The 139,632-nt window shown below is 33.0% G+C and overlaps 19 protein-coding genes across 36 annotated transcripts; 8 read left to right on the top strand and 11 right to left on the bottom strand.

Annotated features, from left to right (window-relative positions):
* Window positions 1–20,282: 20,282 nt before the first annotated feature.
* On the top strand, window positions 20,283–20,810 carry LOC128293093 (uncharacterized). The gene has a single exon (XM_053028453.1). The coding sequence runs from the start codon at window positions 20,283–20,285 to the stop codon at window positions 20,808–20,810; it is 528 nt and encodes a 175-aa protein (XP_052884413.1).
* A 10,432-nt stretch (window positions 20,811–31,242) lies between these two features.
* On the top strand, window positions 31,243–32,920 carry LOC108486801 (60S ribosomal protein L31-like). Its single transcript, XM_017791042.2, has 3 exons — window positions 31,243–31,388; window positions 31,534–31,644; window positions 32,455–32,920. The coding sequence occupies exons 2-3, from the start codon at window positions 31,562–31,564 to the stop codon at window positions 32,735–32,737; spliced, it is 366 nt and encodes a 121-aa protein (XP_017646531.1). The 5' UTR covers window positions 31,243–31,388; window positions 31,534–31,561; the 3' UTR covers window positions 32,738–32,920.
* Window positions 32,921–33,086: 166 nt separating this feature from the next.
* On the bottom strand, window positions 33,087–35,048 carry LOC108486800 (uncharacterized). The gene is made up of 7 exons (XM_017791041.2): window positions 34,785–35,048; window positions 34,594–34,655; window positions 34,384–34,467; window positions 34,105–34,159; window positions 33,811–33,946; window positions 33,529–33,579; window positions 33,087–33,448 (listed from the first exon to the last, which is right to left on the bottom strand). The coding sequence occupies exons 1-7, from the start codon at window positions 34,915–34,917 to the stop codon at window positions 33,349–33,351; spliced, it is 621 nt and encodes a 206-aa protein (XP_017646530.1). The 5' UTR covers window positions 34,918–35,048; the 3' UTR covers window positions 33,087–33,348.
* A 1,002-nt stretch (window positions 35,049–36,050) lies between these two features.
* LOC108484280 (40S ribosomal protein S30) lies at window positions 36,051–36,762 on the top strand. Its single transcript, XM_017788011.2, has 3 exons — window positions 36,051–36,186; window positions 36,282–36,419; window positions 36,538–36,762. The coding sequence occupies exons 1-3, from the start codon at window positions 36,183–36,185 to the stop codon at window positions 36,582–36,584; spliced, it is 189 nt and encodes a 62-aa protein (XP_017643500.1). The 5' UTR covers window positions 36,051–36,182; the 3' UTR covers window positions 36,585–36,762.
* Window positions 36,763–40,962: 4,200 nt separating this feature from the next.
* Window positions 40,963–43,508, bottom strand: LOC108483969 (IAA-amino acid hydrolase ILR1-like 4). The gene is made up of 5 exons (XM_017787539.2): window positions 42,917–43,508; window positions 42,640–42,765; window positions 42,174–42,488; window positions 41,734–41,862; window positions 40,963–41,561 (listed from the first exon to the last, which is right to left on the bottom strand). Exons 1-5 carry the CDS (start codon window positions 43,274–43,276, stop codon window positions 41,157–41,159), a joined length of 1,335 nt encoding a protein of 444 aa, XP_017643028.1. The 5' UTR covers window positions 43,277–43,508; the 3' UTR covers window positions 40,963–41,156.
* Window positions 43,509–44,849: 1,341 nt separating this feature from the next.
* LOC108485412 (vacuolar protein sorting-associated protein 32 homolog 2-like) lies at window positions 44,850–47,929 on the top strand. 2 transcript variants are annotated; one of them, XM_017789246.2, is made up of 8 exons: window positions 44,850–44,995; window positions 45,151–45,254; window positions 45,955–46,054; window positions 46,744–46,829; window positions 46,920–47,011; window positions 47,176–47,290; window positions 47,407–47,602; window positions 47,756–47,929. In XM_017789246.2, exons 2-7 carry the CDS (start codon window positions 45,183–45,185, stop codon window positions 47,599–47,601), a joined length of 660 nt encoding a protein of 219 aa, XP_017644735.1. In that variant the 5' UTR covers window positions 44,850–44,995; window positions 45,151–45,182; the 3' UTR covers window position 47,602; window positions 47,756–47,929. The 2 variants fall into 2 exon arrangements, with proteins under 2 accessions (XP_017644735.1, XP_017644734.1); XM_017789245.2 differs by having other exon boundaries at window positions 44,854–44,995; window positions 45,154–45,254; window positions 47,407–47,929.
* Window positions 47,930–50,413: 2,484 nt separating this feature from the next.
* On the bottom strand, window positions 50,414–52,058 carry LOC108484479 (zinc finger CCCH domain-containing protein 20-like). Of its 2 annotated transcripts, XM_017788280.2 has the most exons (2): window positions 51,835–51,992; window positions 50,414–51,762 (listed from the first exon to the last, which is right to left on the bottom strand). In XM_017788280.2, the coding sequence occupies exons 1-2, from the start codon at window positions 51,916–51,918 to the stop codon at window positions 50,818–50,820; spliced, it is 1,029 nt and encodes a 342-aa protein (XP_017643769.1). In that variant the 5' UTR covers window positions 51,919–51,992; the 3' UTR covers window positions 50,414–50,817. The 2 variants fall into 2 exon arrangements, with proteins under 2 accessions (XP_017643769.1, XP_017643768.1); XM_017788279.2 differs by having other exon boundaries at window positions 50,414–52,058.
* Window positions 52,059–55,297: 3,239 nt separating this feature from the next.
* Window positions 55,298–57,026, bottom strand: LOC108485512 (AP-4 complex subunit sigma-like). Of its 2 annotated transcripts, XM_053028693.1 has the most exons (5): window positions 56,818–57,026; window positions 56,340–56,426; window positions 55,766–55,834; window positions 55,468–55,635; window positions 55,298–55,373 (listed from the first exon to the last, which is right to left on the bottom strand). In XM_053028693.1, exons 1-4 carry the CDS (start codon window positions 56,956–56,958, stop codon window positions 55,501–55,503), a joined length of 432 nt encoding a protein of 143 aa, XP_052884653.1. In that variant the 5' UTR covers window positions 56,959–57,026; the 3' UTR covers window positions 55,298–55,373; window positions 55,468–55,500. The 2 variants fall into 2 exon arrangements, with proteins under 2 accessions (XP_052884653.1, XP_017644854.1); XM_017789365.2 differs by having other exon boundaries at window positions 55,298–55,635.
* Window positions 57,027–57,670: 644 nt separating this feature from the next.
* Window positions 57,671–61,617, bottom strand: LOC108485440 (ATP-dependent 6-phosphofructokinase 3). Its single transcript, XM_017789276.2, has 13 exons — window positions 60,838–61,617; window positions 60,520–60,566; window positions 60,381–60,420; window positions 60,237–60,299; window positions 59,994–60,131; window positions 59,629–59,841; window positions 59,475–59,543; window positions 59,255–59,384; window positions 58,891–59,156; window positions 58,740–58,788; window positions 58,497–58,651; window positions 58,099–58,299; window positions 57,671–57,861 (listed from the first exon to the last, which is right to left on the bottom strand). Exons 1-12 carry the CDS (start codon window positions 61,198–61,200, stop codon window positions 58,108–58,110), a joined length of 1,725 nt encoding a protein of 574 aa, XP_017644765.1. The 5' UTR covers window positions 61,201–61,617; the 3' UTR covers window positions 57,671–57,861; window positions 58,099–58,107.
* A 5,360-nt stretch (window positions 61,618–66,977) lies between these two features.
* Window positions 66,978–73,088, top strand: LOC108484700 (NAC domain-containing protein 75-like). 12 transcript variants are annotated; one of them, XM_053027452.1, is made up of 8 exons: window positions 67,897–68,007; window positions 68,098–68,155; window positions 68,458–68,720; window positions 69,000–69,177; window positions 69,361–69,959; window positions 70,525–70,830; window positions 71,135–71,230; window positions 72,441–73,088. In XM_053027452.1, exons 3-8 carry the CDS (start codon window positions 68,595–68,597, stop codon window positions 72,528–72,530), a joined length of 1,395 nt encoding a protein of 464 aa, XP_052883412.1. In that variant the 5' UTR covers window positions 67,897–68,007; window positions 68,098–68,155; window positions 68,458–68,594; the 3' UTR covers window positions 72,531–73,088. The 12 variants fall into 12 exon arrangements, with proteins under 12 accessions (XP_052883408.1, XP_052883409.1, XP_017644075.1 ...); XM_053027450.1 differs by having other exon boundaries at window positions 68,416–68,720; XM_053027448.1 differs by lacking the exons at window positions 67,897–68,007; window positions 68,098–68,155 and adding an exon at window positions 66,978–67,231.
* Window positions 73,089–77,155: 4,067 nt separating this feature from the next.
* On the bottom strand, window positions 77,156–79,339 carry LOC108484302 (phosphatidylglycerophosphate phosphatase PTPMT2-like). Its single transcript, XM_017788039.2, has 6 exons — window positions 78,855–79,339; window positions 78,526–78,648; window positions 78,313–78,406; window positions 78,133–78,215; window positions 77,950–78,039; window positions 77,156–77,637 (listed from the first exon to the last, which is right to left on the bottom strand). Exons 1-6 carry the CDS (start codon window positions 79,053–79,055, stop codon window positions 77,374–77,376), a joined length of 855 nt encoding a protein of 284 aa, XP_017643528.1. The 5' UTR covers window positions 79,056–79,339; the 3' UTR covers window positions 77,156–77,373.
* Window positions 79,340–82,880: 3,541 nt separating this feature from the next.
* LOC108484257 (leucine-rich repeat extensin-like protein 4) lies at window positions 82,881–84,796 on the top strand. The gene has a single exon (XM_017787978.2). It carries the CDS (start codon window positions 83,288–83,290, stop codon window positions 84,530–84,532), a length of 1,245 nt encoding a protein of 414 aa, XP_017643467.1. The 5' UTR covers window positions 82,881–83,287; the 3' UTR covers window positions 84,533–84,796.
* An 8,768-nt stretch (window positions 84,797–93,564) lies between these two features.
* Window positions 93,565–96,324, bottom strand: LOC108484015 (uncharacterized). Its single transcript, XM_017787618.2, has 2 exons — window positions 95,357–96,324; window positions 93,565–94,497 (listed from the first exon to the last, which is right to left on the bottom strand). Exons 1-2 carry the CDS (start codon window positions 95,944–95,946, stop codon window positions 93,831–93,833), a joined length of 1,257 nt encoding a protein of 418 aa, XP_017643107.1. The 5' UTR covers window positions 95,947–96,324; the 3' UTR covers window positions 93,565–93,830.
* A 6,701-nt stretch (window positions 96,325–103,025) lies between these two features.
* On the top strand, window positions 103,026–104,102 carry LOC108485482 (profilin-2). The gene is made up of 3 exons (XM_017789331.2): window positions 103,026–103,290; window positions 103,382–103,519; window positions 103,615–104,102. Exons 1-3 carry the CDS (start codon window positions 103,162–103,164, stop codon window positions 103,747–103,749), a joined length of 402 nt encoding a protein of 133 aa, XP_017644820.1. The 5' UTR covers window positions 103,026–103,161; the 3' UTR covers window positions 103,750–104,102.
* A 2,552-nt stretch (window positions 104,103–106,654) lies between these two features.
* LOC108486397 (profilin-1) lies at window positions 106,655–108,683 on the top strand. The gene is made up of 3 exons (XM_017790442.2): window positions 106,655–107,128; window positions 107,608–107,745; window positions 108,258–108,683. Exons 1-3 carry the CDS (start codon window positions 107,006–107,008, stop codon window positions 108,390–108,392), a joined length of 396 nt encoding a protein of 131 aa, XP_017645931.1. The 5' UTR covers window positions 106,655–107,005; the 3' UTR covers window positions 108,393–108,683.
* On the bottom strand, window positions 108,505–111,677 carry LOC108486396 (glucan endo-1,3-beta-glucosidase 13-like). Its single transcript, XM_017790441.2, has 4 exons — window positions 111,552–111,677; window positions 109,476–110,828; window positions 109,351–109,374; window positions 108,505–109,180 (listed from the first exon to the last, which is right to left on the bottom strand). Coding segments are annotated over exons 1-4 (1,434 nt in total). The 5' UTR covers window positions 111,607–111,677; the 3' UTR covers window positions 108,505–109,178.
* Window positions 111,678–112,597: 920 nt separating this feature from the next.
* On the bottom strand, window positions 112,598–115,122 carry LOC108485009 (glucan endo-1,3-beta-glucosidase 13-like). Its single transcript, XM_017788879.1, has 4 exons — window positions 115,068–115,122; window positions 112,907–114,108; window positions 112,772–112,795; window positions 112,598–112,660 (listed from the first exon to the last, which is right to left on the bottom strand). Exons 1-4 carry the CDS (start codon window positions 115,120–115,122, stop codon window positions 112,598–112,600), a joined length of 1,344 nt encoding a protein of 447 aa, XP_017644368.1.
* Window positions 115,123–118,111: 2,989 nt separating this feature from the next.
* LOC108485895 (glucan endo-1,3-beta-glucosidase 13-like) lies at window positions 118,112–122,012 on the bottom strand. The gene is made up of 6 exons (XM_017789741.2): window positions 121,865–122,012; window positions 119,037–120,293; window positions 118,920–118,943; window positions 118,533–118,796; window positions 118,422–118,445; window positions 118,112–118,314 (listed from the first exon to the last, which is right to left on the bottom strand). Coding segments are annotated over exons 1-6 (1,626 nt in total). The 5' UTR covers window positions 121,920–122,012; the 3' UTR covers window positions 118,112–118,312.
* Window positions 122,013–124,963: 2,951 nt separating this feature from the next.
* LOC108486735 (arginine--tRNA ligase, chloroplastic/mitochondrial-like) lies at window positions 124,964–130,878 on the bottom strand. Of its 4 annotated transcripts, none has more exons than XM_017790936.2 (19): window positions 130,591–130,722; window positions 130,258–130,315; window positions 130,036–130,110; window positions 129,809–129,948; window positions 129,576–129,651; window positions 129,371–129,472; window positions 129,016–129,231; window positions 128,617–128,697; window positions 128,127–128,210; window positions 127,930–128,034; window positions 127,348–127,526; window positions 126,909–126,993; window positions 126,513–126,696; window positions 126,262–126,331; window positions 126,073–126,142; window positions 125,774–125,863; window positions 125,546–125,614; window positions 125,356–125,460; window positions 124,964–125,172 (listed from the first exon to the last, which is right to left on the bottom strand). In XM_017790936.2, exons 2-19 carry the CDS (start codon window positions 130,312–130,314, stop codon window positions 125,062–125,064), a joined length of 1,899 nt encoding a protein of 632 aa, XP_017646425.1. In that variant the 5' UTR covers window position 130,315; window positions 130,591–130,722; the 3' UTR covers window positions 124,964–125,061. The 4 variants fall into 4 exon arrangements, with proteins under 4 accessions (XP_017646425.1, XP_017646427.1, XP_017646423.1 ...); XM_017790938.2 differs by having other exon boundaries at window positions 130,036–130,106; window positions 130,591–130,665; XM_017790934.2 differs by lacking the exon at window positions 130,258–130,315 and having other exon boundaries at window positions 130,036–130,106; window positions 130,591–130,878.
* Between the last annotated feature and the right edge of the window lie 8,754 nt (window positions 130,879–139,632).

Below are 139,632 nucleotides of genomic sequence, written 5' to 3'. Positions count from 1 at the left end.
GGAATGGAAAGGAATTTATCGGGTATTTGCCCGTATGAGCCTGGGAGTGTTTTGAATAACTGGACTGTGGAAGAAATTCCTGTAATCTTTAGAGCTAACACAGGGTAATATTCAAAACCCACTTGTTGTCTTCTAGCCTAGGGACAATAAGAATCTTTTGTGAAATAGGCTCATGTTTAAACATTATTATTTTCAATAAAAAATGCATTATCATATATCAGTTCGAGCAATTATTTTTTCTTCCTTTTCATTTCATACACAATCATAACATACAAAGGAATTATTCATTTCGTTTTCTTTGGGTATTCCCTTATACTCATAATAGGCCCTTAGATGTCAACGTCATGAGTAATGCTGATACGAGCCCGAAATTTCCTTTCAAGCGAGAATGTGCTTTGAGGGACTTCAGGATTTTGAAGAGGACGAGGATTGTGGTTTATCTCCTAATTTGTTAAGGATGGTGGAGCGAGAAGATGAGTAGATCCTGCCACACAAAGAGACTACTGAGATTGTGGCCCTAGAAAATGGGAGGGAAGTTAAAATTGGCACTTGCGTTAACGAGAAAACAAAATAGAACCTTATTGAACTGTTGCAATAATTCAAGGACGTCTTTGCATGGTCATATCAGGATATGCCTGGTTTAAATACCGATATTGCAATACACTGTGTCCCTACAAAAAAGGAGTGCAAGCCAGTTCAGTAGAAGCTCCAAAGGATGAGACCCGATGTAGCAATGAAAATAAAGGAAGAAGTTAAGAAGCAGTTTAATGCTGGATTCCTACACGTGGTCAATTATTCAGAATGGGTGGCCAACGTCGTCCCTGTCCCTAAGAAAGATGGGAAAGTACGGATGTGTGTAGATTACAGAGATTTAAATAAGGCCAGCCCAAAGGATAACTTTCCATTGCCTCACATAGACACTCTAGTGGATAATACGGCAGGCTATTCACTGTTCTCCTTTATGGATGGGTTCTCCGGGTACAATCAGATTAAGATGCATCCTGAGGATATGGAAAAAACCACATTCATAACTTTATGGGGAACATTTTGCTACAAGGTGATGCCCTTCGGGTTAAAAAATGCAGGAGCCACAGACCAAAGAGCCATGGTAACCTTGTTCCATGACATGATGCACAAGGAAATTGAGGTCTACGTTGATGATATGATTGCAAAATCCGAATCGAAGAGGAGCATGTGCAGTGTTGAGAAAATTGTTCTCGAGGTTGAGGAAATTCCAATTAAAGCGCAATCCATCAAAATGCACCTTCGAGCTAGGTCCGAAAGTTACTAAACCGTAGTCGGTGAGAAAGGAATAGAAGTCGACCCTAATAAAGTCAAGGCTATTCATGTAACGGCCTAATTTTCAGTGGTGTCGGAAATGGTGATTTGAGATCACTAAATTCGACAAATAAGATTGAACAAGATAGAAATTTAATATTTATGAGTCAAGTAAGAATTTAGAAGAATTTGTGAAATGGTGAAATTAGTGAATTAAAAGAATTTATTAGGTCAAACGGGTCAAAAACGAGGTATCGAGACCTCAAAGTTGAAAATCGAGCTATAAATATTTTTATAAATATTTATGGAGTGTCATTGAGTTAGTATTAAAGTTTCGTTAGAAAATTTTAACGTTTGGATGGCTAATTAATTAAAAAGGACTAAATTGAAAATAGCGTAAAATTTGTTAAATTGTGAGTAAATAGCTTAAGTATTTAAAAAGATGGATTTAAAGAGCAATTAGACCCAAAGGTTAATGGCTGGACGGTTTGGGTATGAAATAAGCAAGAAAACAATGTGAACAAGGGGCAAAATTGGAAATAGCATAAAAGTTAATAGTTAAATAATGATGTAATTGAAAAATCCAGACATTTCTTCATATTTTCTCAGCCAAAACGCCATATAAGGTCTGGAGAAAGCTGGTTTTCATATTTTTACATCATGTGAGTCTAATTCTTGCTTTTTCTTGATAATTTTTATGTTTTTATGACTTTTACAATTAGGTCCACTTGTAGAATTCATTAGTTTTTGATTTTATGGGTGAAATTGGAAGTTACCCTGGATGGATAAGGGAATTTTATGATGAATTATTATGAAATTTAATTTCTAATTTCATATTAAGGTGGTTTTATTAAGTGATTTTGATAGGAAATGATATTTAGGACCTAATTGTCAAAAAGTTGTGAATTGAAGGTTGCTGTTGAAATTCAAATATAAAAGGTTTTGAAATAGTTTATAATGATAAAATAAAGTGTTAATTGAGAAAAATTAGTTCAATTGATGGGTGAATTGAGTATGGACTAAATTGTGAAAACTGTAAATTTTGGGGTAAAAGTATAATTTCGAAATTTGAACAGCATAAATTGTGAAGTGAAATAGAAATCAAATAAATGCTAATGAGTAGAAATATTTTATATTATAGATCAAGAATCCAAAGAAGAACGAGGAAAAGAAAAAGTTATGAATAGTCCCTAAATTTCAATATCTTCTACAAATTAGCGGGTAAGTTCATATGGTTGAATTTAGATGTTTATTTGTGAATGATTGAAGTTTATAATGTGTTATTATATACGAATTTGTTGTGGGATTGTGTAGATTTTGTTAATGAAAGAATAAATGTGGAAATGCAAATTAGGAAAACGCAGGATTGAAAGTAACGTTCAGATCGTGACGTGTGATGAATTGATGGATAAGACCATGGTTGTTCCATGGCAAAGTGTGAAATGTAGGTATGGTATCATCCATACTGAGTTGTGAAATGTAGGTATGGTATTATCCATCTTGAAATGTGAAATGTAGGTATGGTATTATCAAATTCATCTTGAGTTAAGAAATGTAGGTATGGCATTTCCCATACCGAGTTGAAAAATGTAGGTATGGTATTTCAATGAGGAAAACCATACTGAGTTGTGAATCGTGGCATTGAGCAACGACGTACTCAATTTCGTAAGCCGTTTCTTAATTTGATTATAAGAAATAAAGAGAAGTGATCCAAATGGAAGAGTTTGAGTAGTTGTTCTTGTTGAGCTCAACTATGTGAATTATTATAACAATGGTTGTGAATCGCAGGAAACTTTAGTAAGTGTTTTGGTATTGTTTGGAAATATTATGTTTGGTAAGCATTACTTTTAACCTATGAACTTACTAAGCTTCAATAAGCTTACTTGTGTGTGTTTAATATTTTTATGTAGATTGACTTGAAGTGAAGTGGGTAGATCGGATCAACACAACAAAGCACACTATCCAGATCAATTCGGTAGCTTTTGTTTTATGTTTGAAGATTTATATGGCATGTATAGAGTTTAAATGAAATGAAGTAAAGATGTTATAAACTAGTTAACAACATTTTGTACTAAAATAGTTTTTGGTTAGTAGCAGTAGTCTGAGTTTGAAAATTCACCATAAATCATAAAAATATAATTATAGGTTGAATAAAATATGAAATTAAATCTTATTGAATCTAGTTTCACATAGAAGAAACGGTGTAAGCAAAAGGCTTTCATATCAGGAGATATTTGAATTTTTGTGAGACAAGGTCAGAGTGATTTTGAACTCACCTGTTCTGATTTGTAAAAATCATTAAAATTATAAAAATTAATTAGAGTCATACTATATATGTATGGATTTCTTATTGAGTCTATTTTAATAGAAATAAACGTCTTGGTTATTTGAATTCTGTACATGGAGAAATTTGGTTCGTAGTGAACAGGGGTCAGAGCAGCCGAACCCTGAAATAGGGGAGACTTCAACTAATAAACTGTACTAATTGGCCCAACCAAAAATTCTAGAAAAAAATTAGTAAGTATATATATGAGCCTAGATTTGGGGAAAATTTACGGATTTAGATTTCGAGTTTTTTAACTCGAGATATGATTTTTTTTGCATCTGTAACTCAGTTGGACAGCTTGTCTGGAAAGTGTGATATAAATTGTTTGAATTTGTTTAAGTGCTCAAATAAGTTTAGTAATGCCTCGTGCTCGACTCGTGACGGTCTCGGGTAAAGGGGCGTTACATTTATTGGTATCGAGCTTGGTTTAGCCGATTCTCGGAATATGTATGATGTGAAAAGTATCTAGAATTACATGCCATATAAATCTGTGATAGTGTGCTGTGTATGATCCGATCTAATCCTTGTTTTTATTATAGATTATCTTCGATTTGAAAAGATGTCGATAGACCGAACAAACGAGCAAGAAGAAGTTAATAGCGAGTACAAACTTGAACAAGGAACAAGTAGTGAAGCTCCAATTTCATTGATGCGAGAACAAGAACTCAAAAATATGATTTATGGATTCATGAATCAGTGGTATAATGAGAATGTGCGAGAAAGAAATCAGACTCCGCAACCTCCTCCCCCTATCTCAACATCTGTAGTACCCCCGGTTGCTCCTCCACCTCCTCCGATAACTGAATCTAGCAAAAGAACACCAATTGAAAAACTCAGAAAGTTTGGAGCTGAAGAATTTCGAGGGAGATCGGACGATGATCCGGTTAAAGCAGAGTATTGGTTAAAGAGTTTGGAGAGAGTTTTTAAACAGATGATGTGTTCTCCGGAGGACTATTTGGGATGTGCAGTTTCGCTATTGAAAGAAGAAGCGTATAATTGGTGGGAAACCATTGAGGCAGTGGTACCTGCAGATAAACTTACCTGGGAATTCTTCCAAAACGAATTTAAGAAGAAGTATGTGGGAAAGAGATATTTAGATAAGAAGAAGAGAGAATTTCTTGATCTTCGACAAGGGAATAAAATAGTGGCCGAATATGAAAGAGAATTTGTGTATCTCAGTAGATATGCTCGGGATGTTGTACCGACAGAGGAAGAAATGTGCATTAGATTTGAAGAAGGGCTTAATGATGAAATCAGAATGATGATTGGAGGTACAGAGATTCGGAATTTGTGATTACATCTCGATCGAGCTCAAAAGATGGAAGAAGTGTATAACAGAAAGATGCAAAGAGAAAGAAGAGGTAAAGAGGTATACAAAAGAAGTTTCTCTAGACCGACTTCGACTTTTTCACCAAAAAGTTCGAAATGATTACGTCGACTGTTATAATCCCGAACGATCGAATAAAAGTAAAACGACTCAACAAGATGTCGGAGTAACTAAGAAACCAGCAGCTAGTGCTAGTAGTGTGCAAAATATTCGAGACTTAGATGTAAAATTGTGGTAGATTTCATATTGGTGAGTGTTGGGGAAGAATAGAGCTTGCTATAAATGTGGTGGAACTGATCATTTTATTCGGATTGTCCTCAATTATTAAAAGAAGATAGAGAACAAGGGAGAAGCAAGCAAATACTCCTCGAAATGTAAACGTTCGGGTCAAAGTAGTCTTCTTTGGACTGTTCATTCGAGAACGAGAGATCTGCACTCGATCGAGACAAGAGTACCGCACGTACATATGCTATCCGCAAGGAAGAAGCTTCGCTCCGGATGTGATAGTGGTAATTTCTATCTTTTGATGATTACGTATATGCTTTAATTGATCCCGGATCTACACATTCATATATTTGCACCGCATTAGTGTCGAAAAGAAAATGACTATTGAGTCCATCGACCTTGAATTGCAAGTCACTAATCCACTAGGGCAAAGTGTGTTGGTTAATTTAATATGTCTGAATTGTCCTTTGAAAATACAAGGTCGTGAATTCTCTCGCGATTTAATGTTGTTACCTTTCCGAGAATTTGATGTTATTCTTGGAATGGATTGGTTGATTGAACACGATGCCATAGTGAATTGTAGAGAAAACGGATTGATTTAAAATGTCAGACAGGGGAAATAGTTTCAGCTGAGTTTGGGGATAAAAAGAATGATGTCAGAATTATTTCAGCCTTTACAGCTCGAAAATTGATTCGGAAAGGTAATGAAGCATTTTTAGCTTATATTCTTGATACTCGGGGTTCTGAATTGAAGATGGAACAATTGTCAGTTGTTAATGAGTTCTTGATGTGTTTCGAGGAATTACAGTTTACCCCGGATCGTGAGGTTGAATTCACAATTGATGTAATTAGATGCAGCCCAATATCAATAACACCGTATAGAATGGCACCAGCTGAGTTAAAAGAGTTGAAGACACAGTTGCAAGAGTTATTGGATAAAGGGTTCATCAGACCGAGTACATCACCTTGGGGCGCACCTGTCTTATTTGTGAAAAAGAAAGATGGTTCGTTGCGATTGTGTATTGATTACGAGCGGTTGAACAAGGTAACAATTAAAATAAATATCCATTACCTCGTATCGATGATTTGTTTGATCAAGCTGAAAGGTGCTGCAGTGTTCTTAAAATAGATCTTAGATCCGGGTATTATCGGTGAAGGTTAAAGAGTGTGATGTGCCAAAAGCGCTTTTCGAACTCGGTATGGTCACTACGAATTTTTGGTAATGCCTTTTGGTTTAACGAATGCCCTGCTGCATTTATGGATTTAATGAATCAATTTTTCAGTCTTATTTGGATAGATTTGTGGTGGTATTTATTGATGACATATTGGTCTATTCAAAGACGAATCCGAACATGCACAAAGACTTGAGAATTGTACTACGACTTTGAGAGAAAAGCGGTTATATGCGAAATTTAGTAAATGTGAGTTTTGGCTTCATGAGGTTGGATTTACGGGTCATATTATATCAATCAAGGAATTGGTGGATCCAAGTAAAGTTTGGCGGTGGTGAATTGGAAAACACCAAGAATGTAATCGAAGCGCGAAGTTTTCGGGATTAGCAGGATACTATCGCCGTTTTGTAAAGAATTTTTCCATGATTGCTTCACCAATGACTCGTTTATTACAAAAGAATGTTGAGTTTATGTGGTCGATGAATGTCGTGAGCTTTGATCGATTAAAGAAAATGTTAATGAAGCTCCAATCTTGACTCAACCGTAATCGAATATATCCGTATGTTGTGTACTGATGATGCATCTTTAAGTGGTTTGGGTTGTGTGTTAATGCGATCGAGGAAAGGTGGTGGCTTATACTTCACGGCAATTAAAACCACATGAAAAGAATTACCCTACACATGATCTTGAGTTAGCTGCAATTGTTTTTGCCTTAAAAATTTGGAGACACTATTTATATGGTGAGAAGTGTTATATGTACACGGATCACAAAAGTTTGAAATACTTAATGACTCAGAAGGAACTGAACTTAAGACAGAGACGGTGGTTAGAGTTGCTGAAAGACTATGATTTGGTTATTGACTATCATCCAGGGAAAGCTAATGTAGTTGCTGATGCACTGAGTCGAAAGTCATCCTTGTTTGCACTTCGGGTGTAATATCCTGATTTTGGGCCTAATCGGAATAGTGGTTTCGTGACCACAAAATCCGAGATATAAATAATTATTTTATGATTATTTTAAGGTCTATGATATGATTGCATGATTGTGTGAAAATTTTGTGAAGAAATTTTATGCATAAAGTGCTTAATTTGAAATTTGGGACTAAATTGAATAAATTGCAAAACTTGTGTTCTAGAAGTATTTTGCATAAAGTTGAATTAGATTATTAATTAGAGGTCCTTAAAGAGTAATTTTACCAATTTCTAAGTCTATGGACAAAAATTGGACATGGATGGAATTTTTGGAAAGTTTAGTAGTAAGGGCATTTTGGTCATTTAGGGGTAAAATGAATTAAAATACAAAATTAAAAGCCAATTTTGCTCATCTTCAACCCCATGGCTGAATATAGCAAGGAGAAACCATGGCTAGGGTTTTTCAAGCTTCCAAGCTCGATTGTAAGTCCGTTCTAGCCTCGTTTTTAATGATTTTTACGTTTTTGGAGTCCCGGTAGCTCGATTTAGCTTATGCTAGCAATAATTTAACCTAGGGTTTATATTTGGAAAAATACCCATAGGTGAAATTTGTGTATTTTGGTGTTTTATGATAGAATATGAGGTTTTAAATTATGTTAGACAACTTATGCTACTCGGTTTTAAGTGAAAACGAGCAAAAGGGCTTAATCGGTAAAAATACCTAATAGTCATAAGTACATGTTAGAGTGAGAATTTGATGTTGCCATAGAAGGAAAAATGATCAGCATGTCATAAAACATAAGAAAATACGCTGAATTTTAATTTACGAGCTTTGGGGCAAAAGTGTAAATATGCAAAAGTTTAGGGCAAAATTGTAATTTTTCAAAAATATGATTTTGGGTCAATTTGAATAATGTGAGTCCTAATTAGACTATATTTTAAATGATAGAGCAAGGAAAACTGAAATTCGGGCTAAAATGGGGAAAATACCAAGTTGTGGACGAAATGGTAAAAATAGCCATTTTCGCATACGAGGTAAGTTCATATGTAAATGTTGGTAACATAGTTATTATTTTAAATGTTTTAATGTTTTTAAATGATATGATAATTATTATGAAATATTATACTTGTGATAATTGTTTGATAATATGTCAAATTATGTGATATACTTGGAAAATTTGAAATACTACCGACTATCGATATCGGCATTCCGTAGAAGATGGTTGAGACACATGATTAGGAAAAGGTCCCGTTGAACCTCGGAATGGATTAGGATACAAGTGACATGTCACTTTGGGATATTTGGGCATCTGAACTCGTTGAGTTGAGTCCGAGTTCACTTATGGATGCGAATGTCCGAACTCGTTGAGTTGAGTCCGAGTTCGTGAGATGTAACTAGGCATCCGAACTCGTTGAGTTGAGTCCGAGTTCACTTATGGATGCGAACGCCGAGCTCGTTGAGTTGAGTCCGAGTTCGCTTATGGGCGGGTTACATGATTGCTTGATTGAATATGTGGCACTTATGTGCAAGTTATCCATGTATCCGAATTATATTCGATGTGTTCAACGGGTAAAGTTCTACTCAAATGGAGGAATACTCAAGATGAAAGGGACGTATTGGTAAGTGTTGTGAAATGGATACTTTGAACAGGTATGTACTTAACCTCGGGTTGAAAACTCGATATAACAACAATATGGTAAGATGATAAATGAAAAGGTGATATGAATGTCTTGGTGATGATTATGCAAATGATGTTTTATGTTTGCTTATATGGTTATGTTACTTGCTATTTGCATGTGAGCTTACTAAGCATTTATGCTTACTCCTCCTTTTCATTCCTTGTAGTGTTGACAAGCCAGCTCGAAATCGGAAGCGGTCGGAGGCACGCCACACTATCCGTATACCATCTTGGCATAATGGCTTGTATATTTTGAGTATGGCATGTATAGCATTATAATCATTTTGTATATATGGTCTTATGATATGGTTATTGAGTGGTATGGAAATAGAAATGCTTGGTAATGATTAGCCATTGGAATGGCTAATCATGATCATATTTGGTATTATGTATGTCAAATTGCTAGCTAATCCATGGAAACCATGAAATAGGTAAAATTTACCATAAAATAGATTCAGACAGCAGCAGTGACGTGAGTTTAAAAATCACTAAAAATAGTAGAAATGGAATTAAATAATGAATAAGTTATGGAATCGAAGTTTGATGAGTCTATTTTCATATGGAATAAGCGAAACAGGTATATGAGCTATATTTTATGAGATGTTTAAATTTTTGTGAAACAGGGCCAGAGCGATTTCTGGATCCCCTGTTCTGAATTTGGAAATTCACCATAAATTTTACAAAGATAATTAGAAGTCATGCTTTATATGTACAGATTCCTTATTGAGTCTAGTTTTATTAGAGATAAACAGCATAGTCATTGAAGCTCTGTACAGGAGATATCTGATTCGTAATACACAGAGGTCAGAGTAGTTGAACCCTGAAACAGGGAGATTTTAACTAATAAACTGTACTAATTGGCCCAACCAAAAATTCTAGAAAAAAATTAGTAGATATATATATGAGTCTAGTTTCAGGAAAAATTTACGGAATTGGATTTCGAGTTTCGTAACTCGAGATATGATTTTTAAAGCGACTGTGATGCAGTTAGCCAGCTTGTCTGGAAATTTTAAAATGAATTGTATGAGCTGTTTAATTAATGAATTAAGTCCGTTAACACCTCGTGTTCGACCAAAACGGTCTCGGTGCGGGTGTTACATTTAGTGGTATCAGAGCAGGTTTAGTCGGTTCTCGGACTAACCTAGCATGTGTAAAAGTTTAGCTATACATGCCAGCGATGCGTGATAGTGTGATGTCTTCCGACGCAGTATAAGTACCGTCTTATTTAGACAGGTACTCTCCAACCGAAATGTGCCGACCATGTTCAATGTTATGTGAAGATATTTGAGTAAAATTATGATTATGATAAGTCTCGGTTCAAAAAGTATGAATAAAAGTTTATGATACATATGTGATAATATGTGAGATGAAAGTTCATGTTGTGATAAATATCTATATTTGCTTAATGCTCATACGATGTAGTGTATGTAGCTTACTTGATAAGATGAACGGAATAAATAAAAAGTAGTAGAGGTATGAATAAAGGTCATAATATCATAATACGAATGAAAATGTCCTTGTCTTGATTGGAAGTTGAATGTTGATGAATGTTAATGATATACAATTTTTTTATGAGATAAAGGATTATAATGAAATGAACTTATCTATGTTAAATTGTTGGACTGAATTGTATGATTGTAATGATATGTACATGATGATGCACGAAATGAAAGTTGTGATTGTGATGCAAATATTTATGTTTGTTTGGCCTTATATAATGTCATGAGCATGAATTAATTTAATTAAATGAATGGATAAGTAAAGCTATCTAGAAAACATAGAATGTATGCATAAGTATATTGTCTAAATGGGACAATAGGAAAATTGGTGTAAGCCAACATGAATGAATGACATGATTTTGATGATGTTACTATGATGATGGAAGTTGTGTCATATGTGTATGTATAAGAAAGTCGAGTCAGAGGTCCTACAACCCCTCCCCCTTACCAAAGTGGTACTTATAATGGAATTTCATGAGATTTGTATTGAATAAGTTTCCTATTGAAAACCCAAAGAGTTCAGTGATAGAATAATTATAAGTATGATCCGAGATTGAAAATGAGCTGATAAGTAAAGTCAGAGCCAGAAAGTATCTGATTGATATAAAGATTATTGGAATTATGCTCTGTCCCAGTTAGAGAAGGAATTCTCTTTGGTAAATCGAATTACTCAAGTGCAAGGTCGAGAAAAGTGTAAATCAAAATTTATTCAGAACTGACATTCTTTAGTGAATGATTTAATATGAAATTTGTGACGGCAGAACTAGTTGGGAAAATGATATTTCAAATGTGAATTATCCGAGTGTGTGATTATGATGGGACAGATTTAGCGATCTCTTTTGAGATGTTCTATGTGTTCACCCATTCTCGTAAATATTTCTATGGCTATTGATCTTCGAAGAAATTCTTGTTATATGGGAATGTCTTCTAATTTGGTGTTGGATGAAAGCATTGGTAGTCCTGACTGGTTTATAATTTATATTGCTCTATTTCATCGGGTATTCTATTTCATTTAAATCGATAAGAATTGATGAGAGAATTCATATGATATTATGATTCTTTCTTCTACTTGATGCTTCATCCGATATATATGTATGGGAAGATATATTGATCTTGTTATATTTGATTTCAGTGGGATTAAATAATGTTTTCTTTTGGACTTTCTTTCTTTGAAGAATTATCGTGGTATTCTGTATTTTCTCTATGAATTTGGTTTTCGATTCTCGGCATAGTATCGTATCTTGGGTTTCTTTATCCCGGATCTCTTTATTCGGATTTCTTTATTCGGTTTCTCTATCTTGGATTTCTTTATTCGGTTTTCTTGTTATCTTTGTTCCATAATTTGTCAATTATGACTCATGTTCAAATCGTTCTTCACTCGTGATAATCATGTCAAATATGACTATACTTCTAATTTGATCTTGGTAATGTGGTGATTTTAGTATTGGGATTTTTCTAATTTCGTGTAAGGATTTGACATCAATAAAGGCATAGGTGATAAAAGCGCGAGTTTTAGTCGGTATGGTAAATTATTTATTTGAAAGATTTCATGTGACAATTATGTCGGATTATTTTTCCCAAGTTTGATAATAGAATTTCATTTTGTACAGATCAAAGAGTAAATAGTTTGAACGAGAAGTCTATATTTATTAGAAAGAGTTGAATATTAGTTTAAGTCACTACGAATGATAAGGTTTCCATCTTGTGAAAGCTGAAAAGTTTATTACATGTTGATGAGTTCGGATAGATGAGAATATTGGTAACCAAGGCGTCGAACTAGACTAGTCTACATTGAGCAAAGACTTCGACTTTCAAGAATGTATTGTTGTATGAATTGTGATGTGTTTCAAGACGGTGAGGTAATGTGATAGTTTAGAGCATCCGATGTTACATAAAATCGGAGTTGTTAAAGGGGTTAAAGCCGAGCATTGGGATCTATCAAAATTATTCTTGTCAATGTTGATATTGGGATGGAAATGAGAAGGATTATTCTTGAGGCCATATCAGAATTATTTCTATGGCGGAAAGAGGAAAATGTGATGTATCTTATTGTTAAATGTTTGGCGAGATCTAAATCACATCTGTATTGAATGAATTCCTACTCATCAGATTCATGGAATTTCAGGTCTCTTTGATTGTCGGATTTCTTGGAATTCCGGTCTCCATTAAATCAAGTTGAGATCCAGGTTTTATGTCATGATATCATGGGAAATTGAGAAGGGTTGAAAATTTAAGAACAGTTGAGAGTTGAGACTGTAAGCTTTTAGATCATATGAGAAATTGAAGAGATGTATTGGAGGTACAGTCTAAGTGCAAGTTCTTCGGCACCAAATATGAGATTAAAAGTGAAGACCACTTTTCTGGTAAGATTTTCGGGGACGAAAATCCTTGAAGGGGGGAGAGTTGTAATATCCTGATTTTGGGCCTAATCGGAATAGTGGTTTCGTGACCACAAAATCCGAGATATAAATAATTATTTTATGATTATTTTAAGGTCTATGATATGATTGCATGATTGTGTGAAAATTTTGTGAAGAAATTTTATGCATAAAGTGCTTAATTTGAAATTTGGGACTAAATTGAATAAATTGCAAAACTTGTGTTCTAGAAGTATTTTGCATAAAGTTGAATTAGATTATTAATTAGAGGTCCTTAAAGAGTAATTTTACCAATTTCTAAGTCTATGGACAAAATTGGACATGGATGGAATTTTGGAAAGTTTAGTAGTAAGGGCATTTTGGTCATTTAGGGTAAAATGAATTAAAATACAAAATTAAAAGCCAATTTTGCTCATCTTCAACCCCATGGCTGAATATAGCAAGGAGAAACCATGGCTAGGGTTTTCAAGCTTCCAAGCTCGATTGTAAGTCCGTTCTAGCCTCGTTTTTAATGATTTTTACGTTTTGGAGTCCCGTAGCTCGATTTAGCTTATGCTAGCAATAATTTAACCTAGGGTTTATATTTGGAAAAATACCCATAGGTGAAATTTGTGTATTTTGGTGTTTTATGATAGAATATGAGGTTTTAAATTATGTTAGACAACTTATGCTACTCGGTTTTAAGTGAAAACGAGCAAAAGGGCTTAATCGGTAAAAATACCTAATAGTCATAAGTACATGTTAGAGTGAGAATTTGATGTTGCCATAGAAGGAAAAATGATCAGCATGTCATAAAACATAAGAAAATACGCTGAATTTTAATTTACGAGCTTTGGGGCAAAAGTGTAAATATGCAAAAGTTTAGGGGCAAAATTGTAATTTTTCAAAAATATGATTTTGGGTCAATTTGAATAATGTGAGTCCTAATTAGACTATATTTTAAATGATAGAGCAAGGAAAACTGAAATTGGGCTAAAATGGGGAAAATACCAAGTTGTGGACGAAATGGTAAAAATAGCCATTTTAGCATACGAGGTAAGTTCATATGTAAATGTTGGTAACATAGTTATTATTTTAAATGTTTTAATGTTTTTAAATGATATGATAATTATTATGAAATATTATACTTGTGATAATTGTTTGATAATATGTCAAATTATGTGATATACTTGGAAAATTTGAAATACTACCGACTATCAGATATCGGCATTCCGTAGAAGATGGTTGAGACACATGATTAGGAAAAGGTCCGTTGAACCTCAGGAATGGATTAGGATACAAGTGACATGTCACTTTGGGATATTTGGGCATCTGAACTCGTTGAGTTGAGTCCGAGTTCACTTATGGATGCGAATGTCCGAACTCGTTGAGTTGAGTCCGAGTTCGTGAGATGTAACTAGGCATCCGAACTCGTTGAGTTGAGTCCGAGTTCACTTATGGATGCGAACGCCCGAGCTCGTTGAGTTGAGTCCGAGTTCGCTTATGGGCGGGTTACATGATTGCTTGATTGAATATGTGGCACTTATGTGCAAGTTATCCATGTATCCGAATTATATTCGATGTGTTCAACGGGTAAAGTTCTACTCAAATGGAGGAATACTCAAGATGAAAGGGACGTATTGGTAAGTGTTGTGAAATGGATACTTTGAACAGGTATGTACTTAACCCTCGGGTTGAAAACTCGATATAACAACAATATGGTAAGATGATAAATGAAAAGGTGATATGAATGTCTTGGTGATGATTATGCAAATGATGTTTTATGTTTGCTTATATGGTTATGTTACTTGCTATTTGCATGTGAGCTTACTAAGCATTTATGCTTACTCCTCCTTTTCATTCCTTGTAGTGTTGACAAGCCAGCTCGGAAATCGGAAGCGGTCGGAGGCACGCTCACACTATCCGTATACCATCTTGGCATAATGGCTTGTATATTTTGAGTATGGCATGTATAGCATTATAATCATTTTGTATATATGGTCTTATGATATGGTTATTGAGTGGTATGGAAATAGAAATGCTTGGTAATGATTAGCCATTGGAATGGCTAATCATGATCATATTTGGTATTATGTATGTCAAATTGCTAGCTAATCCATGGAAACCATGAAATAGGTAAAATTTACCATAAAATAGATTCAGACAGCAGCAGTGACGTGAGTTTAAAAAATCACTAAAAATAGTAGAAATGGAATTAAATAATGAATAAGTTATGGAATCGAAGTTTGATGAGTCTATTTTCATATGGAATAAGCGAAACAGGTATATGAGCTATATTTTATGAGATGTTTAAATTTTTGTGAAACAGGGCCAGAGCGATTTCTGGATCCCCTGTTCTGAATTTGGAAATTCACCATAAATTTTACAAAGATAATTAGAAGTCATGCTTTATATGTACAGATTCCTTATTGAGTCTAGTTTTATTAGAGATAAACAGCATAGTCATTGAAGCTCTGTACAGGAGATATCTGATTCGTAATACACAGAGGTCAGAGTAGTTGAACCCTGAAACAGGGAGACTTTAAATAATAAACTGTACTAATTGGCCCAACCAAAATTCTAGAAAAAATTAGTAGATATATATATGAGTCTAGTTTCAGGAAAAATTTACAGAATTGGATTTCGAGTTTCGTAACTCGAGATATGATTTTTAAAGCGACTGTGATGCAGTTAGCCAGCTTGTCTGGAAATTTTTAAAATGAATTGTATGAGCTGTTCAATTAATGAATTAAGTCCGTTAACACCTCGTGTTCGACTCCGGAAACGGTCTCGGGTACGGGGTGTTACATCGGGCAATGAATGCTCATTTGGCTCTTAATGAAGAAGGTGTTGTATTAGTAGAATTGAAGGTAAAACCAATGTTTCTTCAACAAATTCAGAAGCTGCAGAATGAAGATCCAAAATTGGTGCTGAAACGGCAAATGGTTCGGGATAATTTAGATTCAGAGTTCAGTATTGATGATGAAGGTATATTGCGCTATCATAATAGGATTTGTGTTCCAAATAATTCTGATTTAAAGAATGATATTCTTTCTGAAGCACATAATAGTATGTATTCTATTCATCCGGGTAGTACAAAAATGTATGGTGATCTGAAAAAGACATATTGGTGGCCTGGTATGAAAAGAGAAATTTCAGAATTTATTGCAAAATGTTTGATTTGCCAGCAAGTTAAAGCAGAGCATCAAGTGCCAACGGGTTTATTACAACCCATTATGATTCCTGAATGGAAGTGGGAGCATATTTCAATGGATTTTGTGTCAGGATTGCCTGTGACTCCAAGAAAGAAAGATTCGATATGGGTGATTGTTGATAGATTGACAAAGTCAGCACACTTTATTCCAGTCAGAACAGATTTTTCACTTAATAAGTTAGCAGAATTGTATGTGTCAGAGATTGTGAGATTACATGGAGTTCCAATATCTATCATTTCAGACCGGGATCCGAGGTTTACTTCAAGATTTTGGAATAAATTGCAAGAAGCTTTAGGCACCAGATTGAATTTTAGTACAGCATTTCATCCTCAAACAGATGGACAGTCAGAGCGAGTGATTCAAATTTTAGAAGATATGTTAAGATATTGTATACTCGAGTTTGGTAACAGTTGGGAAAGGTATTTACCGTTGGCTGAGTTTGCTTCCAACAATAGCTTTCAGTCTAGTATAAAAATGACACCATTTGAGGCTCTTTATGGTAGAAAATGCAAGACTCCATTGTGTTGGTCTGAATTGAGTGAATCAAAAATAGTTGGGGTTGATTTGATTCGAGAAACCGAAGAGAAAGTCCGGATTATTCGAGATAGTCTAAAAGTCGCTTGGATCGTCGAAGTCATATGCGGATTTAAAACGAAGAGACATAGAATATGCAGTGGGTGATCGAGTATTTTAAAAGTTTCACCATGGAAAAGGGTGTTACGATTTGGTAAAAAGGAAAATTAAGTCCGAGATTCATAGGGCCATATGAAATTGTGGAAAGGGTTGGTCTGTGGCTTATCGTTTGGCTTTACCTCCGAACTTGAGAAGATTCATAATGTGTTTCATGTGTCTATGCTAAGGCAATATAGGTCAGATCCTTCACACGTAATTCCCATCTGAAATTGAGCTTCAACGGATATGACTTATTGGAAGAACCGGTGAAGATTTTGGCTCGTGAAGTTAAGGAATTGCGGAACAAAAGAGTACCATTGGTTAAAGTATTATGGCATCGACATGGTATGGAGGAGGCAACCTGGGAAACAGAGGAGTCAATGAGATCACAGATCCAAATCTATTTTCGGTAACAAATTTCGAGGACGAAATTTTTAAAGGGGGAGAGTTATAACTACCTAATTTTCGAGTGGTGTCGGAAATGGTGATTTGAGATCACTAAATTCGACAAATAAGATTGAACAAGATAGTAATTTAATATTTATGAGTCAAGTAAGAATTTAGAAGAATTTGTGAAATGGTGAAATTAGTGAATTAAAAGAATTTATTAGGTCAAGCGGGTCAAAAACGAGGTATCGAGACCTCAAAGTTGAAAATCGAGCTATAAATATTTTTATAAATATTTATGGAGTGTCATTGAGTTAGCATTAAAGTTTAGTTAGAAAATTTTAACGTTTGGATGGCTAATTAATTAAAAAGGACTAAATTGAAAATAGCGCAAAATTTGTTAAATTGTGAGTAAATAGCTTAAGTATTTAAAAGATGGATTTAAAGAGCAATTAGACCCAAAGGTTAATGGCTGGACGGTTTGGGTATGAAATAAGCAAGAAAACAATGTGAACAAGGGCAAAATTGGAAATAGCATAAAAGTTAATAGTTAAATAATGATGTAATTGAAAAATCCAGACATTTCTTCATATTTTCTCAGCCAAAACGCCATAGAAGGTCTGGAGAAAGCTGGTTTTCATATTTTTACATCATGTGAGTCTAATTCTTGCTTTTTCTTGATAATTTTATGTTTTTATGACTTTTACAATTAGGTCCACTTCTAGAATTCATTAGTTTTTGATTTTATGGGTGAAATTGGAAGTTACCCTGGATGGATAAGGAATTTTATGATGAATTATTATGAAATTTAAGTTCTAATTTCATATTAAGGTGGTTTTATTAAGTGATTTTGATAGGAAATGATATTTAGGACCTAATTGTGAAAAAGTTGTGAATTGAAGGTTGCTGTTGAAATTAAGAATATAAAAGGTTTTGAAATAGTTTATAATGATAAAATAAAGTGTTAATTGAGAAAAATTAGTTCAATTGATGGGTGAATTGAGTAGGGACTAAATTGTGAAAAGCTGTAAATTTTGGGGTAAAAGTGCAATTTCGAAATTTGAACAGCATAAATTGTGAAGTGAAATAGAAATCAAATAAATGCTAATGAGTAGAAATATTTTATATTATAGATCAAGAATCCAAGAAGAACGAGGAAAAGAAAAAGTTATGAATAGTCCCTAAATTTCAATATCTTCTACAAATTAGCGGGTAAGTTCATATGGTTGAATTTAGATGTTTATTTGTGAATGATTGAAGTTTATAATGTGTTATTATATACTGAATTTGTTGTGGGATTGTGTAGATTTTGTTAATGAAAGAATAAATGTGGAAATGCAAATTAGGAAAACGCAGGATTGAGTACATTCAGTATCGTGACGTGTGATGAATTGACGGATAAGACCATGGTTGTTCCATGGCAAAGTGTGAAATGTAGGTATGGTATCATCCATCTTGAGTTGTGAAATGTAGGTATGGTATTATCCATCTTGAGTACATGAAATGTAGGTATGGTATTATCAAATCCATCTTGAGTTAAGAAATGTAGGTATGGCATTTCCCATACCGAGTTGAAAATGTAGGTATGGTATTTCAATGAGGAAAACCATACTGAGTTGTGAATCGTGGCATTGAGCAACGGCGTACTCAATTTCGTAAGCCGTTTCCTAATTTGATTATAAGAAATAAAGAGAAGTGATCCAAATGGAAGAGATTGAGTAGTTGTTATTGTTGAGCTCAACTATGTGAATTATTATAACAATGGTTGTGAATCGCAAGAAACTTTAGTAAGTGTTTTGGTATTGTTTGGAAATATTATGTTTGGTAAGCATTACTTTTAACCTATGAACTTACTAAGCTTCAATAAGCTTACTTGTGTGTGTTTAATATTTTTATGTAGATTGACTTGAAGTGAAGTGGGTAGATCGGATCAACACAACAAAGCACACTATCCAGATCAATTCGGTAGCTTTTGTTTTATGTTTGAAGATTTATATGGCATGTATAGAGTTTAAATGAAATGAAGTAAAGATGTTATAAACTAGTTAACAACATTTTGTACTAAAATAGTTTTTGGTTAGTAGCAGTAGTCTGAGTTTGAAAATTCACCATAAATCATAAAAATATAATTATAGGTTGAATAAAATATGAAATTAAATCTTATTGAATCTAGTTTCATATAGAAGAAACGGTGTAAGCAAAAGGCTTTCATATCAGGAGATATTTGAATTTTTGTGAGACAAGGTCAGAGTGATTTTGAACTCCCCTGTTCTGATTTGTAAAAATCATTAAAAATTATAAAAAATTAATTAGGAGTCATACTATATATGTATGGATTCCTTATTTAGTCTATTTTTAATAGAAATAAGCGTCTTGGTTATTTGAAGTCTGTACATGGAGAAATTTGGTTCGTAGTGAACAGGGGTCAGAGCAGCCGAACCCTGAAACAGGGGAGACTTCAACTAATAAACTGTACTAATTGGCCCAACCAAAAATTCTAGAAAAAAATTAGTAAGTAGATATATGAGCCTAGATTTGGGGAAAATTTACGGATTTAGATTTCGAGTTTTGTAACTCGAGATATGATTTTTTTTGCATCTGTAATGCAGTTGGACAGCTTGTCTGGAAAGTGTGATATAAATTGTTTGAATTTGTTTAAGTGCTCAAATAAGTTTAGTAATGCCTCGTGCTCGACTCCGGCGACGGTCTCGGGTAAAGGGGGCGTTACAATTCAGGAGCTACCACCGCCACGAACTCAGAAAGAAGTCCGAGGTTTCCTAGGGAGACTAAACTATATCGCACGATTTATTTCGCAATTGACTGATAAGTGTGACCCCATATTCCGTCTTCTTAAAAAGCGTAATCCTGGGGTATGGGATGATGAATGCCAAAAAACCTTTGAAAAGGTTAAACAATATTTGTCCAGTCCCCTAGTGCTAACACCACCAAGCCCTGGTAAACCATTGATACTGTACTTAACAGTATTTGATAATTCGATGGGGTGTGTGCTCGACCAACACGATGAGACTGGGAGAAAAGAAAGAGCGATATATTACCTCAGTAAAAAATTCACTGAGTGTAAAATGAGGTATCCACCAATTGAGAAGCTATGCTGTGCTTTGGTTTGGATAACACAAAGGTTGAGGCAATACATGTTGTACCATACAACTTGGCTAATATCAAAGTTAGACCCTCTCAAATATATGATGGAATCAACCGCTTTAAATTGAAGGATGGCCCAATGGCAGATTCTGCTCTCCGAATTTGATATAGTCTATGTAAACCAAAAAGCTGTGAAGGGGAGTGGAATAGCAAACTTCCTAGCCAGTAGAGCTTTGGAGGACTATGAACCTTTGAATTCCAGTTTCCCCAATGAAGATCTAATGTATGTAGCAATCGCTGAAGGAGACATGTCTGAAGATCATTCTTGGAAATTAAATTTTGACGGAGCATCAAATGCCGTTGGAAATGGAGTTGGGGCAGTACTGATATCCCCAAATGGAGACCATTATCCATTTACTTGTAAGCTGGATTTTGACTGCACAAACAACATGGCAGAATACGAGGCATGGATCATGGGAATTCGGGCAGCTATAGACCGCGAAATCAAAGTATTAGAAGTGTATGGAGATTCCACATTGGTAATTTATCAGCTTAAAGGCGAGTGGGAAACGAGAGATCCCAAATTGATCAGTTACCGAAAGTTAATCCTGGAGTTAATTGAAGAGTTTGATGATATTACCTTTCATTACCTCCCGTGAGACGAGAATCAGATGGCTGACGCCTTGGCTACACTGGCTTCTATGATCAAAGTAAATGAACAAGAGGATATGAAGCCAATTCAAATGAGTATCTGTGAGGCTCTGGCTCACTGCTGTAATATCGACAAAGAGGAAGAGAGAGATGATCATCCTTGGTATCATGATATCTTACAATATGTGAAGAGCCGTGCGTACCCAGATCAAGCAACCAAAAATGATAAAAGAACATTGAGGAGGTTAGCCAGTGACTATGTCCTGGACGGTGAGGTCCTATATAAGAAAAGAAAGGATAAGGTGTTGCTAAGATGTGTTGACGCTGTTGAGGCAAAAAAAATTCTAGAGGAAGTCCATGATGGCATCTGTGGGACGCATGCCAATGGTTTTACAATGGCTCGACAAATCATGAGATTCGGATATTACTGGTCCACAATGGAAGGAGATTGCATCAATTACGCTAAGAAGTGCCATAATTGTCAAATTTATGGAGACAAGATCCATGTCCCTCCTTCACCGCTCCATGTTATGACTTCCCCATGGCCATTCTCAATGTGGGGTATGGACGTCATTGGGCCGATTTCGCCAAAGGCTTCCAACGGACATCGATTCATTTTTGTAGTCATTGACTACTTTACCAAATGGGTGGAGGCTGCTTCGTATGCCAATGTCACAAAGTCGGCAGTCAGCAAGTTCCTGAAGAAGGAGATCATATGTTGTTATGGTATGCCAGAAAGAATCGTATCTGACAACGCATTGAATCTGAACAATAGCACAATAGCAGAAGTCTGCAGTCGGTTCAACATTAAACATCACAACTTGTCGCCATACCGCCCAAAAATGAATGGGGCGGTTGAGGCAGCCAATAAGAATATCAAGAAGATTGTAGGGAAAATGGCGGAGACCTACAAAGATTGGCATGAAAAGCTCCCATTTGCCCTTTATGATTATTAGACATCTGTCAGATCTTTTACCGGGGCAACACCTTTCTCATTGGTTTATGGGATGGAGGCAGTTTTACCTATTGAGGTCGAAATCCCTTCTCTCCGAGTTTTATCAGAGTTGAAGTTAGACGAAGCAGAATGGATCCAATCTCGTTACGATCAACTAAACTTGATTGAAGAGAGGAGGCTGAAGGCTATTCGTCATGGTCAAATCTACCAGAGGAGAATGATGCGAGCCTACAATAAAAAAGTTCGCCTAGGGTGTTCCATGAAGGGACTTAGTATTGAAAAAGATTCTCCTATGCAAAAAGATTTGGGGAAATGGATGCCAGATTGGGAAGGACCCTATGTGGTAAAAAAGGATTTTTCTGGAGGGGCATTGATACTAGCAGAGATGGATGGCAAGAGCTTGTCTAACCGGATAAATTCAGATTCTGTCAAAAGATATTTTGCTTGAAGTAGTTGAGGTGAAAACCCGTAAAGGGAGCCAAAAAAAAATAAAAAAATAAAAAAGGGAGAGGCCAAGGTGAAAACCCGTAAAAGGGTGCCTTGAGACCAAATGGGTTTTGAATTGAAAACCCACAAAGGGCAATTCAAAAATTGATCCAGACTGGGGCAAGTAGCAATCTCGTTACACTAGAATCGACAAAGAAGGGATGGGCTACATATTGGGGCATCGACAAATGCTATAAATCCCTTGAGCACATGTCAAGTGTAGAATGGTCTTCGAGTAGTTCGTTCAAAGAAGCTCAAACTACGGAATCTGGGGCACCTATTTGTTCTTTTTATCCATTTTTTTTTCAAATAATCAAAGCTTTCTTTCTTTAGTACATCTTTCGTGAGCTAGGACTCGAATAAATTTCAGTTCCATTTACCCTTATGATCTTTTTCAAGCATTTTATATTGAAATAATGATTAATAAACTAACAATGTTCTCAAAAGAGGTTTTACGTATTACTCTGAAAGATTTCTAAACAATACAAGATCCTGAAATAGGATAATTATTTAAAACTCACCAGGCTTAAAGAGCTAGAAACGTGTGAAGCAAAAGGGATTTACAGTATCCTCAAGCCCTCTTTTATCAAGCTAGATGAGAAGGCATACGTCAGGGATGTTACCATAGCAAACAGCGAGCGATAACAGCCTAAAAATTTAAATGATCATTCTCATGACATTTTGCATTTATGCATTTAAATATCCATAAGACATCTAGTTAGGAGCATTTTATTAATCATGGCATCCTAAACATCTAGCATAAGCATAAAATCACTCTTCTACAGATAGGATCCCCCAGTGGACAATGTAGCAGGATTGATTAAAAAGACAGATATCATCAGCCTTATCTTCACTGAGCAGGAGTGGAGCAGGTTAAACATACCCGATCTTATCTTCATTGAGTAGGAGTGAAGCAGATCAAATTTTGGAGAATCTTATCTCCACGTACCGGCGATTAAACAGATTCCAATCATCAGTTTTATCTTCACTGAGCAGGAGTGGAGCAGGCTAAATATACCAGGTCTTATCTTCGCTGAGCAGGAGCGGAGCGACCAAATTTCGGTGAATCTTATCTCCATGGATCGACAATGGAGCAGATTTCAGCCACCAATCTTATCTTCACTAAGCAGGAGCGGAGCAGATCATGTAATAGCCCAAAATTGGGTCTAGTTGGAACAGAGGTTTCGGGACCACAAAATCTGAGATATAAATAATTATTTTATGATTATTTTGAGGTCTATGATATGATTTCATGATTGTGTGAAAATTTCGTGAAGAAATTCTATGCATAAAGTGCTTAATTCGAAGTTAGGGACTAAATTAAATAAGTTGCAAAACTTGCATTCTAGAAGTTTCTAGTATGAAATTGATTTGAAATATTAATTAGGAGGTCTTAAATAGCAATTTGACCAATTTTAAGTTATGGACAAAATTGGACATGGATGGAATTTTGGAAAGTTTAGTAGTAAGGGTATTTTGGTCATTTAGGGTAAAATGAATTAAAATACAAAATTAAAAGCCAATTTTGCTCATCTTCTTCACCATGGACGTGTATACCAAGGAGACTCCATGTATAGGGTTTTCAAGCTTCCCAAGCTCAATTGTAAGTTCGTTCTAACCCAGTTTTCAAGTTCTTTACGTTTTGGAGTCCGTAACTTGATTTAGCTTATGCTAGCAATAATTCAACCTAGGGTTCATATTTGGAAAAATACCCATAGGTAAAATTTGTGTATTCTGGTGTTTTATGATACAATATGAGGTTTTAAATTATGTTAGACAACTTGTGCTACTCGGTTTTAAGTGAAAACGAGCAAAAAGGCTTAATCGGTAAAAATACCTAATAGTCATAATTATATGTTAGAGTGAGAATTTGATGTTGCCATAGAAGGGAAAAGTGATCATCATGTCATAAAACATAAGAATAAGGGGTGAAGTTTAATTCCCGAGCCTAGGGGAAAAAGTGTAAATATGCAAAAGTTTAGGGGCAAAATTGTAATTTTTCCAAAATTTGAGTTAAGGACTGTTTTGAATAGTACATTAATTAAATAAGTAAAATATGATGTTTTAGATCCCGAAAAATGAGATTTGAACCTAGAATGAGAGAAAAATAGAAAATTAGGAAAGTTGGTAAAATGGCCGTTTTAATATCAAGGTAAGTTCATATGTATAATAAGCATTAATTTATGCATGTTTCAATGTAAAATTGATATATTTACTATGATCTCCGAGGTGTTGAAAGTATGTAAGTTGGTATGATAATAATACAACAATAATGCTGGAATTTATATTTGAAAGTTAAATTTAGTGAATTAATTGAATTATGTTAAATTAAATGATTATGGTGCCAAGTTTATGAATTGATTTAAAAATATGTCTATGGTACATGAAGTGCATTGAATTATCATACATAAATGTGATTTCTATGATTATGGATATTATGGGAAATTGTAAGTTCATATGATTTTAATAAGACAATGTGTAATTTAATGTTATTGCGTTGATATTAAATGAGATGTAAGTTTATATGTAAGTAATACATCACTATTACTTGTATTATGATATTTTATAAAAATATTGGAAATATGTTTGTGGATAATTACTTGATTGGTGAAATTGTTGGAAAAGAAAGAGAAATCCGGTTGAACCTTTGGAAAGATTGGATGATCTGAGATGGTATGTAGCTAGGTCACATGTATAGTCTTGAGTGCACATCATGTGTACAAGAGAGCTACAAGACATTATGATGTAGCTAGGTCGCATGGGTGATACTATGTGTACACCATGTAGACAAGAGAGCTACGGGATATATGTAGCTAGGTCACATGCGTGGTTCCAAGTGAAGGACACCATGTAGACAAGAGAGCTACGAGATAAACTGGCTAGGTCACATGGGTGGTACTAAGTGTTCACCATGTGTACAAGAGAGCCGAACTATATGATGGGTGGAGCTTGTGCTGAAACCACCAAGTATCGAGGATTGATCCGAAGTGTTCAACTGGAGACTCTCTATGTGTTGCTTTGTGAGTTTTGTGATGAATATGTGCAGGAACTTGGTTATGTGAATGATGTGTTCATTAAGTGACCAGGATGTGGAGGATGATTTTATGGTGATCTTGTGATCATGGGCCTATACTTGTGATGTATGAAATGTGGTGAAAATGATTTGTGATATGTATGTTAAAATGAGGTTAATACAAAGAAAGTGTGAAAGAGTGAATTAGCAATAAAACTGTTTTGGACAGTAGCAGTGACGTGATTTTGAAAAATCACCAAAAATAGTATAAATTGAATCAGAGACTGAATGAGATATCAAATTAAATCTTAATGAGTCTATTTTCATATAAAAGAAACATAGAAAGCAAAGGAGTTCTATATTTTTATATATTTATGTTTTCGTGAGACTGATTCAGAATGATTACATGATCCCCTGTTCTGAATTTGGAAAATCACAAAAATTTGGAGAAAAATAATTAAAGGCTCAAAATTATATTTTTAAAATCCATAATGAGTATATTTTCAACATAAATCAACAAGAATATTATCCCAGTTCTGTACTGTGAGATAATTATTTTTTAGTGAAGAAATGTCAAAACTGTCAGAAAGTGAAACAGGGGAAATTTTAATGAATAAACTGTACTAATTGGATGAACAAAAAATTATGAAAATTTTATGGTGGAACGATATGTGAGTCTAGTTTCAAGCGAAATTTACGGATCTTAATTTGGAGCTCTGTAGCTCGAATTATAAATAATTAAGTGACTATGACTCGTGTGGACAGTTTGATGTGAACATTTATTAGTAAATTGTGAAATCATACTTACAATGATGCTATATACGTTAAGTATGTGGAATGGAGAGGAGGAGGAGGAAAATAAATATATGTGGAATACATGGAAACTATGGTATATGAAATATTGATATAATGAAATAAATGATATGTGTTTATAAGAAAATAAAAAGAGAATGTTATGTATCATGACATGTATATATATATATATATATATATATATATATGACTAGTCTCAATGTAATGCTTGTTGGGTATGGAATTGAATTGAAATGTTTCAGCAAACATGTTATTCTCATGATCTGAATCGTAGTATTTTATAAAGATATGATCTAGCTTTAAATATGAATGCTTGATGATTAAGCTGAAGATATTTGGTAAGATGATAATCTTGGTATAAATGTATAAGTGGTACTATAATAAACAAGGTAAAATGAGTATGAGAGACACATGTATGATGACATACAAATGCTATGTTTGTGGTTTAATTGAAGATGTATAATCATTAAATGAATACCATGTTATATGCTTTTGATTTTGTATAAGTGTGTAAGAGATCAAGGTTGACCAAAGCTTGGAAAATAGCCTAGGTATATTCCACACAGGCAGAGACACGACCATGTGTCTCAGCCTTGTATGGAACATGACTTTGGGACACGGGCGTGTGAAGCCTTAAAGCATGAAATTTCCAAGATTTTCGTAAGTTCTCGGTTTAGTCCCAAACCCTTTCTAAAGTATGTTTTGGGCTCCGTAGACTCAAATAAGGGACTATCTGTAAGAGAATGAACACTTTGAAATATGAATAAAATTTTATGGCTCGTATTTTAGTTTAATGTTTGTATGTTTCTCTGGTAATGCCTCATACCTTATCCAAGCCTCGGATATGGGTAAGGGGTGTTACAGATCAGATTTCAGCAGATCCCACCCCACTGAACAGGAATGGAATGGATCAAGTTTCAATAAATCGTATATCTACAAAGCAGTAATGAATCATCTGGAAGTAATAGGATGCAGTGGGTTGAAACGACACTACTTGAAGAAAAAAGGCAATCAAGAAGTCAAGACATGATGGGGCCAGGCAAAATTGGCCCTTCTAAGTCTTTGCTCTATTCTCGTTACACGACAATAAGCAAAGAGGGGCAGCTGTTGGACCAATTTTCTTTGCCTAGCCCACTAATCAAACCCATTAACCACTAGCCCAATCCTATAACCCAAAATAGCCCAAAACCAAAACAAAATCCACCCCAAATACCCCCATCCCCACGTGCCTCCACCATCCACTGCACCTCCGAGACATGCGCTACCAGCAGTCCCTCTTTGTCACGCCTTGTGCTTCCGAGATATCCGCAACAACACCTGTAATAGGAAGCAAACAGATAGCAACCAATAGAAGAGTTTATTTGTTTTTCTAGGCTATAAAAGCCATTTTAAACATTGTAAACGAGGCTCTTTCTTTTTTTTGCTCATTATATAAGTACACTAGCAGAAATTATAGAGAGAAGATCGGAAGTAAATCAAAAATCTAGTCTCAGGATTGAAAGGTGATTTTTCATTCTTCTTCTTGTAACTTTTTTGATTCGTATTTTTTTCCCTTTTTTATTTTGTTTATAGACTGATTTTAAGTAAAAAGAAAGAAAGGAGGGCTTACCCGGTCGTGATCCGTGAACCGGCGATGGGGTGAAGGTGCGTGGCACCGATGATCCTCTAGGGTGGCGCAAGCTAGGTTGAACTCCTAGCAAAAATGGAGAGGGAGCAAGGAAGAAGAAGCATTCTGCTTCTTTTTTGAAAAACACTAGAAATAAAAAATAAAATTAGTTCTTAAAAATGGCAGATGCCATTCAATAGCTTTTAAAGTGGTGGGGCCACGCGTTTTGCCCTTAAAGGGTCAATTTGCGCACTAAGTCCCCGTGCATTTTCTTGCTGCCCAAATTTGCTTCACTTTTGTTTTTGAATTTCACCCGGCAATTTTGTGCAGCTTTTAATTTGGTCCATATTAAATGCTAGGTTCAAGAATTTGGGTAAATTACATTTTTAAACCCCTTTGTTCCACGCGCGCTCCAATGAGATCCTCCCTTCCCCTTTTATTTATGTTTTACCCCAGAACTTCCGTTGTGATTCCAATTAAGCCTTATTTTGTTTATTTTAGACACTTTTATCACAAATTTTTTTTTGGTATTATTATTAATCTATTATTACTTTTTTTACTATCATTTTTAAATTATTTTCCTATTATTTATTGTATTATTTTTTACACTATTATTTATTATGCTTATTATATTATTTTCATTATTTTTATTTATTTTCATTTAATTTAATCAATTTGAGTTATCTTTTACATTATTATATCATTTTATATTACATGCTTATTATAGTTTTTTTAGCAAAGTTAATTATTTTATGTATAAATCTTCATCATATTTATTATATTATTTGTTATATTATTATTTTTTACTAATAAGTATTTTTATACTATTTAGTTTTTTAGGCTCATAATTTTAAATATAGTTTATTATACTTCTTATTTTCTTCATTATTTTTACTATTTACTACCATTTTTTATTACTCATAACTTATGTATATATACATTTTTTCCCTAAAAGTTTTTTCCTTCAAATATATTCTTTAATGGGCTTATCATATTGTTTTTATATACACCATTTTTTATCAGTTATTTTATACTAAATTATTATTATTTATTTGTAACGTTCCTTACCGAGACCGTTGCGAGTCAAAGGGAGACATTATAAAACTTATCTTAGCACTTAAACAGTTTTAGTAGTAAACTATCCATCTGCGTCACGGTCGCTAAAAAATCATATCTCGAGTTCTGAAACTCAAATCCAATTCCGTAAATTTTTCCTGAAACTAGACTCATATATCTACTTACTAATTTTTTCTAGAATTTTTGGTCAGGCCAATTAGTACAGTTTATTAGAAAAAGTCTCCCTGTTTTAGGGTTCGGCTACTCGACCCTTGTGCACTACTGAATCAAATTTCTTCCTCAGACAGAAATCCAATGACTATGTCATTTGTTTCAATTAAAATAGACTCAATAAGGAATCCATAAACATAAAAATCATAAGAAAATGAGCTAAAACAACTTACCAATCAAGCTTTAGGGCCTTAATCCTCAAATTTCCCTTTTCTATTTCTTTCTTTCTTTCTTTCTCACGTTTGCTCTCTGTAACTCTTTCTATGTTTCTTTACTCATTATTCTTTATTCATTATACTATATTATATTATTATTAACCTATAATAAATATAAAATTAACATGTGTAATAGCTATAACATAAAATATCTTATAGCTATTACACATATATACCTAACTATTACACATGTTATATCATACATTCACACACATGGCACTTAGGGTCTAATTGCTAGATTAGTCCCTTTTACTTCTTTAATCTATAATTAAACTTTTATTCCTTATGCAATTTAATCCTTTAAACTAAATTCAAGCTACTTCACTTAATTAAACACTAAATAACCATTCAACTATAATTCATAAATATTTCTAATAAATATTCATGAATAAATTTCACTGAAGCTTGATAATCAAGACTCAATTTCCAATACCGTAACTTTCGGTTCATTACATTATTACTCCTCACTATATATTATTATTGATTTCATATTGCTTGCTGTCCATATTCTTTTATATATATATATATATATATATATATATGTATTATATTTTATTCATACATTTGTTTCTTTTAAATCCCATTTTCAAGTATACCTCGGTCTTCAAAATATTTTCTTATGTTATTTTGCATATATATTCAATTTAAATTATGCCTTTTACTTTATATGCATATCTTCTGATCCTGTTATGATTTAGTCGTATTATATTGTTGCATTAGATTATTGTTATATATTTCACAATGGCATACCTATTTCCTTATATGGTATAACGACTCAAATTTAAACTCACTTAAGCCAGTTCTTAGTTTTTTCGTTTTTTTCCAAAAATAAATTAAATAAATACATTTTTTAATTGACTTTAGATCGTTTTGAAAGTCTTATAAAACAAGGCAATGTTTCGTGTTTGGAAGTCCGAAGAGTCATGCCCTAACGTCTTTGGGTTGTGGTTTTTCGGTCATCTAAATGTTTAAATATCCTTCTAGTCTCGTGTTTCGGAAAATTAAGGGACTATTTGGGTCTTGAGGGTTAAAATGTTGCATCCTAACGTGCTGGGTGTGACATTTTGTCCTTTTGGAACAAATAAGCCTTAATATCCCAAAATGAACCGTTCAAATATTTTCTAAAAGAATTATATTTTAAAATCTCTTAAAATTTTCAACAATAAGGACATTATTAATAAATTTGGTACCGATTTGGGGCGTTACGAGGGTGCTAATCCTTCCTCGTATGTAATTGATTCCCGAACCTGTTTTCTTAACATTCGTAGACAAAAATGCTTTATAAGGTGACCCAATTGCACCTCAAAAAGAATTGGTGGTGACTCCATCAATGTTTTTAAAGTCGATCCACGTTTTAAAATTAAAAATGGTTTCGACACTTTGGACGTAAAATTTTGAATTTAAGTTCAACTTTTAAATATATATATATATATTTATTATTTAAATAATTATTCTTTATTTAATTGAGTACATATTTAAAATTATAAAATATTAATAATATTTTTTAAAACTGGCTGAAATGGGTTTCGCAGTATAGTTTTATATTTTTATATTTTTTAAAAATTTTGGTTAATTAAACAGAATTATTACAAAATATATATATTTTTTATTTTTCTGAAAACAAAGGACTTTATAATAAATAAAATTTATGACATCCACTTCGTGGGTGTAAAATAATATTTTAAAATGATAATATTTATTAAAATAAATATATTATGAAAGAAAGATAAATTAAAATTTAGAAATAATTTTTTAAAATAATGATTATTTTTGTGATATTTATTTATTAGTCAAGATAAAAGAAAAATAATAACATTAAGTGCGTAATTCTTTTTGTTATAATAATTTGGTGAATTTGATACCCATTTAGTCGTTTTATATCTCATATCTTGTTGATTCATAAATCAACACCAATATAATGAAAGATTTATTTAATATAAATACACCGTCTAATTATCCTTAATTGCATTTTATATTATATTAATATACTCGATTTGGTTTTTGGACATTTCTTTTATTGATTTATTAGTGCCTTTTACCATGGACATGGATGTCATAGTGAAGGCCCAATCAAAGTGGAGGTCCACAGTCCATTATATTTTCAAACGACACCGTTTCACATTAGGGTTTTTTGCGTTTCGTTTTTAGCTCAGCTCTCCTCCTCACTTTCGCACCACCTCTCTTTTGTGTAGCAGCTTCAAACGCCACCAGGTCCTCAATGCTCCACCTCCGTTTGAATTCCAAAAATTCCAACTAAAAACTGGATCTTTTTTGAAGCAACTACAAACTGTTTTCTCTTTTTTTTTTTAATATATTAACAGTTTATTTTGAACTAACAAGGGGTGAGTGAATGCAGGTAAGGACTGACTCTAGAGTGAGTAACAATGGTTGAGAAAACAAGAGGAAGAAAGGAAGAGGTGGTGACCAGAGAGTACACCATTAACCTTCACAAGCGCCTTCATGGCTGGTAACTTATCTTTTCATTCTCATTCATTCACTCTCCTTTTTCCTCCTTTTCTTAGTATTGTACTCCATGTTTATTGGGTTTCTGTTTGGTTGTAAAGCTGGTTGCTTGAGTTATTTACTCTTTCCAATGTTCCCATATTGTGTATCAATCGTATTGTTAATTTAACCTCTAAGTGTACATGGAATCCAAGTTCGCATAAGTGGATTAGCTATTACAGTCATAACGGTTTTCATTGTGACAAGGAATCATTTAGAGTTGGATGTAAGTGATTGTGAGATTCATGATGCTTTGAATGAAATGTTTTTGCACTGTCCATTAATGGATATTCGTGAGATTCATAATGGTGGTGTTGCCTTTGTGTGTAACATTGTGCTTTGAAGTTGAAGGAATGGATTTTAATTAGAGGAAAATAATGCTATACAAATGTCAAATATTGCATTATCACGGTATGCAAGTTTTGTTCTCTTAACATTAATAGCTTTACTATACTTCCGCTGTTAAATTGGGTGGAATAAGTTATTTCTAACTCTGTAGCTTAGTATACCTTTGTTTGGAAGTAGAGTATTGTTTAGCACTATTGTTGGAAAACAACAATGGTTTAGAAATATCGTTTCTTAGCCTAACTATGTCTAAATTGGCTCTTTAAATAGTAAGAGCTACATGTTTGTAGCTTCAACAGGTTAGTTTTTGTTTACAGTTGACTCGGATGAGTTGTGGTGGAACCAGTGAGAGCAGCTTTTCCTCCACAATGGTGAAAGGTTTTTGAGTAACTTATTTTTTATTTATCTTCATTTTAATGTCTTGAAACAGCACATTCAAGAAGAAAGCTCCCAAGGCTATCAAGGAGATCAGGAAGTTTGCAGAAAAAGCCATGGGGACAAAGGATGTGAGAGTTGATGTCAAGCTGAACAAGCACATCTGGAGCAGAGGGATCCGAAGTGTCCCGAGAAGGATTAGGGTTTGCATCGCTCGCAAGAGAAATGACGATGAAGATGCCAAGGAGGAGCTTTACTCTCTAGTAACGGTTGCTGAAATCCCAGCTGAAGGATTGAAGGGTTTAGGCACCAAGGTCATTGATGACGATGAGGAATAATTTTTATCTGTCTCTTGTTTACTTGCATTTTGTTCTCCTACAAGTTTCATCAGAGTTTTGACTAGTTTTACAATTGTGACATTAAAAATATTTGGTTTGTGTTATTTAGATTCTTAAGCTTGTCGCTTTATTTTAGAGCTTTATAAATAGATTCAAATGATGAGTGTTTGGATTTATGTTAAATTTTCTGGAACTTCTCACTCGTTTTAGCTCTCGTGAACAATATGGTTACAACTGGCCAATACACATGAACATTAGGAAAGCACCAAGTTTTATTAACGATTATGTCCCAATGGGGAAGGTGTCATATAAGTAACAAATGGTTTTTTATTAGAAAATAAACACGAAATTGTTAAAATATATGAGGTATCATATTTATACAAATATATTATAATGAAGTCACAAGTATGATAAGAAAAAAAAGAACTTACATAGGATTCCAAGTCCAAAACTACAACCATTGGCATCATCATTCTTTCTTTCTATTCTCCAAAACAACCTCTCTCGTTTTCCAAATCATCTTTCGAGACTCAGATTTGGAGAAAAAAAACATCCAAATGAGAAAAAACAATTGAACAGAGTTCTGCCAAAACCAAAATGGCCTGATACCTCTAGCCGGCTTTGAATGCATACATATAGCTTCTGAGCTTTCTTACTTCTTCTGATGACTCAGAAAGGAGATTATCAACATAGAGACATACCCCAGCTCCACTGCAAGTTCGTTGCACAGGTAAGAATTTGATATGCATTATATGAAGATGAAAGAAAGTTCAGAGAAATAGAGCATATACCATAAGGGCCCGAGAGGAAGCCAGATAACATCCCAACGGAATTTTGGCATTCTACCATGCAAATTATCATATAGCATCAGTTAGCTTGTGACGGGGTATTAGATATTAGAACATCCAGATTGATGAATCCAAAGATAAACTTCAGCAAAACCAAGAATTTCTCAAAATTATCTTAATTAAGTATCATATATTGTTCTAACAAATTTCCATGGAACAATCAAGACAACCAATACAGATAACAAAAATCAAATTTGGGAATTAAAATTCGAAACTCGTATGTACCTCAGCATATAGTATACCCAGAAAATTGCAAGCACAAGGCCAATTGAGCATGAGTACCATATCCACTTTCTGTGATCCTTTGAATTATTGAATAGACCCATAATGGCCATTGAGCATGCCAAAACAGCTAGCCAATCTGTTAACATATAAGCTTTAGTAAATTTGCTGTATCTAACAGTGAGCAAAACCATATCAGATATGTTGAATGTAATATTGGAAAATATCTAAAACCAAATCAGGCATGACAAGGCAATAAATGAATACATATTGATGAAGATAAGCAAGGTGTCAAACCTGCAGTTATTATTATCCATGAATCAACATCTTCCATGAAGTAAGCATGGTACCGCTGTTAATCAAATTGCAACCACAATGTAATAAGAAAAAGGAAATAAATGGTATACGATCAACCGATGGACTCACAAAATTAATACAATTGTAAAGCAATGTGTATCATGGACCTTTCATAATCCAATTACATTATCAATTCCATAAGTTTTATGATCTGCAATGGTGATAAGCTTTTGGCCCAAGTTAAGGTATTGGGTATTATCTATATGAGTAAATTCATACCAGTTCCCATGGAAATAAGGTCTGCTGATAGATTGAGTATAGAAGAAACGCCGAGTAACAAAAGAGAAGTGCTGCAAACACGCTCTATAGATAAAAAAATAAAATAAAGTAATTACTAAGTATGGATAATGAAAGCAAAGAAATTAGGGTTGGAAATAAAAGATCTTTTTTTTTTTTAATTTTAAGATTATGAAACAGCAAATAGACGACCTTCCATTGTAGACTTTGGTGAGCTTGCATTTTTTCAAGAGAACGAACCAACTCCTCTTGTTCTGTCAATTTCAAAACAAACAGAACAAAATAAATAAATAAACAAATAAAAAACTCCCTTTTTTGGATCATTATAAATCGATTAAACAGATTTGATATCTGGGGAAAAAATGTAAAAGGGAAAGACAGACCGTTGATATCCATGGGACGAGCATCGTCGACGGTGGGGAGAGAGAACTTATCATCTTCGGAATTTCGAATTTGTCTCGCCAGTTTCCTCATTTTTAAAATCAATTGGTGAGCCGTCTTCAATTGAAAACTCATACAAGATGGCCAGGGTGTTGAGCTTGTTACTTGAATCTCGAAGCTCCAATGTAAACAAGGGCAACTATACGCCGTCGTTTACGACTCAATCTTCAATATTCTATACGTTTTTTTTTTTTCTGAAATATCAATATTCAATACTTAAGAATTGGGGATTTTGCGTCTAATTTTTTAAACTTTTAAGGATATAACAAGCATATAATTTTCTTTATATATTTATTTTAATTATTAAATTTTTATTTTTAACAATAAATTATTTTAATGTGCTTTATTTAAAAAATAATAATAGCTATAAAATTAAATCTATTAGATAAAACTAAAACACATATTATTATTATTATTCAAATTTTATTTATTTAAGGAGCAATAAATTGTTACGCAAACGTATTTAGAAAGAGGTTTAGAATGTAAAGTAAAAACCGAAAGTGTCACCCTTACAACCCTTGCTCTAATTCCATTCCAAATTTTACTAACTAGATATTTCTACTTGCAAGCAACATCTGAGTTTCAGCAGCTTCCTCCACCTCTAGTTGCAACTTAAATTGCATTAGTGGAGTACATAAGCTTTAATCCAAGCTATCCCCAAAAGAGCCAGCTTGGACTAGAAGAGCCCTTACATATTGTAGTATGCAAACATGGTTACAACATTCTTCATGTCCCTATAGAAATAAAAACTTTCAGACGAGCACACAGAGTGACATTGAATTCCTCGACAATTATCCAATGATTATCATTAATCCTATCCTGAATATCCTTAACATGCTCCCACAATTGTCTTATTCCATCTCTTATCATTTTTACCATAAACACTAAACATAAAAACTTTTTGTGAATCAATGCTAAAACTACAAGTGATGCAGTGATCAATAATAACATCTACTAAATCCATCCACATAATCCAAATTATTTAATTAAATATTATTTATTTTATTAAGATTTTTAATTAAATATGGGAAAAAAATGAAATTAGTCTCTAACATCTCTTAAAACTAGATGACGGGCTCACAAAATTTCCTTTGAAAGTCCACTAGAAAGCCCAAATACGACGCCATACCAACCGAATGATACGGCTTTATTCGGGCTATTGAAAGGTCCAAATTCAACTTTATCGTATCAAGCCAGCCCAAAATATTAACAACTCTATATAAGCTTACCAAAACCCTAACCATAAATTTCCCTTGCTCATTCTCTGCTCACCGCCATAAGCGAAATCAAAAGCCAGCAGCGCAGCAGCTAAAAGAGCAGTCTTTTGACAATTATTCGCCATGGGTAAATCTTGAAATCTTCATTTTTTAGCTTCTCTTCATTGTATTAGGTCCTTTTTTTTGGTGTTGATCATATCGAATCGTGTTTTGTTATTTCAGGTAAGGTTCACGGATCTCTAGCTCGTGCCGGGAAGGTGAGAGGCCAAACTCCTAAAGTGGCCAAGCAAGACAAGAAGAAGAAGCCCCGTGGCCGCGCTTACAAGCGGATGCAATACAACCGACGCTTCGTCACCGCAGGTGTTTATTTTTTTCTCTCTCTTTCAGTTTCCTTTATTTTTTTTTATTTGGTAATCGACTAGGCAAATCACTGAAACTAAATGATAGTTAATAATGAGTTTTTGGGAATTTTTTACAGTGGTTGGATTTGGCAAAAAGAGGGGACCTAACTCATCTGAGAAGTAAGAGATCTATGTAGGTGAAGAAGGCAAGAAGCCTTGTTGAAAGCTTTGATGGATTTTAAGTCTTTGTTTTCTTTTGGTAATGTTTTTATGATATTGGTTTCAAGGATTGGATTGAACTGCCATTTTGTTTGCTAGATATTATGTGATATTGTTATCAATTATCTTAATTTTTGGTTTAAGTTTCGATTCCTCTTCATCCATGCTGTAATTGACTTGCCGCTCCCCTCCCTGCATTCACTGCCGAAACTAATTGTTCTACTAGTTAGGGCTGAATGGAGAATGATTTGAAATACTACTATCTGAGAATGTGGAGTCCAAAATAATGAACGAATGGATAGATTATTTTCGTTTTATGTAATTGATTTCCCACTTGATTCTTCTATATGTTCTCGTGATCATGGAAATTTAAATTTAGTCTTTGAATTCATTATTTTGTGGGTCTGCAATGATTATCATGTTCTTGAATAATCAGCCTAACCTCTTTCAATAGGAAGAACCGGTCATATGGTACGAGTTACGGGGGTCTATATTCTTTTTTAATACCATTCTGCATTTTGTTTTGGGAAGTCTCTTTAAATAATTTTAGGAGAAATTCCTAACAAAGAATATTATTTATCTGTAAATATGAACATAAGGAATCTTTTTAAAATTTGATTTTTACTCTCCTTTTTTAATTTCAGGAGCAACTTCAAATTTGTTTTTCACTTTAATAATGGAAATCGAATCAGGAGTGAAGGGTTTGAAATTTTCAACTTTAAGGTTCAATTTGGTGTTTTTGGTTCAAATAAGCACGCGAAACATGAACTTTAATGACTCATTACATCAAATTGAATCTTGAAAGACGGATATCAAGTTTGATAAAAAAAAAAAAGGTTTTAGCATAGCAATAAACAAAACACAATAGATAGCTTTTATAAGTCTTGGCATAGTAACAATCTAATGTTGATAGATAGTTTTAGTTTTTTATTCTTTTTAATAGTAATGCGTTATGTTTACAAAAATTACAATAATGCATTTAATATTCACGATACAAACTCTTATCATTTATTTGTTGTCACTTTTAATTAAAGAGTTTATTATCTTACCTACAAATTTTATCATTTATTAGTTGTCGTTTTTAACCAAAGAACACAAAGAAAGTTCTGTTTTGTTAAAACACTAACTACCTACTTTACTAATGACATATATTAACAAAGAAAGCTATTTGTCAATATATTATCCACATGCGACTTTTTTCTTAAGAAAGCATAACTAGCATAGATATTAACACAACATTAATAGTGTTGTTGAGAGTGCGATATGAAGTTTAGAAAGAAATTATTTTGCTCAAATAAAATTATAATCTAGATTTATTAAGCTCCTACACTCCATTTTAAGAGGTGATTGATTATTTTCTTTATTCAAGTTTTTTTTACAACTATTACATTTTTAAAGTTCTCTTTGTCACTCTTATATTTGTTTTTTTAAGGTTTGCTTAGTTAAAAAAAAGTATAATATAAATAATTTTAAAATTTAGAGATAAAGAAAATAACTAACATTATTTATTAAGTAAATTTTAAATAAAAATTTAAAAAGTATTAGTAAGATAACAAAATAGAAAAAAAAGAGTTAATTATTTAGTTGATAATTCAATTTTGTTCAACACATATGACATGATATTTGATTAAATAAATTTAATGCTAACAATTAGAACTATGTACTAACAAAATTCTAGTACAGTAACATTCAATACAATTCAAGAAGACTATTGGGATGTCGTTGTTAATCATTTTAGGGATTTTAGCAACTGAAACTTTGAGACTACACCTCCTAATTTCTTGCAAAGCGCGAAACAAATTTTCTTTTAATATGCACAAATTTGAATATAAATGAGATTGAGTATTCTATTAAAAAAATCACCTCGAATAAGCTTAAACAACAAAATAGTACCTCAACTATACTAAAAAAAATAGAGTTTCTATTGAAAATCCATGTTGAAGAAATAAAAAAAAAAAAGTTAGGACTAAACAAAACTAGATAGAGGGAGAAGGATTAATAAGGATTTGAGGCAGAAAATATAGCTGACATAAAAGCTTGTAGGCATTGTTGGTAAAAAGGCAAAAACATGGATGATCATCATTAGAAAAAGAAAAGGAAATATAATAATAAAATCAAATTAAAAATCAGAAAATCAGGAAGCTTTAGTCCTCCACGAGCTCTTATTTCCTTATTTTCTTATTTCTTCCTCATTTTCTGGGTTTTCAATATAAACTTTATTTTCTTAGATAATTTTTTTATATTTTTTTAAGATTGATATTTTAAAAGTCTTTTTAGGTTTTCTATATCCCTGTATAAGAAAAGAATCAGGTGAAGAAAGAAGAAGATTGGAAACTTGAAGATGGTAGAAACAGTTGAAACTGAAAGATGATAAAATGATGGAAACTTTGCACAAGGAAGCATTGTTGAGTATTTGGTTGACGAGAAAATGTAAGAAAATCTCATAAAAATGGTTTGATGACAATAAAACATAAGAAGATGAGTAAAATAAATAGAGGTTTACGTGGCAAGTTATGATTGGCTGAATTTTTTTTAACAGAACTAACATTTTAGGTAAAATGGATAATAGTTTAATAGGTTAAGTAACAATTTTGACCCAAAAAAATGTTTCAGTACCAATTTAAGAAAATTAGTGTAGTTTAGATACCATTTTGCTGTTCAAGCCCTTCAAATATTATAGTTGCACCTCTCTGGGTTCCATCTCCTCCAATAATGTAAACTTGATTGATGCCTTGATTTTGAATACTATCAACAATTTTTTATGTATTGTAACCACCTCATGATGTCTCAAGGATTGTTCCACCATGTTTATGAATGTCATTAGCAACCTTGAGGTCTAAGTTGGTAAGTTGAGTACTTGAATCGTTACATGCAATAACCATGAACCATTAATATGTTTTTAATTAAGTTATTGATTTGTGTTTTGTAGAAAAAATATATAAAAATGATAACTTGCATATATCCCTGCTAATTATTACATTTTTAAACTTTTGTTTTTCACTCCTATATTTGTTTATTTTTTTATTATTTAAGGTTTGTTTAATAAAAAGTGTTATATAAATAATTTTAAATTTTAGAGATAAAAGATATTTGTTGTTTTTAAATATATATTGGATCTATAAAAGCAAGCCTAAGACAAGATATCTGTGCTACCCGAATTATTAACACAATCACACCAACAAACAGATCATCGATTATCCAAAATTAAAACAATTAACCCAACTAATTTTTCTAGAAATGTCATTGAATAAGATATTTACTTGATTACTTTAAAAATATCTATTAACCTTTTAATTTTTAAAGTTTAAAGAAAATAATAATTAAGACTTATTTATTAAGTAAATTTTAAATAAAAATTAAAAAATTATTAATAAGATAACAAAATAACAAAAAAGTTAATTATTTAGTAAATAATTTAATACTAACAAATCAAAACTTAATTTACCTTTTTATTTAGATAGTACATAGACTAGGAGAATAGTTGTACAAATGAGGAAGATGTCTCCTTTATATAGATCAAATCCCTTCAATTAGATGGCTAACATTTATTACATCCGATGATTAAAATTATGCCGCCAAATAGTCTTAACAATTTTACACATTGTTAAAGTAATTTATTACTTCCGGAAAATTCTACTCAATTCTATAAGATTCTGGTCTCTATTTTAGACTTTAAAACTCTTTGAGGCCTCATAGTCTCTTCCAACACATTCTTGCCACATAACAAAATCGTTAGGCTCTTCTTAAAAGTGCATCGTTTCGAACTTGTTACACTTGTGAGAGCCTCCCTAGGGATTGGGCCCCCATTTGCATTCTAGTGGCTTCTGTGGACACTAGGTGGGGCCTACTTTGCACATTTGGGGAGCCTGTTTGAGCAGTAATAATAATAAGGTTAAAATACAAAAATAATTATGTTATACTTTGGTCATTTAATTCTTAATTTTTCTCATTTAGCTATTAAATTTTTCAAAATTAAATATTTTAGTCATTCTCTCATTAATTGTCATAGCTGATGTTTAGTTTAGTAACAAATTTAACCCTTTAATATTTATACATTTTTATCAATTTTATCCTAAATATAAAAAATCAACAAATTTAACCCTTAATGTTTATAAATTTTATCATTTCTATTTAAAAATTCAAAATTCAAAATCTATCCCCTCAAATCTTGATGTACCAACAAAATTATGACGACAATTAAATCAAGATATGTCGACAAACACCTTAATTTATTATGAACTCAACATCCATTTTCCGTTGGGGTTGAGCAAAATGAAAAAAGCAAAGAGCAATCAATAGCATGCTTGTAATCAAGTTTCAATCAATGTGCATCCAGAGAAATGTTTAAAAATATTGGCATTTTCCTAACTTAATGCCTTCATTTATCCATAACAAATACTGACAGGAGTCACAGGACAACATTGTTGAATGAAGCATTATGAGTTTCGAACGGTATGCTCCATCCACATATAAATTCAAAACAGTTTGTATGAGCCATACAAGTAGATATGTGCATGACATCGCAGAAGTTTATCACTCAGAGTTCATCATGAAAACTTCCTTCCGGTGGTGAAGTATGTTTGGGTGGATTTTCCGAGAGGTAAGTTGTTGCCAATGATGCATGAAGAGCTGCACCATATGGAAATACATCTTCATTAACCGTATAGTAGGGTGAGTGCCCTGATTGAAGTGGTCCTTGAGTTTCGTTCTTCATTCCAAGAAAGAAGAAAAGTCCTGGAATCACCTCCGAAAAGAATGCAAAGTCCTCTCCTCCCATATTAGCTACTGCTTCTACCACATTATGCACGCCCAACATTTCCACTGCAACCTTTCTGAAATGCTCATGCAACTCTTTGTTGTTGAAGCACACAGGGTAAGAGGAACTTTCATGGAATATGACTTTAGTATTGCATCTCTGTACAATTGCTTGCTTCGTAATAACCTGCAGCTTCGCATTGTAAGTTAACATTTATCACAGAGTACTCTATAACAGAAGTTCCATTCTCCTCTTCCACTCTTAAAAGCAGGAAAAGAAAATTCCCTCCTGAAGTCCAATGCAGATGGAAAAGAAGCCATCTTAAGCTTCCAACAAGCTATTCTCGTAATAAACATACCTCCTCGATCCTTTGTTTAAGTTGAACAAAGGTTTCTGTCGAAAATGCCCTAAAAGTGCCACCGATGGTAACAGAATCTGGAATGACGTTAAATGCACCACCTCCTTGGAATTTTCCAATGCTAACCACCTTAACAAGATCATATTTTTTAAGCTAGTTAAATTGAAATTTTTTATCTTGGCATTTAAGCAATAACAGAAATGAAATTCACAAGGATCTTGAATACAAGTAAAATCTTACCAAGAGTCAGAGAAATTAACATAATATCTATAGCACAATTTATAAGTGAAATGCATTTGCTTTGAAATCAAAAGAGGGAAAAAAAGCAATAAAAGTTTCATTATACCAAACCATAAATTGCAATGCTGTAAAATTGCATACGGGTTATGTACACTTCGATGGAGTTAGTGAAAGTTTGACAAAACTTTTGAAGGGATTACCTGAGAATCCAAGGGATCAGCTTCACGTGAAACTAGATGTTGCAAACTAACAATCACATTGGAAGCAGCTAAAATTGGGTCTACTGTATGCTGAGGAAGTGCGGCATGTCCCCCCTTTCCATTTATTACAGCTTCAAAGAAACTGGTTGCAGCTAAAATCGGGCCAGGACGGGACGCTACAACACCAATCGGGAATTTAATAGATACATGGAGTGCAAAGATGGCATCAACGTTATCTACTGCCCCAGCATCTAACATTTTTTTGGCTCCCCCACCCCCTTCTTCAGCCGGTTGAAAAATAAGAACAACTGTTCCCTATTAAACACCGGTTTTATATTTAGCATGAACAGCAGATGTATCAAACCATGCAAACTGTTCCCTATTATCACCACTTAACATATTAGGAAGCTAATATTTTGCAGAGGCTACATTAATTAACATGGAAAAAATAATAATTGCAAGGAACCTGTAAGTCATTTCGATGTTCTTGAAGCATCTTTGCAGCACCAAGAAGCATAGCAACATGAGCATCATGTCCACAAGCATGCATCTTTCCAGGAACCTTACTCTTATGTTCCCACTCTACCAGCTCCTGTAATTTAAAACAACAACAACAACAACATTCCATCACATCAAACTCATGTATAAACTGCACTGAATATTTAAGCACTAATCTAATATTAAGGTATTGGTATTTTTTTTATTATCGATTGACTAAAATCAACAATATTAAAACAGACTACCTCCATGGCAAGAGCATCCATATCTGCTCTAAGTGCGACAAAAGGAGGCTTGCCAGTGCCAATATAGCCAACAACACCAGTAACAGCAACTGGGTATTTGTAAGGGATCCCCATCAGATCAAGCTCGGCTCTTATAAGCTTACTAGTCTCAAACTCTTCATAACCAAGCTCGGGATTCTCGTGTATTTTTCTTCTAATACCAACCATCCAATCCATAATCTCTGGTTTCTTTGCAAAATCAAGGAAGTCGGGTCGGATTTGAGCGAATACTTCCTTGTTTAGTGAAGGGGTTGAAGAAATGGGTATTGGCATAAATGAATGGAGAATGAAAATCAGGAAAACCAATTTGAGGAAAGCCATGAAGAAGAAATTAAAATGGATTCGTAATTTGGGTTTGAATGCGAGGAAGTGAATGAAACCAATGGCCTCCCTATGGAGAGAAGGCCAGAATAGACAGTGGAGCAGAAAAAAGTTGCTAATTACAGACGGTGGAGCAGAAACAATGTTGTTCGGTTTAGGGTCAACGTACGGTGAAAACAGTAACTCTATTTACATTATCATGAGAAGTTTACCTATGTATCTATACATAAGGTTCTTTTATTAAATTCTATTATTAGTCCCTGTCTTATGTAGAGGTACTTTAATTTGATATTTTTAATTTTGTGGGTTTGGGTTAATAAAATCTGCTTCAACTTGTCATTATTTGTTTTTGAATCTTCTTTTTATATCTGAGAAAACTGTTGATGCTTTGATAGTACCATCACCCATTTACAGGAATATGATTACCAATTTACAAGAAATAATATCAACTTTTACACATCAATTGATTATTTCTTTTATCCATGTGTGATTTTTATTGAATAAAATTATTAAATTGTTATAATTTGTTAATGTAAAAGTTTAAATTTATTAAATTATTTAAAAATTAAATAAATTAGTATAATGTATAATTCTTTGAGGGCTAAAAGGATTATTGTACAATTAAAAAATACTATTTAATCATTATTGTTAACAATTTTTCGGAAAACTATCAAAGAAAATCAAAAGAAAACATTAGTGATGAAATTGAATATTTTATGTTTGGTAATTAAAAATAAAATAGACTAATAATCGGATGACTAATCTTACAATTTATCCTATTTTAAGGATAGTTTGCCTTTTCATACCTTTTATTTTATAAAATAAAAATACAAAAATTTGAACTTGAGAAATTATGATTTATGACATCTCTACTTAGTTTTTTATATAAATTCATTTATTAACTAATTACATTTTCAGCTATTTCAATATTGTAAAATAATCTAATATATATTTCAAATTTCGATAATGATAAGAAATGCTAAAAAATAATTTCTCCACTGACCTGTTTAATTAAAAATTTGTTTCATATATTATTTTAAAATAAAACATGAATAACTTATAAAACAATTATCTATTTAATTGAGAATTATCAACTATATTTTAATAAATTTATAAAATACGAAAAGTTAATCACTAAATTTATTTTTCAAGAATATCTTAGAAAACTAAAAATTATTCATAAAATAAAAATATATAAAAATTATATATTATTTTGAAAAGAGAAATTTTAAACCCTAAAATAAATAACCATTATAAATAATACTTTTTGGTACAATATAATATAATATATAGTAAATTACACTAACAATCATTCAATTTTAAGGTAGCTGATAAAATAATCACTCAAATTTCAATTTAATAACTTAATTTTTGAAAAATAATAAAACAGTTACCACTAATCATTTTCCGTTACAAATATAACAGAGGTACCATTTTTCACCCCCTCTCTCATCCCTCTCCCTCTTCCCACTACTATAGAAAGTTAAGTGACTGAATTAATTAAAACTTTAATGACTGTTTTGTCAACTACCCTAAAATTAAGTCATTATTGGTGAATTTACCCTATAATATAATATTACTTCACTACTTAAATTAACCCAACAAAAAAATTAATTCTTTATCTCTCTTTTATTTCTATCGAAATCTGTTAAATAAAAATCCCCTCCCCCTTCTTTCGTCCAAGAAATCCAGAGATCTTTCAATCTCTCAATTTCACAGGTGGGAACTTTTCTCCCCTTCTGAATATTTTCGATTCTTTTCTTTTAAACGCTTATATTTAATTGCTTGAATATTCTTCTTCTTCTTCTTCTGTTTTCAACTGATGGATTATGTTTATTTTTTGTCTGATCACATTGGTGGTTGTTGTTAAACAGAAGATCGGGGGTTTAATCGCGGGGAATTCACCATGTTTAACCGGCTTTTAGGAAAACCCAAACAGGAACCAAATGCTCTAACCTCATTAGATAAATTACACGAGGTATATGCTAGATTTTTTATTATTGGGAATTCAGTTATTTGCTTTGGATTTATTTTGCGTTCTGCAAATTATTGAATTTTAAAATTGTCTTTTGTGCTATATCTCGAAACGTGAATTTCGATATTGGACTTTAGATTTCATATTTTGTATAAATTGTGGTCATGTATAAACAGTTATATAAATATAGATTACATCACGTGTGAATTAATTAAGGTTAAATGTGTCATGCATTTGAATAGGCGTTCAACAAATGCGTAATTTGAAAAATAATCATGAATGTTATTTAAATTTTTTCTGTTACTCAATTACACTATCTTCAAAATCCAAATCAATTGCTTGAAGTCCAAGTTTCCAAACACAATCCTAGTGGATTCGGTGCTTTGAAGTTTAGCAGCCATGATTGGTTTGAACTCTTAAATTTTTGCAGTAAAGTAAGTAATTTTCTAAACATGAGTATAGTACAAATTATTACCACCGAATTTAAGTATTAAAAGAAAATCTTTTGTGTGTGTGTACATATTCCTTGTTGATCTCACTGAAATTTGACAGCATGACGGAGATTGATGTTTTTATAGGAATTTTGTCAATGTTGTGCTGCGAACTGAAAATGGGACTCTTTATTTGTTTCCACTGATTAATGTACATTGTTTCTCTTCTACCTTTTGCGTAACTGAAGACTATATTGATCTCCATCATGTAGACCCTCGAAATGCTAGAGAAAAAGGAAAAAGTACTTCTGAAGAAGGCTTCTGCAGAGGTTGAAAAGGCCAAGGAATTCACCAAAGCGAAAAACAAGAGAGGTATAGTTGCAATATATGCAGAAATATATATCAAGTTTCAGTGGAACAGGCTGACTTTTGATTTTGTGAATCATAGTAGCTTTCATGTTTGGTTTCTTGATGTGTCAAAAGACAAAAAACTGTCTTGCAGCAGTACGATGTGATGGCTTCTAGCTTACTTATGTTGGAGTTTCATGAGTAATATTCATATTTTGTTAGCACTTATATTAGAAATTTGCTGGGTTTTTTTTTCTTTTCCTTTCTGTAAATAATTCTCCTCCCCCACTAGTTTCTATTCTTTTCAATTTCCAAAAGAAAGGAAAGAACACATTAGTGTAAAGATGCTCCAAAAGAGGTGGAAAAAAAAATTAATCCGCACTAATGTTCCACTGCATCTTGTCTCTATAGTCTTTTGTTTTCTTAGTAACTGTGATCTTTATGTTCTTCTGACATTTACTGATTTTCTGATGTAGATTAACATTTGTGTGCTTAGATTTAATTCTGATTTTCTAATTGCTAATGTGCTGGTGTCCTTTGCAATTTTTACATTCAAAATTGTACTCGTGTAGAAATAAGTTAAAATATTTTAGCTATGTATTCTTATATATAATGTGATATATTAATGATTACTTATTTTTAACCCATGTGTGTATCGGTTGCCAAATTTCTATTGTTTGGTCTTAGTACTTATTGATGCTAATCTTATGCAGCGGCTATACAATGCTTGAAGAGAAAAAGACTATATGAACAGCAAATTGAACAGCTTGGAAACTTCCAGCTTCGTATTCATGATCAGGTGAGCTTGAATTTGTCCCTAAGAGCCTTTTTTTTAGTTGCTACTGTTTCTGTTGAGGCCATAATTATTGCTATAAATCATCTTCTACAGATGATAATGTTAGAAGCTGCTAAAGCCACAACTGAGACTGTAGATGCATTGAGAAGTGGAGCATCTGCAATGAAGGCAATGCAGAAAGCAACGTATGTGATCGATATATTTCTACTGTTGCATTGTCATTCACCATTCTATTGGAGTGTGCTGACTTGCAAATTTATACTATCTAAATTAGCATTTTTGGGCCTTAATGAAGCTCGTGCTGGGAATAATTCTCATTGTTTTACTAAATGTATGACATTCTTTACAGGAATATAGATGATGTTGACAAAACAATGGACGAGATCAATGAACAAACCGAGAACATGAAACAGATTCAGGAAGCACTTTCAACTCCCATTGGAGCTGCTGCTGATTTTGATGAGGTTATTATTTTGTGATGCATTCTTTCTTCCCCTTTTCCCGCTATTGTCTAATGTTGATGAATACCATGTATAGCATTTATACACAGCTAAAAATGGTCAGAACTTTGATGCTGTAGGATGAATTGGAAGCGGAACTCGAAGAACTTGAAGGTGCTGAGTTGGAAGAACAGCTTCTCCAGCCTGCAACAACTGCTCCTGCTCCTGCAGCTGCGGTGCAGGCTCCTGCTGGCAGGCAACCAGCTCATAATGCTCCAAAGCGCACAGCTGAGGAAGATGAACTCGCAGCATTGCAGGCTGAGATGGCACTTTAAGGTAATTCACTCTTAGTTCAGTTTATTCTAGGGAGAATTACAGATGGATCTTATGGACTACTGCTCTGACAAATGGAGTTCACCATAGCCAGCCATGATGGGACCATTATTTGATGCTAATTATTTGATTTTATTATATATTTTTGTTATTCAGGCGTCTAGTAGAGAATTGGTTTTGTTCATGTTGCAAAACATGAGAGAGAAGCTACCACATTGTATTATTGAATCGTGCCTTTTAAATTTGTATGGCATTAATTGTTCAAAACATTCAATGTACATAAAAGATTGCAAGAACTTAAATAAAGGTTGCATTATTTTCTATGAATAATGAGTCTGGGTTTCCTGAATGATGACTGGATTTGGGAGGCGTGTCAATGTTAATCATTTTCTGGTGCCCGTAATTTTTATTGTTTATTATTGAGAAAATGTCAAAATTTTTTGGTAATATTTACTACACTTTTTCTACAAGTATGCTAAAAAAATTACAATTTTTTTTAAATATTTTTTTTAATATTTTATTACATCTTTATAGGACATTTGTCAATTTTTATCCTGTTTGTGGAATCTAAAACTGCATTGATGATTCAATAAAATCAATCTTTTGAAAAAATAATGTTAATGCTGAAGTATATCTAATCAATTTTATAATTTATTAAAGAGGAATGTAAAATTCTCATAAAAAAGTTTGCATTATATAACTATAAAAACCAAATAAAAAGTTTAATATTTATGAACATCAATAACTTAATTGCACTTTTTAGTATTTTATTTTTAAATGTAGTTTTAAAAATTTTATATTTTCAATCTTCTTTTCTATAGTGCAAGACTCCGAAGGCCAATTCTGGCACTTGACTTTACTAGGTTGCAGTAACATTGCTTTGCCGGCAAATAGCTATGGACAATTTCACAGCTTAATGATTTTATAGATTTGATAACTACTGAAAATTTCTTAATTTGTCATTTAAATACTAAGGAATGAGCAAAATTAAAGGGTATTGGAAAGAATAAAACTTTGAACTTAATTTGAAGGAAATTTAATTTTACATTCACCGAATTTAACATTTTGAGATAAAATTGTATTGTTGAATTGCATTTATATATTATGTTTGTTCATTTAAAAGCTTTATATTCTACTTGAAACTCAATTAATTAAAAATAAACTTAGTTGAACTTATGAGTTATAATCGAGCTAAACATTAATATATTCTAGTTTAATTTGCTGATTAACTCAAACATTTGTTTAAATTGGGAGATTGGTGAAATAAGATGAAAGATGACATCAAAGTAACAAAAATGTAGTAACATGTCAGAAAAGGAAATAAAGAAAAAAGAAGTGTTTTTTTCTTTTTGACATAATATTCATATTCATTGGATGAAGATACCAAAATTCATTTATCAATCTTTTTGAGTTTCTAGGTAGGTGGGGCTAAATTTGTAAATAGACAAAAAAACAAAGCCCATTGTTCTTATTTTTTTATTCTTCCTTCTAAGTTCATCAATTGGGAGTGGTATTTACGATTACCTACGTCTTCATTTCATTTCGAACATATATTGCAATACAGAATTAAGCTTTTAAATCCAATACCCATACTTTCTTATAGGGATCTAAATGATATTTTATAATAAAAACAGCAACCAAAAGTTGTGCTTGAAACAAATTACTTAACTTAGAAGCTACTTTTAACATCATTGTTCCTCGTATTCGGTCAATTGAATTGAAAACCAATGCAATTATTGTCAGAATTTGCCAGTAAGTTTCGTAATCATTTTCCCCAAACATTTAGTTCTTTTGATAAATTTAGTTCAATCCTCAACTCCATCACCAATGACTATGGAGGGTGTAATGTCTTCATATACCTATAACTATAATGTCACAAACATAACAAAATATTAGTCTTTTTTTTTTTTTTGCAGTTAATATTTGTATGCTATAATTTTTCGTGGTTCATGGAAAAAATTAATTTTGAAACGAAAGTTTTCGATTAGTATGTAAGTATTTTGAAAATTTTTAAAATTGAGCGTAATTTGTTTTAGAAATAACCATCAAATAGCTCGAAACAGTCAGAAACCACATTAATCATGGTAAAACCCTCAAGCTAACCTAAGACGTCTAAATCAAGCTTTCATTATTATTTAGAAATGGAAGGGTCTATATTAATCTAAAACCACAATTTGGCTCAGCTTTTTTGCACATCCACATTGCCCCAAGTTAAGAGGGACTCCACAAGAGCACCTCATCATCATCAAATGAACGTACCATCGTCTTTATCAAAGCAGTTGAATGGGATTTCATGATGTTGCGTGTTGGAAGGCTAATAATTAAAACTCTCTGCTTCCTCTTTTCATAGATGTTTCTTTTTACACTTCAATAATACCCCACCACCACCACCATGTGACCATCTTAACTGGTAAAAAGAAAAAACTGGGCTACTCTTCAAAACTCTAGATTAATTTTATAAAAAGGAAACAAACAATGCTTTGATTGCTTTCCCAACCCAAGGGTGTCGCTTTAAGAAAATCATCCAAAACTTCCCAGAAAATCCTCATATCGTTCTCCATTTCCATTTCAAAAAATCCACATTTGATGGCGAAGAAAGGTTTTAGAGTAATTGACTGATTTAACTTTTAGTACACTTCAAACATCATCATTCTTGGAAGTTTTAGGAAGATCAGGGTTTGCGTCATCTTCAATGGCAAAAGTCTTCACCTTTGTTTATTCTAAAACCATCAAACATTTGAATTCCTTCGCATGCAGGACCACAACAAGAACATACAAAGCTAATGGATAATTACAATAATACTAATAAGAAAATTACTACTAAACAAAGATTCAGCAACTTGGATAATAATAATAATAATTACACTTCAATAAGCACAATATCAAACCATTAATATATATATAGGTAGAGAGTAATCCATTGTCTGCTACCTTACGCAAAAGCTTAAGAATCTTGTTTTTGAGTTCTGATCTTCTAAAGTTCATAGAAGATTACAAACTACGCTTGTAGGAAATAATATTCGATTATTTTATACAAAATCTTCAATTTCGGTTCACCAAATACCACAAAATATATGCCAGATTTTCTCCCCTTCTTCTTCAGAAACTATTCACAGTGAGAAGAAAACTCCAAAAAGATTCAAATAAAATCAGATAATAATGTAAAATTATATGTTCACTTCGAGCGAGCGAGATCACTTCCAGCGTCCCTTTCCTTTTTACTTCACCAGGTCCGAAACCCAATCCACGTTCGGACCTCCAGAAGACTGAGTCGGGTTAACCCGTTCCAAAGAATTCTCTTTACACAGTTTCTCGAACATCTTTGCACGTAAATCCCTACCGGATTCCACTCTTTCCATCTGTGGCTCTTCTTCGCATGCTTCATCCCAGAAATCCAAGTGCCCAATCGCAGGACGGGTCAAGTTTTGGGTCGGAGTACTAGGCAGGCTACAGAAACTGGGTCGGATTACCGCACCTCTCGGAGACCCGAACGCGGGAGAGCAGCAGCCTACTTGTACGTTCCAAGATGAAGGCAAAGACTTAACTTTGCCGAGTTGCAAGTTCCTCATGGAAGCTACCGCCTCATTAATAGAGGCCGAAGCCAGAGATCGACTCAGCGACTGAGCCATAGGCGAAATAGGTGGTGATGGCTCAGCTCGAGGACTCATCGGTGGAGAACCGGAAAAACTCAGCGTTTTAGCACTGGAAGGTGAACCATCATTCGAATCAACAGAGCTGACAACCCTAAGCTGTTCCGGAGTATGAGCAAAGAAACAAACACGACGCCTACAACTAGTCCCATCTTTGCATGGCTGAGTCCGGTAACGAGCTGGGTGAAGCCAGCACTCGAAAACCCCATGAGCGAACTCGCAAGCTTCTCCTTTGCGACAGTTCCCTTTCCTAAAATCAGGACAAGCCGTACCAGAGTAATGATACTTCCTGGGGTCCCTCCGACGAGCTTTCTCACCGGGATGAGCGTACGGACAGTCAGTCCAGTCATGCGCACGGCCACGTCCACATCTCCGTACTTTGAACTCAAACATCCGGAAATGATCACAAGAGCAAGCATCAACCGGAGAATCCGGGTGGAACGAAAGCTCAGAGTCTGACTCGATATCCAGTTCGTTTGATGGCAAGTAACGTCGTAGCATTCCTAACGCTTCCTGCAAGTAAAACGGGTTACTGTTGTTGTTGAAGTAGTTGCAGGGTGCATTGTAGTTGAGAGGAGAGTGAACCTCAGCAGTTTGATCATCATCAAAGCTGGGCCAAGGTGGAACGTGGACTGTTGGATTAAAACGATGAGTTTCTCCGAGCATCATTTTCTTTCTGTTTTGGGTGGTGTCTAGGGTTCGTGAGATATGTACAAAGAAACACCAGCAAGCTTTGGTTGCTTATAATTAGAGCTGGTAGTATACAGTATGGGGGTTTTAACCCTGGTTTGGTTTGTATTAACCGTGGTTGACTAAAAATCTATGAGCTTTTTTTTTTTCCTTTAATATTCCCGCTTTCAACTGCGTAAAAATTATCCAGGTGGCGGTAGTGTTGGAGTCACGGGCTTGTTATCGAAGCATATTTAAAACTAAATTGTGACGTTGCCACGTTAGGCTATTTGACTGCAACGTGGCGTTAGCATGAGAGCACTTGGAAACTGTCAGATGACAGAGCTGTGTGGTGATCGAGGCTTTGGAATTATTAATCCAGCTAGACCCCTAGTGTTGCAAAGGCGGTGGACGGGTGGAGAATTTTTTTATCGACATTTTCTTCATGTCCATTTCATTTATTGAGATTAATGAAAAGAGTTGAACCGATTAAAAATAATTTAAAATTTCAGGTTAAAATTAATTTAAGTCTTTTATTTTATTCTTATTTGTAAAATTAATATTTCTTTCTAATTTTTTCTGTTAAATCTAAACTCGATAATTTAATTAATCTTGTCGGCTTCCTGTTTTAAATTCCACTAACTAATAATTTTATAATTATTTTACTGTTCAGTAGTAAATCACAAGTTGTTGGGCACTTTTTCCTTTAAAATGTAATGGATTTATTCAGCAATTTTTCCTTAAATCATGTTCTCTTTTTATTATTATTAAAATATTCTCACCTATTATTTTACCATTTATGGGACCATCGTTTTTGTTTTAGCTTATTGTTTTGATATACCAAAATAAACTTTTTTTTTTATGATTGTTGGGAAATTTTTATTCTTGAGCATATAATCAAATTTTTAAATTAATTAATTTTAGTTTTGACTCAATAGTTAAATTTGTTTAGTCCACTTCAATTATTAGCTTTATACTATGTATATAGTTATAGATTTAACTTATATATTCCTATTAGATCGTTTTATATCTATACTTTTAAATTTTAAAATTTTAATTTTGATGTTAATTAAATTTATTAATTTATTAATTAGATTTTAGTGATTAATAAGTGAAAATAACATTTTGATATGATGTTACATTTATAAAATATATTTGTTACATCAAATTTTAAAAACATCAAAATTTAATGAATTAAAAGTATATATCATTTAATAGAAAAGTGAAATTTAAAATTTTTAAAAATAAAAATTTAAACCAAGTAAATTAAAATATAGAACACAATTTTCATTAAGATTATATTATGTTGTACAAATTTCGAATAGAAATGCTTTTTATTGATGAACTGTGAAGCATGGGGAGTGGTGAGAGAGGAATGATGTAACAATTTTAGTAGTGCTTGTAACAATCATTTGTTTCAGCCTTTAACTTCAAATGGGGCAATTCAAATGTTACTTTCTAGTTACTAGTTCTATATTTCCATTTATTTGTCAAAGGGGAAAAAATGGTAACAGAATCAAAACTATGCTACCTTTGATATGACCCCAATCATCAAATTAGGTTACGATTGACAAAATAATTTGACTAGGCAAGCATGATACTTTGTCGTTTTTAGGTTAATCAAAACACCCCAAAAATATAATGTCAAAGAACTCACTGTTTTTCTTATGAAATTTAAGATTTCAGTTTATATATTTTAAAAAATAAAAAGTTAGCATGTTGCAATTTTTTTTTTTGAAGTTTTAGTTTAATAGTTGACGTCGTTAGTATTTTTTTAAAAAAATTGATTTGCTTTTGAAATTGATGTATTGATTACGAATTTTGATGAAAAATATTAGTAGTATAAACTATACTTTTAAATTTGAACCAAAATAATAAATTAAATAAAATAAATAATCCCATTTTAAAAGTTTTGATAGAAACCTTAAATTTAGCACAAAATAATCAAAGAAGTTAGAACTAAAATTAAATATGAAATAAATTGAAAGAATAGAAAAGAAGAATGTTAAATTGAGAAGAGAGTAAAAATGTTGACCTTGAAATATTAAATTGAGAGGAGAGTAAAATGTTGACCTTGAATGAACATGCCAGAAAAACATTGATTGCGCACTGCCTTAGGAAAACTAACTAAAATGAGAAATATATATTTATATATTAAATTCAAAAGGAGAAGAATAGAAAGAAAACAAATTTTAATAAAAAAAAAGTGTACTAAAAACTCTTATAAACATCAAAATTAATATAATAGTTGCTTTAAATTTAAGCAAGATAAATTAATTATAGAAACAAGGGATATAAAGATTTATCTATAGAATGGAAAAGATTTGTACGCACATGCACACTATGTCGATAGCTTAATTTTTACTATGTATAAACTAATTTCATCAGATACTTAAAAGGAATAGGTACATAATTATCTAGTGTAATTTGGAAAATTGATATTTACTTGACGAAATTCCAAATATATAAAACTATTTTTCTACGCTTCTCTTAGTTCTTCTAGATTTTGCACGTCGTCAATCGCAAATTTAACATGGTCACATGTTGAAAACGGATGTGCACGTGGCTTCAAGACAAAAGATGCAAATTCGACCTCCTCGTACCAGAATATTACCCCCGCCCCAATAGTCTCTCTGGGCCAGTTTTTATTTGTACGGATGAAATATCTCAACGTGTCAGTCTACCTGTATTTGATTTTATTTTTTATTTTTGACATATAAATTTGTAACAGACCGCACGCGTGGCTTATGCTGTCGTTTATTTATTTTTAAAAGAATAAAAAGAATGCGATTTTTTCTATGTTTTTTAATCTTCACCGGCCAAAATAATAATAATCAACATATAATAACTTTTTTTTTTTTTGGTAAAATTAAAACACTATCTCGAATGAAGTGTGAAAAGACATGTCTTGAAAAGTGCAGGTGAACAGTTGTAGAAGTGTAATGAGGTATGTTGGATGGATGTTTTGGCCCTGTCACTTATATCTAAGTGTCTTGAGAGTATGGTGATTGACGGGCCTCAAAATTATTAATTGAATTGATTCATTGAATGTTAGCTGTGGAAGAAGTTGGAGATTGTTTGATTAGGCGCATTATGATGATTAAAAACACTTAACATATATCATCCTGTTAGGCATATAATTAATTAAGATCTCTTCAACTGATTGAGATTGGTCTTTCTTGATGATATCTTTTTTAACTTATTTAAGCTTAAGAGATTATTGTCTCCTTTTGTTTCATGCCCCAATGGAATTAAAATTGGAATTTTTAACTCCCTGTTTTATCCAATCCACTTCCTCGACCACCACAAAACCCGACTACATTTAGGCATTTACACTCTCTAAATTTAAATGGACTATACAACAAACCACTACATATACTTTGCGTGGAAAGAACTGTTGAAAACTAGTTCTATTTAGCTTATTGTACCAGCAGTACGTGCAAAACTTGAAAAGGCTAAATGGAAAAGAAAAAGGTGAACAAAATCAGAAGAGAAGCCGGGATAAAATAACAAACAACTTGCGGGGATTCTCAAAGAAAATAAGCATACTCGATATTGAAAACTGAGCCTTTTTCTTCTCCCTCATGATGTTTTCTCCAACAGCTGAACTGGAGTCAGAATGTTAGCCTTGCTTGTCTCAACAATGCAACCATTCATAACCATTTCCTCCAGCATGAAATGAGCTTTCTCTAAATGGAACATGATATCGAGCTCACACTGCAAAACAAAAAATATGCAAACAAGACAGAAACAACAATAAGGTTATGCATGGCGAAAAGAGACAGAAATATATAAATCCAGTAACTTTGAAAAGGTTAGAAAATCAATCCATGGTGAAGAAGCGTACCACGTTGCCAAAATGGCGGTCCATGGTTTCTACCAAGAGATGTATAAATTCCAGAATTGCAAGCTCATTCTACCACATCAAAGACAAGGGAGACTGTAGATAATAAATACAAGTTGGGAACAATATGCAGATTGGAAATCTAAGCTTGAGTTTAAGTAACTGCTGGTGTTAGAAACTATGTTACCAAAATTCTTCATTGTTCAAACATCTACGTTTTATGCATACTCAAACATCGTGCATGAACTATAATCCACAAAATCCAAGTGGGGTAGTGTAATTATAAGCCAAGTGTTATAGTGTTCTTGCCCACTAATGTAATATAAAGCCACGGTTCGAACCACAGCAAGGTCAAATGCTCACATTTCTTTGGTGGTGACAGGTGAGGCACTCCGTAAACTTTGTGAACCCAACGGACTATCCTCGGAGGTGGGAAACAAATCCAGGGATATAACTGTGCATATACACCCTAGGCACAACACCTCTACTCTTTGAGGGTGCGAGACCTCCCCTCAACAAAACAATTGCGTTCTAGAAAAATTAGCATTAAGAATTATAAAGGTAGAATGGAACTTACTTCGTCGTTGTCAACTCCAACTAAGAAAAACAGCGAAGCGTATCGCCTATATACAATTTTGTAGTTCCGGTGCTCAACAAATGAACACTGTCACAATTTAACCAAAAACAAATAAAGAAATTAGGTATATGAAAAGCGCGGAGTTCTTTTAATGTTTTAAATTCGTTTCAGAAAACAAAATGATGACTGAAAGCGAATTGGAATAGGGCGTAATTCTCAAGCAGCTAGCATTCTGGACTTGAATTTATGGAATCGTAGATTACGAAATTCAAATGGCGAGCAGATAATATTTCTTCTGTTTCAACTTAGAAGATATGAAAGACGGGAGGAAAAAGAAAACAGAAAGTAAATTACGGAGAATTTAATGAGATAAATCAATTAAAAAGTTATCAGATTAAAAGCGATATCTTTCCTATACATCGTGGAGCTGCAATTTATGGAATGAAGGAAAGAGAGGATGAAGGGATGAATGAAGAACCTGTTGTTCGTTGCGGGCTAAGCACTTGCGGACGATCTCGCCTTCGAGAGCACGGCCCTCTTCGAGGGTAAGCCACTCGTAGTATTGGGCGAGACGAGTCTGCCCTTGCTTGTTCACCATCAATATGAATCTGATCCCCATCTTCTTTCGTTCTTTCAACCTGGATCTGTATCTCTACCCTCTAACCGGGAAAACACCAGTAGTTTTGTTGTTGGGCTTAATGGGAAAATTACAGATGAAGACCAAGTAATTCTCCTTTTTTTTGTTTTTAGGCAACAAATTTCAATTCTTTATAGATTGCTCCATGTAGCAGAAGGTTTTTTCTTATACATATAAATAAATAGCTTGATGAATATTTATTTTAGGGTACTTGATGAATAATTAGCCAAACTTAATCTGGACTCCAATATAATTTATAAATTACTATAAGCCTTCAAAGGAGAATATCATAACATTTAAATGCATTCAAACTAATCATAGTGATTAATTAATAATTAAGTAATTCGTGCCATTTAAATTAATATTCAATTGATGTATAAAATCTTTCAATCTAAATAAATCATGTGATTTTTTTAGAAATTTATTTATTTTGATTTATATCATCAAACATCTGATCCTATAAATATATTTGGGTGCTTGTATTTTCTAAACAACCCCTTTCTCTCTAGACACTATATACTATAAAAATATTTTTATTCCATTTTCCTGGCTGATTAGATTTGAGTTTAATCATTTTTATGAAAACAACATTTAATAAATTTTAAATTGCAAATTGCAAATTTTAACGCTTAAAAAGAAGGGAGAAAGTGTAGATAATAAAGAGAGTGAAGCTGAATTGACAATAATAAAAAAATTCCACATCATATCGTTCTCAATACTATTATTTAATAATTAATAAATCTGATACATATAAAAGTCCAATTCTTTCCTCCTAAATAACAAAAGTCCAAGCAAAAGTTCCCTTGGACCAATCCTAATACTACAATACTGTGTTAACCTAAAGCCTCGCCTGCCTGCAGAAAGCATTCACCGCCACATTATCACCTGTTTTCATACCCCATTATATGAATCAGAATACCAGAAATTTTAACTTAGATTGTAGGTTTTACTTTTGCCCTTGACTTTGCCAATTTGATGGAAACCAGACTGGCAAACATTATTGGTTATACAACATAATAATTATGGACTCGTCCGCCAACACTAGACAAAGCTGGCTTCTGTAGCTTTGGGATATACATTATTAAGTATTAACATTGGTAAAAAAATGAAAAAAATACCGACCTCAGTTGATCATATCTTTGAAATGAGAGAATCCTCTTCGCCACAATGTCCATTCGCCAACAATTGATTTGATTGTTCTTCATCGCCTGTGTCTTCAATGGAGTCTTTGAGGCACAAAAAGCTTGGTTGATTCGTTGAAGACAGCAGTCTTGCCCACATCCTATCCGTAATCACAACGCTGTTTCGTTTCTCTATAATTCTCTGCACAGAAATCATCGCAAAATTTTAAGCACTTTACTGATTAATAAATAAATAAATAAAAAAAGGAAAAACTTTAGTCCAACCATCTTAACAATTTGTTCTCATGCATAGGAAAGTTATTACTCATAGTAAATAATTTGATATTTTCAAATTTCAACTTCACGCACTCAGAGCAAAACATTTCAGGATTAACTCACATAGAATGGTATGTATGTCTGCCTGCCATTGACAAGGCCGCTTGTGAAGCCGGTGTACCCTGCCATTGCTCCATGAACAGCACTTTGAGCAAGAAGTGTGCAGTAAACATTATCAGATGCATTGCTTGGAATAGCCCGAATCATGTATGTAGGATCTGCCAGAAGACAAAGTAGAATTCTCAAAAACTTCTGTCATTAACTAGAAGCTCATAACCACCTTTGGCTAATAGTTATTCTACTGACCTATATACTTGAGGTTTATGGGTATCTTCCTTTGTTTTGTAAAGTAGTCCTGAAAATGACAGGTAAAAATGAATGTCACATCAAGAAGTTCCACATTGTACATCATCGCACAGGTCATTGAAATGTTCCAAGTTGAATCCATATGGCATACCTTGATCCTCTGCGATATCCATAGCCCCACATCCTGGAGAAGCTTGTTTCCTGAAGCATCTTTCAGCGTCATTGATTGTATGCTCTCAGAAAGCAGCTCCTGTCCAGCACCCTCTGCTATCACAATAACCATATGCCCGTTTTCTTTAAGCCGTTTTTCGATGTATTCAAAAAGTCCTCCTGGTCCTTCTAGATAAAAGGGTGATTCTGGTATCAAGCAGCAATCCACATCTCGGCTTGCAAGAGTAGCATACATTGCAATAAAACCTGCACATATGTTGAGGTTCAATTGATAAGGTTGTGACTCTCTCACTTCTGGAAATGCAGGGCTAGCACTTCAAAGAAAGACCAAAAGAGAAAATTACCACTGTAGCGACCCATCAACTTCACAAGACCAATTCCATTTTCAATACTGTCAGCTTCAACGTGAGCAGCATTAATGGCACGTTGAGCCTCCTCAACAGCAGTGTCAAAGCCAAAGGACTTATCAATAACCTGTCATGTGCGAATAAGAAACAAAGATTTACAACTGTGTACTAACAAGATTGCAGTACAACAATATTCTATAGAATCCAGTAGGATTACCGGGATGTCGTTATCAATCGTTTTAGGAATCCCAACAACTGAAACTTTGAGGCCACGCCTCCTAATTTCCTGTAAAACGAATTACAAAGTTTTCTTTTAATATGCATAAATTTGAATAGAAATGAAACTGAATATTCTATTACAAAGAAATCACCTCAAATATGACAGCCGCCCCTCCCTGAGTTCCATCCCCTCCTATAATATACACCTGATTTATACCTCGATCTTGAATGCTATCGACAATCTTTGAGGTATCATGACCACCTCGTGATGTCCCCAGAATTGTTCCACCACGTTTATGAATATCGTTGACCACCTTAGGATCTAAATGCACGGTATTTTTAGCATAGAATCCTCTGTATCCACCCTACAAACGCATTTAATTAATTAATTGATAGTAAGCCATCATGAAAATGGTAGATTGTTTCAATTAATAAATATGTTCCATGTAATAACAATTAAAATATTTTTAACTGTAGATTTATATTTTGCAGAAAAAAATATAAAAATATCACTTACATCTATCCCTAAAACTTTCTTCACACCGTACATGTGGTACAAGCCGCATACTATCTCCCTAATCACTGTGTTAAGTCCAGGGCAAAGTCCACCGCATGTCACGATACAAGCATGAACTTCATCAGAGTCAAAATACACCTATCAAACATCCAACCACTATCGTAAATACACAATCCAGCGCATAATCGTCCCGTATCTCATTCTTAAAGGAACCAAAAAAAAAAAAAACATCAAAACACATACCCTTTGACGTGGTCCGGCTCGTCGAAAATGTACTCCCCTCGGACCATCCTTGTGAACAACAATCTGTAAACAGAAAATAGAACTTAAAATAAAATTTGAACAAAATCTTAGAACTTTACATATATATGAAAGGAGAGGGCTGACCTTTTGAGGAACAGTGTCATCTACATGGACGAAATATTGCCTAGTGAAAAAGGGAAATAGAACCAATTAATACTAATCCGTTAAAATTGCAACAGTTGACGAATAAAATTTGTAAAACGGGCAGTGAAAGTGGACTTACTTGACAACAGAATATGCCGGATTGTCTTGCAACGGATTAGGATATGTCTGTCAGAGGAACAAGGTAATATAAAACCGGAGTAAAAAATATTAGAAGTTGATTAACGTTGAAAAGAAGGGAAAAAAACAATTAAATCTAATTATGTAATTGGTTGCCGACCTAAAAAAAGGGAGAATCAGGCTTTTCAAAAAAGTGAAAGGACAGTTTGTCTTCTTTTTTTTCAATCCATTTTACCGAGAACGGAATCAAAGGGAAAACAATGATATGTATAATTATTACACATAGGAAGAGGAAGAAACGATGAAAAGAAAAGCTTACAGGAAGATCAGGGATGTAATCCGACAAGTGAGGAACATCTTCAAGAACATAACCGCCAGGACCGGTCACGATCTTAGGCTTTTGCATGTCAGGCGAAGAAGCCGAGTTTGACGAATCCATAACTGCACGTCTCAAACAACCGGATCTCCCGCGACGGTAACGGTGATCGTAACGGAAGCTAACTGCAGTGAACTTTTTCAAATTGAAGATTCCAGCACTCGATGGCACTGAAAAGCGTATTGTATTCTTAGTACTAATATTTAAAATATGATTACTATTATAATAACAATAATAGCTCTTTTTCTTATTGTTATTACAATTCAAAGGAATAAATAAACACAACGGGGCGATAACGGAATCCATTCAACGACGTTACATTCGAAGAAAAAAATTAAAAAAGACATATTTATAGAATAGTGAAATCCTGTTGACCAAAAATGAAATTCTGGATGACCTTTCTTTTCTTAAATTTTGCCTTTATATAGCAGATGGAAGGATGATCTAGAAATACCGGGTTACACTGGTGATTGTTGTTTGGGTCGGGTCAGGGTTTTACGGATTTCGAGAGTTGGTCCGATTCTAGGATTATGGCGCACACTGGATTATAATTGATAAGCTATTAGTATAATTTCTCTACCATAAAACCGGCTATCACCGACCACCTGTTTGTCGCTCTTGTATACATGCACCTCAAAAAAAAAAAAAAATTTGTTTGGGTATGGAAATTAATATTCGGTGATTGGTGATTTTCTTTGGCAGCAAGAATATGGCTCGGAGAGGATGTACAGCCAAAGCTTATTTTAATAGATTTTTAAAATTACTCCGCTAGAGTCATTTCCATATACGTGTTTTTTTCTTAATTAATTAACTATTTTTATTTTTACTTTTCGTCAATGCATCTTCCGGCTGCTAACGAATATTCTCAGTCAAAATTCTAATTTGTGTTCAACTCAAACATGTTGAAATCAAAACCATTATATATAAAAAAATAGAGTTGACACAAAATTATTATTAAGTATATGTAAATATACAAATAGACAATTATTGACTAAATAAAATTTAATTTACATTAATGTTAAGGAATTATAAGTCAACTGAATTTTTCTAGATGTAAATTTTGAATAAATTATTATTTTTAAATTGGTGGTCCAATTCATCTATACTAAATTTCAATTCATAACTTTTTTGGACCAATATTTTAATCAAATCTTAATCTAACATTAAAATAAACTTAAAACTACGTTTTGAAGATTAAATAAAATATTCGAGAAATTAGTTTTATTGTTAACCAAATTTGACATAAATAAAAAAGGAAAGCCATGCGAATGAGATTATTAAATATTCTAGAAAGAGGAGATACGTGGTGGACAGTCGTTTTCTAATGTCGCATGGTGGCATGCCTTTGCCCAATTTCAGACAAAAATAAAAAAGGGTCGGTCTCATAGGGGTAACGTGACTGACTTGTCAAATTAATAAAATAAAAAAACAAAAATAACTGGGTGCAGTCATCAAACACGGGTTTCATGGAAGATGATCAAATTAGTTGTAGTGTGGGGATTACAAAACTTGATTGATTAGATAATTTTTCTACAATAATACCGAAATGTTTTCTTTTTTCTAGGACATGGAATGGGATATACCTTACTCTATGAAGGATATACTCTTTTTGTTGCTTGGGTTTGAAATATTTTAGAATCAGTAATTTTGATGATATCATCAAATGAGGAAATAATAAATTATTAATAATTTTTTATTTAACTCACTAAATTATTTAATAATTTTATTGAAGTCATTAGGTGATTAAATTTTTAAAAATCTATTAACGAGTTTTAAGTAATTTTTAAAATCAAATTATCAAAACATAAATTTACTAATAATTTAATGATATTGTGTTCAATTTAAATTTAGCAAATTAAATAAACATACTTCTTACAAATTATATATCGGATGGTAGAATCGAATCTAGCAACTAGTATTGTGGTGAGCAGAGAACGACCAAAACTTTTGAGATACTACAAGAAAAATAAAAAGAAACTAAATAATAGTAAAAATAATAAAATAAATAAAAAGAAAAAGAGTATAAATAGCAAAATTACAAATTCAAAAAGAATAAATCGATTTGATAATAAATATAACTTGAGGGTTGTAAGAGATACCCTAATTTTGTCAATAGAACAATCCTACAAAGGCGATTCTAAAGTTTAGCGCATTGGCACTTCCTGAAATCTAAAAAAAACCTAATTCTGTTTAGATTAGATTATTCATCCCTCCTCGTAATATAAATCCGATTAACATTCAACTTAAACTATATTAATTTATTTTAGTGGTTAGAATAAAAAATAATTAAAGATCAATTTATTCTAATTAAAGCTTTATTACTCAAAATATCAGATAAATAACTCTACTTGAATCTAACACAATAAAAAGATCATCTTATTCTAATTAATTATTTACTGCTCTAAATATTAAATAAATAACCATTCTAAATAATATTAAAAGGTAACTTTTACCTAATTTATAAAATGGAGAATGAATAAATATCAAAATAAAAATTATTGAATCACAAACTCAAAACTCATAATATCATAACAAACTTTAATTTACCTTTAATGGAAGAAAAAGAACAGAAGAGATTAAATGGAGAGCACGTCTTTCCCCAGAAAATCAAACAATTACAATTAAAAATACAAAAGAACAGTGCTATGGCCCTTTATATAATAATGGAAAAAGGAGTTTCCTTCTCCTAGTTGAACAATAGTTATCCTACAAAAATAAATTTAATCTTAATTAAACTCATAATATTTAAAATAAATCATAACACAATTTTTTTTATGAACACAAAAGTAATTTTAAACTACAAGTAATGTTGATTTAAAATCTTCCACTAATATTGGGCCTTTTTCTTTTCAAGTCAATTTAATCTTCTTCTACTAAATATCATAAATTTGGTTTGAATTTTAATATCTTTAGGACACAAATTTCACACGTTAAAATAAATAATAATTACAAAAAATTAGTAGCAATTATTTTTAAAAATCATTGAAGTTAATCATTAAAATAATCAAGGTATAATGACTTGTTTAACTCTCTAACTTTACACAGAAAGTCATTTTAGTCCTCTATTTATTTTTTGTCTTTTAACTTTTGAACTTACATTATTTATCAAATCACCCCAAAATGAATAAAAAGTTAACAATCACATGCGTTAATAATTAATTAATTTTCAATAATTAAAATTTTTAAAAATATAATTTCATAATTTTATAAATAAATAAAAAACTAATTGTTGACATAATATCCACATGATAGTGCATGTCAAGTAAATAAAGTTAGTAAACGTTAATTTTTTCATCTATTTTGAGGAGATTTAATAAACAAGGTAAGATGATATAGTACATTGATATCAACATTTCAAAGTTTGTTTGCTAACACATGCTATTTGGCTTGGTGCTACATACATGTCGAAGTATGGAAAAATCAATTATGGTATATCGATATCAAAGTATGGGTGGCATTATGGTTGGATGACAATAAAGATCCATAGATGATTATGATTACTTATATGATTATATAATTTGACTTTAAAATTTATCTGAAACGACGACATGAATGTGCCACATTAGTTTATCGTTATTTTTTTTAATAAAAATTAAAAACTAATCGAATACATTTCAAAAAAAAAAATTCTTCTTAAATTTATCCAAAAATGAAAGGGATACTAAAACAAAGAGATATTAAAACCCTGTCATGTTTGTTTCCCCTCTAAATGCTTGAAATTCAACTACAATAATTTGTTGGAGGGAAGTTAAAAATACATATTATTATAGTGCCCGGGGAAACTATATTTTTGTTTTCTGCTATTTGGTTGTTATGTATGTTGTGATACAGCTTAACGGTGACGTGTGAACTCAAATTGATATTACTCATGTGGCCTCCTTTAAGAATTGTAAAGAATACTTGCAAGAATAGGCCTGTATCGTATCAGCCCATCCGGGGAGGAGATTGTGCTACGCCACCCCAACAAGTGGTGTCCTCGGCTTTACCCACCGCTTCTGGTTATGGGTGGGAGTCTTCAACTTCGATGGGTAATATTGATGTTGCCGGATGTCATGTTTTGTTTTGAAATTAAAGGTTGCCATTATTCCTTCTCCTTTAAAATCTTTGTTTGGAGAAGATGTGTGTAGCAGTTGATGGTTTTTTTTCTTGTGCCGGAAGTAGTTATTTGACATTCTGATAGGTTTTACTCGGTTTTAACGGACGACAACTTGGCGATAATGTTTCAACATGATATTATGTTTGTTGGGCAAGCAAGAAATTGTCAGGGTTTCTCCTACTCCATGGCATATTTGAATGCCAATGAACGAGAGCTTTTACCCACACTCGTGGAAAAAGCATAATTGGCACATTTATCAAAGATAGCAATGTTTGTTTATGTTCAATCAGATCAAAACAACTAATTTTCTTTAATTTCCATTATATTTATATCTTACCTGAAATTATATAAAATTGCGAATTTTATTTTATTTGATTACTAGGTAACAATATGAAAAAAAATTATTACAATAATTAAGCATAAAAAATAATCAGGAAAATTACTAAATATTATTAATTAAATTAATTATTGCTAATTTACATGCTAAAAATACAAAAATAAAAAGTAAGATTCACCTTTTCATCTTCTCAAACCCCACCCCAACTTAATAAAGACCAACATATGTACCACCAACTATAAAAATACAAAGGCCCAAGGGCCAAGCCCATGGCATGGCCCTTTTGACTATGTGCCTCTTTGAGCCCACGTGTCTTTTTCTTTATTTTTTTAAACTTATTATTAGACATGAGTTAACTATATTTAGTGAAACATTTGGCTAACTTCCACTATCAGGCTGGCAGCCTCCACAAATGTTGTCCGTAGAGGATCGCAATGACATTGGAGGGTAAATCCGTCAATCACTTCTTTGGACAGGACCCGACTCAATATATTTTGTGCTTTCATTCTCTACTTATGTTCAAATTAGTGAGTGAAAAGCGTTTTGTTAAGCCAATGATAAAATGCATAAAATTCTTAAATTAATCTATATTTGAAAAACTCATAACTAATTTGCTACTCAAATTATATATATATTTAAAAACTTTAAAACATGAGATAGTTGACTTCAATTAAGAATTATTTTCTTTTATCTAAGAGCCATTATTCTCATGTAGGAGATATTCTCATACATGAATTATACTTTAAGTCTGTCTTTTCTACTCTAAAAGACATGGTCCCCCGAAAACAAAATTCTTGGAATTTGCCACACAAATTTTTTCTCCCTCTTTACAAGTTAGTGGTTCTAAGTGGATTTTAATATATATATATATATATTTAGTTTAATAAGCATGAAATAAAGTAATGTCAATAAATATAACAAGATAGATTTAGAAAAAAAAATACAAAATACAATAATTCATTGAAATTTACTGTTTTAATGGTTCTAATTGTAAGGCTGAAAATTAACAAATAAAATGAGGCAGAGAATCCAAGAGCAAGAATTTAAAAAGATTTGTTGGTCGCTTTTTTTTCAGCTGTGATATAGGTTAAGTCAAAAGTCAAAGTTCATTGGATAATCTGAAGAGCAATCTGATTCTTCTCATTCCCTTTGGGACAAAAAGAGAAACCTAATCAAAGGTTGCTCACACTCACAACTTGAATTATATTTGTCCCACTATTTTTTAATTTATTTGTTATTATTAAAATTGAAAAAAGAAAAAAAAAATCCCTTGCGGGATATATTCTTCCCTGTCCAATAAAATTACATAATTCTTGCAGTAATAATAAAATCAGATAGAAAAGAAAAAAGAAGCAATCATGGCGACCTATCTGTTGTGCCCAACATATTTTCGGTCCTTTCATCATTCAGTCCCTTAATTTCATCTGATCAAAATTTTCCATATTTGGGCCCCACATAATCTGGGTCTTTCTTTCATTGTTCCTTTCACTTGGACTCTATTATTTGTGCGAGTGTTATACACTTTTGACTTTCCCTTCTTCAAAAACGATACAAAAAATCGAATATCAATTATATATACTTGAAAAATAACAACAGTTAAGTCTAAGTCAATATAATTAAGAACTAATTATGAAATCAATTTATGTCCCGGTGAGTAAAAATTTAGAAAGTGCTTCCACTGGAAGATTTTTTTTCTCTGATATATAAATAAATATCTAGTAATTTTTATATGTTATTGTAGAGGTGTAATACGAAAGGGGGAGTGGTGGTCCATCAAACTATACTGCTCATTTGCCTTGTATATCAAGCAACCTCGTAATTCTTCTGTTCCTCTTTCCATCTCTCTTCCTGCAACATTCATGGCAAAAGAATCATGATCAGCAGCACTCCCTCTCGAAACCCATGTGAGTTCTTGTCATTTTTTTTTCCTATTTCTTTTTCCATAATCTCTCCACCTTTCTCTCCTTGTCAAAAAGAAAAAAACTTGCCCTTTCACACATCATAGGATCTAACTCTATATAATCTGTTATATATATATATATATATATGGGGAAAAAAACTGTATTTCTTTCCCCAGATATCTTCTTCATTACTCAAAATTCTTCTACTGCCACGTTCGAAATGTTTTTAGCATTTTCTATATAACTAACAGCTTGGGGTCATTTTTTTCATTTCATAACTTTATATAAATCATTCAAAAACTTTAGCCAATGGTTTTAAAATTTTAATCTGAATCCTATTTAAGCTGATATGTTGGTATATCAATTAAGTTTTTTTTAAATTTTAATACAGATAGGGTTGGGCTGCTTTTGAATGTGTGTGCATCAGCTGTGAAGGCCGTTTCTTCCCTTTTTTGCTTTAGTAGTCAAGACCTCTAAAACAAAGGTGTGGGAGACCTTAAGCTTTAGAGAAGAAAGAAAGGAAAGAACCCCCCCCCCAAAAAAAAAAAAAGACAACTGGGTAGTATTTTTCTTTTCTTTTTTTTTTTCCCTTTGTTATATATCTTTGTTTCTCTCTCTTAAACCGCCTAGCAACTTGAGGTTCTACTTGAATTAGCAAAGGCTTTAAAGGTAGTGTGCAGTTTTAGGAAGGGCAACCTTTTTTTTTTTCCTCACTCGGGGCTTCAGTTAAAGTAAAGTTAAGTGAGGGAATTCCGGTGTTTTCTAAATGGTTAAAGAAGGTTTATAGCTCAATCTCACTGTTACATTTTCCTCTTTTTCCCCTTTCTATCTTCTCTAAGTAATACTCTCTCTTTTTTCTTATTAACCAGTGGTTGTTCCTTGTGAGAAAAAAGAAAATTCTTCTTTTGGAGCATATTTCTCTTCTGGGTATTGCATAAATTTCTTGGTTTTTTTTTTTGGATTGGTTTAGGATAGCACCTTTTGCTGATATATTAAACATGTGTATTTACATATATGACATATGGATTTTCTTTTTTCTTCTTTCCTTTTCCTGTGTGCTGAGTTAAATTAGAGGTTTTGATATGTTATTCTCCTTTTTTTATATGGTTAAAATATGATTTGAAGTTATAAAATTCATATATCTATTAAACTCATCAGTTTGTTTTCTTTCTTCTTCTTTTTTTAAGGAATATCAGATCTAAAACAGGCTTGTGGTTTATGTTATATAGAGAAGCTAACTGGGATATGAGTAGCTGGCTGCTGTATAAAGTTGGTCATTTCATTGAGGATTTTAAGAGTTTGAGGGAAAGAAGATAGCATCTGCCCACACCAAAGAAAGGGCCGGGGAAGAGGATATTAGAAAGCAATGAATAAGAGTAATCTGATGAGCTCCATCACCAGCTCTCATCTCATCGATGCAAAGCTCGAGGAGCATCAGTTGTGTGGATCCAATCACTGCCCTGGTTGTGGAACCAAGCTTGAAGGAAAGCCGGTACGGATTTCATCACCAATAATCATAATATTCTTGGCTTCAACACCAAGGGTTTGACAAAAGAAAAGAATCAAGGAAATATATGAGAAATATACTTGTATTCTAATCAAGGGTTTTTTTTTTTTTCTTTACTATATTCAAACAATAGATTTAAAGCTTTCTTCTTTATCTCTTTATTTTGTTTATTCTTTCCTTTTCTTCCTTTTTTTTTGGGGGGGGGGGGGGGGGGGCGCTTTAATTTGAACTTGATTCAGAACTGAATAATGAAAATTATTGCAGGACTGGTTAGGTCTACCAGCAGGAGTGAAATTTGATCCGACAGATCAAGAACTGATAGAACACCTTGAAGCAAAAGTAGAAGCTAAAGACATGAAATCTCACCCTTTGATAGATGAGTTCATTCCAACTATTGAAGGAGAAGATGGGATTTGTTATACCCATCCCGAGAAACTCCCAGGTTGTCCTAAAATCCCTCGCTAATCTTGTTCGATTGCTTCCATCATTATTCAATGCTTTTAGGTCTGACTATATTGTCAAACCTCCGTCATGAATTCCAGTTTCCAGGTTATTCTGCCCTTGTCTCTTTGTTTGTTGCACCTAACTTTGATTTTTGGTTTGTTTTTTTTCCCCTTTCTTGCAGGAGTGACCAGAGATGGGTTGAGCAGGCATTTCTTTCACAGGCCATCAAAGGCCTACACAACCGGGACAAGAAAGAGAAGGAAAATTCAAACCGAATGTGACTTACAAGGTGGAGAAACAAGGTGGCATAAAACGGGGAAGACAAGGCCAGTCATGGTCAATGGCAAACAAAAAGGGTGCAAGAAAATCTTGGTTCTCTACACGAATTTTGGGAAGAACCGAAAACCCGAAAAGACTAATTGGGTCATGCACCAATATCATCTTGGTCAACACGAGGAAGAGAAAGAAGGAGAGCTTGTGGTGTCCAAGATATTTTATCAGACTCAACCAAGGCAGTGCAACTGGTCTGATCGAACTAATGCTGCCACAACTGTTGATGGAACGACCAACGCGGTCGTCGTCGACCCTAATAATATCAGACGAGATAGTGGCATTCGAAGTTGTTCTTCAAAGGAACAATTAATCCCTCTTAGAGATGAAGTGTCCGGAGCTGGGATTGCCGCCGCTGCTTTATCAAGTTTTGCCGCTGCCATGGATATTCAACACTTGAAATCTGATCATCATCTGAGTTTCACCCCGTTTAGTAAAAGCTTCGACCAGGTACTTTTTTGTTCATTTATATACAATGTGTTCTCTCTCCTTCTAGAACTTCCAAAAAACTTTAACCTTAACCGACAACTAACTGCGAAATCAGGACAAGACATTGACGTTTGTCTTGTAATTGTTTTGATATTATGAATAAATCTAATAATTTTCATGAAAACATATTCAAGCAATTTAAACATCAAAGTTTTCTTATCTTGCATAAAATAAAAGTAAAAGAAGAGATATTAAAGTTTTAGGGTTGCTTTTCTATTAGTTGATTGCTTGTATATATGGCATTTAGAAAAAAAATGAACTATATGGACCTCACTTTGATTATCTTTGTGAACTAACTATTCTTTCTTTACCCACCAATAGGACCAATATTGAAACTGAGAGTAAAACTATAGAAAAATTGAAAGGCAGATAAAATAAAGGAATTGAAGTAATGGAATATGTATAACTATAGAAAAATTGAAAGGTAGATAAAATAAAGGAATTGAAGTAATGGAATAAGTATATGTTGCGTTTGAAAATGGACTAAATAGCAAACTGTTTCTTGGTGGGGAGTTGTCTATTGCAGGTGGGGCTTGCAGAAGCTTCAGCAGCAAGGGAAACTCCGACACAAGGCACGGGCCAAGAGATACCGGAGCATCATCGGGGGCCAAATCATATGGCCCATGATCATCATCATCATCATCTTCTCCATCATCATCAACATCAGCAGCAGCAGCAGCATCAGATTGCTACCACGGCGTTCCACATTACCAGGCCATCGCATCCCATTTCCACCATCATCTCTCCACCTCCCCTTCACCACACCTCCATCATCCTTGACGAGGACTCCTTTCATGTCTCAAGAATAATGCTACAAAACGAAAGTTTCCAGGTAATATGCCTCATCATTATTATTTTATTCATAAATTCTGGCCATGTAATAATATACCGGTAGTGTAATTAATAACTTTTCTCTAGAAACCACAGTGTTTTTCCCATGCATGCCACACTTATGTGTCTGCTACAGCACTTATTAAGCTAAAACCATCGTTAACCCAATCATACATGCTTATAATTACGTTCAGATCTTGATTATAAATGAATCAATGGGACTTGAACGATGACTTGCTTTACACCTTTTAATCATCGCTGCAAACATGACTTGGATAATTAATTTTGGGTTTACTTATATGCAGCAACAACAGGAGCAGCAAAATCATAAACTGGGAGGAAGGTCTGCAACAGGTTTGGAAGAACTAATAATGGGTTGCACTTCAACTGATATCAAAGAAGTGAGTATGAACTTCTTCACCTTTGATAATTTGCCATAATACCAACTAAGCAAGGGAAGAAAATAAGAAAGGAGAAAAAGTAATATAATATAAAATTAAAAAACAAAGGATAAAAAGGAGGTGAATAAAGAAAACCCTAAATTCTTTAGTAATATTATTCTTTAAAAATATAAAGACAGAAACCAGGTTTCTTTTCTTTTTTCTATTTTAGGAACAGTGTATCATATGTATATCTTTTTCGTTTTTCATGTTTTGAATCAGAATTATGGCATTCAGCATAAGAGTGTGCATAGCTTTTTCGTCGTATAAAATTGAACATAATTATGTGCTTTTTGACATCAACAATATAACCTTAAGTCTTCTTTACAACTTTCTTAAGATTCATCAGAAATTAATACGTTAGGCCATCTTTTTATAAGGGTTCTAACATTTATATAATTAAGATTCGCTTAATAGGTTTCTAAAGATATCAGCTTAAGCATTCTAGGATTTATTTTTTTATATAATATGATTTTTATTTAATAATATTATAACACATTAATTACACTTTATTTTTATATTACATTCATATATATATATATATATATATAAAGAATCACAGTTAAGATAATCACAAATCTAAAACTTAAAGTACACCTGATAACAGCAGAATGTGAAACCATATAGCCTTCAAATTAATTTAAAGCTTGAAACAATATAGAATCTCCTTTTATATTTATTTCCCTTTTAGACAAAAAAGGTAGTTTGGTTCCTTTTGTTTTTCTTTGAATATATGTTGCTAGCAAGAGCTGTAAATTCAGGAAAAAAATGCCCCCTTGTGATTATAAACAGCAGGAAAAGAAAAAGATCAATATTTTTTTTAAAGAAAGTAAACAACTGTATTTACATCTATTAATATTAGAAATGACATGACATAAAAGAAAATACCACAAACATAACTTAAGATATGAATTACTAATGCATAAGAAATTATATAAATATAGAATAATTTAATCACGTTGGGTTAATGAGAAAAAATGGTGTTTGAAAGAAATGAATGCATGGCAAACAACATGAAATCTTTTTTTTACCATGCATTGCTTCATAAGATTAGTTGACTGTAGAGTGGGAGAGTGGACAAAAAAAGGCAGCTTCGTCCTTTGTTGTTATTAGGTGAAAATATTGCTTTTAAAACCCTTAAACCCTAACTTTGTTTATCATTTTTGGGCAGGAGTCATCAATAACGAACCCACAAGAAGCTGAATGGTTGAAGTACTCATCTTTTTGGCCTGACCCTGACAATCATGATCATCATGGCTAGAAAGAAAATAAAGCATAAAAAGAGAAAAAAAACTTACACAAACAAACGAAACCTTACAAAACATCAATCACTATGATGACTATGAAGCCTTTCTCTAGTTAAAGTCCTTTCAAAGAAGTGAAAAAGAGAGAGGCCAAATATATATATATACATAAACTACTATATATAGCTTGCTTTTTTTTTTTTTCTTACTTTTCGAATGTGGGGAGGCCTGTTTTATGACCCTCAAAGTCTCTCAAGTCTCAGCTTAATTACATGTACAATATATATATATATATGTGGTTCATGTTGGAATGAAAGAGAAAAAAGAATAAAAAAGAAAGCAGGAAAAAAAGACTGCTATTTTCTCTGACAAATAGAAGGACTGAAGAAGAAGAAGACCCAAAGCGAAATCCAAGCAAGCCCTTCATCAGAATCATCACCCTTATGATTATTATATCATCTCTATGCCTATCCCTATTATTTTATTATTTCAAGGACACTTGTATAATTTCTTTTATTTGTTCTTTTTTTTTTCTTCCTACCTTTTTAAAGAAATATACTGCAAATTCCAACAAACTACATTGTTAATTGCATCGTTTGTTAGTCACCTTTTTTTTTCTTGTAAAATATACGGGAAAAAATGTTAATAGTCTACTGATATATTTGAATAAAATGATATTCCTAATTCTGAAAAAGATTATATTTATAATCAAATAGTTTATTCAATACGAAGTATTAAGATTAATTATTATTGGCAAATATATAAAAAACCCTTAAATTATTTTTTTAGTTAATTAGGCTCCTATTCAATAATTTTTACCCATAAAAGTCTTTACGTTTAATTAATATTAAAGTAAAATTATTTTAAATTTTAATTTATTATTTTAATTTTTGTTGATACAATATAGAAATTCCATACATTTTTAATATGAACGTAAAATTCAAATGAGTAATCAAATTTCTCAAAAGAATGACTAAGTGTGTATGTAAATTTTAAAATATTTTTTGTTTTACTTTAAAAATTATTATTTTTATTTGAGGGTTTTTTAGAATATTAGCCATTTAAGATGATAATAGCAAAATAATAGTTTAAAATTTAGTTTATCAATATCTAGAGAGCTAGACACCAATCAAACAGACCCTTAAATAATATAAAAAATTATATTTTAAAATCATCATCATATTTTAACTTTTTCATGGCAAGGTCAATACCTAGAAGTAAAATTCTTTCTTGGATTGCTTTGTCCCACAATCTTAATACCTAAGGAGACAGCACAGCAAGAGTACCATTTATTATGCTGACCAAATCAATGATAAAAAACTATAACTATAACTATTATTGCTGATTAATGATGCATGAAGGTCAAAGTTGGTGCAATATTGATTTATGAGGTAAAGTATTGTATTCAATATTTTACCTTTAGTGACAAATGGGCTTCTTCTGAGGGGTTTTAAATCAGAGCTCCTTTAGTGCTTGCAATGGTAGATATGTTTGCCTAATGAAAAGTAATTGTACTTTAAATGAGGGGTCCTCACACCTCACAAAGCTAAATTTCTTCGCAATAATAAGAGTAATCTTTTTATTAAAATTATAATTAATTGCTTATGGTTCACCAATTTTATCATCTATTTCCACTTTAATGAATTCCCAATTCAAAATTGCCCTTGTTAACAATTGCAATTACTCTTTAACCATACATCGCTAGCATCAGGTGACAAATAGGATGTTGATTAACACCAAGAAGTTACTTACAACATTCTTTTTATCCTTTTTTTTTTTGTTGAATTAAGTGAATCATAATTTTTAAAATTTACCTTTTTTTTCAAGTTATAATTAAGTTAAATTCGAATTTAAAATTATCAAAACTTCAATATATAGAATTTAATGACCATTAAAATTTTTAAAAATTTTTCAACATACCTAATTGAAGTGTATAACACTTGTACACTATTTAAATATTAATTCTCTGTTTCTTTGAATGGACTAAATTCATATACGATACACCATGATTTGTTTGTAGTTGCCATACTCCTAATAAAGGAGTTTTGTTTGGTTGTTTGCATTTAGATTATATCAAAAGGAAATGGGGTTTCATTAGTTTTTGTTTTTGTATTTATTTTTGCTTTTTCTTATTTAGAATATTGGAATCTTTCTACAGTATAGCAGCAGAAATCACATTTTAAAAGCAGAATTTTATTAGGTTAATTGGGAAACTTCTTTAATGCTTTATATTATTATACAGATAGCAAATTAAATGAACTTATCTCCCCACACAATTCAAATCCACGAAGGCAAAGAAACAAAGTGACACAGAGAGAAAGAGAGAGAGTAACGTGCATGTTAGCTTTTTTAGCTTTCAGGGGACGTGCATGAAATAAAGCTAAATAGAAGATGTAGAGCAAGGCAGCTTCATCGTAGTTACTGAAAGGAATAATTAAAGCACTGGAAACAAGGGTATATATGAGCAGACAAGAATAACCTTTTATGCATGCTTTGAAACGACCCATTCTCTCATAACTTATTGGAAAAAAAAATCTTTTTTCTTGTCATTTTAGCATATAATGTAATCTCTACATTTAACTACTTCCTACATATATATGGTCTATATATCCATTGTATTTTCCACCATCATATATATACTTCCCCGCATTGAATATATATCTGCTAATCAAATACATGTGAAAGAAATGGGGTGTAGAGATGCTTAAGGTTGGTATATATATAATACATGTTTTATGTTTTAAAGAAAAAGAGGAAGATCCTAGTAGGGATGGTGGGGGTGGTGGGTTATAAATAATAGAGTGAGAAAAGAGGAAATATGTCTCTTTCCACATGCAATCCAAATAAAAGTGAATGAAATGTCTTGTTCAACCTAAAAAGCTGATATTCAATTTCTTTAGCTTTATGGGGAGATTTGGGTTTGCTTTTAAAAGGGAATAGAAAGAAGTGTATTAGCAGTGTTAGGGTTTTGGGGTTTGCAGAGATTTGGTCCCATAAAGAAGTTGCAGGTAGAATTGTGTAGTGCGATAAGGAATATAACAACATGGGCAAAGCAATGCCCAACTTTTATTTATTCTTCAACAGCAATGTCGAGGCCAAGACTAGGCCAACAGCTTCTTTTTAGATATAGTAAACCAGCCCCCACTGATCTCTGCTTACAAAGCTTTTTTGAAACAAATATTTATGTATCCCTAGTCTGAAGTTTCAAATATGTACATTTTGCCAATATATGGTCACTGTTTTTAGAAAAAAAAAAAACTATCTTTATGAATACTTTAAACTGTTCTCGATCGATCACTTGCATGCCTGTACTAGTAATGGTCTCGTAGTTCAAGTTTGATAGCTAATGTTTTGTGTTTTCTTGAAGAGGGTGAAGGGCACTAAAGTAACCTTCCTTTTTGTAACCTTTTGATTTGTACTCTGACATATATATAAGTCTATTTTGGCACACTGTCCCAATAAACTACTCAATGGGAGAGGTGCAGGCGGTTGTGAGTAGCAGTTAAGACTCTTTCCTGTTAAAATGTACCTAATTGGTTGTAGTTAGGAAAGACTGGTGGGCATTTCATGCATAGATGAACAATCCAACAAATTATATAATAATGCAAAACAAAAGCTTTATGCTACATGATCAATGATGTAACCCATGCCATTGTCATCAGCCTCTATCAGATTTTAAAGAGAAAGTGATTGACGCAACAAAAGGTGAAAGGAACACTTGGGATGGCTACTTCTATAAAAGCCCATTTCTTTCTTAATATTTATATGAACAGTTTGAAAATAAGCAGCCACTAATGAGGGTTTAGGGAGGAGTGTTAAAATTAATCCAATTTGTTTAGATTAAGACATAAAGCTCTAATTATAATATTAACTGCGAGATGAAGATAAAGTTTGGGTAAGATTGCAATGGATACAGTAGTTAGTACTTGAAAGAAAAAAACATGTCGGCATCTGTTGAATCGCAGTTGAAATGTATGCAAATTTTATGAATATTGAACTCCATTGATGAATCAGTATCAAAATGAGGCTTTGGGAATAATTCTTTAATAAAAGTGCAGTGCATACAAGGAATTATCAAGCAATGTTTGTAGTATTCTATACCCTTTAGAGTAGTTTCCTATCCAGAATCTGACCGTGATGAAGGTTCCTGATCGTATGAGACAGGGAAATAGGGTTGGATTACAAAGTTGGTTTTCTCTTTATTGGTAGTTAGACAAGGACCAATGCTTGAAATAATTAGTCAGCATCAATTAAATTTGTTTTTTGCGCGGGGCCTTGGGACCTGTAAATATCTTGTCTTGTTGTTAATCTCCTTTCAAATCCTTTCCAAACTATTGCTGTTGCTAGGACTGATTGGTGCAAAGAATCTTGGCTTTTGGAGCAAGTTTCCAAAATTTCAGCCTGGAAATTTCATCTCTTTAACAACAACAATGGCCATCACATCAAAATGAGATAAGGTTTGGCTGATTCCAAGGTACTGAACAATACAACATAGCTTACCCATTTGGATATCTGTTCGGAATTACAGGCTTGAATCCAGATGGCTTAAAACAGGGGATTAAGCTACTTCATATAGGGTAAACCGTGCTACAAAGTGAAGCGTATGCTTTTCACAATTGAGTCAAAGACAGATACATGGATATATGAAATAGCACAGTTGATTGTATAAAGGATACTCATCTTATACACATCTATTATCATTGAAGAGAAACTCTTCTAGCTTTCTTTGTTTTTATAGTTTTCCTTCTGTTTCTTCCATACACACTGGAAAAGAGATTTTTATCAGACCTTCACAACCTATACTTATTTGCAGTTTCTATACAAGCAACATCCACAATGGCTGTTGAAGGAGCAGCAAACTCAGCAGGCACGTGTTTCACTTAACCTCCCATTCACAGGTCCAGAGACACCGGAAACTTTCAACGATGCAAAAAGGCATGATAGTTTGGATAGTCTAGCTATCATGGGCCTGGCTCTCACCATTCTGGGCATAACCACAAGCTCCTTGCCAGTAATATTATCAAAAGTATTATGATAGCCTTCAAGATCTGCTTTTGTAATCATAACTGCATCTGCTGTTGGGGAGTGTGTTGGCTGTCGGTGCCTGCTATACTCCATAACTGCCTGCACCAAACCATTTACAGGCAAGAAATAAACAAAAGGGAAGAAACACAACTCATTCATGCTTGTGACAGGTAATGAATTCTATCCGGAAATATAGAGTAACTATTAACAGGCCATTCATAATGCTCAAAAAACCTTGTCCTTTTTTATTCTGAGCATACAGCAATTCATGCATAATCTAAATCTAAAACTAAAACTGACCAACACAAACAGATTCATTAGTATCATACAATCAACTTCGTTTTCTTCCTACTATGTGGGGAAAGGGCCAAAAAACATGCAAGGGGCACAAAATAACACCATCAAACTTACTTTCCATTGTGAGGGAGCAAGCAAAACTCGAGGTCTTCGAGACTGAACATATTCGAGGGCGCCTGCAGGTGTCATCTGCTTATGCTCTACCTGCAGAATTTAAGACAAATTCAATCGTATAAATTAAAATCAAATCTGGGGCTAACGTCAGAGGTTACTGAACAACAGTTAGTAAAAAAATACCAAATAGCAAAGCACAACGGTGGTGCTTCTTCCTCGTCCAGCTTTGCAATGAACATAGGTGATTCTACCGCAACATGCATTCTCTACAGCCAAAAATGGAGGGGAAGAAGGGACCAAATCGGGTGAGACGGCTACTGTGGTTAAAAGATTCAGAGATCGTTAAAAGAATTATCTACTCACTATGAATGAAAGCCACAGCTTTGCTTATATCTGAAATTGAAGGAGCAAATAAATAATCTCTCGTTGGAATTACTAGGTGATCAATTCCATGAGCCTGCAATAAAAGCATAAACTAATAAAATTAAACATCAATACCCAAGAAAATAGAAAACCTTTTTAAATCGTTAGTTAAATAAAAAAACATCGTAACAATCTAACTAAGAAAAAACTTACACGATATAAAGAAGTGGAAACCAGAGTTTCAAAAGGTTCATTCAGAGTGATCACCCCACCAACGCCCAATTGCTTCAACCGTCGAACGTCCTTGGGAAACGGAACCGCCCCCAGCAAAAGAAACTGAAATTTAATAAAAAAAAACCGTTAAAAAAAACTATCATTGGTAGAACAGAGCACAAGTAAAGGATCCGTTTTTACTGTCTGAAAGTCACAGTTTTTAATCGACCACCAAAGGGGATGAATACTGATTTGGGGATAATAAAGAAAAAAAATGATAGATGAAGAGGGGAAATTAAGGATAAGATTAAAGAAAGAAAAAAAGAAACCTGGTCAACTTCGTCCCACCATCTGAATTCAGATTGGATTTTGTTTCTGAAAACATTGTATAAAAGGGTCGGGTAAAACAGGATCCGAGCACCTGCTCCGACTAGAACTCTCTTCGCGTCGTCGACTCTAACTATCTGTAGCTGCTTAACGCCGTCGTTTCCCCGATCATTCTCCACTTCATCCAACTCCTCGATCTTCATCTCACGATAACCAAGAATTGGATTTTCTTTTACTTCCTCAGATGGAAATGAAGATAGTTTCGAAGAATTCAGAAATTATGCATGGAATTGGAAAAATTAGAAACCTAAAAAAATCTGAAGGATTTACGAGGCAATCGGAAAAGTTAGGATACGAGAGAGCGTGGATCTCACTTTGATACGAATAATTAAACAAACAAAAAAAAAAAAAACTAGATTGTTACAGTACTTTATTTCGATTATTGGAAACATAAGTACGGATACAGAATATTTTAATTATAAAAGCACTTGTAGTTCTTTTAATTTACAGTAGTACCCTTTATTTGCATTTGATCTTCTGATTATGCTTCTAAATTCAGCTTACAATATTTTCTTTAAAGATTATTAGTTTTTATTAATTAGATAATGACAGGTCAATAATATCCATAATGGATATGTTATTTTTGGATATTTTCTCAAAATTAAAATTAAAAAATATTTTGATTCCCCAATTTTCTTAACTGAGCAATAAATATGTCATTAGTTAAAAGTTTGTTAGCCAGATGATTTGTCATAATTCAATAAATAAATTGTACAGGAAAAGAAGATACAAGAGAAAGTAAACTAATTATTAAGATAGATAATAATCTGCTTAATTAAAAATTACAAGAATATTATAATGTTTATAATTGTCAATACTTTTTTTCAACAAATAAAATTACATAATAATAACCTTCAATTCTTTTTACTTGTGATTCCATATTCTTTGTTTGAGTTTGGCAATATTTTCATATGAATTTGGTTTTCTATTTTGAAATGTGTGATCATCATTTTTTCTTCCATGGTATTACGTTAGGTTTTTCATTTCCCTTTATGTTTTTTTTTCTTAATTTTATATAAATTATGATTATACGTTGTTTTCATTATTATTTTTATAAAATTCTCGCTTTTATTTCACTATGGGTAATGAATTAAGGGTAGTTGTCATGAGCTGAGATGGAACCTAAATGTAGGAGAAAGCTATGATAGTATATTAAATCGTATTTACAAAGAAAACTTTACAAGGGAACTCCTACTATATAGTCAAATATGTCTAAGTTTCCTAAGCACTCAATCTCACTTGGATGCTTATAGACAACCTATGTTGATCCAACCATTAAGATCGACACTAATGGATGGCTAAGATCATTTCTAACCTCGAAATATCTTCTAAGGCGGTTAAGCCATAGTCAAAGGCGATTTAAGGCTTTTCTAGACCATTCTCCCGTGTACTAGGCTGTTCTAGGCGGTTTTGTTCAATTCCAAGTTCATCTGTCTCGGTTCTTGTATGTCCCAAGCTATTCTCATGCACTCCAAACAATTCTAGCATGTTCCATATGATTCTAGAGCCTTTTGTACATGTCTAGACCTTGTTGGCTTGCTTTTGATGCCCTGGCAAGTCGGTTCTCCTTGCCACGGTGCTACTTGCGGACTTGCTTAGTTTTAGAGGGTTTTGAGTGCTACCCTGATGTTTGAAACTCTCCTTAATGCTTCTTAAGACTTCTCCCACCTCTAGGAGCTTTGCTACCCTTGTTGAAGGAGGCCTAACCTTTGATTTCTATAATGCCCCTTTAGTGACTAGGTCATGTTTTGGGCCCTCTCAGTTGTCACCCACGATCTCAGCATGCGAACCATGGCACAAGGTCAACAAAAGATTAAAACTTTGGGTTAGTCTCCATGACCAATTAAAAAAGCGAAGTGATAATGACACAAATGTTAATGTAAAATTTTATAATATTTTGTTTATTAATCTAAAATTCCTACATTTTAATACAATACATATACCTCTAAAATGTTTATGTAAAGCTTTATTATGTTAAAATATATCAATCAATTATTCAATAAATTTGAAATAAACAATAAAAGCGATAATCCTATACATTAAACAAGATCATTTTATGCATATAAGATCAAGTTCCATAAAATCATACATACAAAATAATTCATTCTTTTATATTAATCAATGTGTCATATTTTAAGCGATACAAATGTTAATCTATTAATGTGTATCAATATAATCGATTCCAACCAAAATTTATACAAAAGCAAAACCTAGATTTTATTATATTGAAATGGAACATTTCGGGCGAGTCAAGTGGTAGGACTATGAAATTGAATCCTTTATTTAACACCCAATTGTCTAAGCCAATAGGAACCTTAGGAGGAGTAAATTTAAAAGCAGGAAGTGGTCCATTAGACTAGTTCAGGCCTCATCTCAATCATGGCCCAGAGTTCCGGGTCAAAATTATGCAGTTTCAGTGATGCAGTCGTCTTCGATATAGCAGGACATCACATTATAACGTATAACAACATTATTATACGTGTTTTGTTCATCTTCTTTGAGATAACAATTTAGATACGTTGTCATAAATGAAAATTCAACTGATGCCTTGTCTTTCACATAACCCATAGACATAGATGCTTTAAACAGGTTGATTGCAATGCGACAAGGAAACCCCTTGAATTGTATTTGTCAGATTTCTAGTAACCTATAAATTGCGCTACTGAACTTGCAATCAAAATCCAAAATTAAATATATTCTCTTAACCACATTTTTATTCGTCTGAAACAAAAATCTAGCGAAGAAAAATAATTAATCGAACTAAAATAATATAAAAATTTTTGTATTAGAAGTTAAATTGTAATTTGTTCACTCTTTTAAAAATGTGGATAAATTAATTTATATATGTTAAATCAAAGAGTAAATTCATCTTTCTATTAAAAATTCTATCTATTTCTACTATTAAACACTGGTCCATATATATTAGTAAAAAGTATACGTGGCATCTACTTATTTTGTTAACTACGTTGGTTTTTAACAATAAAAAAAGATAGAAATTTTAACAGATATAACCAATTTACTTTTTAATCTACTATAAATGGATTAATTTGTCTATTTTTTCTTAGTAAAGTCGACAAAATATCAATTTAATTCTTGGTACAAGAACTTTTATGGTACTTTTAACATCAACTATATTAAATTTGAAAATTTTCTTGAAGAAGTGGTTAAAACTTTGGTTTGTTACTTAGATAACATGGGTTCAAACCCTACAATATTGTAATGATAAACAACAAAAAAAAATTTTCTAAGTATAGTAACGAAAAGTACTTAGCAGGATTGCCACTCATAGTGTGACAGTTGAAAGAGGAACTAAAGGAAATACGATATCGGTCCCCTTCTTTTGTTCTGTGAATGCGTAAAAGACTGACCATGGAAGCTTAGCTGCCATCCAATACTGAAATGAAGTTGCATGCGCTTTTACTTTACTCATTCACATGAAATTCTCATGTTTCTTCTCCCCTTAAATGATTACGAGCTTTATATGTACCATACTCCCACCCATCAGACAGGGAAGGGAACATTGCACGTTAACTCACTTTAACAGATGAAAGAATGGTTCGTGCTGTACCATAAACATGAAAAGATTTGTTGGGTGACCCATCGTCAAGGCTCATTGAAAAGCTAGCCCGATTGATAGGGCACCAAAAAAGGAGCAAAAGACCGGTGTTCGTTCCTCGAATCTGTCTCGATGTTAAATGATCGGTAAAAGACATTGGGCTTTAAGTTGTTTAACAGTGTTAGATGAATTTATTTATAAATCACTCAGATCACATCACACAATCAATGCTCCTTAATGTTGTTGGGGATAATGCTATGATCTTTGTTGCTTCTTTATGAGAGGAAGGTTTGGAGGTTGGAGATTGAACAGATAAATGTTTTAAAACCAAATTTAAGCCACTGTCTGTTGTTGATTGGCCAATTTTGCTCATCTTATATACTGCAAAGTCACTTTCTTAAGCTTCACTTAACACTTTCAAAGTTCCTATTTGAGGCCTAAGTATGAAAATCACCATCCCACTAAACTGAGATCCCATTATTCCCGTGCATTTGTAACCTAATAACGCCCTATTCTAGTTGATAGTAGTGACCCTTTATTTGGGGTATGATTATTTTCTTTTCTTACAAATTTAGTAATCAGATTACGCAATAATAAGCAATTATTTTTCTCCAAGGGCACCGTAATATGAAGTCAATATTTGCATACAGAGTTGAGTCATGCAATGATCATAAAAGCCCAAAACTGTTTAAAAAAGAAAGCATTGAAGAGAAATAAGCCCCACAATGTCCTATCATCAATGCAGATTGCAGAAAAGCCTCATTTTTGCACAACCATACAAGCAAACTAACCCCATCTAGGTGTCTTCAACATTGAAAAATGGGGAAGAGCTGGCTCCTCCTGGCTTTTATACTTTGGCAGGTAATTCCAAATGAAGCGGCCATCGCTGTGGGCGGTGGTGTTGGCATTGGTATCGGTAATGCAGGGGGCGTTGGTGGCGGAGGTGTTTGGATTGGTGGGGGAATCGGCAGCAACACCCCAACTCCTTCAGTCCCTTCAGTGTCAAAGCTGAGCAGTGCTTACACTGCTCTCCAAGCATGGAAGTCTGCAATCGCTGATGACCCAATGCGGATTTTGGAGACTTGGGTTGGCTCAGATGTGTGTTCTTATAAAGGGGTGTTTTGTGCAGATCCCCAAGGTGGTGTGGCTTCTGAATCGTTCGTTGCTGGCATAGATCTCAACCATGCAAATCTACAAGGCACTCTAGTTAGTGAACTCTCTGTTCTCACAGATATTTCGATCCTTCACCTTAACAGCAACAGGTTCTCAGGCACAGTTCCCGACAGTTTTAGAGAACTTTCATCACTTCAAGAGTTGGATCTCAGTAACAATCGTTTGTCAGGGACTTTCCCTACAGTCACTTTATACATGCCAAATCTTGTTTATTTGGACCTTAGGTTCAACAGCTTCTCGGGTCCTGTCCCTCAAGATCTATTCAACAAAGGACTCGATGCAATCTTCCTCAACGACAACCAATTCGAGGGTGAAATCCCTCAAAATCTGGGAAATTCACCAGCTTCTGTGATAAACTTGGCTAACAACAAATTCAGTGGGAACATCCCATCTAGTTTTGGCCTCTTGAGTTCAAAATTGAAGGAGATTTTGCTTCTTAACAACCAGTTAACAGGTTGTATTCCAGAAGGAATTGGGCTTTTCTCAGAGATGCAAGTCTTCGATGTGAGCCACAACTCGCTGATGGGTCATTTGCCAGACACAATATCTTGCCTAAATGACATTGAGGTTCTCAATTTGGCACACAACCAGTTATCTGGTGAGCTACCCGACTTGGTTTGTTCCTTAAGGAGCCTCATGAATTTGACAGTTGCCTACAATTTCTTCTCTGGGTTCAGCCAAGAATGCTCCAAATTGTTCATCAGAAATGGCGGTTTTGATTTCTCCCTCAATTGCATCCCTGGTAGAGACATGCAAAGACCACAACCAGAGTGCTCTGGAATACCAGGAAGTGGGCTGAGTTGTCTGAGAATTCCTTCGGCACAGCCTCTTGTTTGCGGGACATTGCTAGGGAACTTGGAGGCTAATCTAACCTCATCATCATCTCCATGAATCTCATTACAAACCAAGTTACTGTCGTTCCACAACAGGTTGGTGATGGTTATCAAATTGTCCCATTCATTTCTTCATGGATTTCAGTCACATCTTTGTTATATTATATTATCTTTGAATGAGTAAGATATGCTGAGGTACTTGAGAAAGCCAGAAAGGGATTTGTAAAGATTATAAATAGAATATTCAGGTAGAACTGAAATACTTGTATAATCGGATCTTGACTATCCAAATGAAAAAGAAAAAAAAATCCGATTAAAAAGACAGTATTTCGTTTGTCTCATTTCTTGTCTGTCTCATTCGCCGTATTCTGATTTTCTGTGCAACTGCAGTTAGGCTCGCTTGTGAATCTAAATGCTCCAAACTCCCATACCCAATGGGCCTATTGTCTTGGGAACAAATTTTAGACTGCTAAATTTTATGACTTGGTTGATAAAATAATGTATGGAAATATGTAAGTTATTGAACAAATGTTAAACAAGATTATTGCATAATAACTAATTTGAATTTTCTTTAAAGAAACCCACACATTGAATTGTTAGCTTAGACTAAGGCCCAGATTGTCATTTTTTTTTCTTGGGGGATTGTTTGCCGTTTAAGCAATGGTAGGTAAAATCATTTGTAATTATGGTTTTGTTTTGGTGAATATCTAATCATGGTTGATCCGCAAAAAGAAAAGTATGGGGAGTCCCACACTGGATTACAATTGCCAAATGTAGATTAATGTGGGCTCATGTTGTCAACTACAAGATTAATGAGCATGAGATTCAAATCCAGTCTTATCCTTAAAAGAACAAACAGATAGCACATCAAGTTACAGTGGACTCACATGAAGCTTATAAGTTCTCTCAGTCCTATTCTTTTCTTTTAGTGAAAAATAGTAAATAATGTCACTTTCGCATTACAGCCCGTACTATAATGACGACACAAGTTACCGAGCAACATAATTTAATTATAAAGATGAAAGAAAACCAAATTAGAAATCGCATTGGCTGCTAAACCAGTAGTATCAAAATCACTTTATTCAACCCTTAATTTTGCGCATCCATTGCTAATCTCTAAATGAACCAACCTCTTGAAAACGAAATTAATTAAATACTAAATCTGGCTACAACTTTTGGGGAACGCACAGTGACAGTGACTGCTCTACCAGTAAAGGTTTGGAGAGGAGTTTTATTTATGAATATGGTTTTTTTCACTAGATAGTGTAAATAAGTAAAAAATGGAAAGGGGAAAAACCAAAGAGGAAAGTGAGGGAGAAAGTGGGAGAAGCGAATCATTCTTTTAACTCTTTCATCAATGACAACATAACTTCACACCGTATTGGTGTTCATCCGCCAAAGCTTTTTTTGGGAACACTTTGATGTTAATAGTCAATTGGTGAGTTCGAAGATGATCGAAATGGATTAAAATATTAGAAGGATTATTTGAATTTGGAGTGTAGACAAGGGATTAGGGTGGCAGCTTTGGCTCCAATACTAATATATCTCTTCCCTTAAAATTTGTTAAATTATGCTTTCATTCCTTACAACTTGTAATTCGTTTCTGATCCTAAAGCAATGTTTTAGCTTGCCCTTGTACTCGCATAATAGGTGTTCATGGGATTTGTTTAGTTTTATAGCTCTTACTTTGCTGATGTAAAATGTTTTTATGAAAATTATAAATTCACATATCAATTTTTTTAGTTTAAATAAAATAATTTTATTAATACTTTGTTTTTCAAAACTTTCGAGGATCGTTCTGGGAATTTATAACCAAACAACAACAAAATATTCTACAAAAAACTACTCCCCTTTTCCAACCTTAGTCTTTCTTATCAATCAATCGGCCCAAGCCTGTAGCCCAGTTTCTTTTGTACAACAGCCTTATTGTACATTCACCGTGTTTCTCGTTGCTGTATAAGTACTTAACAATATTTTTAGGGTTAAATTATTGGTAATGTTAATTGTGTTTAGTTGGTTAAATATAATCAAATGGATGAGATATTTTCGAGTTTTAGGATTGATTCGATGAAAGTTAATTATTAATATCATCAATTCTAAAACCCAAATTGAATATTAAAGAGTTTACAAAATTAATTTTTGATTCCAAATTATATACCTTTTGTTATACATTGATACAAGTTGAACAAAAAACACAAATATCACATTAAAAAAATTAGATACCGATTAAGCCCAATATTTATACATTAAATATATATTTCAAACAACGTAAAGTAAATGCAATTAATTGATGTATTTAATAAGCCTTAGAACACAATGATAAGAATGAGAGACAGGCGATCTTGATAATGGAGAGCCGAGGGTACACAAAATAAAAGTAAAGGCTGTTATGAGTTGGAAATAATTAGTAAAAAAAAAGTTAGTTATTAGTGATTAATGTTTAAGTCAAAAACGGTGAGTTTTGTTTATCTGTAAAACGGGGAGTAGTGTTTAGTTAAACGGTGCGTTTGGCTATAACCGAATTGCCACGTTGTTCTTTGGTCATTTGTCTTTCTTTAAGGGTGCAAGGTGTTTGGAAATTCAGTTATGAAAAATATTGAAGCAAATTCTCTTCTGATAATTTCTTCTCTCTAATTCTTCTTTTCTCTCTCGAAACTATTTTCCCTTTTCTATTCAAATTCCAAGCTCTTATCAAAGTTATCAGAGCTTTCACGATCTCCTAATGGCCGGCGACGGAGTTTCCACACGTCTACAGAAGGAGGTTGGAGGCATGCAGTAAGAAATTTCTAAGCTACAAGAGGAGTTTGTTCGCTTGGAGGCAAAAATAGAAAGTTGATTTCAGGAGTTTAAGGATAAGTTTCGAGCTGATTTACAGGCCTTGTTAGGTCAGTATTTCTGTCCTCCACCTGCGACACACACAAACAAAGGGAAAGGGGTTTTAGGTGTTCTTCTTGGGTTCCTTTGCAAAGAGATAGAGGCGCCACAGGTTCCGGTGGGACCTACTCCGGGGGATTCGGGCAGTGTGCATCCAGAACCAATCACAGTGGGAAGAAATATCTGGGAAGTCAAGCCGACTTGAATGCCCCAAGTTCGATGGCAGTGATTTCCGGGGCTGGTGGACTAAATTAGAATAATACTTTGAAGCTGAAGGAACACCGGAGTCTAGTAAAGTTCGCATCGTGTGTTAAATTTGGAGGGTCGAGCTTTGGAATGGCATCATTTTTACTCTCAGAGGAACGGTGGTCTTCAGAAGTTATCCTGGCCAGCCTACTTAAAAAGTTTGCAAGATCATTTTGGATTTGGTCAATTCGGGAATCCTATGAAGGAATTGGTAACTCTGAAGCAACAAGGTACAGTAGAACAGTATCAAGATATGTTTGTTGGGATATTGAACCAATTACATTTGCCTGAAGCTTATGCCCTTAGCATTTTTATTAGTAATCTAAAAACTGAAATTAGTCACTACCTTGAATTATTCGAACCCTCAACTTTGATAGAAGCTTTCCAGTTAGCTAGGAAGATTGAGGTGCTTTTGTCTTGTTTGGGAAGAAAATATGCCATGCCTGCGAGTACCTCTTCTAGATCTCTACCCAACCCGTCTGTAATATCTGGTTACTCTTCAACTCCTACTAGGTCTGTTGTGGGCTCACAGACTTCTAGTAGTGCACCAATTACCAAATTGGGGCCTCGATCCATTTCACCAGATTTGATGGCGGAGCGGAAATAGAAGGGGTTATGCTTTTGGTGTGGAGCTAAGTATCAACTGGGGCATAAGTATGTTAGGTCTCAGCTATATCAAGTATTGTTGGATCCTTTGTCTGACATTGATGAGAATGTGATGGGCGTCAAATCCACCAAAAATAATTCCTACAAAATAGCTCTAATTAGTAGTAGAGCGGTAGTAGGGTCGAGTCCACATGGATTGGATGCGATAATCAACTTTTGAGTCTGGCTTATAAATAGGATGTCGTGCCAAGAGTCGTGGCTAGAGTCGTGCCCATGACTCAAAACGTACCAGCTGAAAAAAAAGTAAATAAATAAGTAAAGTGGGGGATTTTGAAATTGATTAGAAATTAAATAATTAAAACTGCTAAGATAAATAATTAAATAAATCAAAAATTAAATTGGGATTTGCAGTCAAATGTAATGAGCCTTAGCCTTAGACTCGGTCAATTTCGTGTTGAGAATCGATCCTCGAAAATTAATCTTCTCCTCCGATCGATAAGCTGGTTATAGCAGTTGAGAACGTCCTAACCACCAATTCTTCCTCTAGTAGCTGGTTCCGGTATGACCTGCAAACCAACCCTTACCGATTATCTAACCAAGATACACGTGTTCCCAATTCAAGATTCCGATAGCCTTGCATTCTGAAGAACCCAACTCGAATCAACGGCCTCAACCGCGTGGGTTGTTTAAACCCGATCACCTCTTCCTCGATTTGTTCTCGAAAATCCGAATACAGTACGGCGGACTCGAATCTCCAACTGTAAGCAAACACAACTCCAAACCAACGTGCACTTTGACTTGAAATTGAATTGAACTTTAAGGGATGATTGGTCTGTCCCGATACTTAGGAAAACGGTGAATACCGATTGGAAGGATTTTAGGCACGAGTACGAATCTCACAATTCTCGACCGGAAAGAACACCGGCCTAAAGCTAAGAAAGAATTTAGTGGAGCATGAATTTATTCATGCTTGAAAGTGGAAGATGATAAATTTATGTGGAAGGTGATGGAAAGTGAAAAGGAAAAGTACTTGGAAGGCAATTAGCCCAATTTGAGAAAATAAACAAAACCAATTGAAAAGTGGCAGAATGCTAAACTCCAATTGGAAAATGGAAAAGGAGAGTATTTCTATTCCAAGTAGAAGTAGGAATACAAAAATAAGAGATGATTTTATAAGAACTAAAAGCCCCTATTTATATAGATAGGGTTTACTAAAAATAACTAAATCCTAAAATAATAAAATAAAATAAAAATAATAAAACAAAATAAAATAATATCTTCTATTTTTAGCTTTTTACAAAGTCAGAACTGATGTTAAATCCTTGGCCTTCCCATCTTTACGATTTGGCCCCAACTCAATGATTTGTCCTTCAATTTGGCTCATTTTTGCTCGTTTTTGACCAATTGCATCCCTGACAAGATTAAATCATAAAAACCAATTAAGCAGGGATTAATTCAGAAATAAACCAAATTGACACAAGAATTTTGTAAATTAATGTGTTTATCAGAATGGTTTAGAAGAGGAGTCTTCCAAATCGCCAGTTATTTCACTACATGCTCTTACTGAGTTACAAGGACACAATACGATGAGAGTGGTTGCTCGAGTGGGTTTCACTTGGGCTATCATCTTAGTAGACTTTGGTAGTACGCATAATTTTATTGATGCCAGGTTGGTCAGTAAGCTTTCATTACCAGTAACTCGTCAAGAGCAGTTGAAAGTTTCAGTAGCAAATGGTAGTTGCCTGTTCGAATACGTAAGGGAGTTTCATGGAAAGTTCAAGGCTACCATTTCGAAACCGACTTGAAGGTCTTGCCCTTGAAAGGGTGTGATATAGTATTGGGGGTTCAGTGGCTGCTGGAATTGTGTGATATTGTTTGGAATTTTAGCTCTTTGACCATGCAATTTATGGTTAAGGGCCAACCTTGTGTCATCTATGGTATTATGCCTGGTTCATTAGCAGGGGAGAATGGTGGTTCGGATTCAAAATGTTTTGTGGCTGTGGGACAAGCTTTGGGACCCTATACAGTAGTCATGAGTTCACCAGAGCAAGTGACACTTTTGGCTTTCGACATAAGTGATTCGAAGGAACAGTTGCAGCTGTTACTGGCAAATTTTGATGATATTTTTCAAGTTCTAAAAGGCTTACCTCCATATAGGTTACATGACCATAAAATCCCTTTGAAGAATGAAGGAGTGGTCATTAAAATGCAACCGTATAGATATCCAGCTATTAAAAAGAATAAGATGGAGAAGTTGATTCGGGAAATGCTTCAAGCTGGGATAATTCGAGATAGCAATAGCTCGTTTGCCTCTCCAATAGTAATGGTCAAGAAGAGAGATGGCAGCTGGAGGTTGTGTGTTGATTACAGGCAATTAAACCAGCACACGATTAAGGATAAGTTTCCCATTCCTATAATTGAAGAGTTGTTGGACGAACTCGGTGAAGCTAGAGTATTTTCTAAGCTGGATTTGAAGTCCGGATATCATCAAATTTGGATGTGGGAACCCGATGTGCATAAGACAGCGTTTCGAACGCATGAAGGGCACTACGAGTTTCTTGTAATGCCTTTTGGCCTCACTAATGCCCCCTCTAGTTTTCAAGCGCTGATGAATTCAGTTTTTAAGCCTTTGTTGAGGAAGTTTGTCCTAGTGTTCTTTGATGACATCCTCGTGTATTCGAAGTTGTGGTCTGAGCATTTAGAGCATTTGCAGGAGGCCTTTCTCATCTTAAGGAAACAACAATTGTTTGCTAAAAAAACTAAATGCTATTTTGGCACTTCTCAAATCAAATATTTGGGGCATGTGTTGCATGCTGGTATGGTTTCTATGGACAAATCAAAAATCGAATGTATCTTTTCTTGGCCGGTTCCTAGTTCAGTGAAGGAGTTAAGAAGTTTTCTCAGCTTTTCTGGATATTACAGAAGGTTTATTAAGGATTATAGGGTGATAACCAAACCTCTCACTGAATTGTTGAAGAAAAATGGATGGAGTTGGTCAGATCAAACTTCAAGGGCCTTTCAAGTATTAAAAGAAGCTCTATGTGCAGCACCTGTCCTAGTATTGCCTAACTTTCAACTCGAGTTTACTGTTGATACAAATGCAAGTGGAATAGGGATTGGAGCAGTGTTGCAATAGCAAGGGAGGCCAGTGGCCTTCTTTAGCAAAGCTTTGGGGATACGGCATCAAGTCTTATCAATTTATGAGAAGGAGATGCTTGCGGTTTTACTAGCTGTTCACAAGTGGCATACGTATTTGGTGGGGCGACATTTCAAAATTCACACTGACCACCAGAGTTTGAGATTCTTATCCAATCAGATGGCTATTACTCCGTTCCAGCAGCGACGGGTAGCTAAAATGCTCGGGTATGATTTTGAAGTCTCGTATCGAAAAGGCATCAACAATAGGGTGGCTGATGCTCTTTCTCGTCAACCCTAACTGGATCAGTGCCAATGTTTTCAAGTTTCAGTTAGTTCATCCATTTCGGGTCTGTTGGAGCAAGTGCAACAGTCATATACAACAGATGATAAGTTGTACCACATCATACAAACTATTCAACAGCAGCAAAATCAAAACCCGAAATATTCATGGGATGATCGGTTCTTGAGAAGAAAAGGGAAGATTGTGGTGGGTAAAATATTGCAATTGAGACAGGAACTGTTTCATCATTTCTATGCGAGTGCAATGGGGGACATTCAGGCGTGCATGCTACTAAGAAAAGGATGTCTAGCTTGTTATATTGGAAAGGCCTCACCACTGATGTTAAAAAATGGATACGAGAGTGTGTAATCTGTCAGAAATGCAAAGGTGAGACTGTTGCATCTCCAGGACTTCTTCAGCCCTTACCTATTCCTGAGAGAGCTTGGTCAGTGATTAGTTTGGACTTCATAGAGGGGTTACCACTTTCCAACAGGAAAAACTCTATACTCGTGGTGGTGGATCATTTGACCAAATATGGTCATTTTTTGGCTCTTTCTCATCCATTCACTGCTAAAGATATGGCACAAAATTTTTGAACCATGTGTACAAGCTCCATGGTATGCCCGATGCAATTATATCGGACAGAGATAGGATCTTTCTCAGCAATTTCTGGCAAGAGTTGTTTCGACAAGCTGGCACCAAACTTCTATTATCCACCGCGTATCAACCCCAAACAGACGAGCAAACGGAAGTATTGAATCGATGTTTGGAGAATTATTTAAGGTGTATGACTAGCAAAACACCTTCAAAATGGTTCAATTGGTTACCCCTAGCTGAGTGGTGGTACAATTCGTCTTTCCATTCTTCGATTCAACTTACCCCATATGAAGCCTTGTATGGGAAAATTCCACCTCAACACATGCCCTACTTGGCTGGAGCTTCCTTGGTTGCAGTGATAGACAGAAGTTTGCAGGCTCGAGAGGCAGCAAGGAAACTATTGCAGTTCCATTTGAAAAGGGCTAAAAACCTTATGAAATAGTTTGCTGATAAGCACCGATCAGAAAGAAGTTTCCAACTGGGTGATTTAGTGTATTTGCGACTGCAACCTTATAGGCAACAGACGGTCAGAAAGATTCTTAATAAAAAACTATCTCCTAAGTATTATGGCCCTTTCCCTGTGATCAAAAGAGTAGGGGCAGTAATATACACTCTTCAACTACCTCCAGGGTCTCGTATACATCCCACTTTTCATGTTTCCCAGTTAAATAAACACATATGATCGACGCCTGCTCAAGCTTCCTTACCAATGGTGGATATCCATGATGCATTACAGAAGGAACCGGTGAGAATTGTGGATAGAAGAATCGTGAAGAAAGGAACTCAAGTTATTACGGAGGTGTTAGTGGAATGGGTAGACTCTTTCCCTAAAGATGCAACTTGGGAATCAAAACAGTTTGCAGACCAGGTTTCCTCAGTTTCATCCTTGAGGACAAGGATCTTTTCAAGCTGGCAGCAATTGTTATGAGCTTGAAATAATTAGTAAAAAAAAAGTTAATTATTAGTGGTTAATGTTTAAATAAAAAACGGTGAGTTTTGTTCATCTGTAAAACGGGGCGTAGTGTTTAGTTAAACAGTGCGTTTGGCTATAACTGAATTACCACGTTGTTTTTTGGTCATTTGCCTTTCTTTAAGGGTGCAGGGTGTATGGAAATTCAATTATGAAAAATATTGAAGCAAATTCTCTTCTAATAATTTCTTCTCTCTAATTCTTCTTTTCTCTCTCGAAACTATTTTCCCTTTTCTATTCAAATTCCAAGCTCTTATCAAAGGCTTAAAGTACAAAATAGAAACTTGAATTAGCCATAAAGTAGATTCAATAGTTCATAAAGATAAAAGCTGTTTGATGGAAGTAAGGAATGAAAAGGTAAAAAGCATGAACAAAACAATGAAACAATTGAATTCTTTTTTTTCTATACAATTTCAGGTCTGTAAGGTATGAACCCAACAACAAATCAAAGAAATGTTCCCTGTATTTTGTGTTGAAAAAACATACACACACACACACTCAAACAAAAGATTAAAAACTCAGATGATCAACAGGCACACCCTCGTACAAAAGAAAAAGCTTTGAATAAAAAAATATATATGAGGGGAAAAAAGTAAATAATTAAGGACTGAAAAGAAGGGAAATTTGCAGTGAATTAGGGGTTTTTTAAGAGAAAGAATCATGTTCATGATCATGGCAAAGCTCCTTCCTGAGTTTACGTGAGAAAAGTTGGCAAGCATCCATGCTAAGATCAATGGCAGCTGATAGTGCGATAAACAGTGCAGCATCAGCCATACATGTCACATGTTGCATCCCAACTTGTACCACTGGTTTGCTAACTTTTCCTTCGCCTTCGACAGTGGCGCCCATCACGAATCCTTTAACCGGTGACCTTGAACTCAATGCTGAGGGGTCTCTTGATACTCTCCTATCTATACAAAATTGGCCACCCTTTTTGATACTCATTGTAGCTTCAGCAATTGGGATTCCGTTGTTAGGGCCATTTTCAGTGACGAGTTCAAACTTGTAGCCTAAGCCATCGATAGGACCTCGTTCACGCCATGCCTCCAGACGACCCCATGGTTTCCAGCTGCTGACGGAGAAGCCGTTTGGGCGGAGAATTAGCCATGCACCAGGGTTCGATCTGGAAACACGGTCCGACCCCGGGGAGGGTACAAATGGAGTGATCATTGAAGCAGCTGCAACAGGAGAGCCTGATAGATCATGTATCATTATCATCCACCCCTTCCTCTCCCTTCCTTGCCTTTCCTTTTCACCTGAAAATGTTCTCATCCATCCTCTATTCTTGTTGCTAAAATCCGGCGGTAGGGATCTGGTCAAACAATCGTATAAAAAATTAAATTTGAAAAAGAAAATCTAATTAAACTAAACATGATTCCATCAAATGGGAAAATGAAAACTGCCAATCAAATATTTGAGCACATGGGAGAGAATCAAAGGTGACAGTTAGGGAGATATGGAAGGGAATTGTCCGTTTGACATCAACTAGTACACTATTATTTTACTTTCAAGTATCATTAAAAAGAGATTTTATTCTCAGGCAGATAGTTTTCTAATAAAATTGAAAGTTGACACAGGGTTCTTCAAGCGAATATGATAACTGCATTAATAGTTGAACATGTAAATTAGCCCAGAAATGCTGTCATAAAGAAACAAGCAGTGACAAAGGAGAGATCAAACATGTAATTTGGCCATTTTGGCTGTGATATTCATGCCAAAGCAAAACCTTATCAGATTCTGTACCTTTTTTTTTGAATGCTAAAGGTCAGGTCAGGTCAACTAATCTAAGGTTCTTTTCATTTCCATGAAATTCCATTCATTAAAGTTTCAATTAAAGCCAATATTTCAAAAATGGATAATGCCAGAGCCAACCTGTACTCAGATGGAAAAAGACAGACTTTTCCATCAACAATTTGGCGTTGATCTATTAATTTTCATGTTAAATCTTTAAAGACCCCCCAAAAAAACAAGGAAAATTAGATAAGGTGTTGTAAACTAGTGGTGTTGGGTAACTTGGACATGTTCGTGCAAATTATTGCTACAATTACTAAAGCAGAAGCGACAATCACAGATGGCTAACAGTAACGGAAACCCAAATCCATGGCAATGGAAGTGTGAAGCTCACTGAAATGAACCGTATTGAAAATGAAAAAGGAAACGGAAGAAGTTACCGAGATCTTGAACGATCGGCGCTAAATTTGCAGCTGAAGACGGGTTGTCTAATGTTGCCTTGAATTTGAAACACGACGGGGCTACATTCCGGTTCACCGCCGAATTGGAAAACGAACCGGGGATCTGGTTCAGACTTGACCGTTAAGTGGAGCTTAGCGGTTGGCTTTTCCGGTTCGTTACCCAGTTTCATCCACCCATTTTGGAACACGGAAGGCCTGGCTTGTGACACACCCAAGTCCAGGGTGACCTGAACCCGACCCACCAGCTTCCCACTGCTGACGCCGCACGTGTGGCCCATCCGCCCAGTGTAGACTTCGATACGTAGCGCGACAGGCTTGCCGGATAAACGCCGGAGAGTCAAAGCATCGAGGTGGAAACCGGCGGCCGAAGTAGAGGATTCAGGAGGGGAATCACCGGAGCTGTTGCTGAGAGGCAACAAAGCTGTTTGAGAGGGGAAGTTTTTGAGTCTCAATTTGCAAAAACACGGCGTCGTCGTGGGGTAAACGCCGGAACCGGCTGGTTTGGTGGCTTGTGGGAGTTTCAAAGCCAATGATTCGACGATTAAACGAACAAATGGGCATGGATCCATCGTACAAAACAAGTGATTGAAGAGAATTTTGGGTGGGACTTTGGTTTAAAAGAACAAAGGTAGCTCGAAATGAACGCCGTAGACAGTGAAGAGCTTCGTAAACATCTAAGCTTAGGGGCTGAACTGTGAAAAGTCTGGAAGTCGGCTCTACAGCAAAACCTCCTCTAATGTTTTTCCCTTCCTCTTGTCTGTCTCTTTAGCAACTTTCAGTGTTTTGTTATAGACATTGTAGCATGTTTGGTGGTTTTTGTGGCTTTGTATTGGTCGGCTTTAGTTTGTTTGTTCTCGCGGGAAAAAAAAGCGATAAAAGGAATTTGGTTGATTTTCTCGACGATTTGGACTGTGATTTGACCCGCGAATTAGGAAGTTTATTGGTACTTTTATACACAAAAGGAAACCAATAAAGAAATAATTATGTTTCACCATTATGAATTACGTGAATTAAATTGTTGCAACTAATCCAGAAGTGGGCAAAGCAAGGATGTATGATTGATATTCTTTTATAAAATTTATAAAAATTTTATTTTTAAATAAATGTATGTTGATCAATATTAAAATAAATTTAATATATTTTATTATTCTAATAGTCATTAAAAATAACATTTTATTTTATTTATATCATCAATAATTCAATTAAAAATCATTAATGAGTATTGATAACAGACTAATGTTGAATTTCCAGTACATTAAATTCTTGAAATTAACTTTTACGAATGTTTCTGAAGCACCAGTTGGCAAAATTAAATGATAACCAAGAAAAGAAAGAGATGATAAATTGAGGAGAAAAGGAGTTTTAATATCGAGGAGAAAAAAATAAGGGGCCCATCACAGCTGGGTTAAGGCTGGCAAAATTGGAAGGCTCTGCCTAGCTGGACTTTTGATTTGGTGTGTGTGTGTTGGTGATCTGACCCTCAGTCACGGAATTTTCTTTTCCATTCCTTCCAAATACTATCAGCATCTCACGGATTGTTGACGTGGTATTCGCGCCCGTCTCCTTATTTCCATCCTCGCCGTTTTCTTATGACGGCGCTAACAGATTTTTATTTTATCTATAATTTTCAACTTGCTTTGTCTTTTTTTCATATTTTTATTTATATTTTTCAAGGATTTCTTAGTGGATAAGCTATTAAAAAATAGCTGTAAAAAAAAAAAAAGAAGAAGAGAGAAAACATTTTAGTTGCAATTTAGACACCTAATAAACTAAAAACATTTATATAAGTCAAACCATTTGTTTCATATATTGTTATATTTTCTAGCTGTTGATGCACCGAACCCATACTCCAAAAAAAAAAAATTCACGTTGATTAAGGAAAGGTTAATAAACGACGAACAGAAAACAACAGATTCTGATATTTGATCTGTTTCAATCATGGCCACTAATCTTTTTTTCTTTTAAGAAATCAATGGAAATGATCGTAGAAAAATTAGATAACTTTTTTAAAATAATAAATTTTCACTTCGCTCTGAGCTGTGACGTGTGACTCAAATTCACCCAATGCTGTCTCGAAAACTATTAACATTCGTAAAAGTATATTAAGAAAATTAATTTTGAATGATTTATCATTACGACTTTTGATCCATTGATTAGATTTAGGATGATAATGTATTGTTGAATTTTATTAAAACAAACAACGCTATCTAATCCAACTTTATTTATTAAGAATCATGGTATGATTGAAATAAAATAAATTTATAAAAATAATAAATGAGATTTTTGTTAAAATGATAAGTTATAAAAATCTTCAAAATCATAATATTTTATGTTTAAATTTGTATATTTTTATTTTTAATATAAAAATATAAAATATTTTAAAATAATATAATTTAAATGGTAAAATAACGATATTCTAATTATTATCAAAATGAGTTAATTACGATGAACTTTGTGACAAAATAATATAATATACATTAAGCTTTCGCTGGTATTGTTTTTTATATGAAAATTTCAACCACAAAAACACCAAAATATAATGACCCAAAGTCTTGGATCAAATGCCATGCAATCTTCACTTTTACCCTTTTGTTTTTTTCCCACCTTTCATGTAACCCCAATCTTTTGGTAATCCCAACATGATTATTTACCCATAATTTCACCTGTCCTTTTTGCTTCTTTTTCAAACCTTATCCCTTTTGTTTTTGCCTTTAATTTTTTTTTTCTTCCATAATCCAAGACCGACACCCAACTATTTGTTCCATTACAGTGTATGTGGGAGGCAAGCGTGAAGGCCTAGCATGAGCATCCCCCCAATCCCCATTGCTTCTTTATTAACTCTTTTAACCCCCCCCCCCCCCCCAATCATCTTTGTTTCGTTACTACGCTACTATATGCTTTCATATTGGTCCATCCTCAATTTAATTTAGAAATGATAACCTTTTTTTATTTTTTGCATTTTGCATTTTTCCTTATTTATCCATGTTTCAAGAGTCTAGTTGAAAATGGGTGAGATTCATATCGTAGAAATTGGGTCGAGACTTGATATATAGAGGGAAATGGTGGGTCACGTGGGTGTCATGCATGCGTAGCAAGATGACATGGCACGATAGGATTGGTTATTACTTGGGAGTTTTGTGTGGAATATTGCTCGTTTGATGAGGGACCAAATTAAAGGGGATATATCTTTTCATAACTTGAACGAAAATAGTAGACTGGAGAATTAATGAAAGGATTATTATCCATGGCCCAGTTGCCTCTACCTATGTCGTTACTTTCACTGTTTCTTCTACCACTTTCCCTTCCCTTTTTCTCGAGAAAATAGATTAATACTTGGACTAGTACTATCTATATCTAACTCAAAGAAAAATAACTTCTATCAGTTAACTTTTCATGTTATCATCAATGCACCAGTTATTTTATTCTTGATTATTTGTTTTCAATCTGTTCAAGTTTTATCAAGTGTCAAATTATACAAGAATTTTACCTCATAAGTATAAGGGTCGGTTTGTATCTGATCCAGTAGATACACATTAAGAAAAGTCATCAATAAATTAATAATTTTTGTACTAATAGGTCTCAGATCATTCGTCGCATCTTTAACCTATAGAAGTAAAACGAACACATTAGAAAATACTGCAGAGAGTGAAAAAAATTGTCAACTGTTGATTAAATTATGCAAAGTATTGAAGAAGATATAGGACATTACATGTGTGCAACATCAATGGGTTTTTTTTTTTTTAACGTTGTCAAGCTTCACATCAAGACAATATACTTTGTCTTCCCAAATTTTCTTTTATATTTTTATTTTGTTAAACCAATTAGCTGTCTGGACCCATAGGAAGATTGGAGAGAGAAAGCAGGAAATCTTGTTCAAAAGTTGTTTTAATTTGATCTGTATTATGGGTCTATGCCTCTCTTCTCCGGTCGTCGTGTTCGGTCGTTCTCTACGGTCCATAAAAATCGCAACCCGACGAGAGAAAAGCAATGGTAGAGCATTATTAACATGATGATACCAGCTATGAAGCAAAACAAGGAGTTGGCAGACAGGCAAGTGGTGACTTGGGTAGTATCTTATAGTCTGATTTCGTGCAACAAAGAGAAGGGTCCCCCTTTAAATATTGGACCTACCACAGTCAATTATTCTGATAATCATGATCTTATGGGTTGGTTCTCTGTTTTTATTTTATTGTTAAGGCAAAACATAAATTATGCTGCTTTTTTATTAAAAACAAAGATGAGGGGAATTCTCTCTTAAGAACTCTCCATGCCGGGCTGTTATAATCATAATTTGGTTCAACGAATGTTGAGGTCTTAATCTTGTAAACATGTAGGGCATACAAAGTGAAGAAAATAGGGAAAAAAAAAACTGTTTATGAATGACTTGTGTTACTTTAAGAAAAAAAATCATGGCAAAAAGTGAAAGAAAGTGTCGAAATTACAAATCATAATTGCTTCGATTAGGTGCTTAACGAGGTCAAGCTTTCATTATTTTACCATAGGAATAGTCAAATAGAAAACTATAATGCATCGAAAATAGTCAATTCTGTTCGCTTTTATTGACGGTCGATTGTCATATGTCCTTGATTTTTCGGTTGGTTATTTAGAATCCTAAATTATTAAGAGAAAGAATTGTATGAAATTATAATTTCACGTTATTTTTATTTTTTTTAATAACAAAATGACAAATTAGATTTTCAATTTTTCCTTTTAAAAAAATTTAAATTCAATTAAAAATACTAAAATTAAAAGAAAAAAATCATAATTTCATATAATTTGTTCTGAGTTACTAAAAGCGGCTTTTATGTATGAAATAATATTTGTGGTGTTGGAGCTTAGGCTCATACTCGTGGAATGGTGACCTGAGAGGCATCAGATTTTAGTCTAACTAGCAACAGAGTTGAGAGTAAAAAGGGTTTCAGGGCTTTTATCTCTAGGGTTTATATGCTTAAATTATGTCTGCCTAACAGGCCAGTTGTGGTAACAAACAAGAAACAACTTACTTTTGGGCTCTTTGGACATAGTAACAACTAAGTTTTTCTATTTTTTGGGCTTTTGGACCTAGCTTTTCTTTGGGCTTTAATCTAATTAGTTCTAGGTATAATTTGTAATATCCAAGCATGGCTAGATTTTATTTTATTTTTTTCAATTGATCATTTCATTCTATAGAAATTAAACATTAAGCCCGAGCAAAAGGAAACTAAGGACTCCAAATGGGGTAATTATCAAAATTATAAATTTTAATTTTATATAATTTTATATATGAAATTTTAATTGACTCAATTTTATAAATTATTAATAACATTATCGAATTAGTACTATTTTATATTATTATATTATATACATAAACATTTATATTAATTTAATATAAAATAAATATATGCATTCATGAACTGCAATTTATAAATAAAAATAATTACAGTAGTGAAAATCATAAATAAAACAAAAAGAAAGATCGACAAGCACAACATTTAAGAATTAAAAAAAAAAACATTTCCTTTGATTCAAATTCGAAAACAATCAATGCAGAAAACCCCTTTCGTGCTTCATGAATTATTCAAACACTTAAAAAAAAAAAAAAAACCTACGCAACAAAATCAAAACTTCTAAAATGGAATCAAACAAAACTCAAAGAACATTTTTGTCATTTTACCTTGACAAGTACTCCAGTGGAAGAAGCAAGGGTAGATCTTTTATGTTTTGATTCTCCATATAAATTGTGAGACCCCATTTTGTTTATAAATATCATATTTAGTATTATTTTTAGTTTTTTTATTATCAATATTGTTATACAAATAATATAAAATGCATGATACGTCCGCTATCAATTTGAAGAGTTTACTCGTTATTTGTATCATTTTATCTTTTTTGAAGAATATCTAAAATACGTGTAGTCTTAAGGGAGTTACATGTCATCATGCATTACACCTAGTTACCTTTAACACGTCACATTAGTAGATCGTACCTTATATATATATATATATATATATATATATGAATGAATCAATCTTAATGACAAAATATAACAAACACTCAACAAATATAATATGAATAAAAAAATAAAAAATACAAAATTTGAATGGATATGATTTAAATACCAAACAAAAACTCTATTTAATAGGTGAAATTCTTTTTAGTCAATCATAGGATAATTCTCTCATAACATGCTCGTATTTTATAAACTGCAAGTTTAGAGGATAAATTCTAACTTCATTTTCACAGGCCAAAATTCCAATCAAGTTTGGTCTACACCTTTTAAAGATGGATCACTTTTTTTGAAAACTTTTCTTTTTCGCGACGCCTTTTAAAATTTACAATTATTTCAAAAACATATTATATATTATTTTTAAAGGAATTTATAAGTTGAAACCAAACATAAATAATATATGTTTAATCACTATAATTACATATAGTTTTATACAAAATATAACGGACTAAAATCTAAATAAAATTCACACATAATTAAATCTAAATCTCATAAGGTAGGAAATATCCTATTATTATTATTATTATCATTATTATTTATACAAATAACAAACTATTATTATGTGAGACGGATGTAATTCTTTAATTTTTAAAAAAATAGTTGTCGAATTAGTGTGGATATAAGCTTTTAAATATTTTTATATAATATATCTTTGAAAAACTTAATCAGTTTTCTTATAGAAACTACATCCTAAAATATTTACAATTTTTAAAATTCATCAAAACTTTAAAACTTTTATATGTATATCTACATATATGATAGGTACGAGGCAAAGGATTAATTTGTCATTCATGTACTAAATTCAAGGTAGTCTAGTTATCTTTTAAATTAGGGTGAATTTCACTAAATTATTAGTAATCTTAAGTTTTGGTTATTTGACTTCAAAAAGATATAAAATGGTCATTGAACTATTCTAAAAACTCTTATTCAAGTCATTGAACTGTAAAAATCGATATTTTATGACATTAATTGTAAAAATTGATATTTTATGACATTCTCTATTTGTACCGCACTAATAAAAAGTTTCATTCTTAGTTTATTATACAATTCAATTTTTTTCAATAAAATAATTTTGAATGTCATGAATTTGCGAACAAAAATCTAAAAAGTTCTATTTTTCAATATTTGATATTGATTGTTAAATTGACTTGGATTTAAAAACATGTTCTTCTACTTATCGATGAGTATTAATCTATCATATCAATTATCGAATTGATGCTTGAAGCTTGCTAGCTAGATTTTTTTAAAAAAATTAATAGCTTAATGACTTAAATAAAAATTTAATAGTTCAATTATTTAAATAAAAATTTCAAATACTTTAATAACCATTTTAAAATTTGTAAAATTTAATAGTCAAAATATATATTTAATAATAATTTAGTGAATTTTGATGAAATTTTCCTTAAGAAATGGTGCAAATGACGTAAACGTAAAAATAGAAGAAAAGAATGTGGGCAATAAGACACGTGAAGAGTGAGAGAGAAAAGGAAAAAAAAAGGGAAAAAAACAAAAGAAAAAGTGTGCGGGACTTGGGAAGGGTCTATGGGGGCTTATATGGGTTGCTAAAATAAAGGCGGACGTGACTGGTAGTAATGAAAATAAGCAAAATGGACGGTTGAGAAATCATCACATCAGCTTTTTCAATGCCCTTCCCCCTACCTTCACTTCCTTATTTATCGTCTCCCCCCCCTTCCCTTCCCCATTCACCATTACCCTTCTCCCCCTTTCCTCCCATATTCCTCTTTCCCAATACCCTTTCACCCTTGCTAATAAAACCACCTTATTAACATACCTAACCATGTCGTGGCAAACCTACGTTGATGAGCACTTGATGTGTGACATCGATGGCACTGGTCATCACCTCTCTGCCGCTGCTATCGTTGGTCATGATGGCAGTATCTGGGCTCAGAGCTCTAACTTTCCCAAGGTCATGATCACTCCTCTTTCATTATTTATTCCCCGTCTTAGATCATCATCATCGTTATCTGGTTTAAGTTTTCCTTTGGTTTCGATTGCAGTGTCAGCCCAAGGAGATCACTGACATCATGAAAGATTTCGAAGAACCAGGTCACCTTGCCCCTACAGGCTTGCACCTTGGTGGCGCAAAGTTTATGGTCATTCAGGGTGAGCCTGGTGCTGTCATTCGTGGAAAAAAGGTGATTATATATACATACATGCATGCTAGCTTTAATATATTATACTAGAAAAAATCTCAAAAAACTGTGTGTGTTGTAATATATGACGTGGGCAGGGATCTGGAGGGGTGACTATTAAGAAAACAGCACAAGCACTTGTGTTTGGGATATATGAAGAACCAGTGACTCCGGGGCAATGCAACATGGTTGTGGAGAGGTTGGGCGATTATCTTGCAGAACAGGGCCTGTAGTCGACCACCTAGCTTTTCATATTCAATGCCTTAATTCCCCCATATATTTTTGTTTCTTCTTTTTTAAGTCTTGGATTCCGAGTAATTTGCGTTTTCTTCCATTGAAAAACTATATACGGTTTGGTAAGATGGTTTGATTGGCATTTGGACTTGGGTTGATTTGAGTTGTTTTCTTCACCATATCCGTTTGTTTTGTTTTCTTAATTTTTTGTTCTTGGGTTCTGTTTGTATTTATAATCCCCCATCAGCCATCAGTGATTGCGGGGTTTTTGTTTTTGGTTTTATTTTTTCCTTTTGGTTGGCACTATTTGATGCCACTATATATATATAAAGAACGTTTGAACTTTTCTGAATATTCCCCTATGTTGTTCGGAAGAAAAAAAAGAATATGCCCCCATGAGAGAATCAGATTTCAGGTTCCTTGATCACCATTTCTTCCACCTCAACATCAATGTTTTTTTTTTTCTCTTTATTTTTATAGTCTGTTCCACGTTTTGAATTCTAATTTCCGAGAATATCTGGATTTCGATCACTTCAGAAAATATCATGATAAGTTTCCTTTCACTCCCTATATATCAGGATTGGGTTAACTGATATTACATATATTGGTGGGTAAGAATACATTTCCAGCCTATTTTTTTAATCATTTTATATCTGTATAGTATACTTCTCAATCCTTGAATCTGTTTTGAAAATTTATTTAATTATATTTTATAAAATGGAAAATTTTTATTATTTATTTGTTTTTAAAATATATTTAAATGTATTATCCTTATTAAAATAAAATAAAAATAAAAGCATCAAGGCTCCATAACATGCAAGTATGCTTATAAAAGAACAGTAAATAACTAGTCTTAATTTCCAGCTGGCTACTTACCTGCAAGACTTAATTCTCTACAATCAACTTAACTTTTTTAGAATTTAAAATTGCCTTATTAATATCTCCTTCTTCCATATACCATTTGAAATATAGATTGTATTAATTTCACCTATAATTCAAGTTACAAAAATGCAACATGTTATTACTAAGGTGAAGTTAATATAAAAAATAATTTTTTTAGAATAACAAATGTTTCTTAATCATATTTCGAAGCCTATGTCTCAAATTAAAGAGCTATCTATAATGCTTGTGTCAGGCACTATTCTCTTAAATGGTATCATACCCCATGATATAATGTAAGAAAACCTTTTGTATTTTTATAATCAGCATCAATCTTATGTTATTTGGGTTCACAATTCAAATAGTCTGTTAGTTTTAGTTATAAAATTTATATAAACTTAATTTGAAAAAATATTTAAGGTAGATTATATCTCTTTAACAGTACATATATTAAATAAAATGTAATATTTAAATTTAACTTTACCACTAAAAATTAAACCTGAGCAACAACTAATATTTAATAACAAAGTAGAAATAAATGTAAATGCAGAAAACAATTATGTAAATAGTATTTTTATAAAAATATATGACCATGATGATGATGAAGAGGAGGAGAATGTGATTAAAATAATAAAATTATAGTTTTGGAAGCTTAATGTCTTGGATTTAATTATCAAAAGACATTTTTTTAGATTTATTCGAGGTTTAATTTTTCTTATAAATTTTATATAAAAATGTAAAAATATATATATTATTGTCCTAATATTTATTATCTTTTAAAAGGAAATAATTTTTAATTATTTTCATAATTGTGGTACCAATTCAGTTATGTACTTAAATATGGAGGTGGGAAAGAGACAACATCAAAAAGTTTGAATCGAGTTATTTTAAAATTTAAATTATTTCTAGCTTAAATAAATTTAAATTTAAATTTTTAAAATTAATCTAAACGTAAAATAATTTTTTAATTAGCTCGAAATTTGGCTTTATTTATTAATATGAATATACTTTTCCAAATAAATAAAAACAACAAAATATACATTAAATATTTATTTTCTAGGTCTTTCGCATGCATATATTTTAATCAAAACATCATTATAAATCTGATTACAAGTTTTATTCCTTCTTCGTTAGAGCTTTACATTTTGAAAACTCGACTTTATACGTGTAAAATATATGGAAATGCTAAAACAGTAGTAAAATCACCAATATTATATTTGATTCAAAGGGAAAAAAAAAAAAGTGTTGGGTGGTGCGGTATAATTTATGAAAAATAAATATAAATTGGATTTCATTTTCCAGAAATAGAAATGAATGGACCCCATAACCAGAAGAATTGCAAAGCAAGTTGATAACTACATGGGCCATACATTGGGTGTGATCTGAGGAATATGAATCTCTCTCTCTTTAAATTCAACCAAATATAACCAATCTTATGATCTATCTATCTCTCGGACACTGACGCTAGATCTGTCCCTGGAAATATTAACATTTTCAAAAAAAATAAAATATTTTAAAAAATATTCAAAAAAATTAGTCCCAGTAATCCGCATGGATAATAATAAAAAAAACTCAATCAAGAAAGAAAATAAGTGATTCAAAACTCAATTATTCTCGAGAAAAATAAAGATACAAATTGAAATTGGAAGATAAATAATTTTTTCCTGTTCTCTTTTTGCTTTAATAATTTTGCCTTATTATAAAGGAGCTTAGCTGTTTTGTTTGCCACAACTCTTTCAAGTTTCCACTTGCTTTTGGCTTTTCCAATAGAAGAAATAACTAATTATTTTTAAAAAAGAGGGCAAAAAATGAGAAGCTAAATTAATTTAAACTAAAGTTGTATTTTTTATAGCAAAGACGAGAGTTTGGTATTTAATAGGTGGTAATGGTAAAAATTTCCAATTATCAATGGTTGAATTAAGTCTCTCCCTTTTTAGTTAATTTATTCCATTATGCCAAAGATTTTTTTCTTTTCTAAAAATAAAGGTCCTTATATAATATTGGATTTTACAATAACTCATATTCACGATTTAATACCTAAAATTAGTTGGAGGTAATAAATGTTATATATAATATATAATCAACGCTTTTTAAAATTGAAATTGTTAATATTTTCTGTATTCAAGAATTACTTGTTAACAAAAGCAGCCAATTTCAAGACATAAAGTTGGAGAAAGAAAGAAATTGAAAAAATAATTAAAAATCACTGTAGCAGATCTCGTTGTTTTAACGCTATATCCCCGTGTCTCTCTGGCTTAGCTCAGCTTGAGTCAAATACTTTCTTGGCCTTCATTTGTTTTCCTCTAAAAGGAACAACAGAGAAGAAAACTTCATCAAACAAGGAAAAAACTTAAAAAGTAAAACAATTGAGAGAAGATGTCCTGGCAAGCGTATGTAGATGATCACTTGATGTGTGATATTGAGGGCAACCATCTCTCTGCCGCCGCTATCATTGGCCAAGACGGCAGCGTTTGGGCCCAGAGCTCCAATTTCCCTCAGGTTGTTTTCTTCTACTTTTTAAACTCTTCCTCCTCATATCCTTTCCTTTTGATAGTTTTGAGCCAGGAGATCTGATTCTTAATGGTCGATATCTCTTTTTGCATGATTTATAAGCTGATCTGATTTGCTTCTAAGGATTGATTTTTGTTCACTCTTTGCTGAAAATAAAACTGTCGTTTTTTTATATGATTTATTAGTTTATCTATTATGGGGATATTGAAAGATTGTTCTTTTTTCATGCGTGGAAATTCGAAAATTCCTTATGATTTCCGGGTTTGTTTCTGTTTTGTTAGTTTTGTAAGTATTAATCATCATTTGAGTAAAATGAATTAAGATTTGTTAATTGATCTCTGCAAATGACCATAATCATGACAAACACAATAAGAGTGAAATTTTCTGCTAAAGACAATAAAAGTGAAATTAGCAAATGACCATAATTTCTGCCAATCATTGTTTCTTTGGTTCTATGTTAATTTCAGTTCAAGCCAGAAGAAATCACTGGCATCATGAATGACTTTTCTGAACCTGGATCGCTTGCTCCGACTGGATTGTACCTTGGTGGCACAAAATACATGGTGATCCAAGGTGAACCCGGAGCTGTTATTCGAGGGAAAAAGGTGATGCTGTCCCTTTGTTCCAAATTTTATTTTGTTTATGACACTGAAAAATCTCATGCTCACATGCATTCTTACATTTTGTTTAATACAAATATTTTTCTTACATTTTGTTTAATGCAAATGGATTACTTACATGTTCCAAGTGTAGTTTTTAGTTGGATAGATAAAAAAAAAAAAAAAAGAAAAAGAAAAGGAAAAACCTATATTGCAAATAGATTTTCAAGCACAGAACACCTGAGCACATTGTGAAGTGATACTATTGTTGATTAGCCATTCAAAACTAGGTAACTTGATATTGTGGTCGCATATCTATTTGGTCTGCAATTGCCTTTTGCTGTCACATTTTTATATGCGGCTGTTTAGCTTGTGCCCTTGAACCCTGAGAGAGACTCCTTGAGGAAGGAAAGGAAGGAGAGACATATAGTTGCTACCGCATAACTTTTCAGCCACCTTCATATTTTTGGTTTTATGTCATGGTTGTATTCTGAGCCTTTTGTCATTTTTAATTTCAGGGCCCCGGAGGTGTTACTGTTAAAAAGACCAACCTGGCCTTGATCATTGGGATCTATGACGAGCCAATGACTCCAGGTCAGTGCAACATGATTGTGGAAAGGCTTGGTGATTATCTCATAGACCAGGGTCTTTGATCACTTTGGTGTAACCTTAATTGTTGCAATTCTTCCTGGCTTCTTCTATACAAAAGTGCATCTACCACCACCTCTTGTAATGGTTGGCTGCAATTAAATAATAGTATTACTAGTATTAAAGTCGTCGGGAACCTTTTCCAGAAACAATAGGCTTGGTGTTTGTAATAGTGATAATGCTTGTGATCCTTTTGCTTTGTTTCTGTGCTTGCTTGATGGATGGTATTGTCAAGATTGTGGAGTGAGGTACTTTGTCTAAATTTTACAATGAATTGTTCTAGTTGATTTGGTAAATCAATTCGAAGCTTTTTGTCTAATCTTATTTGCTAAAAAGCATTAAGACATGCAACAAATGGAACCATTGATTCACGCATCTAGGGTCTTGCAAGGTGCAAAAAAGCTATCAGCAATGACCTGGTAGTTGATACTGTCTGCTTGGCCTGCCAACTGCAAAGTTGGTGGTCATTATTGAAGAATTTGCCGAGTTTTAAATGAGGAATATTGGATTGAGAAATGAACCCTTGGCCTTCAACTTGCATGAATAAAACAGGATAGGAGAGCAATGGACACCATGCATTCTCATTATTCAGTGCCCTTATTAGCTCTCTCAAATACAAAACAAAAACCAGAGGCTACCTTCACATACGTTTCACATTGCCCTGGTTTTAACGAAGACATTAAAACTAAAAAAACCAAATACAAAGAAACTAGCAATCCGTGCACACGCCGCGGTCCATAACGAGAAAGTTGTAGTAATGGCAGTCGTCCTACTTGCTGCAGTTTTGGTAATCCTGCATGATGGTTACAACAATCATTCCTTTATTTTCATGATGTATCCTCTTTTGTATGAATCGAAGACAGGGATCAAGTTAAGGGAAGCATGTAATGATGAAATATAACAATAGAAAGGGCGATAAAACGAAGGGTATGGTAAATAACATGTTTCAGAATTTGTACTTACAGTTATAGATGCAGTTATCATAGCCTGCACAAATAATGAAAAAAAGATCATGGAAATTAGTTTTTTAGACTTTGAGAAATAGTTCAATTTTGTGACCAAATTTCTGCATAAAGTAATGGACTTACTAGGGTCCGTAGAAACTTTGATCCCAGTTCCTCCAAAACTGCATGCATCATCGGTGGCCCCATTTTTCTGGTAGTAATTGTTGAATGCAAAAGAGGCATGAGAAACTAGGGTATCTGGCTGAAAACATCGCTGGCCAGGCTGAATTGCCGAACAATCTGCTTTTCCTTGACCACAAGCCCAATCTAGCGCATTCTGTAAAGCCGAATTTGAAGCCTGGCTAGAAGCAATGCACCAGCTTTTTCCGGTTCCTTTTCCAGGAAAGTTCAGGTTATATACACTCCTCATGTCGGGATAAAATAAACCAAAGTTTCTCTCTATTTCCGGTCCTCGCTTCTTGTTCTCATTAAACAAGGAGAAAATGTACACATCTAGGTTTGCACGAGGCATAGCAGGCGTACCGGAGCCACCCATAACATGACTAATTAAGTTGGTGTTGTAAGTCTGGGCATAGTCAATGTTAGCGTAGTCGTCGACACTGTCAAGACTTACGTTATAGTCATAAGTCTTGGCATTGTGAGTACTAGCATGTGGTGGCCTAGAACCATGTGTAGGCCAGCCGGTTTCCGTAACAATAATGTCGTTTATTCTCGAATTCGTATTGGCCAGGGTAAAATGAACAGTATCTGGCTGAGCATCAAATTTGCTCCTAGTTGTTTTGAAATTCAGATTGGCAATGGCGTAAAAAACAGCGTCTAGCTGAGCATCAAAAATGTTCTTGTAACTAAGGCGGGTATTCGGATCTACGAAAATCGTAGAGGGTGACTTAAATAGAACAGCATCCAAAGAAGAAGCTCCAATAGCGTAAATAGGATATAAATTGACCATAAAAGGTGATTGGTTCTCTTCTAGAAAGTCCAACAAAGATCTCAAGACATTTTCATAGCTACTGCTAAATGCCCCTTCGGAAGGTGGGTAGGATTTGGATAAAACCCCAAAGGAGAGTGGAGTTGAAACCTTGATTTCACCTTGCAGGTTGGCCGATTTCAAAGCTGAGACTACATTTCTCATGGCGGGCACAACCAAGTTGGCGGCATTATCTGGGCTATTAGTCACTTCAACACCTACAGTAATGTGGGTGATCTTTGTGGCTGGGTAGTACGGGAGGATGCTATTCCTCAGCCAGGAATCTACATATGGTTGGGACTGGAATTGTGATAACTCTGCATTAGGAACCCCCACCATAAGTTCAATACCGGTCTTTGAAAAGGCCCGCAACACTTCGGGTCTATAATTATAAATCCTAAGGTACTGAATGTTGTGATTTCGAACCAATTGTGCTACTTGATCAGGGGATGGAAGATTATCAGCATCCATTCCATAATCAACTCCAACTTTGCTTCCCCTACAAAAATCTGCCCATCGAAATTGAATTTTGATATTTGATTTAAATTCAGATATTCTACAAATATTAATACGAATTTAAATAATAAAATAATTATAATTCTTTTTGAGATATCTGATAAATGAAACGATTCAGACATTTTGAAAATTTACATATATCCCATCTGTTATTATAAGAAAGAGGGAAAAGAATGAAAGCACACAACACAAGCAGAGTACTCAGAAAAGCTGAGATTTTTTACTCAAAACCAGAGATTAAAAGCCTGGAAAATACAATGGTCTAAGCAAATATGAAAAGAAGAAAAGATGGCTAAAAGCTTGAATCTTGAAGCCATTGACGGCCCATTGTTTATGAAATCCAATAGCTACCGCCTAAATATCTTCCTTCTTTAAGGCACATTGATGATTGACCAATGACCTCACAATATTATATTGTTTCGTTTACTTGTGTGGTGTATGTAGAAAAGTAGATGAGTTAGGTTCATTGACTCTAAAATGGTTAAGTCTTTATTCTTTGACTCTTTCCACTTGATCAAATTTTGTTCCTAAAATTAAGCCAAAGAGAGACAGGATCTAATAAAATTTTTAGATAGAGGTCATATCAACAAAAGAATTAAACACAAATATTACATAAAATTAAAATTTGAACATGACGTTAATATATTGACCTATTGAGAAATTAATTATTGAAATAAATACTATGAAAAAAAAGAGAAAAGAAAATACGAGAATACCTAACAGAAGCAGCAACAAAGAGAGTGCAAAAACAAGCTTAAATCTTGAAGCCATCGATTTTAAAAATTGATGCCAAATAATGTTGTTCTTTCCTTTACACTAACTGGCATCCAAGCTTCTTTTTATAGTGAAAAACTAGCCTCCAGATTGGAAATCCATGGTCACATAAAACATTGACCAAAGACCAAAGTCGATGCCGTCTTTGATACCTCACAACTCTCCTCCACATTATTGTATAACATTGAATTGTTTCATCCACTTGTGTACGTATAAAAGAGGGAAAATAGGGATGTTAACTTCATAATGACTATATTGTCTTTATTTTATGAAGTTTTTGAAAATTAATTATCAAAGTAAGTAAAATAAAATAAATATCAAATTAAAATTTTGATTTTGTTTCATATATATATATATATATAAAACTTTAATTTTAATTCAATTGTATACATTTAAAAAAATGAGTATGTACATTTATTTTCATATTCGAATAATATAGTTGTTTGTATCTACTTCATATCAAAATAAAGCTGCAGATTCAATAATATTGTTAGTAATTTGTAAAAATTGAATCAAATCAAATTTTTATTATAAAATTGTACAATATCAATGTTCATATATGATATATTACATATTGAATTAAAGTTTATGTATAATTTTGATATTTATTCTTTAAAAAAAAAATTTAGTTCAAATCCCATATCTAACTCAAAATGATTGAGTTAACAAATTTAATAAAAACAAATCTTAACTAATATATTTTATTCTTTAATACACTTAAACACGAAACAAATCAAAAAAATTTTGAGCATGCTAGTGTATGTATTCTATCACATACATGCATTATAAAAACTAGGGGCAACCTTCATATATGTTTAAAACTAGTCAACTATCTTCGGATGGTCCGTCTAACAAGTTGCCCAGCTTGAGAAACTAAAAAATCATCACTAAGAAACTAACTAACAATAGCAATGGTAGTCGTATTACATGCTGCAGTTTTCGTAGTCCAGCATGATAATCACAACAATTAAACGTTGGTAACACTAGCTTAGCTCATGCACTCGTTCACGATAATCGCAACAACTACTTTATTCTCATGATACGTCCTCTTCTGTACAAATCGAAAACACGGAAGCAGCTAGTAATGATGAAATATAACAATAGAAAGGGCGAAAAGACAAAGTGTAGGGTACATAGGATGTTTCAGAATTTATATACTTACAGTGATAGCTGCATTCACCATAGCCTGCACAAATAAATAAAACAGATAATGGAAAGTTTTTTAGCCTGGAGATATCATGCAAATTTGTTATTAAATTCTGCATATTGTAATTGACTTACTAGGGTCCGTATAAACTTTGATCCCAGTTCCTCCAAAACTGCATGCATCATCGGTGGCTCCATTTTTCTGGTAGTAATTGTTGAAGGCGAAAGAGGTATGAGAAAATAGGGTATCTGGTTCAAAACATTGCTGGCCTGGCTGAATTGCCGAACAATTCGCTTTTCCCAGAATGCAAGCCCAATTTAGCAAATACTGTAAATCCGAATCCAAAGCCTGGCTAGAAGCAATGCACCAGCTTCTTCCTCCTTTGTCAGGAAAGCCCAGGTTATATACACTCGACATGTCCGGATAAAATATGCCAAAGTTTCTCTCTGTTTCCGGTCCTGGGTTTAGGTTCTCACTAAACAAGGTGAAAATGAACACATATAGGTTTACACCGGGCATAGCAGGCGTACCAGGGCCATCCATAAACTGACGAATTAAGTTGGTGTTGTAAGTCTGGGCATTGTCAATACTAGCATAGGGTGAACCTCTCGTAGGCCAGCCAGTTTCCGTTACAATAATCTTCATTCTGCTAAAATTCAGATTGGCCAAAGCAAAATGAAAAGCATCTAGCTGAGCATCAAAAATGTTATTGTAACTTAAACCGGTATTTGGGTCTACGAAAATCGAAGAGGATGACTTAAACAGAACATAATCCAAAGAAGAATCTCCATTGATCATAGCGTAAAAAGGATATAAGTCGACCATAAAAGGTGATTGGTTCTCTTCCAGGAAGTCCAACAAAGGTCGCAAGACATTTTCATAGCTACTGCTAAATGCCCCTTCGGAAGGTGGGTAGGATTTCGATAAAACCCCAAAGGGGAGTGGAGTTGAAACCTTGATCCTATCTTGCAGGTTAGCTGTTTTCAATGCGAAAACAACATTTCTCATGGCGGGTACAACCAAGTTGGTGGCATTGTCCAGGCTATCAATCATTTCAATACCAACAGTAATGTGGGTGATATTTGTGGCTGGGTAGTATGGGAGGATGCTATTCCTTAGCCAGGAATCTACATAAGATTGGGACTGGAATGCTGATAAGTCTGCATTACGAACTCCCACCATAAGTTCAATGCTAGTGTTTGAAAAGGCCTTTAACACTTTGGGATCGGAATCATAAATCCTGAGGTACTGAATATTGTGTTTTTCAACCAATTGTGCTACTTGATCAGGTGGTGGAAGATTATTAGCATTCCTTCCATAGGCAACACCAACTTTGCTTCCCCTACAGAAATCTGCCCATGAAATTGAGCAACCTCTTCATTAGCTAAAAGATTGGGCGGAAGATGAAGTAGTAAAAGTTTCTCGTGTAACACATATGGGAAAAACACGTTCAACATGTATTTTCTACGGCAAAAACATAGTATTTAAAGGAAAAAGGAAAGGTTTTAATAAGTTTCCGTGATTTAGTTCGTTTTTTCCTTGGGGGACAAAATGAATATTGCATTATTTTAACCAATATATTTTTGTATATCTCAATTCCCACTCTACTTTTTCATAGAATTCTTGTAACATTTCTCATCACACTTTTAAATACATTGTTTTTGTTCAATTCAAGTCTTGGAAAACAACAACGCTTATGGAATGATAGCACAAGACAAGCAGAGTGCTGTGAAAAACTGAGCTTTTTTACTCAAAATCAAAGATTAAAAGCCTCAAAATTGCAAATGGCCCAAGCAAAGATGAATAGAGAAAAGCAGAAACAAATGGGTTATGGGAAAGAAAATAAAGCAGAAACTGAAGCAGTGTTAAGTGAGTGTAGTATTAATTCCAGAATCAAACACGATGAAGAGAAGAAAAGATACATAAAAACTAGAATCCTGAAGCCAGTGTTTATGAAATCTAATAGCTACTGCCAAAAATATCTTCTTTGTTTAAGGTACATTGACCAAAGACCTCACATTATTAACTTGTTTCGTTTACTTGTGTGGCGTTGTAGAAAAGGAGTAAGAGTTGGGTTCATTATATTGACCCTTAAATGGGTTGAGTCTTTCTTCTCTCTGTGTTCATTTAAGAGGTACCAACTAAAGAATTAAATATAAATATTTTATAACATATATATATATTAAGTTTGTATTAAGTTTATACGTAAAGTTAGAATCCTAAACATGATGCCAATGAATTTAAAATCAACCACTAGATCACAATAGCATATTTGCCAATTCAGATATTAATTGCAGAAATGAAGACTTACCTAACAGTTGAAGCAGCAGAGAGAGTGCAAACGCAAGCTTGAATCTCGAAGCCATTGTTCATGAAAATTTATTAGTTATTGCCAAATAACGTTCTTTCAAGCTTTTTCTAATAGAAAAAAGCTAGCATCTAGATGGGAAATTCATGGCCACATAAAATAAATTGATTTTTAGATACAACGACCAAAGACCAAGGTCGATGCAGTATTTGATACTTCGCATTGCTTCCCCCACGTAATTGTATTACATTAAATTGTTTCATCAACCTGTGTATGTATAAAGAGAGGAATATATTGACTCTGGATCATAAAAGTTGATCTTAGACCACAGCCGCAAGGAGAAGGTTGAAGGGTCTCGAAGTAGACATGAATATTTTAATATGAAAAATTACGCGGTCACATCAAGTAATCATGATTTTAAATTTTTTTGGAGACTACATCTTGCGAGTTACGCTTGGTCAAGTGCCGATCTTTCTACTACCAACATGCATATTTAGATCCTAGTAACACAAATTCGGATAAAAATGAACCATTGGCATTTTAACTAGCTTGAATAAAATGTGATATAAGATAGACAATATATATATATCATACATTCTCATAATTATTCAGTGTCTCATAAAGCATTAATGATCACCAAACAAAAATTAGAAGCAATTTTCATATATGTTTCAAACTTGTAAACTACTTTCCAGATGATACATCTAACACGTTGCTTAGCTTTTGACAGAAAAGATACTAAAAATTTCGACATTGTGCCAAATTGACATATTTATGTGCTTTATTTTGATAAATCATTTGGGCACAAAGCTACTAAATTTGGTGTTTATTGCCTAATTTCTATGTAAGTGCAGTGCATGTAACGATCCGAAAGTCGGTGGTGTCGAAAAATACAATTTCGGGATCCCATTTTCGTAAACTAAGTCCGTAAATATATTTCTTAAACATTTACAGAGTTACATGAACTAAGGACTAAAGTGGAAATTATACCACTTAAGAATTAAAGTGTACGGTGGCTACATAATTATATAAGGAAATATGTTATAAAATTTATAAAACTTGTAATAAAAATAAAGTAATTTACGATAAAAGTGTGGTGGAAGGAAAGAGAAGGCATTTCTTCCTTCTTCCTCATGCAACTGAATTTGACAAAACAAAAGAGAAGTTGCGGCCATAACGGTTTCAATCTTAGGAAGCTTTAAATGGTTAATATAATACAATCTTTTTATTGTAATTTTAATATTTTTGAGATATGGGAAGTTTAATCTAGTTAACTTATATTTCAATTAGTAAAACTATTAAAATTTTGAAAGTTGTTATAGTTGAGAATTGAAAGTTTTAGGTGTTAAATTAATAAATTTTAAGTTTAGTAGTGAAAAAGACCAAATTAATTAGTAAAATTAATTGATAATTTCGTATATTAGGGACTAAACTAAATAAATTATAAAATTTACTGTAGAAATAAGAAATAGGAGGTCCCTAATAGATTATAGTGAAATCGGATTTCAATTTGGAGTTTTAAATAGGAAGTTATGTTAGTCCAAATTTTAAGGACTAAATTAAATAAAATACAAAGGTTGTATAAAATTACAATTGATTGTGAATTTAGTTGTATATTGATGGTATTATGTGTTTATGTTAATCCATAGCTAACGTCGAACCGAAATCTTCGAAAGGGAGAGGAAAAGGTAAAGTCGTCGATAAATAACTTAAAATTTACAGTTTGTATTTCTATAATTCGAAACACTTCAATTGTTGCATTTCTATTATGTTCTGCATTTTTATTATGTTTTGCATGTCATGCATGTTTAATGCAGGCTAAGAGGGATTGTTTTGGGTATAAATGATATAAGGTTGTGAAAGGGTTAGTAATAGATATTAATTGGTACATTTTGGCCAAAATAACTTGTGCCCTCGTGACATCATTCAAACGTCGTTGCGATGAGGAATGACTTATAGGGTCACAGTGCAACAAGAGACTCGTTGTCGCGACGAGGCCATTACAATAGCTTAACGTCATGATGTGACAAACTGTTCATCGTCATCTCGACTTGAAAAGGAGGATGTCACGACGTCAATCCTATGTTTTTAGCTCGGGTCAACTCTAGAACTTACGTAAACTTGTATAAGACCTGTGATTGACTTTATTTCATGTGAAATGTATGGTTTAACTAAATTTTTATTATTAGTTGCTATGAATTGTCCGTGTTTTAATTGCAATTGTTCCAATAACGAATGTAATATCTTGTAACTTGAACCCGGCGATCGGAGTGTTACAGTGTAAGTTCAAAATGTTAGGAACAAGTGAAAATATGAAGTCACATAAAAGATTTGAGATTATTTTATTTAATATTTATTTGTATTATTTTTATTTAAATAATATCTGTAAAAGTATTTATTAAGAATTTAATTAGGAATAAGTCCTTATATTTTATTTAATAAACCTTATCTTTAAAAATTTGTATAGGAGTAAATACTAAGTATCAATTTTCAGCATAAATACTGGAAATTGAAGAAACAAAGGGTGCATTTTTTCTTGCTTTTGCTTTTTGGGGAAAGAGGTTTTTGCTTTTCAATGCTTACTTGCTGTTTCGTTCTTTTTATTATTTTAGCTTTATTTCGTCTTAATTTTTTGTTTTTTGTTTTTTTTTTTGTTTTTTACTATCAGCAATTAAACTATTTTCTAGTTAAAAGTTGACTAAATTTTGGAATGTGAGTTGAGAGATCTGAAATCACACTTAAACTCTTGTCGTTTGGATATTTATTTTTTTTCAGTTCAAGAAATAGAAAAAATCATCTCATAGTATTATTTTTTTACATCATTTCAGATATAATCTTTGGTGAGATATGTTGGCAACGATACCATAGGTTTTTATTTACTATATTACTGACGTTCGATTTTTATTTATTTGATTTTATATTACTTTAATCTTTTTATTTATTTTACGTAAGAGTTATACGTACGAAACTGTTCACGAAATGTTCTGATTATGAAAATTTCAAATAAGAGCAAACTAAAATCTTTATGAGATCGATCCTACTCCCTATTTTTTAACCGTTAAAAGTTATTTTTAATAGATTCACTGATGAAAACCATTACAAAGAAGTAGCAATGGTAGTCGTATTACAAGCTGCAGTTTTGGTAATCATGTGATAATCGCAATAATTATACGTTGGTAACATTAGCTTAGCTCATGAGGTCGCCCACGATAATCACAACAACTACTTTATTCTTATGATACGTCCTCTTCTGTACAAATCGATAAAAACGGAATCAGCGTGTAATGATAATATTAACAATAGAAAGGGCGACAAGACAGTTTATGGAACATGGGATGTTTCAGAATTTGTACTTACAGTGATAGATGCAATTCCCATAGCCTGCACAAATAAATTAAATAGATATATAACTGTTTGCAGTTTGGAAAATCAGATGAGTTAAATTGAAGGGTCAAACAAGAGAATTACTAGGATCCTGATCAACTTTGATTGCATTTCCACGGAAACTGCAGGAAGCATCAGTAGCACCATTTTTCTGGTAGTAATTGTTGAAGGCGAAAGAGGCATGAGCAAGTAGAGTATCTGGCTGAAAACATTTCTGGTTAGGCTGAATTTCCGAACAATCAGCTTTTCCAGGACCGCATGCCCAATCTAATGCATTCTGTAAATTCGACCTAGAAGCCTGACTAGAAGCAACGCACCAAGTTCTTCCTTTCGGATCCCTACTTTTTACTGTGAAAATAAAAAAAAAATCCCAGTTTCTCTAATGATATCAAATATGCAAAAATAGACAGTTTGGGGGGCGCAAAAGAAAAATAGGTATGGTACATGAGATGTTTAAGAATCTGTACTTACCATTATAGATGCAACTACCATAGCCTGCACAAATAATGGAAAATAGTTTTTTAGATTTTTAGAGTTGAGAAATCATGCAATATTGTGATCAAATTCTGCATCAAGTAATTGACTTACTAGGGTCGTTATAGACTACGATCCCAGTTCCTCCAAAACTGCATGCTTGATCAGTGAGCCCATTTTTCTGGTAGTAATTGTTGAATGCAAAAGAGGCATGAGAAACTAGATTATTTGGTTCAAAACATTGCTGGTCAGGCTGAAGAGCGGAGCAATCCGCCTTTCCCGGACCACAAGCCCAATCTAGCGCATTCTGTAAAGCCGAATTTGAAGCCTGGCTAGAAGCAACGCACCAGCTTCTTCCGGTTCCTTTTCCAGGGAAGACCAGGTTATAAACACTCCTCATGTCGGGATAAAATAAACCAAAGTTTCTCTCTATTTCCGGTCCTTGCTTCAGGTTCTCATTAAACAAGGAGAAAATGTACACAACTAGCTCTTCGTCAGGCCTAGCAGGAGTACCAGAGCCATCTGTAACATGACGAATTAAGTTGGTGTTGTAAGTCTTGGCATTGTCAATACTAGCATAGGAGTCGTCAACATTGTCAAGACTAGCCATCGCTAACCTATGTCCTCCTGAACCTTTCGTAGGCCAGCCGGTTTCCGTAACAATAATCGGTATTCTTCTGGATTTCCGTTTGGCCAAAGCGAAATGAACAGCATCTAGTTGAGCATCAAAAATGTTCTTGTAACTAAAACCGGTATTCGGGTCTACGAAAATTGAAGAGGGTGACTTAAACAGAACAGCATCCAAAGAAGCATCTCCAATAGCGTAAAAAGGATATAAATTGACCGTAAAAGGTGATTGGTTCTCTTCCAGGAAGTCCAACAAAGGTCCCAAGACATTATCATGGCTACCGTCAAATGCCCCATCGGAAGGTGGGTAGGATTTCGATAAAACCCCAAAGGAGAGTGGAGTTGAAACCTTGATCCTACCCTGGAGGCCAACCTTTTTCAACGCTGAAACGACATTTCTCATGGCGGGCACAGCCAAGTTGGCGGCATCTGGGCTATCAGTCACTTCAACACCTACAGAAATGTCGGTGATCTTTGTAGCGGGGTAGTATGGGAGGATGCTGTTCTTCACCCAGGAATCTACATAAGATTGGGACTGGAATTTGGATAAGTCATCATTATGAACTCCTACCATAAGTTCAATGCCAATGTTTGACAAGGATTTCAGCACTTTGGGATCAGAATCATAAATCCTGAGGTATTGAATGTTGTGTTTTTGAACCAAATCTGATACTTGATCAGGTGATGGAAGATTATTAGCATCCGTTCCGAAGTCAACTCCAACTTTACCTCCCCTACAGAAATCTGGTCAGCGAAATTGACCGGTTTTTACGTTGTTAGTAGAAATAAAGATGAAACAACACGATTAGCACGTACTTAATTTCCCAAGGCAAAAACAAAAATACTGCATTTCTTTTCTGCAATGAAATGGAAAAGTTTAGTAAGCAATTGTCTTATCATCGTCATCACTGCTTCTTACATCAATAATCTCACTCCAATATGCCAAACGAAATTCTTTGCTTATTCCCCTTTGAAAGGAAGTAAAAAGAGCCAACAAAAAAATGTTAAATTCTATGTGTAAATTTTAATTTAATCATTTTATTTTTTATATTTTTGGAAAATATAGAATTTAACCGCTATCATTAACTTTAAAATTTTAAAATTCAAGAAATAAATATATTTTTAAAAATCAAAATAAAATAGATAGATTAAATCAATAATTTTCGTACAACACAATGATTAATAGCAAAATTTTATAAAAAAATTTATGCATTTTTGTGAATATTTCAATTATGTTATTTGAATGTTACTTTTTCTAATTTAATCATATTTTTTTATATTTCAATTTAAAATTTATTTAAATTATATTTTACATTTTTAAATAGAAATAATATTTAATGCACTATCATCATAAATCTAATGCACCATCAATGAATAATAGTATGACACATCGTCATTAAATTAAATAAAATATATATAAAAACTTATAAATAAATACTAATAATTTTACTTAAACACAATTAATCGTAACTATTATAAATAAATATCCATAACTCTCAAACTTAGGTTCTAGGGTTTATAGTGTAAGGTCTCTGGTCTCTAGTATAAGGTGTAAGGTCTCAAGTTTAGGGTTTTAGCATTTATTTATAATTAATTATTATTTAATTATATAATTAAAGTTATTAGTGTACATTTTATAAGTCCTCCATTATATTTTTGTTTCATTTAATGATAATGTGTTATGTTATTATTCATCGATGATGCATGAAATTTATGTTATTATATATACAACGCTGCAATCATAAAATTGAGCCCTGAATTAATATTGAATATAAATTTACAATTTTTTATGTATTTTATTTAGTTCACAATAATAAAGGAAATTTTAATTGATAAGTCTGGCTTGAAACCCTCCACGTTTATAATTCATGGTGTTGATTGTTTACTTAAACATTTTGACTATTTTTTCTCAACTATTATTAGTGTCAAGTTTAGTTTACTTATTTGTTTCATATATATATATATATATATATATAAAGTTCTTTCTTAAATAATAATAAAAAACTCCTAAAAACAAGAGAAATTTGTTGATATCGATAATACACATTTAAGTGTACCCAACTTTACACTCTTCTGATTGTTTTTTGAATAAAATTTCGTAACAACAATGTGACCATCTGTTACTACCATTATTAAACCTTCCTATTAACTACAAGAAAAAGAATGAAACACAAAACAAGCAGACTCAAAATCAGAGATTAAAGCCTGATATATATATACACACACAAATGCGTAAGCCGAGATGAATAGCAAAGCCATTCTTCATTGTGTTAATTAATATTATTAATTGCAGAAACTAGAGAAGAAGAAGATACCTAAAAGCTGAAGCAACAAAGGAACAGCAAAGACGAGCTTGAATGTTGAAGCCATTCTTCATTAAAGATTTTATTAGTAATTAATGCCAAAATATCTGATTCCAAGCTGCTTCTTATAGAGAAAAAGAACCAAGTTGAGAGGAAACTACATCCATCTCTTCCATGCTTATACTACTAAACTATAATGAAAATGGTTCACACCACAGCCCACCCACTTCATTTCATTCAACAATATTATCCTTCATTAATATCCTTTTTGGAGATATTAAAATATCCATTCTACAGCAACTCAACTTATTTATTTGTTCCTTCTTAGGATAATTAAATTTGGTTTTTCCAAATTTATTTTGGTATTTTTTTAAGTCTATGTTCGAGATTTGTGGTTACTCCACTAACAAAAAAAGAGACATATAGTAATTTTTAATTATGTCTGTTAAAAAAATACACTACAATATTACTAGCTCATTAAACATAATGTATTTTTCAATTAATATATGTAAGGGTTTTTTTTAAATGTTACCGATATAATCACAATTGTAATTACAAAATATACTTCCAAACAATTATAACCAAAACTGATGATTTGGCAACCAAAATTTATTTAAATCTAGACCAAAATATATGGTTTTGAAAGAGTGAGCCTGAAATCTTGATATCCATTAAGGCATTTTTGGTTGCAAGTTTATTTTATAAAATTAATATCAATAATAATTATATTTTGTTTTTGTCTTCTCTTTTACATTTTACTATTTAAATACATGTTAAATATTTGAATTTTAATTTAATTCTATATTAACTTTTGAGAATTTTTTATAAAATAAGTCAAATACATTTAATTTATATGTTATTAATTTTTATTATTTTGAAAATAAAAATAAAGAATTGAATAAACTAAATAGCAATATATAAATAAACAATAACAAGAACATGATTAATTTTTATTTTAAAAATTTATAAAATATATTTTAAACCCGAAATCATATGGTAAGTCATAAGTGTCTTTTACCTTTACTTTTCTTTGCCATCATATTTGTATCATTGTCAAAATAATTACTTTACATTATATGTATGGCATATGTCAGTTTTATTTGACATGTGACATCATTATGAAATATTTCTGCGTCACATTATTTCATATTTAAGGACTATGATGATAAACGAAACTTTAACTGCCCAAAGAGGCATTTTTAATGTATAGAAACGAAATTGAAAGTAGGGATAAACTTGAATTATCTCTTTTTAAATATATTATTTGCTTCGATTTTCAACTTAATTAAAAATCGCTTCTTACATCAAAATTTAATTGATTTATTGATTTATGGTTTTATTCTGGTAGAGTTGAATTTAGTCTTGTAAATGAATAAAGAATTTAAGTAATAATTTTGTTTATTAAATTAAATATGTGTATATGTACAAAACTTTGAGTTTTATCTATTAAATGAATTCGACATAAACAAAGTTTATTTAATTTACTTATATTTTTGCACAAAAAATTTATTTATGTTCATTTATAACACTGGTATAATAAATCATTTCAAACTGTTCAATTTTATATAATTAATAATATTGATAATATAGTCTTGTGTATTTGTTTTAATGAAAAATTTTGGTATACTATCAATTAAATTTTAGACTCCACAAGTAAAATTAGAAGATTGACAAATGTCCTAAATAAATATAATAAAATATTAAAAGAACGCTTGGCAATTTTTTAAGGCTGTTGGTAGAATTAAAAAGATATATTGTTGGTGTGTCAAATACTAACCCTTCTTTTTATATATTTATATTATTTTATGGGTAATTATTTGATACACTATTAATGAAGTTTTTTATAGGACTCCACAAATAGGTTGAACGTGTGACAAGTGTCAAATTAATTTTCATAAGGAAAATATATTTAGTACACTGCGAATGAAATTTTAGACCTCACAAATAAGGTTAAAGGGTTAACAAGTATCCTATAAGGTATAGTCTAATATTAAAAAATAGATATTTTAAATAAATTGGCACATGCCAATTTTTAAGATTACTTATGTAATAAATAAAGTACGCTACTAGTATACCAAATACTCACTCTTTTATTTTTATTTTTGTACTACAACCTTTAATATATATATCAAATCCTCAACCTGCTTGTGTAATTTAAAAATTTTATTGTGTAATAATTTTTCTTATTTTATATATAAAAAGATACGTACTTTTTATTATTTACTTTATTATTTATGAATATTATTAATTCATCTAACTTAAACCAAACAACATGAATAAAAATAATTTTAAATAAATAAATAAATACAGACATAATTTGGATTAAATAAAGCGGGCAAGATAATTCAATGAGCAGTATAAGTGTACAGCTGGGAAATAAATGAATAATAATGTATTATTAATTAATAGCAAAATGGGGAATTGATTAGGATCCAACCATTTTAGGTTGGGTGAATTTTGATCATTCCATTCCACTTAATTATTCATCAATAAGCTTCAATTTTTAACCAACAAGTGGATTTATCATTCCATCCCACTTTCAATTTTGAGTGGAACGCCACTAGATTTCTGACTTGCTGTTGTTTTGTTGACTTTTTATTCAAATATATCTATTCGACTTGTTTTATTGTTATAAATATAATTCGTAGATATGTTGTACAAACATATTAGAATCAAAATTTTATACATTAAAGTTGATTTTAAATATTCAAAGATTAAAGACCTCCATCTCAATAATGTCGAGACATAAAATTTATATTATATTATCACACGCACAATGTAATTGAAAAAAATTATTTGTTAAAAATAATGTAAAAATCATAATTGAGTTTCTATTTATTTCTTATAAAAATCTAAAAACAAAAAAGCTCCCACAAAATATAGCTACTATACATATAGGACATTTAAACAATTTATCAATTTAGTACCTAATTGATTCAATTACATAGTTTAAATATGAGTAAATATTAAGGTTTGGAGTAAAGAAGTGGATTAATAAGATTTCATGACAATCCTTCAGCAGCTGAAAGCGATTAGAGTGTTTTAAATAGGTAGGTAAATTAGTTAATTAGGCCTTGCTGCAGGTATGAATAAATTCATAGCTAAAACACATAAGCACAATCAAAACTGTCCAAATAAATAAAGTAATGAGATCTGAATACAATTGTCGCGGTACATAGGATTTTATATGTAAAGCTTTCAAAGTACAATCATATCTTGTAAATAGGTGTGATTCCCAGGAGATTGAAGCATTTTCTCATAACCACTGCGGTTGCTTCACATAATAGTAGTCTACTTGTTTCCTTATCTGACCCGATAACCTGCTCATTTAATCAATATATGCCACATGTCATCTTAAAGTTTCATTGCAACATCTTTTACCTAGAATTCACTCCGCCATTAGAACTTTCAACACTAGGTGAACGGCCTTGTGAGGGCAGGGTGACAAGCAATAACAAGGTTTATTTTACCAAGAAATCATATAATTAGATAGTTGATCATACCTTGCACTCGGCATTGCTGTAAAATTTGGAGAAGATTTCGGATAAATTATAGAGGTAGTCACACACAACATTCGGTAACAAATTGGTACAAGCCTCCTCAACAACCTGCAAGCAAGATAAAAATTTGTCAGACCGAGCCTGACTCAAGAAACAACAAATAGATTGTTCTTTTTCTTCCTTAAGTTCTTACCTCAGCAAACTGCAGCAAATGGAGCCCCAAATCACGCTCATCCTTATGCTCCAATACTAATGTCCCCTTCTATTAAAAACAAAGAGATAATGGGTAAAAGTTGCAGATATTGAATCTGATACAAAAGAGTAGTTCTACTTAGCCTAATAACAGGATACTAATGTCATTACATAAAAAGGCAACTAAAAGATTTACAATGCTACTGCTTCAGATTGAGGGAGAACTTACATTCTTCAGCTCCTCCACGTCTTTACCAGATCTCCTGATGATTGAACATATTCGAGCATGAGCATATAGCAAATAAACAGCAGTGTTGCCCTGCCATTAAAAAAATTTAGAAGGCAAGAATCAGATGCTAATAGTGATTGAAGTAATAGCAACAGTAATGACATTAGTAGGAGCAGAAAACTACAATCAGAAGCAGCAGAAGAAATATGGGAAACTTTCATCATAAAAAGTTCACTAGAGACCAAAATGATGAAACCAGTTCGACAATATTTGCATTCTAAAAAAAAACTGTTAGGCACCTTATCATTAAGCATCTGGTCAAAATTAAATGTATAATTGGTCAATCTGTTGTTCTTCAAGTCAGCATACCTGCAATCAGATTTAATGAATATTAAAAAGAAAACAAAGTAGTACAAGAACTACTTAGAAGATCATAGCAATACTAATTAGATTACATAAATAACTTGATATAATAATAAGTAGCTTACTTTACAGCACCATAACCAACTGCATCAGCAGTACTCTCAATCTCCTCCTCGGTCCATTCTTCACCCTTACCTGATTGGAACACAAAGTAACAATTTCAGATACAAGAGGTTGAAAAGTTCAAAGGCTACACAACTTAACAACTGAAAGAACTTGCAGTAACAAATATGTCACTAATAGACTGACGAACATAAGGTAGTTAAAAAGAGCTGAAAAACATTTGAAACAACAGTGATAAGGTTAAATATCATACCACGCTCAATAAGTGCTGCTTTACTTCGGTTCTTGGCTTCATCAAGTAGATCAACTAAACGAACTACTTCAGTGTTACGGGTTCGAAAACGCTTGCCATCTTCTCCAAGAACAAGTCCAAAACCAACATGGCTAGCTTTGGGATAATTATCACCTTGAGGAAGCCACCCTGCACGTTTGGCAGCCTGAAAAATAACCAAAATAGTTTCAGAATATACAGCAAAAGACTAGATGTCAAAAGCCGGAATAACTCTTTATGATCATTGTAACGGTATTCACAAACATCAATATAGTCCAAGTAAGTTGAATAAGAACTAGGAAGTGAAGTTTCACTTCATTAACAAAGGGTTTTAAAATATTATACAACAGAATTCAAGAAACTACTTCGAGAACATACTTTGAACAACATATCAAAATGCTGTTGTTGGCCTACGTCAGTAACATATATAATCCACTCAGCTTTCTCTTCATTGAGGCGATACCTACAAAATTGAAACTAAAAAGGTTGATAAGGAAGCTAATTAATTCCTATGCTAGACTAACATGTTCGATGTCAACGCAGTAAGATTGTTCCATAATTAGTAAAAAAGTACAATTATCAAAACAAATTGGCCTAACAGAGTACCCAATGAGATCAACATGAAAAAGGAAACAATAAACAATAAATCATCTAAAGTTTAAATGCTCAAGAAATTTCGAACCAAGAACCACTTTTGTAATTCTAGCCAGGGTAATTTAAGTCAATTCTCTTGGCTGGCACATATTTCTGACATTTGGCAAGGAATGCCAAACAAAAACTACAGGCTCATAACATAAAATAACGGAAGAAAACTTACCAAAGAGCAGCCAGGTCAGTTGATGCATAGTTGAAACCACCATCACTCTTCACAACAATAAGAGGTATATTAATGCCTTCAATAAAGATCACACGAGCTCCCTGACTTTCCTCAACTAATCCTTGTTTGGTCAACCCTTCTATAACCCCAGGAATATAAGGATTATAAAAGCTCTCTCCCTGTCACAATGAAATAATCATAAATAGGTCAATCAGGAGCACCATTTGCACCAGGGACAAAACATTCTAAAATGAGGTTGTAGAAAACTTGACTAGCTTGGTGGAATATGTCAAAGTAGCATAATCGTGTACAATTGCACATATGCAAGACCTCTGGCAATTATATAAATGTTAAAATCAATAAACACAATATTTACGGTTTGTACAAGATTAAAGATAATTATATAAATAGGTCCAAAATATAAAGAAAAAATAGAAAGTAAATCATAAAAAAAAGGAGTTTTGCAATGATCCCTGAATGTCATAGAGAAGTTTTTGTGTAGAAGTGCACCTGAAAATTACCTAAGCTGACCAAAATATAACAATACATAGAGATTGACATTTGACATTTGACATTACTTACTTTTTCCTCTAAATGAACTCCAAGTCGTTGATAGACCTTGTGAAATTCAGTCCGGCTGATTTCACATATTTGTGCCCATGCCCTGCGATACTTTTCTTCTCCACCCTTAAATGAGCACAAAGAGATAAGTGTAAATGAATACAAGTACATCAAGAGAGAGAAAGAGAGAGTCATATACTGAACAAAGTAAAATTTACCTGAAGCCGCACCACTGCCTGTTGAGCTCTCTCCTTAAATGCAGGATCAGAATCAAATCTCTGCTTTGAAGCTTTATAGAATGCCTAAGAGAGTCACCCAAGTTAGGATTACAACAATCACTCAATTTTGATAATCAATCTGATTTCTATTTGTGTTTGGTGGAGAAATTTATAGAAAAACAAAAGAATCACCAATAATTTCTAAATTGGTTCAACCATCTACAAAGAATCTACTTCATAAAAGTCTAAACAAGTTCATTCATAAAAAGAGGAAGTTTCAATTGTTATTCAAGAGATGTAGCTTAATAAAATAAATGTTTTTGATTAAAACATCATTAAAAGCTCAGACATAATGAACTTCGTTAAAACCTGTTTTATAGAGAGGTATAGCCTCTAAAAAAAGTGGATCAGCAATTATTTGATGGATCCAGTGCTTAGTATATTTCTGCTTGAGCTTCAAATTCAAAGGAATTTGAAAACATTCATTCACCTGTAGATCTCCAATGGCAGTTTCAGTAGCATCTTCAAAGTTAGGAAACTTTTCAAATAGAAACTCAATCAGCATGCCAAACTGCACAACAAATAGGAAAGTCAAAAAAAAGGTACAGCTGGGGTCATGCTGAAAAGTTATATGATCTTCTGCTTTAACAGTAGCAGAGTGCAAATGGAAGAGTAAGACAAATTAAGAGCCAAAGTATATGACAAGAAACTCCAATAAGATAACAGACTATCATGGATATACAAACTTCACGATAAGAGAGATATACAAACTTTTATGAACAGCAACCAAGATATATTTATAAACTTCACAATAAGATGGATGCTTAAGCCTTTTCTGAGCACAAACAAGAATGCATCCTTTTATGCACAAATCCGAAACAACACCAACCTGTGTCCCCCAGTCACCAACATGGTTTCGCCGAAGGACTTTGACTTTCGAAAATTCAAGCATACGAGCAAGTGTGTCACCAATAATGGTAGATCTCAAGTGACCAACATGCATTTCCTTTGCAATATTAGGGGACGAAAAGTCAACAACTGCTGTTTTAACTGGAGGCTGTGGTGCCCATGTATCAATACCTTCAACTAGCATCTTTTGAATACCCTGTCAAACAACAAAAAAACCAAGCTCTCTTATTAGATCAATGCAACAGCCACAACAAGCAAAGCCAAATCCAAAAGGAATACTATCCAGGAAAGAAAGTCAATGACAAAAAAGCAAAACAGAGGAATGTGTGAACCACCTTGGCCATCCAATTCTTTGATAATACTACATTTACAAACCCAGGACCAGCTACAGAGCATGAATCTATCATTTCAGAGGTCGGAAGATTATTCTTGATTGCCTACCAAAAGAAACAAGGAAATTAAATGAACAAAACAATGATTATCTATTGACTCAAAGTATGATACAGGAAAGATGATGCTCCAGAATCAAATAATTCCAACCTCTCCGACAGCTGGGGGGCCACGAAATTGAGTACCCTTCCCTTTGATTTTAGACCAAAGGCCCATGGCATTATTACTGCACCAAAAAATTTCCAAGGAATTAGGCAAGAAAAACTATTCCATATTGAAGGCTCTATGAAACTTCTAATAACAAGTTATTTACCATTTCATAACATCAAAACACCTTCTAAGGTAAATAGTATTTTTTTCCAATAAGGGAACCTACACCATACCATTGGTAATCACCAAATTTGCCAGTGCAGGCAGCTATCAATGGGTCAACATCTGCCTCATTCGGAACTGTTACTTTAAGTGAAACTTCAAATAGTTTTGCTAACTGTGCCTTCAGATTCCCCTTACATTCTTCCTCTTGCTAAACCACATTTTGAAATAAACTAATCAGTACCCTTATTTCCAGATAAGACAATCAATGGAAGAATATTCAGTTGAATGAACTTACAGTTGCCATGGTCGTTATTGACTGCGTCTTGATTGCCAAAACAAGTCTTCTAGATACTACTCTCAATAAATCTGTCTAATTTTCGGGTTTATAGAACAAAATTACTACCAACATTCGTTGAATTTTAGAAAAATAACAATAAACCAAAGAAAATAGCCAAACATATAAAATTGTTCACTAAAAAAAAGTGCAAAATGCAGTCAACTGGAGTCCCAATATTACATGGACGATAGCACTGGTCCAATTTAACACCTTCCTTGATGCATTGTAACAAGACATTCTGAACAAAGTACAAAAACAAAAAAAAATCTAAAAATCATATTTATGTTTTCTTTATTATATAGAGAAGTGATTTTATTTTCAAATCAATAAAAAAGAAAACGTGAAATTGAAGCTTCCATCGAAACACACGGTACATAAAAAAATCGACCAAAAGGAAAAAAAGTATCCAAAGCTAATTACAGAAAACTGTGCATGGAGAGAATAAGCAGACAAAGTGGAACAAAGTTGAAAGAATTAAAAGAACAAGCAGAGTGAAAGAGAAAGATGACTGACCAGAGGCGGAGGTGGTGGTGGCGGAGATGGAGGTAGAGAATGGGAAATGAGAGAAGCGATTGAAGGAAAACAGTGAAGGAGGAGATGCCGGCGGTACTAAAAGGGTTAAGGGTGTCAACATATCTTTTTCTCTTTCCTTTGTAGTTTCAATATATTTTGGTTATGCTAACCCCAAAAAACCCTTCGATTCTTTTCCCTGTTTTCTTTTGCTGCTTCTTTCCATGCTTTTCTGTTTTTAGGGTTTTTTTTTCTTTTTTTGGTTGCCTATATTTTTAGGATATTTTCTTTATCAGTGAGTTTGCCAATAAGATCGTGCCACGTCAGTTTTTAAAGGCTGGACCCACTGATAAATATTTTTTTAAACAAAAACCTAAACATGTATGAGACATCCTTTAATACAACTAAACCTTTTTATTAGGAAACAAATTATGATCTTTTTAGGTTAAGGTTTAAAACTTTTTTATAAAACAAATTACAATTTTTTAGGTTAGGGTTTAATCTGTAATGTTTGCATTTCGCAGGGAATGAAACAAAAGTAATATATTTTACGAAAATCAGAAATTTGGATCTTTTAAACTAATTATGAAGGTATCATGATGTTTAATTATATTTTTATTATATTGTTGGTAATCCATTAAGATATATATCCAACTTATCCAACAACACTTCACAAATTTTTCTTAAAAGGAGTCCCTCCCCTTAATAAATCTTAATGCATTCCATACTTATTTGTGATTGATAAACAAAAAAACATATTAGCTATGCTCTCCTTGATATTTTAAGTGCTTGTCTCGGTTATAATATATTCCGAACACGAAGAATGATTAAATTAAAATGTTAAAAACTTTTGTCTCTCTCAAAAAAAACTAGCCCTTATTTTTTCATATTGAAACCACCTTTTGTTTTTTTTCGGATCAGTCGCTTATTTCCTCTATTTTCTCATTACCACCTACTTTTTCCCTTTTTCTCTTCTTATTCACTTGTTTTTAGCAGTGAAGTCAATGGGGCTGGTAGAGATTTCACCCCTCATTTTGTATTTAAGTTTATTTATAATTTTTAAAGTTTTAAATTAGTAATAATAAAATTATATTTTACTCTCAAAAATTAATAAAATTTAAATTTAATCCTTTAAAATTATAAACATATAAACTATTAAGATAACAAATTTACATTTTTATTATTATAAAAATATGCAATTTAATTTTGGTCCCAAAAAATTGTTTAACTTTGTCTCAATTTGTTGTTCTCCTCCTTCTGGTAGCTAAAGCCCAGTCAGATGACTTGGCTCCAAATATTGTCTTTCTTTCAATTAGTCCATAGTGGTTTCAATGCTTTATTTTTCATGAAATTGTAACACTCCCTACCCGTGTCTTCCATCTCCATATACGGTTATGGTATGAGAAAAATTCATAAATATATGTTAGAGTGAGAATTGAATGTTGCTATAGAAGGGAAAAATGATCAGCGTGTCATAAAACATAAGAAAATAGGGTGAATTTTAATTTACGAGATTTAGGGCAAAAGTGTAAATATGTGAAAGTTTAGGGGCAAAATTATAATTTTTTCAAAATATGATTTTGGGTTGATTTGAATAATATGAGTCCTAATTAGGCTATATTTGAAATGATAGAGCAAGGAAAATCGAAATGCGGGCTAAAATCGGCAAAATACCAAGTTGTGGACAAAATGTTAAAAATGATCATTTTCGCATACAAGATAAGTTCATATGATTTTAATAATGCAATGTGTATTTTGATGTTAATGTTATGATATTATATGAATTGTAAGTATACATATATGTGAATAATTTGATATTATGTAAATGATGTAACATTACTATGTGTTGTTGATGTCTTTATAATGGTATGATGATTATTATTTACGAATTGTTGCATGCTATGATTATTGTTGAATTATTATACAAATTCTGTGGAATATTTGAAAAATATGAGTTGCCACCGGAGAATCGATATTGACTCACGAGAAAGATGGCAAAGGCGTATGATCGAGGAAAGAGCTTGTTTGAACCTTAGAAATAGGTTAGGATACAAGTGACATGTCACTAGGAAATTGAGATCAGAACTCGTTGAGTTGTGGTCCGAGTTCGTGAGAATTATGAGGCATCCGAACTCGTTGAGTTGCGTTCCGAGTTCACCTATGGATGCAAGCTTCCGAACTCGTTGAGTTGTGTTCCAAGTTCATTATGAATGCGAACACCCGAGCTCATTGAGTTGCGTTCCGAGTTCATTATGGGTGAGATTATGGTAGCTTTGCTACATAAACCGCAGGCTATTGAGCTTGTCTAGCTACGGGCTTCCGTGTATCCGATTATATTCCAAGTGTTCAACGGGTAATTTGACGGAGTATTCGATAATGGTCCCAATAAGACAAGCCATTGGTGAGTATGTTCTTAAGTTAAATTACAAGTTGTACAGGTATGTACACTAAACTTATGTGTGATGTCTTGATATATGATGTATATAGTATTGGTGAATACTATGAAAATGACATGACGAGGAATAAGTCTTGATACTTGATGAAATCGAGATTATGGATCTATGCCTATGAAGCATAATTATGTGTTATTTCCATGATGGATGAAATGATATTGTATGGATTTAGTGAATAATAGTTGTGATTGAGTAAATTTAGCCTTGATAGTTTTGGGTTACTGCAGTGATACAAATTTAGAAATTCACCATAAATTGTGGAAATTGATTTAGGGGCTGAATAAAATATAATATTAAAGCCCAATGAGTCTTGTTTCACGTAGAGGAAACGGTACATGCAATTGAATTTTATGTTATGATATATTTAAATTGCTGTGAGACAGAGTCTGAATGACTTCGAGATCCTCTGTTCCTATTTGAGAAACTCACTAAAATTTGTGAAAAAATAATTAGGAGTTATAATTTACATGTATAGATTCCTTATTGATTCTATTTTTAAGATAAACAAATGGCATAGCCCTTTGAATTCTGTACAGAGAGAAAATTGATTCGTAGTAAACAGAGGTCAGAGTAGCTAAACACTGAAACAGGGGAAACTTTAATGAATAAAATGTATTAACTGGCTAAGTCAAAAATTCTGAAAATTTTATGGGAGAAAGGTATATGAGTCTAGTTTCAAGGAAAATTAACGGAACTTAATTTGGAGTTTTGTAGATCTAGATATAAATGATTTAGTAACTGTAACTCGATAAATCAACTTAACCTGAACATGTGTAATTGTAAAATTATAGTGTTTTATATTGAAAAACATGTTAGTAATTGCTTATTAATTTCATATGGACTTACTAAGCATAAAGCTTACCTCTCCTCTCCATTTCTTTAGTATTGGCAGGTCGGCTTGGGGTTGGAGATCGTCGGAAGCATAATCACACTATCAAGCTATCACTTTTGGGAGAATTAATTCAAATATTAGAAATATCAAGTGAGTGGCATGTATAGGAAGCTAGTTTTATGACATGTATTATTATGATTTGGCCTAACCTATTGATCTACGTTGAGTTATCGTATATGGTCATGGGATGTGGCCCATATTCACTATGGTTTGTAAGCTTAATTAATCATGTCATGTTCTATGTTTCTGGTGTGATGAGGTAGTTAGCTTTGTTTGTTGTGCACGATTGGTGATACATTAAGTAAGTTGAATGCATACCTATGGATTATGAATTAAATGTAAATAAGTAATAATGCCTTGAACATGAATGTTTAATGAACAAATTGGTAACCACAGTAAGATGGTATTAAACGAGAATAAGATTTGGCATATATAGTTCTAGTTAATGTAAGAATGTACATTACATACATTGTAACACCCCTAAACCCTAAACCGTCACTGGATCAGGGTTACGGAGCATTATCGGACATATTGGACAACTTAGAAATAATTCATAAATAAATAACATTCATAGCATAGTTTAACTTTTTTAAGTCTTTATAATAGACCCTCGAGGCCCAAAATACGTATTAGGAGTGGAACGAAATTTTTTTTTTCAAAATTTTGACAGCATTTCTGCTTATATTGTATAAAACCCCCTGCAAGTTCAAACCAAAAACAACCAATACCATATATACTATATAAACTTTTGTACCATTTCATTAGTATAAACATTAAAATACTAATTACCATTTTTATTTACAACAAAAGTCTTATAACATTCTGATGTGATCAAAATAACACCTATGTACACACCACTTTTAATACAAAATATGGTACCTACTTATGAAGCTCCTGAGGATGTGATGAGATGAGAGAACTTCTAGCCGACTCTACCTCTTTGAGCCTAACTGTACCTACGCGTTAAAATTAAACGCGTTAAGCCGGTGAAGACTTAGTAAGCACTATAAGAATAAATAGGCAAATAAATCCTATTAAAATATTATAATCACATTTGATCAATATATATTTATATGCATATAAGTTTCTTTAGTTGTATCTTATATTAACAAATTTTAATTTATTATTATATAAGTTATAAAACTTACCTTAGTACATTGATAATTCGCTTTGGTTCACAACTTATAACTTTAGCCCAAAGTAGACTTAATAGAACACACTGGATATACGGAACAAATACTGTAACAACCCCTACCCGTATCTGTCGCTGGAATAGAGTACGAGGCATTACCGAGAAGCACGAAACACTTATAGATAATTTAAATACATTTTCATAACAACTTGTCTCGATTTCATACTATTTCGTATTTAAGCTTTATTCACTAAAGTCTTTGAAATATCATCTTTATGCAAATAACACACATGAGGTACATAATTCCGTAGTTATAAATGAACACATTTATCAAACATATTCCATGTTTTTATATATATATCATAGTCTCAAATTTACATGTATCAATTACCATCACTTCCTCGTATTTCGGACAAATCGTGTAACAATTCATAAATATGCAATTCACTAACTCTTCCGCCAATCACGATTTAAATTGCCAAATCACTTATTGAGCCCAATTTCAATGTACACTAAAATCTATCATATAAATTTGGATGTACGTATTCATCAATAAATTCCATGTACGAGATATCATCATCTCTTATTTCCACATACATTTACTTTCCACATTCATGAATTCAAATAGCATATACAAGACATACCAATGTATTTCAGGTACGTTTTCATGATATTTCATTTCGAACTCAGATTATTTCATACTAGAAGTTTTCTCATTAACTCATTTGGAATACCAATTCATACGAATAATACACTCAAGGCGTAGAAATATATAATCACAAATGAACTCATTCATCAATCGGGTTTTATGCTCATGTCTCATTAACTTGTATTTCCTTATGTGTAATACTTACCAAACTTTTTCAAATTAGTGAACATCTTACGGAATTGGTCTGCACCGGTATGCACTGAATTTCACTGACAATCACTGATGCCATAGCATAGCTATGGTCTTTTCACTAGAATGCCATAGCTCAGCTATGGTCTTACATTTTATACACATATCACATCGATATCTTATCCCGGATATGGTCTTACACGAAATCACTTGTCACTTGTAGCCAAGCTATCACTATTCATCGATCGTAGTGGAGCTACCATTTTCACTAATCAAGTAGCCGATGATCGGCAGCAAGCTACCACTTTTCATTGATCGGTAGCCAAGCTACCACTTTTACTTGCCATTTGTCCTTGATCGATAAGTGTAGTGAAGCTATCACTTATCACTTTCATTTGTCCTTGATCGATAAGTGTAGCGAAGCTATCACTTATCACTTTCACTTATCCTTGATCAAATAAGTGTAGCCGAAGCTATCACTTATCACTTTCATTTGTCTTTGATCAGATAAGTGTAGCCGAAGCTATCACTTATCATTTCCATTTGTCCTTGATCAGATAAGTGTAGCCGAAGCTATCACTTATCACTTTCACTTGTCATTGATCAGATAAGTGTAGCCGAAGCTATCACTTATCACTTGTTGCCATGGTCCAACCATGGTCTTTTCCTTCAATTCATATTGTCACTGAATTGTAATGCTCAATTTGATCATTTATTCAATTTTCATGTTTTTACATTATTCGCGATTTTATCATCAATACATATAAAATAACACATCATGAAATTCATAAAATTAACAAATGGTCACTAAAATTTAGTTATACAAACTCACAAATACGATTTTTGTATTATAACGATATTCATAATTTCATAATAAATATTCCAAATAAAACATTATATCATTTCTAATTCAACATTTACCGATTATAATCGGGCATGTGATCAAGTCATTCATATATATATATTTACTTTTCCTCCTCCTCCTCTCCATCCACATCCTTAGTATAAATAACACACTTGTAAGTAACATCATCCATAATTTTCACTATTTACTTATGTGAATATTCAAGCTGTCCATCCGTGTCATAGTCACTAAATTATTTTTATCTTGAGCTACAGAACTCGAAATTAAGATCCATAAATTTTCCCAGAAACTAGACTCGTATGTTTTTTTTCCATAAAAATTTCATAATTTTTGGTTGGGCCAATTAATACAGTTTATTCATTGAAGTCTCCCTTGTTCTGCTGTCTGACAGTTCCGACCCTTCTTCACTAAAAATTAATTATCTTCTCGTACAGAATTCAAATGATGTCCTCGTTTGTTTCTCTTGAAAATAGACTCATTCAGGATTCTAAACATATAAATTTAAGCCCCTAATTGTTTTTATCCAATTTTTGATGATTTTTCAAATTCAGAACAGGGGAACCCGAAATCATTCTGACCTTGTCTCACAAAATTTATCATATCTCATGATTTACAATTCCATTGCTTACATAATTTCTTCTATAAGAAATTAGACTCAATAAGCTTTAATTTCATATTTTATTCATCCTCTAATTCCATTTCTAAAATTTTTGGTGATTTTTAAAAGTTAGACTACTGCTACTGTCCAAAACAGTTTTAGTGCAAAGTGTTGATTTCTATTTTTCCCCAAATTTCACAATTCATACAATTCAGTCCTTACCCAATTAACCCCTCAATTAAGATAATTTTCTCAATTAATACTTTTCCTAGACATTAGAAGTTATTTCATAACTATTGAAATTCAGAATTTCCACATGAAACTTTAACTTCAAACTGTTTTACAATTAGGTCCTAAATATTCACTTTCTATTCAATTCTTTCAATAAAATCAGCATATAAACAATTTAAAGCTCTAATTCCATGCCAAATCATCATATAGTTCCAGCACATATTCATAGCAACTTTCAATTTCTTTCATAGAATTAAAAACTAATGAATTCAACAAGTGGACCTAGTTGTAAAAGTCGCAAAAACACAAAAATTTCAAGAAATAATCAAGAATTGAACTTACTTGAAGTAAAAATATGAAAAACCAGCTTGAAAGAACTCTTCCATGGTGTTTTTGCTGATGAGAATGCATAAAAAATAAAGAGAAATCTAGATAATTCCACTTTAGTCATAGCTTTATTAAGTAAATTTTGCAATTTTCCAATTTTGCCCTTAATTCTCCTTATTTTCTTGCTGATTTCATGCCTTGCCGTCCAGCCCAAAGAGACCTTGGGTCTATTTGCCTTTTAAACCCTCTTTCTTTTATCATTTAAGCTATTTAATCATTTCTCACAATTTTGCATTTGATACAATTTAGTCCTTTTTGTTCAATTAACTATCGAACTTTAAAATTTCTTGTGAAACTTTAATACTAACTTATTAACGCTCCATAAATATTTATAAAAATATTTATGGCTCGATTTAAAATTCTAGAGGTCTTAATACCTCGTTTTCGATTCTAATTATTTTAATATTTATTTTTAGTACGCTATTCACTATTTTAAAAATTTTTTTTCCTAACTTCACATTTAACTTATACTTACTGAATTAATAATATTTCCTACTCATTTGTTGGATTTAGTGATCTCAAATCACTGTTCTGACACCACTGAAAATTAGGCTGTTACAAATACAGAAGTGCATTATTATGCACAAACGAACAGAGAGCACTAAAATGCTATACAGAGAGCACAGATGTGCTAAACAGAGAGCACTTAACGTGCTAATAATAGAACGGAGAGCACTAATGTGCTAATAATCAGAGAGCGCGCTAGAGTTCCTTAATGGCATGCCACTAATATCCTAGTAGTTCTAAATTCATCTACTTGGACATTAAAACTGAATTCATATATTTAAATACTTTACATAAATATCTCGAAAAAGATTTCTAATTTCTTTATCATTACAATTTAGTGCATATTACACAATTCACAAATATCACATCTTTTTCACACATATACTTTTGTCACAACATTATTACTTAATGTTCAAACAAATAACTTCTTATATTCTCCAATTATAATTTTCTTTTCAAATTTCATAATTCCATAATCTATTATTATTATTTATTTACTTATAAATTTAAATATATACATATATATTACATTTTTCATTTCTAAATAATTCTATACTACAATATAAACATCTAAATAAAATTAATTTAAAAAAATCTTGTCGTACTTACAACAAAAATATTGAGATGATGTCTTCCTTCACTCCTTAGCCTTCTCTTTTCATTTTTCTTCAATTAGGTCCTCTCCTTTCTTTTCTTTCTCTTCAATTTCATATAAAACATATAACATTTATATGTTAGAGAAAAATAATTAAATCGCTTTCCTATGCTATTAAAAAAATAAACATGTATGATATAATAAATTCATCATTTCTTACATTAACTTACATTTCAATTTATTCCATAACTAAAATTATTTCTATTTCTATTACAATCTATACTTTATTTTTATTTAAATTCTACTTATAACTTAGTTTAACTCCCAAATTTTCACTAATAAACCCCAATTTCAAACTTCTTATAATTTACTCCTTATTGCAATCTATTTCACAATTCAATCTTTTTTTTTCAGTTCTAATTTGAATTTTCATAAGTTCAATCTCTAATTTATCCATAAATTCAACATAAACTATATAAAAAATCTACTAACTCTCAAAATTTCAACATATACCTAATAGTATTTTGTTTTAGGATCATAAAACTCA

Source organism: Gossypium arboreum, chromosome 5 (assembly GCF_025698485.1).
Source record: "Gossypium arboreum isolate Shixiya-1 chromosome 5, ASM2569848v2, whole genome shotgun sequence".
NCBI lineage: Eukaryota > Viridiplantae > Streptophyta > Magnoliopsida > Malvales > Malvaceae > Gossypium > Gossypium arboreum.
This window is presented reverse-complemented; position numbering and strand designations above follow the sequence as displayed.

Coding starts and splice junctions, on each gene's coding strand:
- LOC128293093 (XM_053028453.1), top strand. CDS start 20,283: ATGGCCCAATGGCAGATTCTGCTCTCCGAATTTGATATAGTCTATGTA.
- LOC108486801 (XM_017791042.2), top strand. CDS start 31,562: ATGGTTGAGAAAACAAGAGGAAGAAAGGAAGAGGTGGTGACCAGAGAG. Junction 31,645..32,454: donor CACAAGCGCCTTCATGGCTG/GTAACTTATCTT, acceptor GTCTTGAAACAG/CACATTCAAGAAGAAAGCTC.
- LOC108486800 (XM_017791041.2), bottom strand. CDS start 34,917: ATGAGTTTTCAATTGAAGACGGCTCACCAATTGATTTTAAAAATGAGG. Junction 34,656..34,784: donor TCGTCCCATGGATATCAACG/GTCTGTCTTTCC, acceptor TGAAATTGACAG/AACAAGAGGAGTTGGTTCGT. Junction 33,947..34,104: donor ATGGATAATAATAACTGCAG/GTTTGACACCTT, acceptor ATATGTTAACAG/ATTGGCTAGCTGTTTTGGCA.
- LOC108484280 (XM_017788011.2), top strand. Junction 36,420..36,537: donor CCGACGCTTCGTCACCGCAG/GTGTTTATTTTT, acceptor AATTTTTTACAG/TGGTTGGATTTGGCAAAAAG.
- LOC108483969 (XM_017787539.2), bottom strand. CDS start 43,276: ATGGCTTTCCTCAAATTGGTTTTCCTGATTTTCATTCTCCATTCATTT. Junction 41,863..42,173: donor CTGATCCCTTGGATTCTCAG/GTAATCCCTTCA, acceptor GATCTTGTTAAG/GTGGTTAGCATTGGAAAATT. Junction 41,562..41,733: donor TTAAACAAAGGATCGAGGAG/GTATGTTTATTA, acceptor GCGAAGCTGCAG/GTTATTACGAAGCAAGCAAT.
- LOC108485412 (XM_017789246.2), top strand. CDS start 45,183: ATGTTTAACCGGCTTTTAGGAAAACCCAAACAGGAACCAAATGCTCTA. Junction 46,830..46,919: donor AGCTTCGTATTCATGATCAG/GTGAGCTTGAAT, acceptor CATCTTCTACAG/ATGATAATGTTAGAAGCTGC. Junction 47,012..47,175: donor AAGGCAATGCAGAAAGCAAC/GTATGTGATCGA, acceptor CATTCTTTACAG/GAATATAGATGATGTTGACA.
- LOC108484479 (XM_017788279.2), bottom strand. CDS start 51,918: ATGATGCTCGGAGAAACTCATCGTTTTAATCCAACAGTCCACGTTCCA.
- LOC108485512 (XM_017789365.2), bottom strand. CDS start 56,958: ATGGGGATCAGATTCATATTGATGGTGAACAAGCAAGGGCAGACTCGT. Junction 55,835..56,339: donor TTGGAGTTGACAACGACGAA/GTAAGTTCCATT, acceptor TTGATGTGGTAG/AATGAGCTTGCAATTCTGGA. Junction 55,636..55,765: donor ACCGCCATTTTGGCAACGTG/GTACGCTTCTTC, acceptor TTTGTTTTGCAG/TGTGAGCTCGATATCATGTT.
- LOC108485440 (XM_017789276.2), bottom strand. CDS start 61,200: ATGGATTCCGTTATCGCCCCGTTGTGTTTATTTATTCCTTTGAATTGT. Junction 59,842..59,993: donor AGAAAGTTTTAGGGATAGAT/GTAAGTGATATT, acceptor ATGCGTTTGTAG/GGTGGATACAGAGGATTCTA. Junction 58,300..58,496: donor AGACATACATACCATTCTAT/GTGAGTTAATCC, acceptor ATTTCTGTGCAG/AGAATTATAGAGAAACGAAA.
- LOC108484700 (XM_053027448.1), top strand. CDS start 68,595: ATGAATAAGAGTAATCTGATGAGCTCCATCACCAGCTCTCATCTCATC. Junction 68,721..68,999: donor CCAAGCTTGAAGGAAAGCCG/GTACGGATTTCA, acceptor AAATTATTGCAG/GACTGGTTAGGTCTACCAGC. Junction 71,231..72,440: donor CTTCAACTGATATCAAAGAA/GTGAGTATGAAC, acceptor ATTTTTGGGCAG/GAGTCATCAATAACGAACCC.
- LOC108484302 (XM_017788039.2), bottom strand. CDS start 79,055: ATGAAGATCGAGGAGTTGGATGAAGTGGAGAATGATCGGGGAAACGAC. Junction 78,649..78,854: donor GGTGGGACGAAGTTGACCAG/GTTTCTTTTTTT, acceptor ATTAAATTTCAG/TTTCTTTTGCTGGGGGCGGT. Junction 78,040..78,132: donor CCGTTGTGCTTTGCTATTTG/GTATTTTTTTAC, acceptor TAAATTCTGCAG/GTAGAGCATAAGCAGATGAC.
- LOC108484257 (XM_017787978.2), top strand. CDS start 83,288: ATGGGGAAGAGCTGGCTCCTCCTGGCTTTTATACTTTGGCAGGTAATT.
- LOC108484015 (XM_017787618.2), bottom strand. CDS start 95,946: ATGGATCCATGCCCATTTGTTCGTTTAATCGTCGAATCATTGGCTTTG. Junction 94,498..95,356: donor GCCGATCGTTCAAGATCTCG/GTAACTTCTTCC, acceptor TTGTTTGACCAG/ATCCCTACCGCCGGATTTTA.
- LOC108485482 (XM_017789331.2), top strand. CDS start 103,162: ATGTCGTGGCAAACCTACGTTGATGAGCACTTGATGTGTGACATCGAT. Junction 103,291..103,381: donor AGAGCTCTAACTTTCCCAAG/GTCATGATCACT, acceptor TTTCGATTGCAG/TGTCAGCCCAAGGAGATCAC. Junction 103,520..103,614: donor CTGTCATTCGTGGAAAAAAG/GTGATTATATAT, acceptor TGACGTGGGCAG/GGATCTGGAGGGGTGACTAT.
- LOC108486397 (XM_017790442.2), top strand. CDS start 107,006: ATGTCCTGGCAAGCGTATGTAGATGATCACTTGATGTGTGATATTGAG. Junction 107,129..107,607: donor AGAGCTCCAATTTCCCTCAG/GTTGTTTTCTTC, acceptor TGTTAATTTCAG/TTCAAGCCAGAAGAAATCAC. Junction 107,746..108,257: donor CTGTTATTCGAGGGAAAAAG/GTGATGCTGTCC, acceptor TTTTAATTTCAG/GGCCCCGGAGGTGTTACTGT.
- LOC108486396 (XM_017790441.2), bottom strand. CDS start 111,606: ATGGCTTCAAGATTTAAGCTTGTTTTTGCACTCTCTTTGTTGCTGCTT. Junction 110,829..111,551: donor TTTGTTGCTGCTTCTGTTAG/GTATTCTCGTAT, acceptor TTCGATGGGCAG/ATTTTTGTAGGGGAAGCAAA. Junction 109,375..109,475: donor CAAAGTTTCTACGGACCCTA/GTAAGTCCATTA, acceptor TTATTTGTGCAG/GCTATGATAACTGCATCTAT.
- LOC108485009 (XM_017788879.1), bottom strand. CDS start 115,122: ATGGCTTCGAGATTCAAGCTTGCGTTTGCACTCTCTCTGCTGCTTCAA. Junction 112,796..112,906: donor TTGGAGGAACTGGGATCAAA/GTTTATACGGAC, acceptor TTATTTGTGCAG/GCTATGGTGAATGCAGCTAT. Junction 112,661..112,771: donor TGGTGAATGCAGCTATCACT/GTAAGTATATAA, acceptor CGATTTGTACAG/AAGAGGACGTATCATGAGAA.
- LOC108485895 (XM_017789741.2), bottom strand. CDS start 121,919: ATGGCTTCAACATTCAAGCTCGTCTTTGCTGTTCCTTTGTTGCTTCAG. Junction 118,944..119,036: donor CGTAGTCTATAACGACCCTA/GTAAGTCAATTA, acceptor TTATTTGTGCAG/GCTATGGTAGTTGCATCTAT. Junction 118,446..118,532: donor CAAAGTTGATCAGGATCCTA/GTAATTCTCTTG, acceptor TTATTTGTGCAG/GCTATGGGAATTGCATCTAT.
- LOC108486735 (XM_017790934.2), bottom strand. CDS start 130,711: ATGTTGACACCCTTAACCCTTTTAGTACCGCCGGCATCTCCTCCTTCA. Junction 129,232..129,370: donor CAAAGAATTGGATGGCCAAG/GTGGTTCACACA, acceptor GTTGTTTGACAG/GGTATTCAAAAGATGCTAGT. Junction 126,332..126,512: donor AGCAGCACTTATTGAGCGTG/GTATGATATTTA, acceptor TGTTCCAATCAG/GTAAGGGTGAAGAATGGACC.